This window comes from Conger conger, chromosome 17 (genome assembly GCF_963514075.1).
Source record: "Conger conger chromosome 17, fConCon1.1, whole genome shotgun sequence".
In the NCBI taxonomy this organism is placed as follows: Eukaryota; Metazoa; Chordata; class Actinopteri; order Anguilliformes; family Congridae; genus Conger; species Conger conger.
In genome coordinates, this window is record NC_083776.1 from 19,860,811 (window position 1) to 19,972,352 (window position 111,542).

Sequence of the window (111,542 nt, forward strand, 5' to 3'; positions counted from 1 at the left end):
AGGTCTTCACACCTCCGAAAAACCGCCCTTCCTGCATGAACTCTCACCTCCCACCTCCTTCCTGCATGAGCACTGAGTCACACACCCACACGCACCAGTTCACCCGAATCCACACAGCACAGGCTGTACACTACCCCATCCGCATTCTGTTACCCTGCCCTATAACATATTCAATGTTCTACCACACCATTTGCATTCTGTTACCCTGCCCTATAACATATTAGGGACTTTAAGCAACTAATTCTGGGACAGCTACGATGAAATATATCTTTATAGATGCTGTCGCCGTCGCCGTCAAATCCATAGAAGTCATTAAGTAAAGTGCTTCGAACAGCTGACACTATCACGGTCACTATAGTCACTAAAGTTACTGTACTTAGCCAGCTAGTTACCCTTAACACAATTAAACTTATAATTAAGTTACCTTATTAGTTAATGTTAAGTTACCCGTAACACAGTTTGATACTAGCTAGCAAAGTTACATTGACGTTTGTTAGCTAATGTAGCTAACGTTAGCGTATGGGAAAGTGGGATAAATCTACTGCTAAAAAGTTGTTGTAAGGCACCCTCAACACACTCAACTTTTGTCACTAGTTTCTAGAATGAACTAACAAATGTACATAAACTGTAAAATATATAAACACGTAGCCTAGCTAAATTATTTGTAACGTTACCGCCACCATTGTCACAACTGTCATCTCGAGGAACAGACAGCAGATGACATAGCTTCGGGGAAATGGGAAAATCTTAATATTAACCAGTGTCTATGGAAAGAGTTCAGTCATTTAAAGTATAGTGTCACTATCAACTCTAAAAACCTATTTCATTTCCAAAACACAAGAAAAAGGGAAAATTCACTCCCCTAAATCACACGTTGTAGAGACTATGTTAAAGTGCTACTTTTCCTGTTGTAGATCAGCAGGCTACGGCAGCAGAGCTGAGTAAGTCTCCATCGACAGAGCACAGATCTATTTCCGGTCACCGTAGCCATCCCAAAACCGCCGTAGCTTAAAGTCCCTATTCACTGTTCCACTACCCCATCCGCAGGGTTAATACTGATTCTGTTATCTTGCCCTATAGAAAACTCACTGTTCAACTACCCCATCTGCAGGGTTAATACTGATTCTGTTACCCTGCCCTATAGTATACTTACTGTTCTATAACTCCATCCGCACGGTTAATACTGATTCTGTTACCCTGCCCTATAGAAAACTCACAGTTCTATACTGGGCCTTCTGCCACGCTGCAACCTATTCTTTATACAGTCTATGTCTGCAACACTCACTATTCTATTATCCTACGAGAGGGGTCAGTGCTGATAATATAATTATATTTGTAATTAATTATGTAATGATGAATGTTTGTACTAGGGTATTAATGCATATTTCGACCTGTTTTAGCTTTGTAATACTAACATTAATCTAATTGCTAAAAGACTAAAAGCTACAGTACCTGCATTTGTACTTAACCTCAGTCTCACTGAAACCATGTTTAATTCTGACAATGCATGACTGTAACTGTGGTCAGAAAGGTTTCATTTTGCTTCCTAAGGACATGCGATGAAATCTCACATGCATTATGGATCTTTGGCGGTAAAATTGGGGGAAATTGTAAATAGTAGAAGTCAAAGGGAAAATGCTATTCTTTTTTTCTTTTCTTTTCTTTTTTCAAATTACATCGCGTCGAAAGTCCTATTCAGTGAGAATTGTGAGCAAACTGTAATATTGAAACATCTGGAATTTTTTAGTGTCCATGTTTTATATTCAGAAAACAAAGTTGTAAATAAAATAACAACAAAGTGAGACGTGTACCCTCGGCCTACTTGAGTTTGTCAATACAAAATTGCTAACATGGCTAAAATCGTTTGTAATTACAGTTAAGCTCTAAATAGATTTGCGATTCATATAACGAGTATGGGCGCAGTGGGTAGCACTGCCGCCTCACAGCAAGGAGGTCCTGGGTTTGAAACCCCGTCGGCCGGGGCCTCTCTGTGTGGAGTTTGCATGTTCTCCCCGTGTCTGCGTGGGTTTCCTCCGGGTACTCCGGTTTCCTCCCACAGTCCAAAGACATGCAGGTTAGGCTGATTGGAGAGTCTAAATTGCCCGTAGGTATGAGTGTGTGAGTGAATGGTGTGTGTGCCCTGCGATGGACTGGCGACCTGTCCAGGGTGTATTCCTGCCTTTCGCCCAATGTATGCTGGGATAGGCTCCAGCCCCCCTGCAACCCTGTTCAGGATAAGCGGGTTCAGATAATGGATGGATGGATGGATAACGAGTATGGATGGAATTCAGTAGGTAAACAGCTCATTTGTGTCGTTGTAGTAGGCCCCATGTCCAATATGGTTTCTGAACAACACATCACACCCACACACTCTATTCCATGGCAAATCAAATCCAGTAGGCCAACTCACTGTTTCTCTTTCCGCGGTAGCCGCTGACTCCAAAACCATTTACCTCCAAGGCATTAGGAAATGGTTTTGCAAATGTTATTTTGTAATACTTTTCGTTAGTCAATGGGGATGATTTCTGCATCTTCCTTCAGACAAGTGCCACGAAAAATGCACGCGATGCTCTGACCGGAAACACAATCCGTTGAAGTTTAGTTTGATTGGGTCGTTTTTTTGTGTGCGATTATTGGCTAAACTTCAAACACCCAGGTGATTCTGAATAATTTGTAATACTTTTACTCACTGAGCTTGAGTCAGGAATTATAACAAGCAAAAATGCACAACTGTCTGCAGGCATTTTGTATTATTATTGCTAAACAGTTCAGCTTACCACAGATTCCTTTTAAAAACCTTTTTCATTTTATTTCGCCCCCCAGGAATTTCGCCCAGCCCTGCTTTAACAGCACAGGTGCTTCTGCGTTGAAGCACTGCAAAAGCCGGTTAAAGAGTCCGCGGAGTGGGAGTCTCCGTTCAGCACAGGATTACTCATTAGACCTCAGCTCCATTCATGCACTCATCGCATCAGGGCGGAGGCCAGCACTATCTCACGGTGACAGGATCGCGTAACGCAGGAATTCAGGGGACACTTCCCATTGTTTACAGCCGTGCAAGGAAGGGGTCGGAGGTCACCAACACAGGCACGCACACACAATGGGAGAGAGGGTAGGGCGTGAGGGTTTTTTTTCTTCAAAGAAGCCAAAACACCAGCAGAGAGCTCTCAATAACTCCAGTTTCTCTGCTAGATTTAAACCTAAAAAAGAATGTCACTCTTATTTACAGCCTACTGCTCCACTAGGTCTTCTTTGCAGCTTGAGAACGAAGTGAACATTAAGAAGAGGGATTTGCTACTCCCTGCTAAAAAACAAAAACAGCTCAAGCTATGTTTTGAAACAGCTGGTAGCTGATCATTTCAAGCTGGTCATATCTGGATTTTACACCAGGGCTGGGTAGCGTACAATAGATAATCATCATGGTGAAACTCACAACGTCATGCCTGCGTTCAGTCAGCAGAGACTAGCAGTGACAGGGTCGTACACCAGTTACTGACGTGTGTAAGCATGTGGAAAAAACTTGCCAATTGTGTGCCTTAAATCTATGGCTCTGGTTGACGGAGGTTTCCCAGCATCATTCATTAGCCTCAGTACTATGCTTTATATTGTGTATGTGTATTCTCATGCTCAGATCTGTGATACAGAAAAGACTTCACCCCTACTTTGCCCTAAGGTGAGTTTATTATATTCTTTCAGGATTCCGTGTCCTCACACATGGGTCAGTAATGTATCTTTGATCATTTGGAATTGTTTTCGGTGCTGGTAACCATTTTCATCACCAGTGACAACTGCTGCAGTACCATTTCGCAGTGTTAGAAAACAGCCCCATCCATTACTTTCTGCAAAGTCACGCACAGTAGACAGCCTGCTGTCTTCAACCAGCAGACTTTTCCCTGCTTATGATTTGCACTTTATTGTATGTCGCTCTGGATAAGAGTGTCTGCTAAATGACTATAACATAATATAATATAATGTAATGTCATGTAATGAGTGATATTCATCCCTGCCAATCAGCATTAACTATGTGGACTGTACGATATAATATCACTAAGCACTTGACTCCATTACTGGGGCCTTCAGTGGCCATGCTACTCTCTAAAAAGCCACACTGTATTAAATTCCATTCCGTCATCCATTCCGGTTATTTACGGCTTTTATCCAAAGCGACTAACAGTTGATTCAGCTAAGCAGGAGACAATCCCCCCTGGAGCAATGTGGGGTAAGGGCCTCAAGTGCCCAACAGCTGTACGGATCTTATTGTGGTGTGCTTATTATGGGCACACTGGGCACACTGGGGCTCGAATCACCAATCTACCAGGTCCCAGTCCAAAATGAATAAATAAAGTCAGTTAATTAAAAGATAAATATAATGACTAAAATATAGAGACAAAATTGCCAAGTTTGCAGCAGACCTTGAGATGCTGTATTTTTTTAACTCTCAGCAGTAGAGTTATGCTCTCACCGAGTTCGGGAAACTTTGGATATGAATGTACACCCGCTATGCAGTTAATTGCCTGACATGAAACACTTAATTAATTAAGCAGATTCATTTACAGCAGGCGGAAATGATTTCTTATCTCTCCAAGTCTTTTGTCGGTTTAGTTTAATTCAATTCAGTAATGAACACAGCACGTTCTGCAGGCTACCATACAGTTTTTGTTCCAGCATACCAGCACACCTAAATTATATGTCACTGACTTAATGTATCTGTCTCTATTGAAAGGAACTGAACAGGAACAGGACAGTAACTACAGGGATCTTCAGAAATCACTTGTCATTGGGAGTTGAAGCGATAGTATTCAGTTCCTGAGATTGTGACTGCCTGTGAAAAATGTCTTCCTGTGTAACAAATGTGCCATCATACATAAAAGCAATATACCCTTGGATGATTTTGATAGGTGTGGGAAGGGGAATTAGGTCCAGGAGTTAAGACCATTTCACCAGTTCATTTCCAAGGGTGGTGAAAATCAAGAAAGAAGAAATAGCATGGAAGAAATTATCTATATCTGAACTCAAACAAGCTTATATTCCCACAATGAAATGATGTTTGCCATGAGATGGGAGGACACCTTTGGGAGGATTTGGGTCATGCCATACTGGACTGCCGTGGTTACCCTCAAACTCCTACCTTCAGGCCACAGATAAAAATCAAAGGACTGAAAAGTATAAACTCTCCCTTGCTTGTACGGCAATCGGTAGGCTAATCCTTGCACCCAAAACAAATGAGATCACATACAGTACATGTTGGCTATTCAATATGGTAGAAAACGTAGGAAGTCAAAGTGCTTGTCTGTCCTTGTTGGTCTGTGTAGAATATTCTACTTTCAGGGCTTATGCTGATTGTGTTTTAAATCCTAGTTACAACCTAATTTCCCCTAGTGGGACAATAAAGTTTGACTTGACTTGACTTGAGGACACCTTTTAAAAGAAGGAATATAGAATAGTAATCTTCAGGGCTTCAGAAAATTGCCAAATGTTTTATGTAAATGTGTACATCATGAGCAGAAAAAGAAGGTCTATAATACATATGTATTACTCTTCCTGCCTACATAGTGCTGAGTGAATATGTAGCTCTCTCCTACCCACATAAAAGAGTGTTTGTTCAATTCTCACAAATACTCCCAGAATGCATCAGCAGGTCCGTCCCTCAGACTGCCTACACAAAGGGCCCCTGCGCCTGTAAGGGGCCCCTATGGGCAGGTTCCCACTCATGTTGCCATAGCAATGCCCCAATGAGAGGCAGGAGTAACAGTGGGTGGTTATTACTCCTATGAATTATATATGAATGCTGCTCTGTGCGCAGATATAGTTTTCCTATTTATTTATTCATTCATTTATTTGACAAATTCCTATATCCATTGTGACTCACAAGACCATCGTGGCAGAAACACCGGGATCAACCCCGACTACATACCTGCATCATGTAAATAAGCACAAAAAGCCTAATGATAACCTGTGGGTGCTTGACATAAAAGTCAGAACAGGTAGGTCTAGTTCTTTAGCAAGAATCACAAGGTGAGCAATTTAGTCATGTTGAGGTTGCGGATACTTTGTTTCACCACTAGGGGGCCAGAGAGGAGAAAAAAAACGTCTCTGGATATGAGGCAACAGAAGAGAAACTGCCAGCCCCAAGCTTTTATATGAATAAGAAGTGAGGAGTGGATCTTACATCGATTAGCCCATTATTAAACTGAAACACTGACTATTTTTTCAGCACCCATTTTGTTATAACACATACTTCATTGGAACCACATATACCTCTCATCTTTCAAACTGAATGGTGTGTTCACAGAGACACTAGTAGGTCTAATGAGCCTGCATGAGTCTGAAAGCAAGGAAAACATTCCCTGTGCGTCCCCGAATGGCATTCCTAGAAAGGGGGACTTGGGGCCCAGATACTGTGAGGAGCACTGGCGTCACAAAGGCCATTCCTCAGAGTCGGAATCACTGGAGCCAGAAAGACTCATTTCCTGGAAAAGTTCAGATAGTGGACCGGGGGGTCAGAACAACCCCCTGAATACACACATGTGAAAACACACACACACACACACACCTCACTTACATTATAAATACTGATCTAATGTTATCAAATGGGCAATGCCCATTCCTGTAGTCTGATACAGTATGACAGCCATCTTTCCTAATTTATTAATCATTGTGATTATTTTCATATTCATGTCAATATAGTATTATCCTTCGTTCACAGCAACTTGGCAGCTATATGTCTGCAAGTTAAGTATAAACCAGACTGCCCTGTCTGTTGCGAAGATAGTTTTTCTGTGGCTTTGATGAAGAAATGAGGCTGTTGCTGTAATATATCTGTCCTGTGAAAGAGTACAGTATGTGATTCTCAAAACCCAGAAGATGGTATGTTCCTGCTTCCTGATCGATAGTGAGCCATTTCCAGCTCACCTCCTTGAACCTCTTTGAAGTTCCTTTCATAATTTGAGTTTTTGGAAACAATGTAATATTTTGTATATTGCTATCTGCACTTAATATAAACTGTAAAATCTTACTGTTGTTTACTTTACTGCAATGGTGTGCATGTCCTGTGATGGATTGGCAAATGGTCAAAGGTGCATTCCCGCCTCTCGCCCAATACATGCTGGGATAGGCTCCAGCGCCCCCTGTAAACCAGGAATAAGCAGGTTGGATAATGGATGGATAGACTTTACATGCATATATTTCTTACTGGAGACATTGTAGACCTATTATGTTCAGCTCTAGGATTTTGTTTGGTTTCCCAAACTGTTTGCATGTTGGATAATTGCACTCCACAGTTATGAGAAGTGCTTATTCTTTACATTTTTGTCATCATAGAGGCTTTGGCTGACAACCTAAGCCCTAAGTTAAACAGCCATGGATTGTTCAAATGAATGAGGCACATGAGGTAAAAATATACAAACAACAGAATGAACTAGCAGCTTCACTGATGATAATTAGACCTATTAAATCTCTTCTTCTTATAATAAAGCCCACCCACATCGGTATGTAGCATAGCAACCTTACTCTAAACTGTGTGTGTGTGTGTCTATGTGTGTGTTGTTGATAACGTTTTAATTGCAGTATTTCCATACTATTTTAAAAGTCTGGTTCATTCTTTTGTGGCTCAATGCTCACACACACACCCTGCTGCAACGGGACTCGTCAAATAATGACAATTGTCACAAAGATGACAACATGTGTAACTTAGTCTGGTTTTGTAGGAGGGGGCTCCATCTAAATGCTTGCACAGGGATATGCAGGATTGCTGTAGTGCACGCATGTGTATTAGGCATTGTTAAAAAAGACACATTGGCTACCACTCTCTGAAACAGTAACCAACTTCACACCCTCATTACACAGCCCTGGATATTGGCACTGGCCTGAAATATACAGATGGTGCACTTAGTAATTACTGCAGCCTCTCTGAGACGGAGTGTTCTGAGATTTTGCCACATATGTCAGTTTTGTTCCCTCTGCTTCACACCTCATTTTCGCCAACGGTGACTGAGCTGATTGGCCGAGGCCCTGTTCCTCTGGAAGCGCAACAGCATAGACGTGGCAGAGCTCCAGGGCGGGTCCATGCTGCAGCCTGCCGGGCTCACAGCCAGGGGAGGGTCAGTACCCATCGGTCCAGATCTCATCTCCATGGACACACGGGTGACAGGTCCACCTTGGCTCGTGATGGTATGAGTGACGCACTTAACGCAGTATGGAATTATCTGACTCTGGCTTGGCTTTGACCTCCTGAGTCCCAGATGGAAAAAAAAGGTCATGTATTTCTATTATTTTTTACATAATACAAGTGTCCTGGCTGACAAGAATATGTTGCAGTGGAAATATTATATAATGTGTAGCGTGCAGTATACCCTTGAGATCAGTTTCTGTATAGATTTTTTTACATTAAACTCCTCGGTTGAATTGTAAAAGTGGACTTAAATGCCTTTGGGGACATGCTATTGTCGGAATGGGGACCTGTGTAACAAAGAAATCTGCTGTAATTTATTATTTTACAGGAGTCAAACGTCTCAGCTTACACAATGTTATCATTGTTCTGATTACATCTGTAGCAACATTCGGATTACGCTGAGTGTTAATTATTAAGAGTTAAACAGGGATAGGTAGCTGGACCTAACCCAGGTAATGCAGTGCGTAATGAATGTGACTGTTCTGTCGTGTTTAACATTGTATCGCATGCCTGTTATCCAGAAATAGCTTCTTTTTTTCTCTCCTTTTCCCCCGGTCGACACAGCTGGCTGTGCTCTGCTCCAGATGTTGTTGTTCATGACCAGTCACTCCCCTTGAACTCATCCTGCTGTGTGTGTGTGTGTGTGTGTGTGTGTGTGGGGAAGGGGGGGGGGGCATTATGTCAAGCCAGGCCCAGTAGGGGGGGAGGGAGGGGGGGCAAGTGTCACCAGGTGTCTCTCGGGATGCTATATATAAACTCCCTCATTAACCCAGGGGGCGGGTGTTAGGGCGCCATGACAACAGGCCGCGTGAACAGATGCGTTGTCGTGGGTGCTGCGTGGGGTGCGGGAGGTGAAGCGAGCTCGTTAGGGACCCCTCGTTAACGCTCTGCCCTAAACTGACCCCCGCCCCCCCCCCCCACCCCACCCCAAACCCCCATCCTGCCTGCCGTCTCCTGCCCTCCCCACCCTGCAAGGAAAATATTTTTTGTTTCAGCTTCAAGGCATACACTGGCAACACTGAACTGTGGAGATGATGAATGAGCCTGTGGATTGTTGTGTGAGCTGGGGGTGGGGGTGGGGGTGTGCTTTGACTGGGCCAGCAGCACCTGCGGTTGAGCTGGAGATGCTTTTCATTGAGAATTTGCTGAAAGAATAATGCAGCTCAAGGATGAAAGGCTCAATAACAACAAGAAACAAAAGATCAGAGCCGTGATGACAGGAACATGCCACCGACCGCGGTACTTTCATAGAGGGAGATGAAACAGAATGACATTCATATGGGGAACTACTTGTCCCATAAAATAGCTCGCGGGTACACGTCTCCTTAATTAGATTAAAGACATTAATTAAGTTTGTAACTTAATGACTAATTACAGCCAATCTGCATGCTGAGGAAGAAAGGGGGGGAGGATCCCAATTAGAATTTAAATATAAGCCCTTGATCCTGCCTGTGCCATGGTGAAATAAAAGGAAAAAGGATACAATTCCTCCTTGCTGGGTAAAAAAAAAAACAGCTCAAGCTACAGTATGTTTAGAAACAGCTGGTTAACCAGTTACCAGCTCAGACAAGTTACCAGCAATAGTTGGTTGACCCCATACCCAGCTAGACCATCGTAATGACCAGTTTGGCCATGCTGGTTGACAAGCTCATACCCAGCTAGACCAGCTTATGAGCAGCTTGATCAGCTCAATTTTCAAGCTCGACAAGCTTCAGAAACGTTAGAATCATAACAGTCGTTTTTTTTTTATCCTTTTAGTTTGGGAAACTTGACCTGATTTCAGTTCACAAGGAAATCTAGTTCACTTTGCTTTTACGTCTCTCCGCCAGCTTGTTTCTTTTGTTGTTGACCCCGTAGCCTCTGGCAATCTCTGCAAATAGCCGTCAAATCACATTATTTCCCCGTGTATCAAATAATCCAGGAAACAACACTGCGAGCAGGAACACGAATGTGAAATATAAAAAATCTAGTTTAGGATGTTTTATGACGGAATACATGTCCGCTTAATGAAATCTCCGCACCTCCGTATCTCTGTCTGGCGAAGTTTTGCCATTGGGGACCCCCACTAACATTTTAAATACTGTTATTTCTTACTTGGAAACGACGCTAGATCCTTTAAATACCGTCAGGCAAAGCTCCAGGAGACAGGGCCGGGAGTCATTTAGAGAGCCGTACCTGTGGGAAAGACGTAACCTACCGCCCAGGAGGGGAACGGTAGCTCTTCGTTTCGTGGAACAGTCGGCAGTTGTTTTCCCAGCAAATCTATGAAAGTACAGCTCTCGTAATCTTTGTCTTTGTGGCACTGTCATTAAGGCACACCTTCGTCAACAGAACCGCGGGGCAAAATTACAGCCCATGAGGAAGGAAAACAATTTAAATATAAGGTCTAATAATAATGTCAAAATATTTATTTCATAACATACAAACAATGTTTTATGAACATGCCATCATCATTTCCTATGTACGCAATTTTATGTTTATATCACTTGCTAAATAATAAGTCAATAATATATTGTATGTAGGCCAACTCATTACATAAAGAAATGTGACAAGAATTAGGACACTTTCTGTGGATGACGTAATATGACATTGATCAAAACTTTTATCTCCCCTATATTATTATTTCAATATATTATTTATTTCAATCTTAATATTAATCTTTGTAGACAAGGATCTGAGACTGGCATGTATTTTGGGAAAAGAGTCAACCACTTCCATTTCAATTTCCAAATGTAAACTACCTTATTAGCCTCATCTGTGCCATTAACTTAACGTAAAGACAACCCCTATAGAACCCCTTCTAGAACTGCTCCTCAGTTACAATGAATTTAATGTGGATTCAAATCATATATGAACATCATATATACACTCTCAGAAATTAAGCTATGAAAAAATGCCTAAAAGGTACTGTCGCCAGGACGGCATCCAATAGATAGCCAGCAATATATAATTCATTTGTACCTTTCTTGCATGGAAAAACATACTCATTTGTATCCAAAGACCATTACTGTACTTGCAGGGTACATTTGGGAAATGTGATCCTTGAAGAACAAAAATGGAGCTCCATTGTCACTTTATTGCTGTACCTAAACACACAGACAGAGAGCAAATATGCAGGGAGGGGGTTCTCTGTGTCCTTCTGAACAGCTTGTATTAGGGCCGTTTGTTCAGAGAAGAATTTGTATTCATAAAAGAATGCACCCCGATCTCTCTCCTGCTCCGTTCTCTGTGACACGACAGCCCGTGTCTCCTTCGGCTAACGCTATTCTCCCAGGGCCTGCAAAGCCACGCTCTGCAAAAACAATAAACTTCACCAGAACAGGGAACTGGGCTTTTAGCTGCGCTTCAATTCATCTTCGTCTAAAGGAAGGCGGAGCCGAAGGGCTGTTGGACGATGCGTCGGAAAAAAAACTCGGGCCAAGAGTTCCGGACGCCCGTTCAGCGGTAGCTCTCTCTGATCTACTCTCATCTGCGAATGTAAACCGGATCGTTTCAGTCGTGGGAAGGAAAAAATGAATTGTGAGAGAGCGCTATCTTTGATGATTTTTTTTCCAAAATGTCTAGCTGTTGAATTAATTAGGAAATAAGAATTCACATTCATTTATTAATTCCTTCTTCGTTCTTAATGAGATCTAAATTCGTTCCCCCGAGAAACAGATCGTGAGACGCTCGTTGCTCTCCTTTGGGACAGAACATGCTTCCTTTCTTCTCTCTTCCCTCACTCCCGTCATCTCGTTTTGTCCTTCTGCTTGTCGGCCGTGTAAGTGTTTCTCTGCCGACAGAACCTCACGGGTGCAGGCCAGACACCGATGAATTGCTCGGTCACAGTGTAATTAACATCAATTAATAGTGTCGAGCTTTGAAATAGAATATCTGAAAATTCAGCAGATGCTACTCTTCCTGCTTAATGCCAGTAGCCTTGCCTTGCAATTCCAAGGTCAACCAAGCCCACAAGATTTCATTTTGCATATTCAATTCCATTTGCTAGAGGATTGTCATTTAGAAGCCATTCATAGGCCTTTATACGTTACAAATGTATTTTGGTGAGTGACACTTTCCTCGCCTCCTGACTGCTCTCCTGCTCTGCATTGTCTCTCAGATTATGCCCTGGACTTCCTGGCTCAGCTGGGTGAATTAAGCCTGCCTTTGAACACTGGCAGATTCTCCGCTACAGGCAGAAGGGGCCTGTTCGCTCCGCAAGGCTAACCAATTTCAATCAATTCTGACATTTAAATATACAAGCAATCAAAAAGGAGGGCACATATCCGTGAAAAAACCCGAGTTACAGTTAGACCTGGGAGAAAGACGGTAGAAAACCTGAGAATGAGTTACTGTATAATATAGCCTTGTTTTTCCTCTTATGAGCCGGGTTACTATATATGTACTATATACAGTACAGTATGAATGTGTAATTAAAATGGTGTCTTTTTCCTTTACACACCACCGGACAGAAGTGAGGACAGAGAGGTTCCTCGCTGCAGCAAACACACCAGCTCATGCAGCGGTTGCCAAGACAGCTTGGTATTTTACTGTAATCATAATCACCCAACTAGATAACCAATGCGGTGAGCAAGTCTCTCCTTTTATTGGGTCTTAACTCTTTGAAAAGACTTACAAATCATTTGCTGAATTAATTCAGAATAAATATGCCGAAGCCCTGAAACTCAGGGATAAAATAAATAAACTGATGCAGTGAATTATCTTGGAAGTTTTAACTTTTAAGTATTATTTTGTACGTACGAGATTATCTTCAGCGACTGTACAGAGCACACCGTACTGCAGGACCCACGCTAAGTGTATCAGTATTTGGGGAATTTATTTGTGCCAATTATGCAAGCTTGCATAGTGTGCTTTCAAAATTGTAGCAACTCCTCTTGAACCCCAAACTCTGTTTCTTTTTCTAGTTAGAATCACCGAGTGCAAGTAGGAGCAGACAGGGTTTAGTATCAAATAGAAAATACAAAAATTCAATTCAATTTTCTGTAGTCCAACTGAGCCCTTATTTCGCTGTGGGGAAAGCGCTTCACATTTACATGTACATTTTAAATGCTAAAACAAAATGTTAAAAGAAAAACCAAAATCAAAGGATGAATTATAGATGGAAAATCTAAAAATCTAAATGGTTAAATGGTTCCCCCAACACTGATTTGTATCCATTAGACAAGCTTATGGGGCAATATGACATTGATATTGTTCTGTTGTTCTGCTGTAACCATATTATAACTACAACAGCATGTTTTTTTAAAATTCATTTTTTTTTGCTCAGAGTAATAACAATAACATGAAATAGCCAAGCCCATTTCATACCAGTCTTGAATAGCTCATTTTTGGCCAAGGTGTAATATGAAAAACCAGCTTCGTTTCAGTTAACCTGCAAGCTGTTGCAGGGCAGTGTGACGATACTGTTCCTGACTCAGGAAGTATTTTTTCATAATGTTGAATGGTATGTATTCTTACAGCAATGGGAACTGGGCAGAGACTACAGCCAACTGCATTCCTCCGTTCCTGGGAATGCGCAAGCTGCTTCACGGCACACTAAAACACCCAGACCGGAGAGACCCGCTGTCCCACACCTCCCCTCTGGAGGCTGGAGCACAACCGCAGACTCACCTTCCCATCTCCCTGATCCCACTGCTTTGGCTTCAAGTTGCAGGAGTAGCAGCACCTGCATGCCAGCCGATTCTCTGTTGGTCCCTACAGACGTCTATACACATAGTAATTCGGCCTTGATAACTCTCATAAGTTAGTTGAAGGGGTAATAAACCATAAGTTACTTAATTTGACTTTTACCTTACCTCCGTTTTATAAATAACATTTTATAAATAACAGTTTTGAGCCACGCCCCAATCAGAGATGTGGCAGCAGGTTGAAAACCCGCATGAACGTAAGTACATTAACTCCCAAACTCTGCCCCTCTTGGCGATTGGTGGGTAGGACTAATGAAATTGCATTTAGTCCATTTTGCATTCGCTTGTGATCATTCTTGACTATGATGCGTCATTGAATGACCCCCCAACTGTCTTGTTCCAAATTACAGCTTTAAAAATTGTGCAGTGGGCAGAGACTTGGCAAAAGCTGGTGCTTCATTATTTAAGTTGATATTCCACAAATGTATACTCCCTATTGATTCACTGAGCAAAAATGATTTGTATTTCTGGTGTAAAATCGCACAGCCTGGATGTTAAAAAAGAATACATCCTTGCTTTTCTATGCCTAGAAGGGCTACATTGATCTGAACAAACAATAAATCAACACATATAGTCTCCTAGTAACTTCACGAAGAGTAACCCAAAGCAGAACACCGTAAGTTCACATTAGGTGTTCTGTCCATGAAAACAACTTCCATAGTTCCAGAAACCTGGACTATACCCCTGCTGGTATGTCTGTTTTAGCTTAATCCTGTGAGCCTACAGTATAAATACACACAGCCTGCACCCAGCCATGGTAACTAGATCCTACATCACCTCGAAGCAACAGGCCAGATCTTGCTCTTGTGGAAGTAGCTTCTGCCCTGCGCATGCAAGTGGTTTCGCCGGGATACCACCAAGAAAGAAAAAGTGTGCAGATGACGTGTTAATCCGTGGTGAAACGTCACAACAGACTGTCTGGAATCACATTCTGACTGCACCCCTTCCAAATGGGGCAGGACTCCCAGAGACTGGTGTAGAATTATCCATGGCACAGCCCTGAGACAGAAGGTTCCAGAGCCCTGGCCTTGTAGTGCCTTTACAGCTCCTGCCTGTGGTGTGCCTGTACAAACCAGCAAATGTTCCCAGATCACTGGGGCCCTAACACATGCACCAAAAGAGCCACACCACAGACTGGATCATACATGCGGTCTGCAGACCTGGGTTCAAATAGGATTTGTTATGTATGCAAATACCTTTCTGCATTTGACTATGCTTGCTTGGTGTGGTGTATTGGAACAACTGAAATGATCCCAAAAGTCTAAACCACACCCAGCTCCTCCTTGGAGGTTCAAATGCACCAGGTAAGATCAATGAAGTACAAAAAAGTATTTGAATCCAAAACAAAGTCTGCAAATGCCAGGAATTACAATTACAGTAATGCAAGTATGCAGTTCTAGTATGCTTTATACTTTCCCAGCATCATTAAAAGCAACACAACCAGATTCCTCAAACACAGTTGTAAAGTTAAAAATCAGTGAAATATAGTGTAGGAAGTGCTGGTATGAAAGGTGCTCTTTGACCAAGGCTCTCAGATAATGAACATCATTCTTTGGAAGTGACCAGTTCTGCCAGGTATAATATAAGGATGATTCCCATCCATCAGACAAATTACCAAATGCCAAAGAACGACTACAGGTTCTTTTTACCAAATAACTTGTGCTTTTTAGTAGCATGTGGCCCGGGAACAGGGCATCAGTTCATCAGAAATACCAGTATGGATATAAAAGCATTTAAAAAAATTTTTTAAAGGAAAGTTATCAAAAAATAGAACGTTTTTCCATCTGAAATGTTTCGTTTGCTTTAATCTGTCCCCATCATGAAAGACATTGTTTAAATACATTACGGTAGTGCTACATCACACATCGGACCCAATGATACAAATACTATGAGGCACCGTGTCTGTGCCCCAGGTTCATTCACAAGAGTTATATGGCAACCTCTGTCAGCAGGGGAAAATGTGTGTCTCCATTCAGGGAAGGGAAGCAGTGAGCTCCCTAATTGCTTAAATCAGCACAGTGCACAGCATTGGGAGTTCCAAACTTGGTTCTTAAAAGTACAATGGCCACATTTACTACACTTTCCTGTTAAAAGCGCTGACACACAGAATGGGGAAAAAAAAAAAAACCAAAAAAAAAAAAAAACCACATGCTTCCCCCCGCTAACGAAACCTGCTGAAACGGCTGGGTGGGAACATATACCCATGACCAAGGCTGCCCAACCCGGTTCCTGTAGGTTTTTGCTTTACTTCCTCTGTACCCTATACACACTCAGTGACCACTATTAGGTAGTCCTGTACACCAGCTTAATGCAAATATTTAAATCAGCCACTGGCAGCAACTGAATGCATAAAAGCATGCACAGACATGGTCAGCTATTAAAAAATATATATAAAAAAAATGTCAGAATGGGGAAGCAATGTGATCTAAGTGACTTTGACTGTCAAATGATTGACGAGTTTGCAGAAAATGGTGCGAAAAAGTGAACACCAGTTCTGCGGGCAGTAACACGTTTTTAATGCGAGGTCAGAGAAGGGCCAGACTGGCATCTCTGAACACATAATGGGGAAAAGCTACAGCAGAAGACCTAAAAAAAAAAAAATACATGAAGTGCTCACTGAGCGTACACCCTGCAGAAGACAGTCGAAATGCTGGTTTTTGGAACACATTTCTTTGAAGCATAGTAAGGTGTGTGACTATCTTTGTTTTTGTGATTGCCCTCCGTTAGTGTGCACTTTGTGTGTGTCCTCCCTCCCCATCCACCACAAAATATCCATGATCTACATCCAGTGTCAAAACAATAGGTTCTAATCAGCCTGGGTATCGCACCAGAATTGATGAATGTAGCCATTTGGCCGGAGTTCACATTTACCTCATTTCTGCAGCACGTGGCTAGCACACATAAACCTCTGCTTGGTCTCAATCTGCTCACTGCTCATATAAAATGAATTTGAAATCCTGAATCAACAGGACGTTCCCTTTTAACCAATGATGATACCCCGGCGTCCACATTTTTCACGACACAAAAATGGAGTCCGTTTCCCAGGTCTACCCTTAAGTGAAGGAAATGAAAGAGGAGACTGCAGTAAGACCTGACTGAATGTTTATTTTATTTTATATTACACTGTTAAAAACATGTATAAAATTTGTCCTTCTCCAGAACAAAGGCACACAATGTCTCGGTTCACCATCTCAGGTTGTGTCATTCTCTATACAAAACATCCAAAAGTTACTGAGGTTAAAATTCAGAGCAGCACGACTACCATGCAGGAGGAGAACTGTGTGACGAGGGTGGGATGCACTAGTAGTATGTCTCTCTTTCCACCCAACCTGGAAAATAAGAAGAGAGGTTTTAGCACGTCGCCCTGCTAGAGTTTGCACTTCAACCACAGCACTTAAAAATACCCGTACCGTTATCAATGCACTATGTGGTTTTGAATCCATACAGGGCTCAAAAGTGCTTCCATTTTAGGGGCATTAGCGTACTGCTAAACTTGCCAACGTAGTGGAGCACATGTGCTCCACTGAGAAAAAGTAACCAGCCTTGGCATATAGGCCATCACAGGCACATTGAGACTGATGTGGCTTCATGAGAACTACAATAAGGCTGCAGAGAACAGGCACAGTGCAGGGTAGAGTAATGAGCATTGGAGACTGACCTCCTGGGCTGCGTCGGATGATGAGTTTTCGGATTTCATCGTAAATGAAGATGAGGAGCGAATACGGGAAGGCGCAGAACCACCAGTTGGGCCTGAGGACGAAAACAATGCAGAACAGAGTTTCAGACACGGTGCGGCACAAAGCGAGAGGCCAGATCTGGAAAAACGTAAGCGTAAACAGCGGGATGGGTGGACACGGGCCACGCCTAGACCCCAGACGTGCAGACGCCTGCACCTCCTTCGCCGAAACGACAACGAGAACTCACTTGAGGGGGTACATTCTGAGAGCGATGTCCATGCCTGGGCAGTACGACAGGAAGGCAGCCAGGGCCGTTTCCTCAAACAGTCCAAAGATGAGGATTTTGTTCCTAAGTGGGACAAAGAGCACATTTTGTTTCGTTTAGCGGTTCTGCTGACTGCATCACGTTCCTCCTTCTCTGGGCCCACAGATACGGGCTCACTTCAGACTTACTTCATGCCCTGCTGGAAGACGGAGTTCCTCCTGGTCTTGCAGATGATCAGATCAGCCCACTGCACCACCACGATGCTGGTGAAGAAGGCGGTGTGGCAGGTGAATTCCACAATCTTCCTCTGCTCATACGTCTGAGATCCAGGGGAAGAGAGAGGGAAAACCCAAAATGAGTGCACCAAGACAGACTCAACGACATGGCCCCAAAGAATCCGTTTAGCCCTGAACCCATCCACTAAGACCCCAGGCGTCAGGTACTGACCCACTGCTGGCCGTAGCTGTCCTCCAGGTCGTTCATGTATTTGTCGTCCCAGTTCACACGGATACCGACCAGGTCCGCGGGAAGGAACCCGTTCTCGGCGAGGATGACGAAGTAGGTGAAGAAGCCAGCGAGAGCCTGAATCATACCTGTGGAGAAGACGGAGGCAGGATCGAGCGTTTAAAAGCAGGAGCTCTCAAAGCCTGTGACCCCATGGTAAACACCATGTACAGCCATGCCTGGAATGTACAAATGGCTTCCCATGTCAGACAGCTTGGACATTTATAATCTGCGTTTAGTAATCTTACAATGTGGTAATCTTACAACAGTTAATGAGGAATGCACACTTTTCAACAGTCATTTAGTAGCAATGTCTACACTGCAAAAACCAAGACACTGTCTGCACAGCGCTTGGAACTCTTTTTTGCCAAATAAGACAGTCAATGATACAACACAGTTTAAGATTTGCCAATGGGGTAAGAATCAGTTGTCAAGCAGAAAGCAACTTAAAACAAGCTTATATTTTCTACTTGAGGCAAGTCATTGAATGACTAAAACACTTGTTTTGTACATATACTCTGTAGTATGTGAGAAGCTGGACGTTTCCCTGGCCAAAACAGGCCCTTACCAATCTGTCCATAGGCTATGCTGATCAGCCTCTCGTTCACCAGCTTGTCTGTCTTGGGGTTTCTGGGCTGTCTCTTCATGATGTCACTCTCAGCTGCTTCGTAGGCCAGGGAAATGGCAGGAACCTGGTTCATCGTAAAAAGAGGAACAGAGTCATCAAAAAGTCCACTGAATAAAGTCTCATCCACACCAAGAACAATACAATTATGAATGTCATTTTAAAAATCCACTCAAGTGGATGGCAGAGTCCACACCACAACTGTAACGAATACGACAGTGATGAACGATAACGTTGGGATCACTTTCAGAGGGAAAGCTACATGAGCGACAAACAGTGACAGCCAATCAAAATCCATAAAAAATGTCAGGGCGCCACATACAAAATAGCAGACGACATAGCTGAGGCTATTTACAGAATGTTACTGTTCATCAGCCCACATACAGTACTGTGCAGAAGTCTTAGGCACCCTAGACTGGATTATAAACATGTTAATTTATTTTTTGTGTGTTCGTATAAAATAACACATTTGACATTTCCAAATATTCAATTTCCAAAAGATTAAATTTTACATTTGATTTTGTATTTGATTTTTTAAAAGTAACATATTACTGTAAGCAGTTTACTACTTTTTACATAAAAACATGATCAAGGATGTCTGAGATCAGAAGCAAGGAGCTTCTGCAGACGAACATGTCAAGATCTCCAACATGCTTGGAACAACCTCCCTGCTGATTGTCTTAGCCAACGCTGTCCTGCAGTTCTATATCTCAGAGAACTGACGCAGTTTTAACGCCGAAGGGTGGTCACACAAAATATTGATTTGATTCAGTTTAACGATTCTGTGAAATTACTCAAATGTAATGTAAAATATATAGTATGTTTATTTAGGACCTTTCATTTAATTATTTTTGAAAGAATCTTCTGTACAGAATATTACACAGGTGCCTAAGACTTTTGCACACTACTGTAGTTACGGTTATGGTTCTAGTTATTGGTGTGGGTGGGCCTTCAATCAGACCAGTACGTTCTGGAATCCTCACCATGTCAGTGCCCAGGTCGATGCAGAGGATGGTGACGGTGCCCAGGGGCAGGGGGATGTTTGCGATGATGAAGAAGAGGAAGGGAGTGATCTCAGGAATGTTACTAGTGAGCGTGTAGGCGATAGATTTCTTCAAGTTGTCAAAGATCAGACGGCCTGAAGACAAAAGAAGCACGTGTCAAAAAGCTTGCCACCTCCTGAAATGTAATGTGAGCTAGCTGGAAATATAATTTAGGAATGCATCCACTACAAAATTCAACAGAGTCCTGTATTTATTATTTTTTACCTTCTTCCACCCCGGTCACAATTGAAGCAAAGTTGTCGTCGAGGAGGATCATGTCGGCAGCCTGTTTGGAGACGTCAGAGCCAGCGATGCCCATAGCAACGCCAATATCGGCCTTCTTCAGAGCGGGGGAGTCATTGACACCATCACCTGTCACAGCCACAATGGCACCCTGGGAAGGTTGGGGGACAGAGCCATTTTGGTTAAAGGCTCATGTCACTGAATACAGATAAATTAATAACTTAAATTCCCCACTTGGCTGCCCTTTGTAGCTGCTTGAACAGTTTTCTGAAAGAACTGGTAGCTGTCCATACACAAGCACACTTTTAAACAGTTTTCACAAAACATCCTTCCGTAAGGTTACACACCCCACACAGTTGCAGCCCTGGTGAGTACCTGTCTCTGGCACCCTTCCACAATGATGAGCTTCTGCTGGGGAGAGGTTCTTGCGAACACAATCTCTGTATGGTGCTTGAGGATGTCATCCAGCTGTTCGGGGCTCAGGTCCTTCAGGTCCCCTCCATGGACCACACAGGCCTTGGCATCTCTGGACAGAGGAGGATAAAGACAATGCCTTTTCAGACCTCCGGTCCCACACATTTCTGAAGGAGAATCTCCCCCAACAGTCTGCCGCAAGAAAGACCTGGGATTGACTTCAGTAAGCGGTATGCTCAAACCTGGGATTGACTTCGTGAACCGGAATGTTCAGACGAGCGGCGATGTCTTCCACGGTCTCGTTGCCTTCGGAGATGATGCCCACACCCTTAGCAATGGCCTTTGCAGTAATTGGATGATCACCGGTTACCATAATAACCTGATGAAGAACAAGACAAGTCGAGTTTAAAGCACTGAATGGCACTTCACTGCAACAAAAAAAAAAAGAAAAGAAAAAGGTTTGATTGATAACGGTTTTAGTCTTGTAATTAGACTTAATGATAATTTTTAGAGTAGAATATATTACCTTGTTTCAAGTCAATTTTTTCCTCTACAAGTGAAATGGCCTTACCCCATTGGCAAATCTTGAAATTTGTAAACCTCACCTCATTGGCGATCCTTATTTAGCAAGAAAAGTATTAAGGCTCAATACAAGACTAAAAGGCTAGTTAAGCTTGGCGTATTGCTTTGGTTTCTGCGGTGCTGAGACCAGCACTATGGAGGGCCGTACCTTGATCCCAGCACTCCTGCACTTGCCCACGGCGTCGGGCACCGCGGCTCTCGGGGGGTCTATCATGGACATCAGGCCCACGAAGCACAGGTTCTCCGTGGGGAAGTTCACATCGTCCGTGTCAAACTGGAAGCCTTCAGGGAACTGGTCGTCGGGGAGGGCAAAGTGGCAGAATCCTGCACAGCGGGGAACAATTCTCAGTTAAATACATGTATGTTTTTAAAGTGAAGATTCTCCGCCATTTCATACAAATGGACTGGCGTTTGCTGTTGAGATCATGTTTCATGTACAAATTCAAGTTTAATGTGAAGATTTGAGCATGCAACTGCAGGAATGGCACAACCACTCCTGGACCTTAAAGATCAACAATCCAAGAGACTGCACAGCAAAACAAAGTCTCCATCTAGGCTTATCACAAGACCTAAAATCATATTTTTTCTGTAAAGTAGAAAAAGTTACGGCCTGCAAGAAAGTATTTTGGACTAAAAATCTCTGGTTGCCTTTAGATCATTGGCGCTAAAAGCTCTTTACCATAAGCCTGCCCCTAGGGAGACACGGCAGCTTTTCTTACCCAGCACCCTCTCTCCCAGACCTCCCAGCTCCAGGTACGCATTCTGGAAAGCGTCTTTCATCTCTTCGTCCAAGGGCACCTCTTTGCCCTGGATCAAGATGGTGGTACAGCGGTCCAGAATCCTCTCTGGGGCTCCCTTCATCACCAGGAGGTGCTTGGACTCGGAGGCGTTGGGGTTCTTGTGGATGGAAAGCTGTGCAAGAGGAAAGGAAAGCCCCCATGAGCAAATGTTTCATGAACCCTCTGAAGAGTAAGGCTTTTTTTTATCAAATCAGTGTTCTAGAACTCAATTGCTCTCAATTACCAGTAGTGATTGTTATATCAGCATTAGAATGTTCAGGTAAGAGCGTTCTAATTACGTTTGTCATCTTGAGATCACCAGAGATAATCAAATCTGGACCTCGAATCCAAATCCAAATCCAGGCCTGGTTCTCTTTTCTCCAGGGAATTAACTGAACAACTGGAGCTACCAATTGGCCAGACTGTCTTCACACCTGACTCCCAGGTAAAGAGGGTGGACAAGCAGCGGTTCTCAGCCCTTGAGGACCGTGGTTAGATGTTCCCCGTCTCACACCTGAAAGGGTCCAGTGTGATTCAGACTAATTTGAAGTGGTTAAGATAGTGGGTATGGCGCGTGTACCTGGTATTTGTTGGTGGAGTTGAAGGGGATCTCTGCGATTTTGGCAGCCTGCTCCCTCATCTCCTTCACTGACCCACAGCACAGCTCAATGCACTTCAGCAGGGCCGATTCAGAGGCATCGCCTGCCACGTCTCTCTGTGACGGAGGAGAAGAGAAGCGGTCAGTGAGGAGCCAGGGGGCAGAGCGGTCATCTGGCTACCGGGGAATTGCAGGTTAGATCCCTGGCCTTCTGAAAGTGTCCAACTGACCTTGAGCAAGACCAGGGGTGTCCAATCTTATCCAGAAAGGGCCGGTGTGTGTGCAGGTTGTCATTTTAGCACAGGACTAAGACAGCTGATTCTACTCATCAAGGTCTTGATTAAAGACCACGATTAGTTCATTAGTATAATCAGGTGTGTTACTGCTGAGTTAAAACAAAAACCTGCACCTGCGCTGGCCCTTTTAGGAGAAGACTGGACACCACTGAGCAACATGCTTAACCAACGAGTCGTTTGCATGGCCGTTTATGTGTGAGAGAATGGGTGAAGGTGAAAAACAGTGCTTTATAAAATGCAGTCCAGTTACAATTTAGAGCCTTCACCACTACATCTCATCTGGTGATGAGACTGAATGCAATGATAGTAGGGTGTCAATATAATCTTTGTAAAGGTTACGCAAAGCTGTAGACAGTCTGAATCGCAATGCTTATGCCGTAGTAACTCCCTTCAGGCCAAGACTTTGCCAACCCGACAGCTTGAGGGTTAGGGGAGCGATAATGGGCAGTGAGATCAGTAGAGCATTCACACACACGTCTGTCAGTTCAATCACTTTGTGTGGTTATACACAAAGCTTAGGCAATGAGCTGCATTCACCCTTAATAGAAAATAGATCTGTTAATCTGAATGGGTTAAGCAGCAGAAAACCCTTAGACTGCTTCAGACTCATCATATGGCATTTTGTTCTCCGCTACATGCTGTAATTATGTAATTATACAGAAACTTCCACAACAGCCTGAGGCAGTTTTTTTGGGCAGAGAATGCTGTGACATTATCAAATTATGCGATTCTGACCTACCATTAAGCATCTAAAAGTAGGGGTTATGCAATTTAGCAGCTATAATCAGCCGTCAGGCAGACTGTGAAGTTATACTTGATTCAGCCCTGTGGGGTAATTTGTTCTCTGCATTTGACCCATCCTAGTAACTTAGGAGCAGTGGGCAGTCACAGTGCACTGGTGCAACTCCAGTTCTGAGGTCAGAAAACTGGGATAGATAGGACAAACTGAGGTCAGTGCCTTGGTCAAGGACAATAGCAGAAGTGCACTTAACCCAGGGGTGCACAGCAAGGGCCGATCCGCTTCAGTATTTTGTGCTAACTTCTGCTCTCAATTATTTAATTGGCTAAATAATGTCTTGATCAGACATTTGTATATGCACCAGCTACAGCTGCAGACTGCTAGTGTATCCCAAAGATTATACTGTGCTCAAGTATAGGAAAGAACAAACATTATTTCTGGAGCGGTCAGAAAAATAAATGATGGTAGTTGGTTGGAACAAAAGCCCCCTTGAAGACTGGCCCTCCAGAACCGGAGTTGTGCACCCCCGACCTCACCCAACACGCGGTGCAGGAGGAAACCCACATGGACATGGGGAGAACATGCAAACCTCCCGCGTTCCAGACCTGCGTTAAATACATAATCATTTTGGATTCATACACTTTCGTGTGCTGGACTGATCTTTCCTGGAGCATTTGAGCCAACCAAACGGAATATGGGGTTTGCACTTTCTGAGAGCATTTCATGGGTTCCGATACACCAGACAAGCTCAGTAAAACACAGAAAAGCGTTTGAATCCAAGACGACTATGCTTTCGCCCCAGCTTGTGTGCCCTCGGCATGGGTAAGTGAACGCACCTTCAGGATGGGCACGTTGGCCTGCTCGGCCAGGAACACGGCTCTGTTGCACAGGCCGGCGATGCGGGCCAGGGCCGCCCAGGTGGCGGAGCTGCGGTCAAAGGAGGTGCCGCTCTGGTTCTCGGTGGTGTCGGCCTCGTGGATCTGGTTGTCGAACCACATGTGGGCCACGGTCATGCGGTTCTGGGTCAGGGTGCCCGTCTTGTCGGAGCAGATGGTGGAGGTGGAGCCCAGCGTCTCCACGGCCTCCAGGTTCTTCACCAGGCAGTTCTTCTTGGCCATGCGCTTGGCCGTCAGGGTCAGACACACCTGGGAGAGGGATAGAGATGGAGATCAGGGCCGACGTTCGAGAGTCTCCGAGGGGTACCTCAAAAGGTTCAGTTCTTCACTTCCGGCCTTTAGTCTAGTAATGAGACCTAAAATCTTATTTTCTATTTGAGAATATTAGATTGCTTGACAAGGGAAATTCATACCCCACTGGTAAATCTTGAAATTAGTCTCACCTAATTGGCCCACCTAATATTTTTGTCAAAATTACCTAAAAAGTTAGACGGAGAAGGTTAGGTGACCGATCCTAGACCAGCACTCCAATTTTTTTAAGAATGAGGGCCTCGGCCTGTTGATGGCCTCATCTGAAACGGAGCATGTGGGTTGAATGCTCAGATTTAAAACACTCACACAGCTCCTGGGTAAAGACCCCTGAGAACCTCTTTGGGGGGGTAACCAGAATACATGTCCATGCATGAATTTCAAGCCACTTAAATTCCCTGGAATGCACTTCTCAATCTGGCAACATTGTTGCACAAACAAAGCTTTTATTTTTTTGGCTTCAGTATCACCAAACAGAGGTTCAGGGACTTAAGAATCTTGGGGATTTCAATAGAACTTGTTCCAAAATGCAGAACAAAGGAGATTTGTATCGTTCAATTTGCCTGCATTCTGGGGTCCTGTACAAGCCATGATCCCATCCTGTTTTTGAGGCATGTTTGAAGGGAATATTTAACCCATTCAGTCCCAAGCCCTATATGAAGTGGCTCCACCAAAATCAAGAGTTTTGGCTTTGGTTGAGAATTTAGAAAATTTAGAACGTTGATTAAGGTTAATATAGTCTCAAAACAGCAGTATAGCAGTCATTTTGATTGGCTGAAAAGGTCAAGGGCGCCACATGGCACTCTTGGGATTTTATGGTTGTTGCGCTTGAGTGCCGTATGGCACTCGGGGGACTGAAAGGGTTAAGGAATTGTGGGAAAACGTCTCCACTCACGGTGACAGTGGCCAGGAGACCCTCGGGCACGTTGGCAACGATGATTCCGATGAGGAAGATGACGGCCTCCAGCCAGGTGTACCCCAGGATGAGGGAGAGGATGAAGAAGGACATCCCCAGGAAGATGGCCACGCCCGTGATGATGTGGATGAAGTGCTCGATCTCGATGGAGATGGGCGTGCGCCCCACCTCCAGGCCGGAGGCCAGGGTGGCGATGCGTCCCATCACCGTGCGGTCTCCGGTGCTGATCACGATACCGCGTGCGGTCCCTGGAGGAGGAACAATGAGCGTTTGTATTGGTCTCGGCTCTGTAGTCGTCTCGGTATGGTAGTTACAGACTCAGGCCATCTGCCTTGTGTACTAGTCTTATGTTCATGGCTTTACAACCAATCATGTGAATTGTACCTTATCCAACCTGTTCCGTTTGTTCCATGACCTTGATATGCAATTTCGCTTTGGATAAAAGTTTCGGCTAAATAAAATGTAATGTATGAGTTGAAATTGCATATTATGTGCAAAACTATTCATCCTTAGGACCACAATGTTACTCCAAGCCTATACTACACTGCCTTTCACTTCGCAGTCCAACAGCTAAGCTGCACAGCAGTCTCAGCCGGGAACAGTCTACACAGCTGCTATAAAGGGCCACAGGAAAGACCTGCTGATGTAAAGGCCTCCTAACCCAGGTTTGAATGGATCTCTACTGGAAACTGAACCCATGTGATCCCAATGGTGGGAGCATACCTTCAACGCAGTTGGTGGAGAAAAAGGCAATGTTCCTGGTCTCCAGAGGGTTGTCATTGGAGAAGTCAGGGGAGCGAGTCTGGGGCTCAGATTCACCAGTCAGGGAGGAGTTGTCCACCTGAGTGAAAGCAGGCATATCACAGAAGACAAGATCAGACCAGATCACGGCAATTAAGACCAAACCAGATCCTATGAGATCAGACCAGATCACATTAGATCAGTCCAGACCAGATCTGATGATATTAGACCAAATTGCACTAGATCAGACCAGATCAAGGACCAGTCAGGACACAGACAGTGGGAGCAGAGGACTGCTCAAGGGACCCACCTTGCAGCCATGAGCGGAGATGATCCGCAGATCAGCAGGGATCCGGTCTCCACCCTTCACCTCCACCAGATCTCCAACCACCACCTCCTCTGCATTGATGCTGTTCTTCTCCCCATCACGGATGACCAGGGCTTGCTGCCGGACAGAAAATTAACAAAGCTTATTAGCTCAACGTTAAGGCTTGTTCACACCTGCCAAGTCAGGTCACTTGGTAAGAATCCAACCTACTTGCCCCAAACTAAGTTTGTGAGCAAATTAAATTTAAATAAAGCTTAAATAAATGAAATGTTTAAAAAAAGAAAAAAATATTCTAGTTTAGCAGCACCAAAATGAGATTTGACTGAACAGAATGGCGAATCATCAGCTTTAACTGACAGACACGTGGGCTTCACTCGCTCGGTTTAACACTCATTATACCAGAACTGCTCAGGAAGTCATACCTGAGGAACCAGGTTCTTGAAGGAGTCCATGATCTTGGAGCTCTTGGCTTCTTGGTAGTATGAGAAGCAGCCAGTGATGATGACGACAGCAGAAAGCACAACACCCAAGTACAACTGCGCAGAGCAAGAGAGACCAAATGTCAGCACAAACACAACCACAGCACACGCCATCGGTGAGAAAAAAACGGAAATAAAATTCTCATTTCCAAAATGGCGTCCGTCGCATTCCTCACGTTATCATTGGCTGGCTCCTCCTCCATGGCGGCCTGAATTCCGTACGCCAGGAAGCAGAGAACGGCGCCCGTCCACAGCAGCATGGAGAAACCGCCAAACATCTGCTTGCAGAACTTGACCCATTCTGGAGTGGTGGGTGGAGGGGTCAGGGCGTTGGGCCCATCGCGGGCCAGGATCTCCACAGCACGGGCCCCTGTGAGGCCCTGAGAGGTGGGAGCAAACGGATTACAAATCAGCAAATATGTAGAATAGGTTTCTAGGAACTTCAAACTTAAGCACTCAAGAATGTTCAGAGACCAAAACAGCCATTTTGGCATTCATACAAAGTAACAGTTCTGATTGGCAGAGTCATGTAATCAATAATAGGAGGATGCACTTAATACAAAACAAACCTCTTCAAGCAGCACCTCTCCCTGTCCCTCCCTACCTCCCTGTGAACCTTAATTGTTGTCTTTCTGTGATTTACTTTTGTGCATCAGTATTTTTAGTTTGGCTAGGTAAGCAGTGTTTGGTTAAGGGGTTTGGTCATACTTTTACTTTGTTTATTTGTTTGTTTAAAAAAAAAATAATAACAATAATTTCAAATAGGCCCTGGTCCTCATCTTTGTTGTGCAGGTAGCAGTTGAAATTGTACTTCCCTCTAGGGTCTTTCAGCGCACTTATCCCTGGTTATGGGTATACACTTTGTTGTACGTCGCTCTGGATAAGAGCGTCGGCCAAATGCCATTAATGTAATGTAATGTAATGTAATGTAATGTATGCCGTTGTATGGACAGAGCAAGTCGAAAGGTTATGAAATGAGCCAAAAACAAGTCCTATTCTTGCTGTTGCTAGGTAACAAGCTGTTCAGTGCAAAGTGTTGAATCTTCATTTGAGAGTGGTGTTCATTTCCCCTCTGTGACACCTCTACAGAACCACTCCGGAAGAGACCCTGCTCATTATGTTGATTAAAACTACTAAAAAAAATTAGAAATCTGCCGTTCCATTAATACACACGAAGGACATAATGAGTCTCAAAGAATATAGTCTCTCCTAATCAACATTGAACACTTAGCAGCAGTGCAATGGCTTTTCTCAGTGGATTTTAGGAGGACGCCCGCACCCCTATCAGTGTGTGTAGTTCCAAGGTGTGTATGGACTCAAAGCGATACCTTGTACAGATCAGCACCAGCTCAGCACTGCTGCTTCATAAGCACCGGGCGCGAGACTCACCCTGCTCAAATCTGTGCCGTACTTGCGGTGGAGTTCATCCAGGGTCAGTTTATGGTCGTCCTATCGGGGAGGAGAGAACGTGGAACACATTTTCAGTCATTTAACCTAACAAATCGCCAGTACGCTGGCCACAGAAAACAGCAGACGGCACTTTTAAAGTGCAAACATTGCAGCATGCGTGAGAAAGTGTGATCCGCACCAAATCCACTTCCTTCTTCAGCTCATCCATGTCCTTCTCCTTCTTCTTGGCTTTCGCCTTCTTCTTGCCGCCCTGCTCCGAGGTCGCCGCCAACTCATACTGCTCCCTTCCTTCCTGCGAGGGGAGAAAGCAGAGCTGCCGTAAGCATTACGGTCATTTAGCTGGCGCTTCTATCCGAAGCCACTTAGGGTTGGTTACACTAGGCAGGGGACAATCCCCACCCCACCGGAGCAATGCGGGGTTAAGGGTCTTGTGACTACACTTGGAGTTTGAACCATCAACCTTCCAGGTCCCACTTAAGCACCTTAGCCACTAGGCTACTGGCTGCTATAAGCCAGCAGAAATTCAGGATTCACAAGTGCAAGTTCAGCTGCACGAGCTTCGGATTAAAAGATAAAATAAAAACAAATAAAAAATAAATAAAAAAGCAGCTGAAAAAGCAGGGACAGATGAGGCCAAAGCACCATTTCACATAGCATTGCCCTCAGCTGATTTTTACCCTCAGCTCGAGAGTCAAGTCAGCAGCTCATTTCCGACTAGTCAGGAGAAATTGCAGGCTATAAAGCAAAAGTGCACTTTAAAATGAAGGAAACAAAACAAACATGTAAATGTGTTTATATTACTCAACATAATTTGTTTTGGTTTATCTGTACAAGCAAAATCTGCCAAAATGTAATGTTGAAGTGTCCCTCAACAGCCATTTCCTGCTTGTACATTTAAGGCTGCGTCTTTGCCAATTTCCCAGTCTACCTTAAGAGAGGGGGGGGGGGGGGGGGGGGGGGGGAACATTTTGGCAAACAAACGACCATTAGAATGAGTCCAAAATGGCAGACCAACGGGATTGCTGCAGAAGGTAGAGCCAGCAGCACACTGTAGAGGCAGATCTTCAAATCAGTCACGCCCAGTCATACTGGACTCTGACAGCTAATAATAAATAAAATAAAAACTAATTCATGTTATAAATCTGGCAACTACTGACATCTACGGTTTATGCCAGATTGATCATGCAGTGAAGAAAGATAACTGCTTCCTTTAGCAAGAGAGGGAGAGATGGCGGTGAAGGACTTTACTAACATTACCCAACTATGCAGTTACCACCCTAGCCCATTTCTGGGCCAGAACGGGGCATAGATGTGACTACAGATTCATGTAGGCACATTCATGATGTGTCAGAAGGCCAATATGGAAAAGCTTTTCCTTTTGTCAAACTTCTTGCAAAACACAATAAAATACAAAAATAAAATAATACAAATCAGAATGATGATATAACATGCCTAGGATCTAGCAACCAACCAGTGTCATATAAACTGAACAGCCAAACTGGAGCTCTCTCACCACAGCCATTTTGTTTTAGGATGGTCACCATTTTATTTGGGACTACTTTGATCTTAGTCCTGTAGAGCAAGACAGGCTAGTTCTAACTTTCAAGGCTGAATTCACTTTTACTTCAAGGCCCCGGAAAATGAGCAGGCTATTCTACAACATATCAAAAGACTAAACTAAAACCTCTTCATATCCAATGTGTTTAAGGAGTAGTTGGCCACAGCCTGTTTGACAGTGAAATCAGTTTGCTTGGTCACACCATTAGCTCACAGGTGTTTTGTACTGAAGTTGGTTTCCAGACAAGCGGCTGGAGACTAGGGATGCATCCAAAACCCTAAAATCCTATTTGGAAATGTTCAAATGATAATCATATCCAGACATTTTTTCTTCCCAATATTTGGAAACAAAATGAAACCGCTGTAATTTGTTGCACACAATACAACCACACCAATACATTTTATGTCCTTTTAATGGCTTGGAATAACTGCATGCTTTTGTTTGCAGTTAATGACAAGATAAGGTTGCTTGTTGAACTTTCAGTGCCAGACATACAGTGTGCGCAGGGTTTCAGAAATGTAATTTACGAGTGTGAACGTGAGCTTTGTTCTCTGAGATACAGCTCCCCTTTCTTAAATATCTTTTACAGAGTCTGCATTGTTAGCTCCCTCTCACATTGCCATGGGCAACACTTTCACAGCTCCGGCTATGTCACTGGAAGCGTCACATGCGCATATCCGGTTCAACGGTTTCAAAAAATAATAAAAATTACTTCCAAAAGCACACACAAGCTGTGGGTTCACATAACTGGAGACTGTAAGCATGCCTTGAAAGGTCTTATTATGAAAGATGACTTCACAATCACAATATGAAGAAAAATATTTTTCAGATTGGGAAGATGCAGTTCAGCCATATGGTACATTCCAGAGTCACCTTTCCTACACAGACAAACAAGTGTATTTCAGGCAAACGATTACCTAATCCCTGCATCATTCTGAATGCGAAAGCATGCAAGTCACTATAGTAACAAACTCATCTGGTTACAGCATATTTTAAATTCTACAGCACTACATAAATGGTATGGCAACCAAAGGAAACAGGGACGACTAATCTTCAAGCTTTAGAAGCCATTGCAGGGGTTACTGCATTTATGAAGCAGAGAATGTCTTGCCCTGCTAGGAGGCCCTGCTGGTGAGAAATGCCCCGCAGCAGTACAATGTGAAATCGTGTCACATGACCGTTACATTCCAGCTGCCCCCAAAATATGTCAAGAAGCAGTCTGACGGGCAGCCTACTGTCGAGATGTATGCAAATATTACATTATATTGTATTTGGCAGACGCTTTTACCCAAAACTACATCCCGAAGATCACCCGAACAAATACAGAACAGGTCAGAAACTACAATCCTATCCGACAGTAGTTTTGTGCTCAGACAGTTTTCCAGGCGGTTATCCACAAGTGTTTACATCTTCGGGAAAGTTGCCGGTCGGACCAACGACAACACAATGACATACTAGTCGCTATCCATAGTGAAGAACATCAAGTCTAGCTCAAAGTAGAGACAGGGCTAAGTCTATGTAAAAGCTATGGCCAAGTCATAAGCTAGAAGTGAGCCATGATTCCAAGAGACACCCGCAGGCGGAGGATTCGAAGGCCCCGTGGCACTTTCTAACCGGTCGCCTCTTCCCTGTCTGTTACCCTCTCTGCTTTCTCCCTGTCTAATTAAGGCAGAAAATATAACTAAATGCAAAATGAGGGGGTCATCTGTTCTCCTTTAAAAAGAGAAAGAAAATGCCTTGTTAAAAAGGATACATCTTCCATAGTGAGTTCACATCAAAATGTTACAAATGTTTACTTTTTAAATTTATTTTTATATCTTCTCCCTACCGAAAACACTACTCAGCCTAAATTAATACAGGCTAAGAAAAGGAGTACCAGACAGTCTGTATGAACCACAGAGCAAACTCGCTTTCCAGAGGTGATGACAAGTTTCGAGAACACTCGCAGTGTCAGCCAGCCCTGTTCTGCCGCAGCCTAATTATCTGTTATAATGTGTATGTGTTATTAACAGGTCTATGTTTAACACAGAACGAGGAGATAGGATGAGGACGCAGGAGAAGCCTCGTTGTTACCTTTTATGGCAAAAGCCGATCGCTGAGCCTTTGCCGCACTACGAATCAAAGAGGACCACGTGAGTTTTGACAAAACAAGACGATGGGAACGATGCGAAGTGTGTGCGCAGTGACGCATGATGGCTTCCCGCGGCTTCTCCTCCGGTTAAGAAGGGTTAAAACCTCGGTCCCGTGAAATGTTCCGGAAAACCACGCAGGGGCCAAGGCAGGGAAAGGTCAGTTTTCATTTTTGTGACAGAAGGGATCAAGGGTGACAAAAGGTTTTCCCTAATACACAATGGCTGTCGAGCAGAAAGAATGTCAAATCCCTAGGAGAGAAGAGACGGCTGGGGACTGGGAGGGGGGGGGGGGGCAATACCCTCAGTCTCAGCTCCCTGGAGATTTCAATGACCCTGCAGCTGTGGCCACCAGACCCCAACTTCACAGCACAGCTTGGGGAAAACGCGCTGCGCATCGTACAAGTGCATTATCCCGGATTGTACAATACAGAAACCGGCGAATTAAACTTGGAAAAACTCTTCCCTCGCTGTGCCATAAAGGAGCACAGCCGTGAACACCAAGTCTAGTTCACAAAGTCAGTAAAGCTATGACCATATGCATTACAATAACACAGCAATTAGTTCAGATCAAAATGTTCCTTTTTCACCAGACATCATGGAAACATTAGACTTTGTTGTTGTGCAACCAGTTCCAATGTCTTGAAATTATGACCGGTAAGGATCACTACCGCAAACTTCCAGGTGATGGACTGGACTCATTGCATTGGAATGGACTTATTTTCATACATATAGTTGCGTAAACCGTTTTGTGAACGAGTGAGGGCACAGCGAACAAGCATTATTAACGGTCATCATGAGCTCTAGAGTGATTTAACTGAATGTGTCCTTTTAAAAAGAAAAAATCTGTGGCTCGCAAAATTCTGGTGCGAATCGCCGCGATGTTCCACTTTCTGCATGGTATGTCGCGGGGCGCAAAGCAATAAGATACCTCACCTAACCTGCTTGGGAACAAAGCGCAATTGACCTTGCCTAACATCGCACAATATAAGCAAATGGGAGAGACTAAGTGAGCTCTCGTATATTTCTACAGCGGAAATATTCTTTTAAAGTAGGTAATTATACTATGTGGTGTTAAAATCACTGGACAACGCAAAGAAATATATTTGTGCAACATTGTTGATTTGCACGAAGTGACAACGGTGGGTGGACCAGACCATAATTTCGCAGTACTGTAACTTAAACCTCTTTCCTGGGACAATGCGCCTTTCATTCCGTGACCATTAACATTACAGTTAAACTCGACTTCATTATGCCTATGAATTTTTCAACAGCACCTGGGTTCCCTGTAATTGCTTTTTCTCCCATAGCGTAATACTCGTAATATACAAATATAGTGATGTAAATTTGACAAAAAAGACGACAACAACAACGAACGAGACTAAAGTCGATAAACTATAAACTAGCAGGAAATAACGTTAACAATAACTTAGCTAGCCAGCCAACTTCTATTTCAGCTGAACTGCATTGAGCGAACGTAAGCCCACCTTAAACTTGCTAAGTTAAGTTACCGTTAGCAAAGGAAATGCATGTTGCGGACCTTTAGTTAAACTTTGAGCCACATTTTAAGTTATTGATCGTCAAACCGTATTTTTTTCCTAAAACTTCGTAAATGCAAACTACCGGGCAGCAGATTGGAGCAAGTCACAAGATCACCGTCCTTCCAGGTTTCCACGATGAACGAAAGCATGAAAAGTTATGCAATGTCGCTAGCTAGCAAGCTAGCTATAGTTAGCCGACTTCGAGGAGTTGCCGTAGGGAAGATGGCTAGATGGCAAGACAAAATCTCAGGGATACAATTAGCTTGTTAGGGAACTCACCAAATTAGTTAACGGTTAGCTAACTTACGTTCCTTAGAGTTTAAATTAGAGCCTAAGTTAACTTGACGGTTGTTGCCAAGTCAAATGAAGACATCGTAACCATCTAACCTTAACTTAACGTAGGACTAAATTACAACACCCGAGTGAACAAAGTAGCAAGTTGTTTCGCCAAATTAGAATATCGTAAAGGCGAAACACGTTTGGTGTGAATGGGGAAAACTCAAGGAAGGAAGTTAGGCAATCTCACCAAATCAATCACACGCAGGCCTTTTTTCAGAATAAGATGCCCAATGTCAGCCAGCCATTGAACCCATAACACGTTTGGAACGAAGTTGAGTTGTTGTTTAACGTTACCTTTAAAAAAAACCCACCTGCTTATGTCTATACAACTTCAACCAGCACAACAGACAGACTCTACAGTTTGACAACTTTGTAGGTAATTCACAAAGAAGAACAGTTCTGACCGCGAAAAGAGGGGGGGAAAGACAATAAAAGAGGAAAATATTGTTCGATTGCTGGCTACTTACTCCAAGTCCCATCTTTTCTGGATTTATGTTACAATCTTCTTATATGCTCCAAACCCAACGTTTTTTTGTGTGTGTTTTCTTTTTAAAGAAGAAATAAATATTTTACTTAAAACTGTATTTTGCTATCCCCTGTACCCCGTCCACGCGTGTCACTTCTCCCGGACACGCATCTAACCGCCCTGGTAGACCGGAGCTGAAGTACTTTTATACTCTGTTCCTTGGCTCGTGACGTCTGCTCCTTTTTCCATGGTAACGATGAATAGATGGGAGGGTCTTTACCGTCGAATGGGTTTTCACCATCTTCTGCTCTTTCTGTTGTGGGCTCCTCACTCTACTTTTGTTAGGAAGTTCAAATAAACCTATTTTCAGTGGCTCCTAAGGAATGAATTGTAAAAATGTTTCTCACATTTTCCCCATATTTGAATTGAATTGAGTCGAATTGAATAATTTAAGTTAGGAATGACAGGGAATCGCACTCAGTTAGCTCACATGGTAAGCAAACGTGACTAAAATCCAGTTAACCTCTAACATTGCAGAAAAAAAAAAAACTTTTTTGTGCAACATCAGCAATTTTGACCTTGACCAAATGCATGATAGGTCACAGGACGAGATGGTTGTTTTTCTTAACAAGTAGCAGATTAACCGTTTCTAACCAGCAGGATATTGAAAGGATTTCATTTAAATGGTCTTCATCATTGCCTCATTGGAATGACAAAATATGAAAAGGAAAATATGAACTATGTGAAAAATGTGTAATAAATAAACATTTTCAGCTTTGAGCCGACATTATAGAAGTCTAAACCAAATGAAATAATGTTGAGGATCACATGATTTTAGCTTTTGGTGATTACGAAAGGTCTATGAACAAAACATATTTAAATGAAAACACACACATATTTATTTTGCATTTATTTTAATTGAACGAACCAGGAAATTGATGGTCTCCGTGCCCGTTCAAACTTTGAAATTCTAAAAATTTGCTAGAATATCAACTTTCTATTTAAAATTCCCATTCAGTCCTATAAATGTGTTGCCATGGAAACAGGTATAACCCCCCAAGGTGCAAAGGACTATTGTATTATATTTATATTATTATAATTATATTACAATTTCAGCGCCCCCTCTACTTTGTTACATACACTTTCGGTATAATGTCTTGCCCTGTCATCTGTGCAGCTCATATTCAGACAACACAGGTTATATCCATGTCATTAGAATTCATTGGCTAAATCAGCACGGTGGTGTCCACTACGGTGAAATCAACAGGAACACTTAATCAGTTTTTATCAATGGATCAGTCGAGTTAATCTGTTTTAGACATAATTATTTTCACTGACATGAGCGTTCTCCCTCCAGGAGCCGAGCTCCTGTAAACAATTTTGTCCCAGGAATATTACATCAAAACCCATTACCTGCCAAGGCTACAACTGCAGCCATTGAATTTACTTTCTAAAATGAAATTATCATGCTCTCGGTAGTCAGAAAATAAATATCTTTCTATCTGCTAATAAGTATGGTCAAGTAAAAATAGAACTTGCACAAAAAGGAATGGAATAAATGCAAAATCCCCCGACAATTTAAATAAAACATGGCATTACTTTTTTGTCTCACAATAGAAATATGATAATACAGTTATATTCATGATGACATGTAATCAGGTCCCAACATATGCAGGTTAACTGACAAAAGGGCAATGTGTAATTTTAATGAAATTAAATATAATGTGAATTCAACACTCCATGTAATACACTATAGAACCCCTCTCGTTGACTTTACACTTAGAACCAGAACACACTGAATATTTTTAGCAAAGCAAAAACACAAAAGAGATTGATTTATTACTGTGGAAAAGGTGGAGTTGGGGTTGCTACAACAACATAACTAGGTACCAGAGTCGGTCTATCTTGTGTTATTTTACATAACAGTCCAAAGCCAAACAAAGCCTTGTATACCAGGCCCATTCTTATCATACATAATGAGAGGCAGAGCCATTTATAATAAGCACCGGCATTACCATTTGAGTATCGTGTCTATCAACTGGTCTGCCAGTATGGGCTGTTCCATGGTTCATCAAAATTCATGTCGCTCTTCCACCTAAACAACAAGACAATAACTACAGAGAGATAATACCACTTCAAATCTATGTGAAAGATAGGAACACGCCACCTCGGAGGAATATAAAATAAAAAATTGAAACTACTCATATCTATACCGTTAATAACTACGATTTAAGCATAACAGTGGATTAAATGGGTGGATTCATAAGCACCTGACATACAGTCTGATAGTGACAGTCTCCATGCTACAAGCCACTCAGCCCAGTAGCTTAGCTCTGCAGCTAGCAGTAACCAGCAGAGGTAACTGACAATCTACAGGCATGTTGTGGGTAGAGCAGAAGCACAGTAACCTGTTGGGGGGAGTTGTGACAAAATGAGAAAATAAAATGCATGAAATATTAGTTTCAACCTGATTGGGCTCTGTACAATAGATTTCCTAACTAGCTGAAAGAAATCACAACTAGCTAGATGACTTGGCATACTGCTCATTAATTGGTAGGGTAATACTGATCACTGTTCATTTAATAGATATATAGAAGAATATGAATACTATCCAATGATTGTATCCCATCGACTTTGTAATGGTATTATGCAAAGCCGGCCTTTGAGTTTTGGTGGCCCTAAACAAGAATATTGTTGTGGCAAAAACAAACAAATAAAAGCTTGAATAGTTTGACTCTGGGATGATTGTGACCCTAAATGACTTAGTGTTTGTGTGTTTATGCTAGTGGCTGGCTCTATTATCATGGATTGAGTTATATGGGCCCATCTTCTCAGAATCTTTCGCTATCTTTCCCTCTTTTTCTCACCCTATTGCCATAGATCAGGGAGAGGGAAAAGGTAATTCCCTCGAACACAAACATACTTCAGATAAAACTAAAATGGCTAATCCGAGTTGCATTCTCAGAGCTGCCTTTCGCAATAGAGAATGCACTGGTGTGACACAGGCAGAAGAATGTGTAACTGTCACCACCAGTACTAGTGAAGAGGGGTCACTATCCTGCTCCACTTAAAAGGTACAGAGAATTGCGAAATGAACACCTCACAGTCACCAAGATAAGGGAGGGCTTTGCCTTCTCAAAATGTTAAACAGCAGCACAGCATAATGTCACATACTGTGTGTGTGTGTGTGTGTGTAACACTGTATAGTAATTTATGTGAAGGTTGTTCAAGTCTCATGTCAGGCAGAAATGTGTCATTCATTCAGTCTGTAATCTTCAATAATCTTCACTGGTGTGCATCATGGTGGCTTTTTATGTAATTTCACACCAATAGCAAGACTTAAAATACAGCTTATCTTAACTTTGGAATGTGTTAGCACCTGGTATTCATTGAACAGTATCCAGTGTCTATGTATAGTACATATACGCATTGTTATCATTGTGTTAATAATTAAATTAGTCCTCGGCATGGTGGGGGTGCTGTTTGCAAAAAAATATATATATATGGCCCTCATTGTAGTGGCATACCCTACAGATCGGATTCTAATCCTGACATCATCAGCTCCAGCTGTGACTGACAGCCTCTCAGGCTGGCACGTAACTGGCTGCAGCGTTGCGCAGGAAGGGAATGTGGCAGTTGGCCGGGATTCTCCCCCAAAAAACAAGCTGAGGCCCCCTCCTCTGGTCAACCAGCCACCTGTCACCTGGGTCCCTCAACGCCAGCCGGGTATGGAATGGTGTACGGAACGGCGGTCTTCCGGCTCCCGTGGCCGCGCGGACCAGCTGGTGGACGGCGGAGTGAAAAGAAACGGGAGCTGGCAGAACATTCCTGGAAGGATGTGCTTGTGAATCCGCAGTGGGCTGAGCCGGTAAACACAACTGGGCATTCAAATTTCAAAGGGAATAAAGAGAGACTAAAAAGCATCTAAAAATAGATGGCTGGCCAATTAATATACTGTTTCTCAGACCCTTGAAATCTTTATTAACTCTTAGAACCAAAATGATGCTCAATGGCATGATAATTCACTATTCATGATGTCCTATGTATCTGGTGACGTGCACACAGTTTTCATCTTATCTTTCTAGAGACAGATGCATTTTATTTAGGCATTTAGGCACAATTAACAACATAACAGTTCTGCACAAAAAACATAAAGAACAGTACAATTCTGGCAATTACTCATTTATTCTCTGTTCTCAAGCAGTCTCAATCCCAGAGGACCCTGTAGTAGCATATACGTATAAGAAGCCAAGCTGCAATTTCCTGCAAGCTGCAAATTGTATGGCCATAGGAAGTAGTTCCAACCAGAGGTAAGACTGAGCATAATTCTTTGAAGAATAATTAGTAAAATACTAATCTCTGGAGGCATAAACCTGCTGCATCTGCCATTGTAAAGCCAGCAGGTGGTCATAAAATCCAAATTATCGTTCATTGCTCATGAAAACATGTCATTCAGAAGCACAAATTAAAACTAGAAGAATCTACATTAGAAGCTACAGAAAATAAACAGGCTAGCCCCCTTCAGCAAAGATCAACATTGTTCAGATTTATAATACTGAATCTTTTTGTTTTACTTATTCCTATGAAGATCGTCTTGTGGCAACAGCTATGGAAATCATGAGGAATTCTGAACATTTCTCCATATCAGTCGAGGGTTGGCCTGTATATAAGATATCACTCTGGTCAACAGCATTATTGATTAAAGTAATTAACCCAAAGGAAAGAAACCCCATCTGTTACAGCCAACTGATGTAAGATATTGGACTCGAGATTGCCAAATGTTCCCAATCCACACCAATTTATTTTGGTTATCCTGGCCAACACTAAAGGAGGAATTTGGCTGTGTGTGTCACAAAAAAACTCAACGACACACACAAACACACACACACATTTCTTGGAGTCGTGTCTAACTGTGTGTGTTTTGGGTGGATGGGGTAAGGCCTGATAGAGTAATCCTCTCTATCAGGCTGACACATTTCTCTGGAGTAGATAAGCAGATCGTGGGCCGGTAAATTGAATAGCAGTTTTGACCGTCTTATCTCAGAGAGCATGCTACAAACAACCAACACAGGCAGTCATCAACAGGGCTTTCAGAGACAGTAAATATGCCTCTCATACAGCAATCACACTCATTTCTCAAAAGACATGATAAGGATAAAGAAAAGATTATTTACTGTTGCCCATCAAAACCAAGGTGCACAGTACCCAGGAAAACCTATACTCAACAACACATGGGGATCACTAGACCAATTTCACATTCAATTTAGGAATATACAGTGTACCACACCTGGTATCTGTGCCACTGAAAAGCAGAGCACATTCGGTTTCATTGAAATATGTGAAATGTTTGGTGCTAGGCGTATTGCTCCATGAAGCATATGGCAGCCTTGTTGAAAAAAACAAGCTAGATTTTGGAGCAGTTGGTAGCTGTTTCACCAGTTAGACCAGCTCTATATTCAACATGGTTTGACCAGCTCAAGTTATGTTTTGAAACAGCTGGTAGCTGGTTGACCAGTTAGACCAGCTCTATACTCAACATGGTTTGACCAGCTCACTCTATGTTTTGAAACAGTTGGTAGCTGGCATTTCAAGCTGCAAAAAATAAACCAGGGAGTTCATCCAGAAAAGGTCTGACTGTCGTTAATGTTTTTAAATAAGGGAATGGCTTTAATTTCAAATATCCATGCATGTGATGTCTTAATCAGTGAAACAATGCAATTCTTCTCTGACTAGTTTTATAGTTTCACTTAGGTATGCACAACACCAATTTATTGATTAAAGTCAAAATACATAAATGTATAGAGTCAATCTTTTCTTGGTGTATGTGCTGAAATGATTTTTTAAAAGTAGTTCACTGAATAATGATCTGGAATAAGAGGTCAACCAGTGGGACTGTGTGTAATCATTAGTTATCTCCATCTGCATGGATGTCAGGAACCCTATGAGCCAAATTAGCATAGTTTTAAGCTCTCGAGTTCTTAATTTTTTTTTAATCTAATGGAGCACTTTCTTACAGGTTACAATTTCTGAAGTTCAAAAGATATAAAAAGAACTGTTAAAAATAATGTGGGTCAATTTTGACTCCAGTACCCAATACTAGGACAGGTACATCATAACTGTACCACACACAAATAGAAGCACCAGTCTTATGCTAACTATAGATCGCAGTTCTAGCACTGACTTCACAGGTTGACAGCATCATCTGTCTTTGAGTTACGTGATGTAGCTGAATGACAGATATCTAAGACCGCATTTACTCTGCCTGGTAAAAGTGACCCAATTCCGATTTTTTGCTCGCATGTGGCACAGATCGGATATGTATTATGGAAACAGGAAAAAAGCACATGGAATCGGATATTCTCAGATCAGTTTCGGTCCTCAATCATATGTGGGAATAAGTCTGATATCAGTCGGATATCTGCCCATGCGACTGTCATCTAATGGCACCGATCGGATATTCCATTGCGATTTGCACGTCATTGAACATCGACAATCTTTTGTAATGACATATAATGTTACTTTCACGTGCACAACTACCACATATGCACAAGCTGGGCCTCTAAATATACGTTGGAAAGCAATAGCTTTAATTATTATTTTGGTCTTGTTTATGTCCATCGCAAATAGCGCAAATAAACTGTGTCACTTTTAAAAGTAGATGTAAACATGCATTGAAAAAAATTGGATATAGGCAAAAAACTGGGCATCAAGACCTGCAGTGTAATTGCGGCCTTACCAGAGGAATCCTGATGTGTTACATAACAGTGTAGGGCACAGACTGAAGGAAATGCTTAGCATTCTGTCAGAGGGAAACATTGGTCAGGAGATTACAGTTTTCTCCCCTGGGATCATTCAGTCATCCAGGAGTGCTCTCGCACAACTCGGGTAGCAGATGCGAGTTACTCTCCCAGTGAAGGGACTGTTTCTATTTCCGTCACACAGTAATGAAAAACATTGCCTCATTTGTCCCATATCTACCAATTCATTCTTGTCCCCTGAAGGGGACATGAGTGTCTGGTGTTCATCTCAAGAATCATGTATTCTCCTACACTGAAACCTGCACTACATTCAACAACAATAAAATGAAAATATTTTTACTGCAACATGTTTTTGTAATCTAAGACACTTGTATTGTGATCAAAAATTGATGTAGTGCTGGTTTAATGGACACAGATTAAACTTAGTCCTGGACTAAATTGAGTGTTCTATGGAGAACCTCCATTACAAAATGTCATTTAGTTTTGGACTCGGCTTAATCTGTAACTGCGAAACTGGTCCTTAAACTTTTTTTTCTGCCAGGTTTCACGAGAATGTAACTCACTCCCAGTCATTGTAGTTCTTAGTGTGGTCCATTCACCCTCTGTGCCCCCCCTCCCCTCCCCATTCTCCCTGAACTGTTTGTCATTCACCGTTCATCGCATCTCCTTCTTATTCGCAGCGAGTTTCACCCAGCTCTCATTCACTAACGGGTCCGCCTGCCACTGTAACTCACCCCCATTCACAGCTTATTCAGCTCCTCTCCGTCCTCCGTGAACTGTGGCTACCGGCCAGCCTTTCCTCAACCCTAACCAGATATATCTCTCAACCAGACATCAGACAGTATATACCCACTGCTTTACACAATATCAACCTCCCCCCAAAACCCAAAATATCTCTCTTGTCCACCATATATATATTAAAAAAAAAACTTGGACAATTGTTTTTTGGTTCGAACGGCTGTAATTTATGGCTTTGATGCTTTTAACTCATTGTCGAACTTAGGCACTTGTAAATTGCTTTGGATTAAAAGCGTCCACTAAACGACTAAAATGTAAATGTCAATTTAAGAAAGAACAAAAAGAAATGGGAGTTCACAAAATGCTCCACCGTTTAGGTTTTAGCGAGTGCGCTGGGGGTTGGGACTATCTTAATCCGCACTGAACGGTTTGTGCTGTCTGGAAATATTGTGACCGCATCTCTCTTATGGCGGGTTTAATTAACCAGTTTGGGGGGGGCAGTGGAGTGCCAGTCTCTCCCCCCCAGGCCTGGGCCTGCATTGATGTGTGTGGGAACAGGCAAAAGGGCTCAATCAACGGCCCGATTGTGAACAGAATCACATTGGGTTTATTGTGCTGCTGATCCAGGGCAGGATGAGAGAGGCCATTGTTCCTTTTCAGAGTCAGAAGGAGAACCTTCCCAAAATGCCGGCCAAGAAATCGTTCCTTGAACGGCTCAGGTTACCAGGCAGTCTCTCTCTCCGTCTTTCCGTGTTCCTTTTCTTCTCTTCTTCCCTACTCCTGTCCTGTTCTCTCATCCCCTGCTAATCCCCAACCAACCAGACCCCAATTGCAGCTTTGTGTTATACTGGGGAAAGCAGTGCTGCTACTACTGATGCAGAGAGGGATCAGGAGAGAGGAACAGAAAAGGTAAAGAGGAAAGAATAAAAGGGAAAGCTTTATGATTTCTACACGGACACCAGCACTGGCTTTCCAGTGAGCTGAAGCTGGAATTAAGACATTCAGGTTGAGAGACGTTTTGACATAAACGGACTCGGTTAACCCCAATACAACTCAGATTTTACTATGATATAGCCCAGACATGTCCTACTCAGCTAGAAAACGTCCCCTTTCAACCAAATTTAGCAGGGTTTTCACCCGACATTTCACCAATTTTTCAGTGACTTTTCACCAGAAAGAAGTTCACTGGGTGGATGGATTTGATTGGTTTATGAGTATTTGTCCTCTTTCTCCGGCAAAGCACATCATGCACCAGGCCACACACCAACCCAGGCCTGCCCTGTCACAGCCTGTCAGGGAACACAGCCACATTCCCAGGGAGAAAGAGAGAGGGTGACACACAGAAAAATGGTAGAATGTGAATGAAAGAGAGAACGGGGAATGAGAGAATAAAGAGAGTGAGGAAAAACAGAGTGTGAGGAAAAAGGAAGAAAGGACGAGAGAGAGAGTGAAAAGAGAGGCAGAGAGAGGCAGCTTTTTCATGCCCTTGTCCCAGGGAGACCTGCAGAGGACTGGCATGACACACAAAGAGCCACTGTTTCCACCGGTCCTGACTGAGCGGCACAGCCAGGACCTGGGGCCAACCCAAGAGTTACACCAGTTTAGGAATATACACTTAAATACACACAGCTTACATATGATGAAATACATACCAAATTATTTTATAATACACAGCAGATAGACTGTAATGCTGTGCCTTTAGTATTAATTCTTTAATAGCATTCACAAGCTTATGAGAGTAACTCTTTCACTCTTTCACCCCAATTCTCTCCTACTTTTAGCACAAGGCTTAACATTTTTTTCAAATGATCCCTTTTAAAGTTAGACTTCCAGCTTCAAAGAAGCATTGAGGCACACACACAGGCACATACACAGTGCTTGCTATCTTTTTATTGGGAATGCAGAATTTGAAATCCTTTGAATATCTCAAAACATGATCTCTTGCTGTCTTCTGGCCTCCTTGTAAAATGTGTTTAATCAGTGTTAATTCTTAACAAACAGAAGATATAACAATGCTCAGTGCATTAAAAAAAGGTATTTAATGCTCCACACTGAAGCATAGCTTTGTCCGACACTGTGAATTGAGATCCTGAGAAATATACCTGCTTAAACCCTGCACACCTGTCTGGAACAGGTTTCTATGGAAGTTTTACTGGAAACGTTCTCATGGCTACACATGGCAGGAGTGTAATTATCTCAAATGTAAGACTCTAATTCTTTTGAGAAAAGGCTTGAATTTCTACATGAGGGTTCACATAGGGGAAAAAATAAATCAACAAGCATAATATAAACAGGGTTAGTTTGAGTTTAATTCTGCAACTTCCAAAAAAGTACTTTCCATGAGAAAACAAAGATCTGATGTGCTTTAATTTATAGATTTATAGAGGAACTGAGTGCTTCAGTCTGCAAAAATCCTTAGATTTGTGTGGAATTGCATTCAGGGGAGTAGATTTCATTTTGATGGGAGTTACTGAATGTTTTAATTCCTGTTTTTAACTTGTCAAAGGGCTGTGTACAGGCACAGGGGCTGAAACAGTCCTGTCACCTGTGTTTGTACCGCCGCCCCCCTCTGCGCTCAAACATTGGATGTACAAATGCACAAGAAAGGTGCTGATGTGCCAACTGCTTCAAACATTCAAAGTCATTTTCACTAACATTCACTCTTCGGTCTGCACCATGAGAAACACAATTTCCCTCATTCAGTGAATGAAAACAATAGTGCTTTTTTCCCGTGAACTGGTACACTTATAGTGCTGTACATTCCAAATTGTACATACCGGATAATGTTTAGAGATTATTTATCTAAATTGATATTATTAATTTGCTTTATTTATTTAATAACTCTTGGTGAATGAGGCTTTCACCCAACCCCAGTGAATACTGACAGGTTTTTAGAGCGTGCTTGATCGTTATCTCTTCACTGGCAGAGAAATGAACAATTTGCGTGTTTTTCTTGTGTTGACAGTTGCCCTGTGCAAAATAAACTTGTTTGTGTGGGAAAGGAGGGGCGAGGCTGGTGGTGAGTGATGTCACGGCTGTTGCTCCAGGTGCCTGAGGGCGGGGTCACTCCCAGCACTGCTGTTGGTAGACAAACAGACCAACAGATAAACAAGGAAAAGACAACAATTCCTTTCACTTTTTTCACATTTTGCCGTCGGACTGCTTACCCCTAAACACCACACAATGAATGCGCTCCATCTTCCTGCAGAGGCAGGGAGGGCTGTTAGCCTTCAGGGATACACGTTAAAACACGGCTTGACAATGTTCTCCCTCGATACATTATAGCCCAGTCCAATGTCGTTACATCAGTTGATGGAAACCAGCCACCCCCCAGTTCCTTCCAGCTACATCCTGTACTGTGAATAGCTGGTACACGCACACAGCTAAGCTCAGTGAGCTGGGTCACATGTACGGCCATGCATACAGCACTGCGTTCACATAGCATAACGCTAAGCAGGGCTCTGCTATAAACCACTCTCATCCAGCTGCTGGTTAATCTGGTACCAACTTTATTCTGTCTCATCTGTCTCGTATGCGCTGTGGTTGCAAAGAGGCAAGGTGCACAGCCTTCAGACGTAATGACTGGCCAAGAGCACATCTGAAGACAAGGTTGAGAACGGGATAAATATTTATTGAATGAGTGATATTACACAAAGCAGATAATTAATAATCTTTCAAACGTACGGTATATGTAAGTAGTTTATTTGAATTATGTCAGATGGTGCTCCGTCTTTTCCTCTGTGGAGCCTGGCTACCTGAAATGCAGACAAAGCTCAACTGGTGTGGCACAGTTACATTCCCATTTCATTTTGTACATGGCTGTTGTGTATTGTGTTGCATGTCGGACATTTTTAAAGCCGTGCTTTGTAATGGCCAATCCATCTGAAAGAGAAATCCAGGTCATGGACCATTTCGCCTTGAGCATTTCATTAAAAAAAAAAAATTTCATTGAAATTTGGAATGCCCAATTTATGTGTGCGTGTTCATGCTTTTTGCTGCAAACCTCATCATTCAGATAATTTCAAAACATGCAGTGGAGGTGGGATGGAGCAGGAGACCAATGTACTGCATGTGAAAACTGAGAGAAATCAGACATTCTACTGAAAAAACCCAAGACCCCAGTTTGTCAAGATATATGGTCTACTGTGGTGTCTTCCACAAATTTTGTTGCCGTTCCATTCAAATCCATTCTTGTGCAGAATGAAAAAAGATACATTCTGTTGAAACACAATCCTATCCCAAGCCAGCAGAGTGGACTGTAGTAGTAGTTTAGTCACTGGGGTTGGGTCTGTGGACTGACCTCACAGCAGACTGGACTGTTGTAGTAGTTTAGTCACTGGGATTCGGTCTGTGGACTGAGCTCACAGTAGAGTGGACTGTAGTAGTAGTTTAGTCACTGGGGTTGGGTCTGAGGACTGAGCTCACAGCCGGAGACTGATATTATATTCTTTAATGTAGTTCCCTACCTCTATGCCCTCAATACATATCCAGCTGCCAATATGAATGGTAATTGTGTCAAATAGCAGCCGAGTGGGTTGCCCTAGAGAGGGGCACATGCTGAGAAAAGGATTAGTTTCTGAAGCAACCAATGAATACAGATCTGTGACAACGGTAGCCTACAAGAAAAACGCAGATTGCGGTTTCGTTCATCCAATATTATTCAAATTCTTCACAGCCCAGCATATTTCAAAATTCATTTTCTAAATCAAACTTGATGGAATGGCATGTTTTATTCATAACGTTGATTTAATACAGGCATATTTACGGTCCATATCGCGGGGTCTTATGATTGAGTACATTGGAAGCAATGGCATGTGTTTGCGTTGTCTGAATGTCCAGGGAGTAGGCTGTGATAGATTGTATGAAGGAGCAGACACATTGCTTGGTTAAGCAGGGTGCATTGTGGGTCATAGATTGAGGCTGGAAGGCACTGATACTGCGGCCATTTTGTCTGGTTAGAAGTGTCCCTCTTCATCTGCAGTGCAGCTGTTCTGTTCCGGCCCTGGCTGACAGTCATGTTGGATGGAAGATACTGCTGGTATTTATTTGCTCCTGTGCCACCCTGGTTCTGGCGTATGGTAGATTAGCTCATCATCCATCTTTGTACCGCAAACAGCACTTCTTCCCCTTTCTCATATTCATGAACCTCCTAATTAGTTTGATTAACTTATTTTGCTTCTGCATCAGTTGGGATAGTGCTGTGGGCCTGTTATGGGTGCATTTTGGTGCCGGTCTCCTATTGAGCTGATTTCACTACACAGCTAATCTGGCCCACCTCAACTTCATACCAGAGGGGAGCAGAGTGTGTGCGTGTGTGAGCGAGTGAGTGAGTGAGAGAGCATGTGTGTGTGTGTGTGTGGGCGATAGAGTGAGTGAGTGATTATGTTTGCGTGTGTGCATGCATGCATGTGCGTCTGCAGGTGCATGTATGTGCATCTGTGAGTGTGCATGCATGCATGCATGTGCTTGTGTGTGCATATGTACATGTGTGTGTGCTTGTTTGTATCTGTATACATGTGTGTATGTGCATGAGTGTGCTTGTGCGTGTGTGTGTGTGCCTGCACATGTGTGTGTATGTGTGTGTGCGTGTGTGTGCACAGCAGTGCATAGACAAGGTGATAACATGACTGACGTGGTCACAGATGAGGACTGATTACTCCCAGGTCAATCCACTCGGGGGTGGGGAGGGAGAGGTGGGCCTGGCGCCTGACTTCGCTCCATTCAACAGGAAGCTCGGAGCTGCAGACCAGCTGCCCCCTCCCCCAGCACTCACTGCTGCTAGGCAACCATCAGCCACGTGCCAAAGACCCTGCTTTAAAGATTAAAGCCAGGAATTCATGGAGCTTGAAGCTGCAAATGTCTTTTAAATTAAATCACAGACATCTTGATAAAAGATGATAATGTTAGAAATCTCATTGTTCTTCCTTCAGAGCAGAGGGCATCCAGCAGAAAGGCACACGACGTAATGGGAGGAAAGCCTTTCAATGAAAAGTAGCCGAAAGAAGGAAACCTGAAAGAAAACTTTATATACCAGCATCATGTGTACCTGCCATTTATCTGCATAATATTTACGTTCATCTCCCGAGAGCCTATAAGTCAACTCTGAAAAGGTGTGAAAGTGCTATACTCTCCGGAAACCTCCATCAGTGACCCTTCCTGGCCAGAAGGAGCCGTTTGAAATGGATAGTGGCAAGGGGCCACCATAAGGCATTATACTGTATCTTGTCTTCGCTGTTTTGGTCCAGATGTTCAGTAATCTTCAGGAAAGCTCTGGAAATCCTTAAATTAAAAGATGAGAAGTCTGCATTTCTCCACTGTTATAGGGGCTCAGACAAAGAGAACCACACAAAGGGCTTAAGCTGCTTCATATAGCACTGCAAAAAGCAAAAAATAAGACATTTTAGGCTTTCACCAGGCCGAGGTGCCCATTCATAAAGAGTAGGACTGCTGGCCGAGGATCAGGCTTTCCCCATTCACCTTCTCCACTGCAAAAACCCAAGAATAAGTCAGTCTTAACTCGTACTTTAGACTTTTTATTTCTATTACTGTTCTGCTAAACACTAAGACAAATGTTGCCAATGAGATAAGGCAGTTTCACTCACTTCAAGATTTGTCAAAGGGGCAAGAAAATGTATCTTGTGAAGCAAAAAGTAACTTAAAACAAGCTGAGATTTTTTACATGAGAAGAAAAAAGATTTTCATGACAAGACTAAAACACTTTTTTGCAGTGAGGCCAGGAGCCTCACAGGCCAGGAGCCTCACAGACCAGGCTTCATGGGAAGCAGACTGAAGGGTTGAATATCTGGGGGAAGAACCGTTTTCCGGATTGTATGCTTTAGGTAGTCCTGCCCTTCTGTTGATGCGTCCAATGAGCGACATTAGTGTCTCTCGTGCTTCTATTTTTACCCAGGGCTTAGCGATGAATGAAATGCGCAGAAGCTACAAGGCGATTTCCTGGCAGCCCGTTTAACATTGCATGAGTAACACCTTTATGTTTGCCCATCTGGACCTCGCCAGTTTGTCAGATTCTCCATGGGAAATGTCTGAGCATTCTGACGGAAAGATGCCAGGAATTCTAAAAATGGCCCGCTCCCTTTCTGTGTGTGTGTGTGTGTGTGTGTGTGTGCATGTACGTGCGTGCGTGTGTGTGTGCATGCATGTGTGTGTGTGTGTGTGTGTGCGTCTGTCCGTGTGTATTGGTGTGCATTGAAGAATGGAGGAAAATAACATTTCTATTGTAAAACATATCACTGATTTTCAATGTCCTTTCCTTTCTATGTCTGCATCTCTGCAGCCTTGAAGCACTTTCTCACATTCTTACAATAAAAGGACTGAGATTATACCTGTTATAACTGGGGGCAGGGAATGAAGCGAGGACAAAAACGTGTGAACACATCATCAGCCTTTTGCACAGCTCATAAACTGACAAACAAAATAGAAAATTCAAATAGTATACTGAGACATTGGACATTGAGGGAGGAGGTTTGTTTCTTGAATATTGACAGTTACCCTCTAGGGTTCAATATTTCCAAAATCAAAATGATTAAAACTGAAACTCCTAGTGCGCCGTTCTCTCTGCCTCTCAGATATATTCGTCAGATCCAACAGCTGAACAAGCAGTTGTTCATTTTTGATGTCGGTTTTGACATCACATTCGCAAGCAGGGGGCAGGGGCCTCCTTTTGCAGGGGAAATGGTTCACCGTTAGCAGGGCAAGGAGAAAGTACTTTCCTATCATATCCTTATTCCTATCCTATCCAAAACATTTTCATTTTAACACTGCAATAAATCTGCCAGGAAATGTCTCATGAGGGCTGTTTGGTGAGTGAAGACGTACTTGATTGTTCCTCCTTATTGCCTATAGTGCGTGAGGGTCCCAGCTAGCAATCTTTATTTCACATAAAATTAGGATGTGTAAATTTGTCTGTTTTCCCCGATGTCCTAAGGAACAAAACCGACAGAAAGAGAGTGTATAGGAGAGGAAGAGATAAAGAGAAGGAAAGGGGGACAAAAGGAGAAGTGTGGTAGTAAATTGTGCCAGTAGAACTTGCCAGAGGTTCCCGTGCCAAATATTATTTGGAGGGTGATGATTTCCCTGGGGCCTGAGGATCAAATGGGCTGAATTGTCACTTCAATAACAACATTTTCTTTAGTTTTCTTGTTCAACAATACCAGTGCTCCTTGTAACAAAATCCAAACAGTATTCTCTCATAAGCTAAGGTAAACATTTTGAATCCGCAGTGAACCCTCCCCCCACTGACATGCCTAGCGGTTAACACGTTTTCCGCCTGAAAAGCACTCACATTAGCAAAAGATATTCAAATGGTTGTGCTTTGGTGCAGTGTTTTGGCTGCACCTTCCAAAACACTACACCAAAGCACTACTATTTGAATATCTTTTGTCCATGCTTATGTGTTGTAAATAAAACCAAAACTTTGTAATCAATTATTTGTGCGTTGTGGGTAAAACATCTCTGTGTATCGGGTTCACAATGCACATGCTGTTGTCATTTTGTTATTGCTTATTCATTTTCACATTTGTGCTAAAGATAATGTCCACGTGTGTTTGAACACTAAGACAACACCTCATGCCCATGTGTGCTTGAACACTGAGCCAACACCTAATGCCCAATATCTGCTCCATTATGTTCAGAATGTCTCCGGGGGAAAGATTGATTATGCTTCCATTAGTCATTTATTGTTGTGGTGCCAATTGGCAGGCCTGGCACAGCTATGAATAATGCATGTATCTGGGCCCTCCTAACTGCACTGACACTGTCCTCTCGAAGGAGAGACTCTCCATCTCTCAGTCTCTCTCTCTCAAATTAGCTTTATTGGCATGGTGTACAAACTAGATACATATTACCAAAGCATTAAAAAAGATACAATAAACATAGAATGAACGTATAAACAGAATACAAGCAAATGTCTCTCGATGTCTGTCTGGTATTTGTGTGTTAGCAATGTCATGACATTAATAAATTCCCTCTCTTTCAATTCAATTCAATTTGCTTTATTGGCATGACTAAAACACTTCATTCTGTATTGCCAAAACATACAGTATTAAAAAGCACTGAACAATACTAAACACTCTCTTTTTCTTTCTCTCCCTCTGTCTCTCTTTCTCTCCCTCCTCTCTCTCCCTCGTCTCTCTCTTTCCCTCTTCTTTCTCTCCCTCCGTCTCTCTCTTTCTCTCCCTCCGTCTCCCTCTTTCTCTCCCTCGTCTCTCTCTCCCTCGTCTCTCTTTCCGTCCTCTTTCTCTCCCTCCGTCTCCCTCTTTCTCTCCCTCCGTCTCTCTCTCTTTCTCTCCCTCCGTCTCTCTCTCTCTGGGGGAAGCAGTGTCTGCCGTGGTCTCCTCTCTCATGTCTTCTCCCTGTCCTGCAGGAGTCTGGATGAAGCAGGCCTGCTTCGCTGCTCTTTATTAGCCAGCCTTGTTTGTCGACACCATGTCCACCTTGATCTTGACCCAAGGGCATTTCCATGGCAACACATACCAGAGAGTCCACAGGCTGCAAAACAAATATGCCTCTCTCATCCACGTGAGAAAGATCGTATTCGGACATGACGAGGGCCTGGAAGGGAGTCTTTCGCGGTTAACGACGTCGTTTTAAACATCGAGCTTCGTAACCTTGAATTTCAGCGCATAGTTTGTCGAGGTTATTGTGGGGGGTTTTGTGATGGCACTGCGGGGGCCCTGTGGCCATGAATCAGGAGGGGGTGGCTGTAATGATAGTATTGTGGTACAGGCTTCGTGAGAATTTTTAAACCAGGAATGAGAGTTTTAAAAGCTCTCTCCCTCTCTCAGTAGCTCCCTTGTCTGAATCCATGCCTGTCCTGCTGGTCCAACTGCCATAAACAAACTTTACCAGGAATCACTGACTGTGATTAAAATATAGAGCATTCAGAGCAGATTAAACAACACGATACAATACAATACTGGCAATGTCATGAGAAAAGAAAAATAACAATAGCAAAATGATACAATGTGAATTTAAATTACAGTAGAGTGCATATCACCAGAGCCAGTGGCCCTGTGCAGCCAAACTAATGAAAATAAGACAAATTCTAAAATAAATGAAAAAAAATTCAAAAAATGAGAACAATAATAATAAAAAAGTAAATACTGGGTTTTTAGAAGTCAAAGCCAGCCAGTAAGAATGTTTTGTGTGTATCTTTAAACTTATTAGCCTTAGTCTTTTTGAGAACTAATCCTGATGCATTGAGCACACTAATCTGTGTAAAATGTCTGTGCTGGGAGTACACCAACAGTAGTTGTGTTGTAGAAATGGAATACATCCAAACAGATCAATTTCAGCTTTGAATTTATCAGGTTTTCTAACTTTTCGAACCGCCCACCCCCACAGACTCAAAGGTGACAGTTGAGAAAAACCCTACCATAGCACTGGAATGTGGACTTGAGGGTCATGTGATTAGGCACTTGTTTGGACACCGTTGGGGAAATGAGAGGTTTGGCTGCAGGGAGCTGTAAATGGACAAGAAGCTGTGTGTGTGCTCAGGATATTTATTACTGAACGTGAGCACTATGCCTATGATTCTAAATTATTTTAAAACAGGGAAATGTGAGGACACACAATGTTATGTTAGACCAATGTGGACGTATGAGTTGTGCGTTTGAGATTGACCCCACAGTCTGTCAGAGAGCTGGGGGAGAGAAAGCAGAAACACGGGATGGAGGAATGGAGGGGGAGGGTAAGAGGGTTGGTGACTCACAATTAAGTAGTATGTGCTTCTGACGAGCCTTCTCCTCCAAGCTTTCAATAGGTCAGGTTAGGTCAGGTGGTGTGTGTGTGTATGTGTGTGTGTGTGTGCATGTTATTTATTTGACTTGACTGAACATTTATTTTAAAAATAAATGAATGAATGAATGAATAAGAAATAAAGGGGCATTTTGTAGACACAGGTTAAACCTAGTCTAAGACTAAATATTTTTAATTCCATTTTCAACGGAACATTTTTGAGTTTCTCGGTTAAGTCCAGGACTACGCTTAATTGGTGTCTGTGAAACCAGCCCAAAAGTTTAAAGAAAGAGACAGTATTTCAGTGGGGTGGTGCTGTCTACATTCCAATGCCTCTGAGATTATGGAATGATTTTGTTCCCTGACCTTTTGGTTTAGGCAGCATGTAGGTCAGTAACTTTCTTGTCTATTTTCATTCTCAGTCTAACTGCCTGTAGAGGGTTAAGTGAAAAAAAATATGGGCACAAGAATTAGCATACGGAGCCCCGAGTGACAGCTGCTCCCTGCACATTTCCTGTATTAATATTTCATTCCTTAATATGAATCTGCTTTCTGCCCATTTTGATACACATCTTTTAAACTTATCTTAAATATTTCATAACCTAAACAGCATGCTCTTATTCATTATCTCTGATCTTTTCCCTCAGTTCTTGGCACAAAGCGTGGGTTTAAACGTTGGGCATATCTCTCAGTGGAACCTTTGTCATTCTTTTTGGTTTACATTTTAGAGGTATCTCTGTCAATAGAAGTGTTCTGTTTGGTATCTCTCCTGTTGGTGAGATAAAAACAGGCAGTGCCGGTTTAACAGTCCCTCACACTGTACTTTTCTTTTCAACAAACAAACGGAGGGCAGATGGCTCCCCAGCCAACAACACACCGAAAATGTTTCCTCTGCCAATAAGCAGGTGCCAAAAAAGCCTCTTCTATTCGTCATACAATATTTGTTTTCACAAAAGTGCCCTCCAAAATGTTTCTTGAATAAAGACAAAACAAAAACTCTATAATAAAATACACTTTTTTTAGAGAGGGAAATGACCCGTCATACAAAACATCTTTATCTCTGCGCAATGCTATTAGTACGATCATATTAGTTAAAATCATATACGGCCACTTGCTGCAATATATTGTACTGTAGCTCGTTTCCTATGTAATTGCTAACCTTCTTTGTTCATCAAACCATTTTAGAGGGCACTGTAAGTGAACTTAAAGTTACAACTGTATCTAGTAACTTGGCCTACATTTATATATTCCTAAATAAAGGTTTTGGCACAGTTAATTGCTGCCACTCTTTGACCCATCCAGCCCCCTTACACACAAAGCATTTTACACCCTTGTGTCTAAACCTGCAACCTTCCCCCCCACTCAATGGCTTCACACATCAAGGGAGGTGAACGTTGGGAAATAGATACCTCTTTTGTAACATCGCAATTGACCAAAGGTTATCAGTTTCTGCCCGAAAACCACCAAGCTATCATGAAATGCTCAGGTAGGAGTGGACTTGGTTTGCTTGGATGTTGAATTTGAAAACCTGTGTATCTCTCTCTCTTTTTCTCACTCTTTCTATTTTTAAGCCTTTTCTCATCTTTGTGATTCACTGTAAGCACATTCTGTAACCATAAGTACAGCAGCTCGCTCATTTGCACTGTCCACATTTTCAGAGAACCACATGCGAATGATCAGCCCCTTAGCAATTCAGATTATTATGAAAAAGTGCCATGGAACAGGCCAAGCCATAATAATGATTACTGTCTATTTCTGTCAGCTGTTTCACCCAGCGATAACCTGTGCTATCTCTGGGGATATGGAATGCTTCACAATCTCATCAGATTTGCATTACAGTTATTTATGCGATGCATTCATCCAAAGTGATTTACAGTTGATTCGAGTAATGTGGGGGAGGGGGGGGGGGTGTTGCTCAAGGGCCCAACAGCTGCACAGATCTTATTGTGGCTACACTGGGCTTTGAACCACTAACCTTTCAGGCCCCAGTCAAGCACCTTAACCACTAGGCTACAAACTGTCCATTATATATAATCAAAAAGCTTTTTCTAAGACACAACCATCTCTGGAAGGAGACTGAACTATTGTTGAACTAACAATTGCCGTTGGTGTGTGAGTGTGTGTATGAATGGGTGAATGAGAAGCATCAATTGTACAGCGCTTTGGATGAAGGTGCTATATAAATGCCAACCAAATTCAGGTTAGATTTGGATTAAGACGTGCCAGAATTACAGAGCGGCACTTCATTACAGCAAAGCCGGGACACAGAGAAAGGGGTTGTGGGATAGATAAACTGTAACATCACTGGGTTCCAGTGTAGTGCAGCTGGTTATCTACGTACGTGTACATTTTATCAATTGCTGGATTACAGTATGTCTGGATAAACGTATATTTAAATTGACGTGTATCTGGATTGGCACGTATAAAATGTGATTGAACAACAGTATTGTTGGAGGAAAGTACAGGAGGATTATAGCATAAGCAGACAGCATTTTGAAGCGCAGTGTGAATGGGCGGCCATGTTGCTGGATTATAGCGTCACTGGGATGTCAGTCAGACTAAACAGCAGGTTGTTAATGGTGTAGCTTCATGGTATGACAGCAGCATCTAGTGGTCCCTTTTCTCATGGCTTAAAGAGTTTTCCCAGTGCAAGCATCTCTGGCAGCCAGTTCACTGCTCAAATGACTGAGCTATAGGGGTTAGGAGGTTTGAGGAGCACCTCACCTGAAATGTTCTTAATGCTGTGGAAATTTAAGTCACATTCCAGCTGAAAAAAATCTCCCTTTATCAGTGGGAAGCATGATTTGCAAGAGGCAAAACTGCAAACAAAGTTATACAGGAAGAGAATGTTGGCAAAGTACATAAATAATGTCAGATAAATAAGAAAACACCCAGCGACCACATGTCCGTTTCCCACAGAGGGACCAGACGTTCTGTGGCTTGGGCCGGGGCGTGTGCGCGAGACTTCAGCCGAAGGGTAACGTTTCCACAACATTGCACCAACGCTCCGGCCAGGTCATCTCAGAGACCCCCCCCCCCCCCCCCCGGCAGGACTTCATTTCTGGACCAGTTTACATTCCTCACCCTCCTCCTCACTGGTGCCCCCTGCTGGGCTCAGGGCCATCCTGCTGAGCAGCAGATGTGCTTTTATTACAAAACAAGGCCGGGACAGTACGCCTGACTGCAGCCAATGAGCGAAGTCAGCCATGTTCTTGTCAATGCCTGAGCCATTAGCATGTTGCACAGTGCCCTCCCGGGATTGGCCACAGATGTGTACCATCTCGATCCCGGATGCGGTAAAAAAGATGTGTAGCAGTTTGGGACCAGACAGTTTCACAATGACCCCGAGGTCAGCCGTGTGGAAAATGGCAGCATGCCCAGAAAGGCTCTCTTTTTAGCTGTAAAATTTAACGAAACCGATCCGTCTAATAAAAATAAATATCTATAAACTACGCTACATAGTTAATCCTATCACACAAAAATAAAGAAAATGCAAACTGACATTTTACACCACTAAAAAGATTTCAGGGAACTTTATCTTCATGGTGAAAAAAATAAAAAATAATATTGTGTTGGTATACATTTTACTGACTGGCTGTACTGTGCTGTACTGTGCTGAACTCTACTTTCCCAAACACTGGTGCGGCCTTTGATTCCAGCCCGAGGCACTGGTGACCTGGGCTTCTCTCTAGTGAACAGGATTGTTGTAACTCATCTAAGCTCTCATTTGGAAGCCTTGTACGTTCACAGCTGTGGTGTAAGGAACTCAGTCAGTCTGCACTGACAGCAGAAGCAAACAGGGCTGGGAACTGCATATCAGCTGTGTCATAACTACGCACTGTGAGAAGGACGGGAAAATGCTTTGAGTCATAAACGGTCTCTCTCCGTCTCTCACAACGCGCATACACACACACACACACACAGAGACTATGATCATTGTATGTACAATTTCACCTTTTGGGAAACATATACATCAAGTAGAATACATGCACGGATCACCCATATGTTTATTGCTCCTTCGCATTTTCTTTATTTGTCGGATACCATGTACAATGTTTAACATTAAAATTACCATTTGATGTTTTGCATCATATTTCACAAAACCTCATTTTCATCTATGCACATAGACAGAGCGTATTTTGAATAATTATTAGTGCACATTGTGTTTCATCATAAGGAATGCTTTATAGGCCAAAGCTTACCAGTGAAGAGAAATGCAGTATACAGGGTGCGGTATGGCTTTTTTCTGCATGGCGGAAGACTGCGTGTCGAGTTAATCGGGAGTAGCCCTGTCGGTCTGAGTAATTCCCATCACACCACGGGGGCTCTGAGAGAACAGCTGTGTGCGTGCCTACCCCGAACCTGAGCCACAAACCGGCACATGCCCACCAACATATAACCCACACAGAAAGGACAGGCTTTCGACAGCATCTCACTAATTAAAGGAGATCTTAATTAAGTACATTGCATCGCAAGGGCTTGAATGGAACAGCTGTGTGCATGACTGCCTTGAGCAAACGCTTTCCTTCATACAGATGATTACAGCTACCCAACAGGGAGACAGAGGTTAGATAGGACATCACGAATTAGATGCTATTCTTAAAAGCTAGATAGATGGTGGCTAGCACTGCATGTCAACCAGGAGTTGTAGTCCACAGTAATGTCCAATCATTTGGACTTCTGGGATTAATATACATTTTCCATTTTTTAGGCAGTATTGTTTCTGCATTGTCAGACACAACTGAACAGAGAGATTTAAACTACATAAATGTAAAACTGTTTAAATATTGTATGGGTGATGTCTGAAAAGAACAGAAGAGGGGTGGATGTTGAGCCCAAGAGATATCTTAACACAAACAGACTAGGTTAACCACAATACAGCTCAGGTCTTAGGTGGAAATAACCAGGCTACATCTTAGTCGGCTAGAAATCTTTCACTTTTAAGCCAAATGTAGCTTGGCTTTCACCTGAACACCAAGACGCAGTTTCACCAACTTGGCAGCACAGAAATGTTCAATGGATATTGTGGGGTTAGTGCCCATATATGTGGGCATTGGGGAGTCAGTGTATGTTGAGAGTTGTAGGTAGAATAATGGAGTCATTATACTGTACCCTGGTGTAAAATCCAGCTACGACCAGCTTGAAATACCAGCTACCAGCTTGAGCTGGTCAAACCATATTGAGTATGGAGCTGGTCTAACTGGTCAACCAGCCGCTAGCTGTTTCAAAACTGAGTTTGAGCAGTTTTTTTCAGCAGGGTACACATCTCCTGGGGAGATAGGATGGTCAGTGCAATGCAAAAAACAAAAAATAGGTACTTATATTTAGACTAAATCACTATTTTTATTACTTTTTGCGAAATAAGACAAAACTATTGCCAATGAGGGGAGTGTTTTGACGCATTCCAAAATTAGCCAATGGGATTGTCAAGCAAACAATAGCTTAAAACTAGCTAATCATTTCTAATTGAGAGGACTAAAACTCTTGATAAGATAGACTTTTTTGCAGTGTGTATAGACAGCAGTTGTGTAGAAGGCTGAGTGTTCAGTGGATGTAGCATTTCTCCAGGAGTCTTGGCGTAAAGAGGGATGCGAATGTTGGGTACTGGTATGTGTGTGTAGATGGTGGGTACAGCAGAGGTTAGGTGCTTAGTGGATGTAAATGTTGTGTGCTTGTGTCTGTAGATGGTGGGTACACTAGAGTTTAGGTGCTTAGTGGATGTAAACGCCTGGGCTGTTCAGGAATTCACAGATCTTCTTGGTCATGTCGTCCAGCTCGTTGGTGTTGGTGTACTTGAGCAGGTTGTAGCCACGGACAAAGTAATGGCGGAGGTAGCGCTGACTCACACACTTGTGCAGCTTCTTGGCCAGACGCAGAACACTCTCTCTCAGGTTCTTCCAGTCCTTCGTGCTGGGGTACTTCTCACAGGTCCAGAACAGGAGGGTCTGTGGGAGGAGAGAGAGGGCCAGAGGCTAAAAGGACAGTTCTCTTGTGTCTTGTGACTTAAGTTGCAGTACATTCAATGGGTCTACAAATAATAATGGTTAACTAGCTCATTTAATGAGTGATTTAGGAATGCACAGGATAGTAATGGTAATGATGAGACCAGTGTTAACAATGTTTTCTTTTCCTTTCTAAATGTGTTTGTTTTCTTGTGCTTTCATTCACGCCCAGTGCAAGGATCAATGCAGCTAAAGAATGTGAAGAATGCGAGGAATCCTGGAGAACTGGTGGGACAAAGCCACTTCTGTCCTGCCACTGGAGGTCACCATTCTGGGTCAGCCAATCACAAAGCAGGGGTTTCTACCTGTGATGTCTCATCTTGGCTCGAAACCAGCAGAACCCGTTTCCTCAGGGGTGTCACCTTTGATTTTGGACCCCATGGACAGATCTCACATTGGGCCCCACCACCCCAGGGCAACCCATCCGTGCACAAATACAGCACAGCCTCTGGAAGCATCCTAAATCCCCCCACCAATATGGCACCCCTACCTTTCCTGATTGGGCTAATCGGAAGCCTATGATGACGTTAGGTGAGCTCTACCTGCAGGTGGTAAGCAGTAATGGCAGGCTTGGGCACTGGACACCACTCCTCCTCTTTCAGCTGACGAATCACGCGGTAGCACTTCCTGCGGCACCCTCCGTCTTCGTCGATGCTTCCCAGCAGCACCTGCTCCGCCCTCGTGAAGGACAACAGCCAGTGGTAGTTGGAAGTGGCCATCAGGTTGAATCCAAACGACTGCGTGGAGATAACTGATAATAACTGTGAGGAGATAACTGATAACTCCACTTCGCATCGTGCCTAACCACCCCACTAGCTGTGCCAATATCCATGATATACCATGGGTTCTCATAACGCTTAAATAACTGCATGGAGATAACTGATAATAACTGCGTAGAGATAATGAATAATAACTGCGTGGAGATAACGGATAAAAACTGAGTGGAGATAACTGATAATAACTGTGGAGTAATTTCACATATGAAACTGGCATGTTCTGTATCAGGGGAAGAGCTGACCTCATATTACTGGACAGTCACTGGACAGCTGGCGACTTAACTTGTTGTAATGTCTATAGAACATCACTCAGGTTGATATGTCTGGAAAATGGTAGCTGTTATGGATACAGCTTGGAACAATGGCGGCACCTGATTGATTAGAGAATATTTTATTCAAATGAGCCAACCCAAAACTCCAACCCCAAAATTGTGTAGAAGGTGGAGCCAGGCAGAAACAGTCAGTGTTTATTTATTGACATTACGGCCCACCTTGATGCAGCGAGCCCTCTCTGCAGAGGGCCACCGTTTCAGCAGCCTGGGCCAGCGAGCCTTTCTGGGCCAGCAGTTCATCATCTCCACCGTGGGGACCAGCTCAACCTCGATCTGCCCCTCAGAGGTCTCCACGGCAACTCGGACTACAGACCCCCCTGTCTCCTGTATGCTTACTTTACCTGGAAAAAAAAAAAAATCCTCTATACAAATAAAATACAGAATATTATATTGCTTTTTAATTCTAAATATCTTCACATTAAGCGCTCACAGTGCTATAAAGCATAAGGAATATTCATGCACAAAACCCAAAAAAACTCAAACAACTTCCAACAAAACGAATAGCATTTTTATGAAATAAATATGGACAATATATTTAATCACAAGAACACAAATAAATGAAGTCTGTCAGAACTGAGTAAGGCAAACATTTATCTCAGAAATGAAGAAATTTCCCATTTCAGCACAGTGAAACAGTGCCCCCCATGTCACCAAAGCTGAATCATGGGAAATTGGTCACCTGACCTTCTCAGAACCCGCTCTTTGTTATTCTTAAGTTCTTGTCTGCCCTGGTCAGTTTTCCAGCTGTTTTGTATTCACAGTGGAATATGTACTTGGCATAACTTCATATGTGGCCCTGTCTTCACCCAAATGTGTTTATGTGGATGTCTGTAACTCCATACAAGGTTGATATATGATCATACGCTAAATAGCTTGCATGTAGACATTTTACATTTTCCCATTATAGGTACTGTATATTAATATGCTTCCAGGTCACTGTTGAGGGAGAATACCTGGCTTGGTTTGTTCAGGAACACTTTTCAGGACTGAATCCAAGGTGAGCCACAGTGCATCCCTGAGAAAAGTATACTTATTTCCATAATAAAATATGCAGTTAAATAAACAGCTAATTTTTTATATATGAGCTAGGCCGTGTGTATTAACCTGGACATGGATACTGGCCAAGCAAATAAATAATAATGTAATGTTACACAATTGCGTGTGTGCTGCCGGATTAGGCATGTTACGTAACGGTAAAGCCGAGAGGTATGGACGTTTAATTGACATCAACATCTGCTGGACCCATGTGTTAGCAAAACAGGCATTAGCCTCTCCCTGACCCACATGCATGGCAAATGTATGGATTGCGTGTAGCGCTAAGCGGGCTAACAATGCTCATTAAAGCTGTTCAGAAGAGCGTGCACACACACACATGCACACATACACATACACACACACACACACACACACACACACACACGGCAGGTCAGTGCTGCGGTGAGAGGTACTTTCAGAGCCCATAAAGGGGGAAATAAACGACACAGGCTGCAGTTTGCTGGACTGAGCATGCCCAGTGAACCTGTACATACCAGTAAAGACAGGGCTGGATACGCTTTTCTGACTCAGACATTTATTCAGTGGGGTCCCTTTCCATTATGCTGCTATAGGACTACATGGCATTCACGCTCCATTTCCCCCTCGCACAGACTAATGGGCTGGGACTCATTAAGCCAGCATACAAGTGGAATTAATCTCCGATGGCCCTCTTCACCTACAGCGTTTGCTTTCTGAGTGCTCAATCTGCCTTTTAAATCACATGCTGTTCAGCTAACAGGGAACACCCGGGCCAGACTGCGTGGACTTCCAAACCAAATAAATTAACATTCATCACTGTGCACTGCATTACATTTAACATATGCCAGAGTGACTTACAACAGCACTCATTTTACATAGCATCCATGTACACAGTTGGATATATACTGAAACAATTCAGGTTAAGTAGTTAACTCAAGTTTAGCTCAAGGGTACATGGACATGTCATGGACCTACCTGGGTCTCGAACCTGCAACCTTAAGGTTACAAGCCCGGTTCCTCACACATTATAGTACAATTCCAAACATCTTCCTACAGAATTCCACACTCAGAAATGTGGTGCCTGTGAAAGACTGGTGAACTAGCTGCACTGAGATTGCCACAGAAACTTGTATTGTGTGACTAGCATACTTTATATTTGGATTCTCCTCTATTGCAATTTGAAGATTTAAATCTCACAATTTAAAGTTTTTACTTGTAATGAATTAAAATATTACTTTTTTCTCACAAGTAGAAAGCAATATGTTTTAGGTCACTGTGTGTTTGACAAGTGAAATAGTTTTTACCCCAAATATTGAAATGATTCATTTGAATTTATTATTAAATCTTGATAACTGCACACGAAGTACGATGGCTAAATTAGCTGGATAGCTACTCACAAAGCAGGATGCCTAAGTTAGCTGGATAACTGAACACAAAGCAGGATGGCTGGATAACGTAAGGGGTAAAGGGCTGCTATGTAACTCACTGGCTGAACCGCAGGCTTTGATGGCTGCCTTCAGCTGTTCTTTGAAGATGTTGACCACCTTGGCAGGCACGATATCGCCCTCCATGGCCACGCTGGCATCGTGCCACTCCTGGGCCGGATTGTGGAAGCTCTCCAGCTCCAGCCACTGGTGCAGTTTTTCGGGCTCGCGGACCGGGGACAGCAGCCGCGCCCCGCTCAGGGTGTAGTAGCGCCACTGGCGCGTCCGACGCTGCTTAAAACCCGTCAAGCCACGGACCGGCACGGAGATTAGCATGAAGGTCGGCGTGAGGACCTGGTAGAGACGTTCAATCAAATTTTATTCAGTTTTTGCATTGGAAACTGGGGTACACAGTAAAATATTCAGTGTTAAATCAACTCTTAGTACAACCCGGTTCCATAATCTGTTTGAGTTGAATTTACACTTTTTACTGTGTCAGGGCCACTGTTACTCTCATTCAGACTGGCTTACAATTCATACCGAAGTCCACACACATTATAGCATATCATATTTATGCATTTATGCCATAGCTGTTTTTTATTCCTAGCTAGCTAGGGATCTGTCTAGCTAGCTAGATGTAGTCTATATCGTGGTTCAATGTATATAAATAATCGAGATATTACATATGAAGCACTACATATTCACAAAAGCGTCGCTAACTTGCCGATGCAGACACACGGCAGTAAACAAATATGATTGACGTCATTACAGAGACGGAACCGGAAACATGACCCCGGAGGGGATAAGTTTTGGAAGGGGGATAGAATTAGTTGTGACACGTGACACAACCAACAAATATCTGGTCAAAAGACTAGCTGCTTAACTAATACCTGCTTGGACTCAAGCTCACCTGGATAGCTGGGTTGATTGCACTTTTCCCTCGCAGTAGGGTTGCCAGCTTGGCCACTAATGCAGGTTGATCCTGAAGATGGAACAACAGATAATTGTAAATAGTTTTAAATATAAATAGATTAGTATCATTTTAGAACAGGCGTAATTATGTCATCAATGTGGTCTAGCAAATACAAGGAAGAGACATTTTGAGAAGTAATATTTGAGAAGAAACATAATCTTAGTCTCATACTTTGATGTTGTCGCTATGTATGCCTGAATTGGTGATGGGCTGAAAGCGGCCATCTTTGGTGCTGATCTCTGTGGTCAGGTCTTTAATGATCTTCTGCACCTCCTCCACCGTCTTCAACACCTGTCGATGTCGGAGGTCCACCTGTGCACAGTATACTATGGGGTTAGCATGACGTGACATTACATGGACATGACATAATGATGAGAACAGGCCATTCAGTCCCAACATTGCTCACCATTTTCCGACCACTAATGTGTACCCAGTGCTTAGTTTAACTAAGCTCACTGCAAAACAGGTCAGTGTCTACCATACTCTGGCCAGACAGGTCAAAATGATAAATAAGTTATAATCCACAAAGAGGTGGTCTGCCATTGAAAATTTCCGATAGCACAGCAGCTGCATGACATTATTCCATTCATTACACGGCCAATTACCTTATGAAAGAAATCGATAAATAATTTGACACAAAATATTGATTTCAAATTATTTGTATTTGTCCAAGTGAATTGAAATGAATGTGAAACACATTTTCCATTGTGTTCCTGTAGATAATATAGGCTTGTGAGAGAGTATTGGGATTAATGGAATAAGATATGAGGAGAGTTAATGGTGGATTAATGTCAAATTTGAAAACTAATCTCACTTCCGTCTCCGGAGTGATATGAAAAGCACTCCAAGTTGAAGTGGTTTGTTACACATAGGAGCAGTCATTATTCAGAAATATTAGACTGAAGTTACCAATCAAAATCGACCATTCAACAAAGCTGTGTAATGATATATTATGATGGATTTCTCCAGCAATCACAAGACCGTTCACAGCAAGTCAGCAATACCATTATCAAATCACAGTGTTCCAGCATCATCGTGGTGGTAGATAAACAGTAAGGAAGATAGTCAGGAGATGAGACTAGTGATAGAAGTGTGCATTAAAATGGAAAATAAGAAATAGTAATTTGCTGTGCACAAAAAAAACAGGCTTGGTAGGCCTAATGTATATTGCAAGGCATTGACACTGCCAGACCAACATATATTCAATATTCCCCCTAGTTCATCTATGTGCCCCCTAGCTTGCACCTTGAACATCACATCAGTTATTATTGTTTCACACTAACTAACAAGGACTAATTCAGTTTAGAATAATTCAGGTCTACACAGACTTCAATCTTGGTCTGTGTATCTTTTGAGTTGTTCTCCTCGTGTTCGTGTGGGTTTCCTTTCTCCTGATTGGAGAGTCTAAATTGCCTGTGGGTATGAGTGTGTGAGCGAATGGTGTGTGTGCCCTGCGATGGACTGGCGACCTGTCCAGGGTGTATTCCTGCCTTTCGCGCAATGTATGCTGGGATAGGCTCCAGCCCCCCTGGGTTAAGATAATGGATGGATGGATGGATACATTTTTTGTTCATCATCCAGAAAAAAAACGAAAAAAAAACACAGGACTCCTGCCTCATATTTACCTGGCACCCTGAGAACCCTTGTGTATGCAGGACCCCATGAAATACAAATAGGTGTTTAGCAGAAAGACTAAAGAGTAAATATCTTTGAGTCCATGAAAGTAATAAACCATCACTGTGACAAGAAGAAAGAGCCATCCTGCTAATATCATTGTTCAAATTCTTCTAAACAAACATGCATGATTGATTATTGAGAATCCTTTACCTGGTTTTGTAGATAGTTGTCCAGGTCCTCATCAGTGAAATCTGCCATTTCACAGTCTTCTCCCTAAGCCCACTTGACTTTGAAATGACTTTGTGTCTTTTGACTTTTTCTGCTTCTTTCTCTGATAAAAGTCTTTGTATGTGCTGCCCTATTTTTATTTGTGTTTTATTTTGGCGGCAGTAACCCTCCTTTGCGGACTGTGTGCCTGTCCGCTCTGCTGCGATACATGTGACACAGATTAACAGGAACCCAGGGAACTGTCCCACACACAGCCATTGATTTCACACTATCGATTTTGGATGCTTAAAAAGGCCAGTTGTCCTTCAGCCTTATGGATGTAAATGGCAAATACACTTTAAAATCCCTGGACGTGTGCTTATACACATATTAATTTCTACATATGCAACTAAATGTAGATGGGACACAAATTTCATTTCATCAGCCCTGATTTTAAAAGTCACCATTACATAAAGTATTATTTTCTTCATACACCAAATGAGTGTATTCACTCACCGAACACTTTATGAGGAACATTTTCACTTTATTACACCTACTTATTAATGTGATTATCTATTCAGCCAATTGTGTGGCAGCAGTGCAATGCATACAGTCATGTAGATATGGGTCAGAAGCTTCAGTTAATGTTCAGTTGATTAATCAACCATCAGAATGACAGTAACACAAATAACCACTCAGTACAACAGTGGTACGCAGGAGAGCATCTCTGAACACACAATGCATCATAACTTTAAGTGGATAGGCTACAGCAGTAGAAGTAAAAAGGGCTCACTATGTTGCAGGATCAACAAAACATGAAAACAACACGTGTTAAAATGGAGAGGAAGTGCCTTTTGGACACTGACCTCATTTTGTCTCACGCTGTCCGTCACATTTAGCCAGCCTATCCAGGGAGCCATTTTAAAGTGATAGGGTGGCATCTGCTCCATCCATCACTGCTTTAAACACCCCAAGGCGTTTATACACAGAAGCACTTTGTTGTGTTGAGGCAAACTGGACGTAGGTTCTTACTGAAGATAAAGCAGCTTTGATGGCTTAACCCGTTAACCCTTATATTATGATATAAGATTTTATGACCGCCTTTATATTTTATCGTGAAATTTATCCCAAACAATTTAAATAAACGCAAGATTCTTGCAATAGAAGTGTCTCCTTCATATTGTCTCCAAAATAACTCGCCTTTTATCCATAAATATGAAACATCTGCAAGAAACATCTCATTTTAAGTCTAAGGTACAGTCAATGAAAGTTTGCCACCTGTATGGTAAAGTGCCATCAGAATCATCCACAGAGAAATCTGTGATAAAAATAAAAATGGTTGCATATTTTCTTACATTTTATACAGTTATACAGCAATGGTATGGGAACTAGTTGTAAATATTATTGTTCAGGACTAGAAATTTGTCCCGGCAGCCCTAGATGTTATGGTTTCAAAGCGAAGGCTAGGTATTGCTGCCAGCAAAATTGGTATTGATCGGGATGCTCATAACATTTGATATTGATAAGATTGCCTGTCACCACCATCACTGTAACTATTATGGTCATGAATGAATTCAGATAGTGCATAAACCCCAAATGAGAGAATAGCAGTGACATAGAAGTGGTATGTATATTCAAATAGTTAAACATAGTTGCAATAACTGATTTACTTGGTTGATGTTGCTGCTGTTGTTGTTGAATGCTTCTTTTGCATTAATGATACAAGCATTGGAAATCGATGCAGTCTATTTATAAGATAATGATTCCTCAAGCTTACTGGTCAGTGTGCTCGCAACAGTCTCCATATGAATGCATATTTGCCCAAGTGTAAAGCAAGCTTACGATAGTTTTCTTTATATCGGAGATTGTCATTTTTTTCTAATGCAACGTTATCGAACCATTACAATGTGTATCAGTGTAAAGGGCTATAACTAGGAATTCTGGGCACCCTGAAATAATAACAACCCCCCTAAAGTTACATTAAGGGGGTTGTTTGGGGAGTGTGTGTGTGTGTCTGTTTTCCCACAGTCCCTGTTTTGCAAATTATGAGAGTACAGGTAGCACACTACCACACTACCTTCTACTTATGCATGTTGCCTATGCAAAAGCAAATTTGAACATCAATGATTTGATTACTTTTATTACTGTAGCCATGTCCATATCTAGCTAGTATTTCTCAGACAGTAAAGTTAAAGCGCAAATAATATTAATGCAGGCTGCCAGATACCACAATAAACTGGAGCTCAGTATCAGGTTCAGACACTGAGCACTGACCCTATGACATTTCCCGCCATTTTGCCTCAAACCTTTTCAGCACATTTCTCAGCCATATTGTACTTTATTTATTTTCCTTACTAATCACAATTCATTGGTAGAAAACAGTCTTCAGTTGTACATTCTGCTTTCTATCTCCCTTGCTACATATTGTATATGAATTGGACATCTTATGCAATCGTCGAGAGCTGGATTTGTACTACTATAACAACTGAGGTTAATTAATGTGTTCAAAAGAGCCACAGCAATGTCTGTTATTCAGACACTAGATTGAGAATAGATGTAATGGGATTCTCAGACTATTCTCTCTCTGATTAGACTAATTATATCTCACCTTTTATGCTTAGCATGTTTGACGTCTCTTTTTGACATCGGTCTCTTTTTGACATCGGTCTAGACCAGGCGTGGGCGAGGAGGGCCATATCTGTCTCTGGATTTCATGCCTAATTATTTAATTAGCCACATTTCTTGATAAATTCACAAATGACAGCTGGTGACCATCACTATGAAACATGTTATTATGGTCTAATTGATGGTCAGACCAGCTAATTAGTCTGTAATTGGTGCGAATGAAAACCTGCATAGACAACAGCCCTGCAGGAATAGAACTGCTCACCCCTGTTCTAGACGTTCCCCCATCAGCGACCCCCCACCCCATTTTCACATTTGTTGGAAATACAGTTGACAGATCTGCCTGATGGCGAAGTGGCAGAATATTTGGTTGCAGAACCGGTTGTGTGAGCCCTATGGGCTTATTCTGTCAAATACTGTCGAGAGAGATCGAGAGAGAGAGAGAGAGAGAGAGAGAGAGAGAGAGAGAGAGAGAGAGAGAGAGAGAGAGAGAGAGAGAGAGAGAGAGAGAGAGAGAGAGAGAGAGAGAGAGAGAGAGAGAGAGAGAGAGAGAGAGAGAGAGAGAGAGAGAGAGAGACAAGAGAAGAATGCCCCCTAGTGGAAGACTTCTTGGACACTACATAAACAAACAAAAAAGTCTAAGCAAGTATTTTATTCTTATATTTAGACTTAGTTATTTAAATGTGTTCTATTACTTTTTATTTAGTAAGACAAAATATTGGCAATGAGGTGAGACAGTTTCATTTCAAGATTCACCAATGGAATAAGCAAACTTAAAAAAAGCTAATATTTCTACTTAAGAGAAAAAAAAGATTTTTCCCTTAGTGCAACACCTTGGGTTACTCGTGCTCAGGTTGAAACACATTTACTGTCGGTTGAAATACCGCATCTGCACTTACATGACAGGCAGTTATCTGTCACTTACACCCAGAGTGACTTTTGTGTTTCTTACATACCATCCATTTTATATAGCTGAATGCATACTGAAGCAGTTTAAGTACCCAGTTCCCTACCCATTTTACTACACGGCTGCCCAAAATCCAGATCTCACACTGTGAGCACTTCCACCCAGACCCATGCTGGATATAGCCATGCAAAGTGGCCTGTCCAGCGTCTGAGCTGGCTGTGTGTAAACTGTGTGTGCAGGTGTGTGATGTGGTGAATGGAGGAGCATGTTGTGTGAGACACAGCTGTGGTCTTCAGCCAGGCTGCTGGATGTGTGTGGGAGTGACAGAAGTCATATCAAATATCCTACAGTGTGGGAGAGGAAACCACCTGCAAATACCTTTCAAATATCTTCTCATGGCCTTTAACAGACTGTATGTGTGTGTGTGTGCGTAAGTGTGTGTGTGAGAGAGAGAGTGTGTGTGTGTGTGTGTGTGTGTGTGAGCTCAAGAGTGTGTGTGTGTGTGTCTAAGTGTATGTGAGAGAGAGTTTACATGTGCGAGTGTGAGAGAGAGAGAGAGAGAGTGTGTGTGCGTGTGTGAGTTTGAGTGAGTGTGTCTGTGTGAGTGTGTCTGTGTGCGTGAGTCTGTGTGAGTGTGTGAGAGCGAGATACTGGAAAAAAAAAAAAAAAAAAAAAAAAAGAAATCCATAAAGAGAATCTAGCTCCCAAGGGTACACACTGAACTGAGAGATAAAACAGCTCTGTTAACCTGCACTAAGAGGCAGTCCCACATGAGCCTGGAGAAGAGGGGGGGGGGAGGGGGGGGGGGGGGGTGTACGGAAAGAATTCTCTGATCGCCCGATCCCCTGTCTCACACACAAACAAACATCCAGCAGTCCTCAGCACTACACTACAGAGCAGGCAGATGATGTTTTCCCACAGGCCCCTGCTGTTTTCCCACAATCCTCAGTTGTTCCTCGCAGGCCCTGCTCTCCCCACCTGGCACGGAGGCCCTGGGAGCACAGGGTCCTGACGGATCGGGAATCCAGAGGTGGGAATTCCACAACGCCTCCGCATCGCATCATCCCTGTTTGTTCAGTTGGACCAATGGCCTCTTCCTCTTCCTCTTCCTCCTCCTCCCACGGCCATTCACTTTTCTCTCAATTATGCTGGCAGAGAAGAACTTTGCCATTCACGCTCAATCTGGCCCCGACAGACAGACCCAAATTAAACTGTCACTCTCAACCCAAACCAAATACAGACATTTGCGTACTTCTGTATCTCAGATGTAGTGCTTTACATAATCCTCAGATCACACCCTGATACCTCCCCCTGACCAATGGGATGACCAGGCCAGGGCTGGGGAGGGCTGCAGGCCTTCAGTGCTGACCCAGATGGGTTTGTGTGCCCTGCTGGGAGCCGTGTACGTGTCCGCAAGCTGTGCCTCTCTTCACGGGTGTCTCCCGCACATGCCCGGTAACAGCGCTATCAACACAAACCCAACAAGACCTGCAATCCTATTCTCTCTACACAAACGCTCTTACATTATCCTGACAGATTCTCCCCTGAGTTGTCTATAGTATACACAGAGCGGGGATCAAGTCTCAGGACACTACCTCCAAAAACGGATTTGTTTTTGCACTTTTTATCCAAGAATATTTTACAAATAATTTAAGTTAAAAAGTGCGTAGGTATTTATAATGTCAGAGCATTAGCAGTAGCAACATTAATGGGTCTAATGCCATATTCATTCAATAAATACTGTAGATGCTTTTAGTTGATGATAGCCAAAATGTTTGCATATTGAGCTTTAGGAAAACATTTGTTAATATTTGAATGGAATAAAGGTTGTGACATCGAATAGAAAAAGGTCTCATGGTAGAAGGACCTTCCCATTTCATACAAGCTTTTTTCGTGAAATTGTAAAATTTCCGTTTGTAACTGTTCTTAATAGCGTATTCTTTAATAAGCAGTGTAATTGCAGTATCCTAGAAAAAGAATTAAACCAACCAGGACACGGTAGCGTCCTCAGACCCCGAAAATACTTTTATCCTTTAATATTCTTCATACCACCCTCAGCACTTTTTATGCTCACTAGTCTCACAGGAGCATTTTAATGCTCATATATATCAGTTAAATGTTCTCTCTCTTCTGCCAGAGCATTCTACAGGACACACTGTGAATTATCTTCTATTCCACACATTCCCCCTCATCTGAGATGAGATTTTAAAGGTGTTCATGATAGTATATTCTCTCTCACACAGGCTTTCTGAAGTACACATATAGCATATTTATCACCCCAAATGCTGTTAAACCAGTAAAATATAGGCACTCTGATTCAATGTAAAAACCTGCTGAATCGATTAGAAGGTTATTGTTTGTATTGCAACAATACAACACTTAATTTAGCCAAAGTCTAAAAAAAAAAAAAAAAAAAACTATTACAAGCTACAAAAGTAGCTTCATGTCAGACATAAAAATTGATTGTTAAAATAGATATTTTATAAACAATATGGTTTGTTTTGGATGGGGGTGGGGGTGAGGTTCTGTGTCAGTCCCTGCCGTGTAACTTGCGGGACTTTGTCACCATCTAGAGGAATCTGTAGCTACTGGCTCAGAGCAGGCTGTTCCCCAGCTGTCACACAGTGCGCCAGAGCCAGGATATATAACAGCCTTTTCTCTGCCTTTTATTAAAGATCTCCAGCATACGCACAACCAGTTTAGTAAGGTGCTGGGCTGAAAAGCGCATAAATGAAAATGAAAAGCCAGCGCGCTTACAATTGCGATACAGCATTAACTGAAAGATAATATTCCGGGTAAGTAATGTGCACAGTACCAGATAAGGCTCCAGTCCCAAACTGCCACCACCTCTTCTGAGGTGGGTACATGTTTACACTGGACAGCCCTGCCCTGGACAGCCCTGCCACACAGATAGGCACTGGCACAGGGGATCTGACAAATGTGTTCACGCAGCCCGGCCCATAGACCCACAACAGTAAAGGCACTAACCTATCTAAGCCGATTAAGGGCATTTTGGAAAATGGGAAGAAAATGTGGAAAACTGTGAAAAAAAAGGTGGCCAAATGGGTCAGGGTTGCTGTGTGACAAAAAGTATTGACAAAAATAAAAAGACAAGAGGCACTGACTCCTGGGGAAACACACAGGATGAAAGACAAAGTTCACCAAGAGAGGGCGCCAGAGAAACACAACACAGAACCATGAATATATCTGTATGGTCACCAACAGCCTGAAGCAGTTGTCGAGGACCCGGCCCTAGGCCCTCCTGATGAGAGATTGACAGAAGATGGGTTAGGCAGGAATGCATTGTTAACCCCTCGCACACGCCAATGGGGTAGGAGTAAAAGCTCCCGTAAGAGGAGAAGTATATGGTACAAGATAAATGTACAACCGTATATGGATACTGAGGAGTCTGAAGTCAGAGGACTTAGATTCAGGGTTTTAGAGAGCAAGGCTAAAGGCCTGACTGAGGCCATGCGTAGAATGTGTTCTAGCATGACCATGGAAGATGCTGAACACGCAGAACGGAAAATTGGAGACCCAGGGAGTTTTGCATTCAAGGAGACGATAGATGTGATAACATACTTGGTTGACACGTGTGGGCTGGCTCCTAAAGGGGAGGAGCACGAGGCCTGGTTAAAAAAACAGGATGAGAAAGACAATGAAGATAATTGGGAAATCAAAGAGCAGGAGGAGATTGAAAAATGTAAAAGAAATAAGGAAAATGGCAAGGACGTCAATACCGAAAGAAAATTAAGAGGCTTCAAGGGCCTTCCTGAGGATAACACAAATAATTTATCGAATAGATTTAAAGGACTGACTATAGAGGAGTTAAATGATGAATTACACTCAGCTATTAGCTGGATGTCCTTTGTAGATCCCTTAAGGCGCCACAAAAAGGGGCACCTGAAGAGGGTGTTGAGATGGTGGCAGGCTTTAACGTCTGGCTTGCATGAGATCAAAGTTTGGAGGAAGTCAAGGAGAGATTATGAAACTGAAACACCAGTGATGAATAGGTTCATTAAAAATTACATAAGGGCTAGTGTTTTTCCACTCGTATATTAAGATGGTGGAAATTCCCAAACCAGAGGGGCCCATGAAATAAAATATTGGGGACATTTCTTTTGAGGTATGAGAAAATGACAATTGGAAAAACAGAAATAATTAATATGATCATTAAAAAACAGGTTATATAAGAGATAAATGTCTTCCCGCTTGACATATTGGGGACATTTCTTATCAAAAAAGGTGCACTTTTGTATGCAAAAAAGATATATAAGGAATAAGCTTTTAGAATAAGCTTTTAGACCTGCGCTTATTTGGCCCAGATCTGTGACCCCAACAGAGCTGATGAAAAGCGGATGGCGTGCCAAACGCAATCCTTTCCCATGGCCTTGAGCTCTTCTGTCACTGGGAACCGGACATATAACACCACGGATTTAACTGTCTACAGTGCTACAGAGAAACTGATAACATCACTGTCCTGTAAGATGGTGGTCTACTACAGCCTAGTCAGCCGAGATATTCACTGCTAGGCAACCTGCCACTCTTATCCTGGTCAACAACATGGTACTGTCACAGATGGCCGGTGAGGTTCAAATACAGTCTCAGCAACCAAATTCCCTGCCTTGTAGTCCATTCTAATGTATGACTTGGGGATGCAACCCTAGAGTGATTATAAAGGGAATTAATACTGTCAGCTTAATCATGGCACAATTATACATTTATACTGCACACCTTTCTGCGACTGGGTTGTGTTCAAATTTGGATGAACTTACAATGTTTTATGTGCTTGGATATGCTGTACAGGGTGCAGTTTGTCAAAGATACATGAGGTATTGGGTCAGAATAAATGTATAAACCTTAGAAGCTGTAGTAATAATAGTTTGCTTGTCCCATCCGGATATTTGCCCTTATTTGTCCTTCATACTAAAACGAGGAAGGTCCCAATCCAGTCAGCCAAATTAATTCAGTCAAAAGATTGTTACTAAATTCTGACCCTCCAAAATATGATTGTACGTGCAGACTAAAGAATGGTGGGTTTCATTTAATTAATTAATTAATTCATTCATTATCCTAACCCACTTATCCTGAACAGGGTCGCAGGGGGGGCTGGAGCCTATCCCAGCATGCATTGGGCGAAAGGCAGGAATACACCCTGGACAGGTTGCCACGCAGACACGGGGAGAACATGCAAACTCCGCACAGAGAGGCCACGGCCGACGGTAATTCGAACCCAGGACCTCCTTGCTGTGAGGTGGCAGTGCTACCCACTGCACCATCCGTGCCGCTGGTTTCATTTAATTGAGAAACATAATTATTTTGGCGATTGCCTCAGTGACATAAACATAATGATTTACAGCGAGCAGTGATAGGGTTATTGTTGGTTAGAGGCCAGTGGCTTTGTTCCGCAGTAATTCGGTTTATGGGAAGTGCTAGCGATGGGTGCTGACGAAGGTCCTGGACAAAAAGAACAGCACTAGCACTTTCAAAAAATGTCATACATGAAATTTGCAATGGAAATTTTCGAAAAGTTCAATGAAAACTCAAATGACCTGTCGCTGAAATAGTTTTGGTATGGCTGTGTCAAAAATATTTTGGGCAGAAATGGCTCAGGCAGTCAGAGCAGTCGTCTGGCAGTCTGAGGGTTGCCGGTTGCCGGCTCGATCCCCCGCCCGGGCTGTGTCGAAGTGTCCCTGAGCAAGACACCTAACCCCCAAATGCTCCTGACGAGCTGGTCGGTGTCTTGCATGGCAGCCAATCGCCGTCGGTGTGTGAGTGTGTGTATGAATGGGTGAATGAGAAGCATCAATTGTACAGCGCTTTGGATAAAGGAGCTATATAAATGCCAACCATTTTTTTACCATCAAATTAGCCATAACCAGAAGGTGACTCAAATGGTAAAATTGGAATTGGTCATATTAATTACACATTACATGTGAAATATGAAATCATTGCCTGTTTGTGCATCCTGGTTCATAACTCAGGGTAGAAAGCCCACCTCCTTCTGCAGAAAGTGACAAAGGCTGCTACTTCTGTCTGCATTACAGACGTGACTAGAATGTTGAATAATTATTTATGCCCTATTCATTGTACTCCAGGCTGTTTTTGCTAGCCATTAAACCACCCTTCTTGGTTCTTGGTTTCATTTCTTCTGTAATCTATTTTGTTTGCACCATCCATGACATCAAATTGCCTTCTCCATTATGTTTTGAACTGCTGAACAAATTATTTCAGTTCTTTCTTTAATGAACCTAGTCTATCAGAAAAATATTTATTTAGATTTTAATAATGTGGATGCTACTTTAGCATTTTCTACTCTTTTTTAACACACACACACACACACACACACACACACACACACTTTCTCTGGTCCAATATTGCTGTGTCAGACTCAGTTTCTCCTCCTGAATTCTCAGAAGATTCTTCACTTAAGAGTGCCCTCTGGTGGTGAAGACAAAGCATGGACACAAAGCCTACTGTAACAGCACCTCAGAACAGTATACTTTACCTCTGAGAGACCTCTTAATATTTTCCATTTAAGCTCTAGTCTTTTGTCTTCGAATGACTCAGCGAATGGGTTTGAGAAATGTGTTCCACACGGGTTAAAAATGATCTGTGTACTATTTTCAGCGTTAGTAGTACGGATCCATACACTGATCTATTTTCTTCCTGCCTCCTTACATTAAGCAGTCCTCTCCATTATGCCTGGACCTGCTGTTTGTAAATATAGCCTACTGTCTTGCAGATTAAATATGCACTGTTCACTGCTTTTGTGCTCGGAAGTGCAACGCAATTGACTGACGTTGTGTTTTGTCGGCAATAAATAGCATAGTCGCATGGTTACTGACGGTAAATGGGAGAGGAATGACATTAAAGTTTAAAACAATTGTGGTGATGACCACTGCTGAAGAAGTCTATTATCAAAAAATATTAACATTGACTGAGGTTGACTGTGGATATGAGTACCGGATCCTAGAGACAGCAGTGAGGTCCTCACGGTTCTGTTCACACACCCAAGATCATCCCTGTCTGCCACTCTAACTCTCTCTGCTTCAAACACTGACCTCTGACTGTCACTCCCCACTGGCAGGTCAACATGGAAAGAGTGGGAAAAGGCAAGTTAAACTAGCCTTCCTCAGCAAGCCTTTAGACCAGCATAACAAGGGCCACTTTCAAATATTTCTAAACATGCCTCCATTCGTGATTTTAACAACGCAAAAATCTTTCTGCAAGAATGCACAGATAAAATACGTGTTCAGCATGAAATATTACACGCGGCAGTTTGTCTGAAAGGTATGTTCTTTTAATATATTTAATATCATACCATTAAAAAGAGAAATACATTTTGGAAAAGCACAGAACACACAATAAGATGGCTTGTCTCCGTGATAAAAATCAGACTCGTTTCATACAGATATGGAACAGGGAGACCGCATTCATTCACCGAGGGTGCGTCATTTCGATCATCACTTACAGAACGGCTATTTTATAATTCTCCAGAGCACACCTCTGAGGCAGCCAGGTAGGTCACATAGCAGACTTTAGATGAGCAACTAAAAGCACAATTATTCAAGGAACATTAATTTTAATAGCTGAAACTACAAAAAAACACACAACTAAAAAATTCAGTATTGTAGCAGCCATTAATGAGAGAAGCTTTTCAGTTAGCCTATTTATAATGAACTCAAGGGGTTAAAAATATGCAATCAGCACTGAAGAAAATGAAAGAAATGACTAACTGCCCGTACGAAATCAATCAACAGCCACAAATTGAAAGAGAACGGACTGCACAGTTTGGGGGTAGTTTCTGACAAATTTCAATATTCAACTTCAGTTTAGCCAAGGTTGGGCAATTCCAGTCCTGGGTGTATGCAGGTTCTAGTTTCCACCAGTTAAATGAAATAACTGGCTACAGACACGGGGTCACTCTTATATTAGAGCACGGTAAAGGGACGAAAGAACAGTATATGGCCGTCATTCAAGTGCTTATCAAAACGTAGCGAAAATGTATAGAATAAATGTTAGCGCTAGTTAAGTAATTAAACCAGAACTTGACATGAAAACCAGAAACAGACATAGCCTCATTGGCCCACCTTTGAGTTAAACTGAGACAAAGGCAAAATTCACTGGCTGGCTGATGCTGATAGGTGAACTTTGGGCTAGCCGACTACAAGTGTAACAGGGAGAGGGAAGACATTCATTACAAACTACTGGTCAAATTTCAATCAAATTGCTATTCCTTCTTGATGCGGTAACCGGAGCCCTGAACTGCACCCAGTGTTATGCTTCAACCTGCACACCAGGGAGAACGGGCCTGGCTTTGTCCTCTGATGTACTTCAGCATGTTGATAGCAAGTTAAGGTTAGCTCGTGCACATCTAAGCGCCTATAAAATCAAACAATTTCAATGAGTAAACTCTGAATGATAATGCCAACAGGCTAAATAGCACCCAGTGTTAAAAGACTGATACTGTGGCATGGCAAAATGGAAAATTACTATCTCCAAAATATTTAATTGTATTTAGTCATCGCAAAAAAAGGTGCAAAACCTATGGACAGATAATAGCTTAACATTGAAGGTAGGCCTACACCTTTAAAAAAAAAAAAAAAAAAAATCAACAGAATATACCAGGCTACAGCAACACATAACACTGGCCGTCTCCATAATGGAGCCATCAATACTATACAACACCATTTACTTTCATCGGCTATGCTAAGGAGACAGGTGGCGCCACTAAACGGTACTTCTGTTGTTACACATCGGCTAATTCGGGTTTATTTTATGCCCCTGTACAGGTGTAACACTGGAGCACAGCAACAGCAGTTATACACACAGGAACAAGGTAAATTACTGCACTAGAGTCCCCTAAAACCACATGGCAGACAGAGACCATGAAAGCATAACAGTAATGTAAGACAGGGGACAATGATGACAGTAGAGGCTGATGACTATAAAGGGAAGAGGCAGGGCTGACATGCAAGTACATTTTTACATTGGCGAATCCATCCATTCATCCATTATCTAACCTGCTTATTCCTGTTCAGGGTAGCCTATCCCAGCATGCATTGGGAGAGATACATTGGGGAATCTTTTTCTTTTTTTTTTCTGGTAGGGCACAGGTTAAGTAAACCCCTCATGCTTTTGCTAGTTCACGCAAATTGTCATCAGTCAGGCTTATATTTAGGGAGCATCAGTGCCGGTAGGTTCTGCTGTTCTACATGATCTAAAGTGGGAAGGTGTTGTATGACCTTTTACAAAAACTTGTTCACATGCTTAACTCCAGAAAGCTGATGCAGATCCTGAGCCACAGATAGAGGAACCTAGCACACAGAGATAGATTCCACCATTACAGTGTGACCAGGGGGTTCAGGAAAAACTGTGATGCATCACAATTCTACGTACATTAAGTAGAGGATTGTTATGAGTTCTTGACTTTTCCTGAAATTGGGAAGCTAACACTATTTGCTCATCTTTTTATATGTTTGTAACGAGTTTGCAGTGACCACAACTTGCTACTGAATGTCTTCTGTGCAGCCCCAACCACCAGACATTGACAGCGCATGTAGTGAGAATTGCATTTTCACATGCTAAGCTGGCTTTTGCACACAACTTTTAAACCAAAGCTGGTCATGGGAGATGACCACTGTCATAGTCTACTGCAAACAGTGGCAAACATTTTAGCAAAGAAGCAAGTAAAGAAGATTCTAGCAAGCTATAAACACATATTTGAGCAGGCTAATCGGATGAGCTGATTGGCTGAGCCTGGTGGCAGACACGATGGCTGCATGATATATTGTATACTTCCCGTCATTGAGATATGAACATGCGTGATAAACACAGCACAAAAGATTGCTTGAACTGTGATGAATAGTATTTATTTAAATTGATGTTCTGTTAAGTTGATTGGCTGTCCATGTGCAATTTGTTCAATAAATGCATTTTGGAAATAATGTATTTAGCCTAATTTTTATTTATTGAGTGTGCATAGGCTATTCATTTTTGGGGGTCGATGCGTACCTAAAGCAGAAAGCTAAAGTGATTTAAAACACTTCAATATTAAGTCATATCGCCATCGCAATATTCAATAACGTTATCGCACATCTTACTGATATCGTGCAGCCCTAATGACCGGGCCCACGGTACTGTGAGCTAGCCTGGGTTTCGCTCATGGGCGAGCCAGAGAGGAACCCGTCCCTACTGAGGGTACACAAGGACTCATGCAGCCCCAAACGAGGCCAATGGAGCACAGACGTGGCCACGAAATACAAAATGGCTGCCGATCCACCCTCCATCACTCCGTAGCAAAATTAATGAGTGGGGTTGAACGGAGAGGTAGGTCTGTTGCATAGACAGCGATGACAGCAGAGAAACAGAACAAAATCTTGATTCTGAACCCACAAAACCATCCATCACAAATGATCATGCTCTCTATATTCAGACAGACAGACAGACAGACAGGAAACTGGCCCACTATCCGCACCCACCAATAAAATCAACTAAACCACTTCCTGAAAGCCCAATCAAAAGAAATAGCCCATTCCCTGTCAAAATGGGACAGACTAAAACGAAAACATACGCGAACGGCATTTACAGATACACAGTAGGTTAATGTCCCTCTAATTCACTGTCATCCTGGTCAGAGTTCTCAGGCAGAATGAAGCGGACAGTTTATAAACTGTTTCAGCTACTGCTAACAGCTGTCCTTTGCCCTGCTCTGCTGGCAAGCCAAGCAAGGCTTGTAGAGGGTCTCCCTTTCCAAGCTCGGCTCTGATGCAAGTGCTCCCCCTAGTGACGGGGAGGTGGTAATGCTCTTTTATGTATTTTTTGCAGACAGCGTCTTGGCGGGCCGCTCAGTTCAGGACGGCGGGGGTGTAGTCTGGGCGACGGGTCTGGATGATTTTGGGGCGTGGGGCCCTCCCCTCGTCATCCTCGCTGTTGGAGCTCTCCAGCTCATTGTCGCACACGTGCACCACCACACTGGGGGTGGTGGGGGTCCCAGTGTGGAGCTCGTACTTCTCACCTGGGAAAGGCCAAAAGGGAGGGAGGGTGAAACACACGGCACTTCGCGCTGACCTGCTCTCTCAGGCTAAAGAGCGCACTGGAGCCCGCTAACAGGAAACTTGTGTTGGATGAACAAGTTATGACTCCTGTGTGTGTGTGTGTGTGTGTGTGTGTGTGTGTGTGTGTGTGTATGTGTGTGTGTGTGTGTGTGTGTGTGTGTGTGTGTGTGTGTGTGTGTGTGTGTGTGTGCATGTGTGCGAGTATGTATGCGTATGCGTGTGTGTGTGTGGGTGTGTGTGTGTGTGCGTGTATGTGTATGTACACAGTGTGTGTACAGTACGTGTATATAGTGTGTGTGTACAGTGTGTGTGTGCATAGTGTGCATAGCGTGTATAGTGTGTATTGCCTGGCCCCAGTTTGGAGATGGCACACAGCATGTCATAGTTGATGATGGGCATGTGTGTGTATATAGTGGGTGTGTGTATATATAGTGTGTATAGTGTGTGTGCGAGTGTGTGTGTATATAGTGGGTGTGTGTATATATAGTGTGTATAGTGTGTGTGCGAGTGTGTGTGTATATAGTGGGTGTGTGTGCGAGTGTGTTACCTGGCCCCAGTTTGGAGATGGCACACAGCAGGTCGTAGTTGATGACGGGCGTAGCGTCCAGGGCCTGCTCCCAGCCCACGGGGGGCGAGGCAGGGGGGGAGATAAGGAACTGCTTGTCTGGCTTCGGAGGCTCCAGGCGGGCACTCCCGATGTGCACGGACTGGAGGGAGGAGAGAGGAAGAGGAGGAATACCAATGAACAAAAACAAAATACACACTCGCTCGATACACCAAAAAGCAAAGAAATTCTACTTACTGTACGATGTTTCGACTTAAAATCCCACATTTCTTCTCTCAAGCAGAAAATACTAGCTTATTGACTTTTTGTAAGTGATATTGTAATGCCTCATTGGCAAATTTTGAAATGAGACAAAGTGCCTTCTGCAAAAACAATAAATAAGATTTTGTCTAAACGCAGATCTAAAACGCTAGTTAAGACGGTCTTATTCTGTGGTTTTGGCAGTGCGCGAGAGGGCTGGCCGTGTCGTACCTGGGCGAAGTGCAGCCGCATCTCCCTCCCTCTGAACTCGCTCCGGTTCAGCCTCGCCCGGGCCTCGGCTGCGGCCAGCGTCGTGGCGAAGGTGACGCGCACGCGGCGGAAGCTCTTGAAGTACTGGAAGGAGACCTCGTCGTCGAAGGAGCGAAACAGGGCCTCGAAGCTGGCCTGGGAACACATAGGCACGCAAGGTCAACAGGCCGCTCGGGTGTGTTGTGGGGTTCTACCGGAACACACAGTACCTGTTCTCTGCACATTGGTTTTAGTCGCCGATCTAAACGATGGTTACACTGCCATTTGTTCAACCAATTACAAAGGGTATCAATGAAATCAACATTAAATGTTGCATTTCCCAGTATGACCAGTAAGTTCAGGTAAAACAGAATTTACATACATTTGTCTGAAAATACGGATAGTTTGCAACAGCAATTATATTAAATATCTTCTCTCAGCAGGCTCACAAGTAGAATAATCTGGAACATTCAACTTTATCTCAGAGAAGCATTTCCGTTTTGGCCGTATTTCAATTTTCCATTATACCTGAACTTCACTCAGATTCTCTTTGGGCGTCACAGGTATGTCACTGTCAGGAACAGTGCACAGTCATGGTGTAAGGGTCAGAGTTCACTTGTAAAGCTGACTAATGAAAGAAGTTGGCACAGATCTGTGAAAAAAAAAAAAAAAAAAAAAGCCACATGGCCAGTCTCAGCATGGACTTCTACCGTCTCAAGCCCTTTGCACTTTGTTCTGAAAGTCATCGGAAAAAACTCACAGCTGGCAGTGCCATGCTGCTGACACTGATCTTCCCTGGACTGAATACACAATCTTCACGTCAGAACACACCTTCTCCCATATCCAATGTCTCAGTATGACTGGAGGTGAAGAATTCTTCTACAAGACTCAATTACTCTAGCAAAGCAGGAAATGTGTTCATTTTCACTCTGACATGAATACGTACTGTATGTATTTGCACAGAGTTTGTTACGTGAGGAAATCATGTGCACCAGCGGCAAGGAAACTACACACTGTCCCTGTAAAGTCTGCCCTGCGATTTCTCTTCTCACACTGGTGTCAGGGTGAGACCAGGCTGCAGTGTAGGCGAGTCTTACCTGCGATTCTGGATTGCTGAACACTTCCAGGTCTGCCAATGTGACAATCACACAGTTTTGGTTACACTTGACGGTCTTCAGGTGCATGATGGGAGCTGTGATGTAGGCTATCCACTCGAGCGTGTGCTTTCTCTCCACGTTTTGCCTCCTAGCTCTCTCTCTCTGTCTATCTTTCTCACTCACAAGTAAGTCTGAAGACCAACAGAATGCAGGAAACGGGTCTCAGACAATGAGCAGAAACCAACCGATCAAAAAGCAAGTGTCAGAGTTAGTACGGCACTTTGACACCCCCCGTCCAGTCAATCAAGGATCAAGTCAAACTCCCAGAGGAGAGACAGGAAACGAAGCAAAAACAAAATGGGCGCTGTGTACGCCGTCTTTGGGACACGAGGTCTTTGTTCCTGTTGCATCCAGGTATCTGCGCTCGGGCGTGTATGCGTTCCTGACGTTTTTAACCAGACAAAGACAGCAGAAACACAACTGCCCCCAGTCAGGTCAGCCTCCAGCAGGTCTGGGACACTCTCTATGTGCGGAACCTTCCAGAAAGTATTATCTTCCAGCCGTGCTGCTCGCTGAGGTGCTCAGTTTCACACAAACCCGGCTCTCTGTTTGTTATATAAGCAGCCAAAGCACAGGCCCTCCCATCTTACTCTACAGCTCCACCCAGTTAGACATGCGGTAAAAAAACAACAGAGCAGACCCAGGCACATTACCCAAGAGGGAGGGAGGGAGGGAGGGAATGGAAAACGGTGCCATCACCCTCTCCATAGCCCTGCTCTCTCTGACAGTTAATCTCCTCCTCTCCTGCATACCCTCCTCTCTCTCTCTCTCTCTCTCTCTCTCCCGGTGTAAATGTGCGAGTGGAGATGGAAAATCGTAATCAGCTGAGCTGTGCAGACAGCTGTGTTATCAGGCAGCCGGGCAGCATACTTTCCGTGCGTGCTAATTCCATTCATCTCCTGTTTCCCTGTGCACCCTGTGCACCCCCCATCTCTCTCTCCCTCTCTCTCCCTCCCCCTCCCTCTCACTCACTCCATCTCTCACTCACTCACTCCATCCATCCATCTCTCCCTCAATCTCTCACCCCACCTCTCACTCTCACTCAATCTCTCCCCCTCTCTCTCTCCATGAGAGTCAGAGAGAACTATGCTCCCCATTCTCTATGACAGTCAGAGAAAGCTATGCCACCCACATTGTAGTGCGGCTATTTTAGGGTGATCTTGACTTCTGTAAATATGTCACTGTCGGTTATTTTGTTTCTCCTTCACCAGGCACTTTTAGGATCATGGGTGTAATTACACAGTAAAATGAAATGCTGTAGAGCAGCAAGACGCAGTGTGGGTTTCCACAGGGCGAAGCAGTAATTAGCCTGAGATAATGTAGCGTCAGGTTAGCCAAACGCTATGACGAGGTTATTTTTCACTGGGGCTGATGTCATTTTTCCATGTCCCGTTTGTGGTTACATTGTAGGGCTGATAAAGGCGTTGTTACCACCAGACACAGTCAGAGACAGTGAAGCAGGGTCACAGCAATAAGCTGCTTCACTTCTGTCTGTCTGCCTGCCTTCTGCCCTGCAATTGTTTTATACCTGCCAGGAGTAGTCCATTTTCCTTTTAAGAGTAGTTTTTTCGAGGACCCCACTCCTTTAAGGCCAGTTTATAGTTCGGTGATGTATGGTCGCTGCCACCAGTGACTGTCACATTTAATGGCATTCATTTATACTAGAACGATAGACGAGTTGATGTCGTCAACATCATTGTTGTGCCCATAACTGAGACTAATCTATATTAAACTTTGACCCCATCACTGGCTCAGTTGTCATGACAACAGAACGTTCTCATCTGTAATTATCTTGAGCGAAGTGTCATCAACTAGCTTCTATGTCGTGATATCCATCCCCCGTTCATACATCGCCTAACTATAAACTGGCCTTTACCATTACCAGTAGTGATTGTTCCATCCGCATCAGAATGTTCAGAGCACACTAGTCACATTTCTCTGATCTTACACTGTAAATGGTTAATTATTCATTGACTACAATGACCATTACACTACATAAGAGAGAATGAAGGGAGATGAGGTGCAGCGTTGGATATGAGCGACTTCTCCGGTAAACAGCGGAAAAATGTATTCTTGAGTGAGGCCTAGCTGAGCACACAATTCCAGGTTTTAAAGCTCACGTGTTCTCAATCCTTCTGTGCCTACACGCAGGCTGACGAGCTAGCGCGACACCTGCCAACATGTTTACTAGATCCTTCCGTTCCAGGAAATGAACACGGGACGAGTATGCTTTCGTCCGAGAGCACAAAGGTCAAAAAGACCCATTTGGCCCTGTCTGTTTCAGCCAAACGTTAACAGGGGCAAGGCTTTTTATGTCGGAAAACGTGTCTTCACTCCACCAGCTGAGTCTGATCGTGATTTTCCTCAAGCAGAAAGACTCAAGCGGAATGGCGTTTTACGTTATAAAAAAAAACACTGCGGAAAACGTGCAATATTCCATCTATCGCAGACGGAACGTGCCCGCACCAGTTGAGACGTGCATAAAGTACTTTCCATACGTCTGGGAGCAGACATCCTCTTTCAGAAACACTGATAAACGTGTCTGCGTTTTCCACATTTTCTCATGAATCCGCTGACCTGGTACAATAGGCCCGAGCCTCTCAGGACAAGCCTGTTTGTGTAAGTGCCTTCAGAGGAATATCCAAACATCTGGTTTCCGAGGCAGGCAAAAAGATATCTATGACTATGAGTGACCTTTTACGTGATGCCAGAACTCTGGGTAAGACCTACGGGGGGGTCATCAAATCTGATGACCACCACCTAAACAACCATGAAGAGAGTCCTGTTATTGCGCATTGGTACCTTAGATAGATAGATAGATAGATAGGTTACTGCATTTATATAGCGCTTTTCTAGACACCCAAAGCACTTTACTAGACACCCAAAGCGCTTTACAGTGATGAGGGGGAAACTCGCCTCAACTACCACCAATGTGTAGCACCCACCTGGGTGCTCCACGGCTGCCATTTTGCGCCAGAACGCTCACCACACACCAGCTGAGGTGGAGAGGGAGAGAACAATGTTTTTGCCAATTGAATCAGGGGATGATAAGGTAGCAGGTTGAAAGAGCCAAGGTTGGGAATTTAGCCAGGACACTGGGGAACCCCCTACTCTTTGCGAAGAGTGTTGTGGGATCTTTAATGACCACAGTGATTCAGGACCTAGGTTTAACGTCTCATTCGAAAGACGGCGGCTCCTACAGCAAAGTGTCCCCATCACTGCACTGGGGCATTTGGGATAATCTGACCAGAGGGAAGATCGCCCCCTAGTGGCCCACCAACACCACTTCCAGCAGCAACTGGTAGTTTTCCCAGGAGGTCTCCCATCCAAGTACTAACCAAGCCCACTCCTGCTTAGCTTCAGCCATTTGGCAGGAGCAGGGTGCATGATGGTATGGCTGCTGGCCCTGGATTCTACCTCAGAGTAGCCTGTAGCCTAGTGGGACCAGGAAAGGCTGGTGGTTCAAGCGCTGGTGTAGCCACGATAAGATCAGTGCAGCTGTTGGACCCTCAAACAAGGCCATGTGCCCCACATTGCTCCCTGGGCACTGCACTGTGGCTGCCCACTGCTAGTAACTAGGATAGGTCAAATGTGACAAACCCAGAACAGTGTGGGTTACTGCGGTTACGCTCGCAACCGCTTTGGAAGGGCAAGTGCGAGGGGACAAAGGGTCTTCCTCCCGGCAAATTCCCTCATCTGGACTATGGCAGAACAGTTGGACAGTTGGTTTAAAAACCTGGTTCAAAAGGTTGTGCTTATGTAATGGGGGGAGGTTTGCAGAGAGCTTCAGAACCCACCGCACTCTACATTCTCCACACTAAAAAAGACAGAAATAGACAGCTAAGCTAAAGACCAAGGTCCCTGGACAAGAGAACCTACGACAGGTTTACTGAAACACCAGGAAGTGGTATCACCTTCTGAGGTGGACCGTCTAATGACATGTCCGAACTCTGACTTGCATCCGTTTAGCAGAAATTGGGGCAAGTCCTTGGTCGTACATGCTAGCAGTTCAACCACACGCATCGAACACATTCAAACATATGACAGGTGTGACTTTGAAACAGCTGAACAGCAGGCGTTGAGGCAATCGGCACATTGCTCCAGGGAGCGGGAATAACTGGACATGTGGAATTGAAGAGAGACGGAAAACATTCCAGACGGAAAACAAAAGTAGTGTAAAGAATAGCGGTGGCATGATGCAAGTTTCCAGAATGGCCGGGGGGGGGAACTGAAGTCATTTCACAGCAACAAACACAAGCACTCAGACGTTAAACCAGCGCAGCACACCACAGCGCCTGTGGGATCGTACAGGCGAGTGGCTGCTGAACACTGCTGAAAACGTCTGTGCCGAGTTGTGTGAACAAAGGCTTGGACCAAGATCACTTCCATTCCAAAATACAATGTGTGGGGGTGTGTTGTGCACATGCATCAAACTGTCACGTGTTCTTGGTTGAAAAAACAGGCTGCGTACTATGCTTTGAGCATTGAGGGGAATCAAACCACATGTAAAGTACAAGGATCTTGGTCTAATCAGACTAGATCACTTCAGTGACCTTCACAAAAATTATTTGGAGGGCTTTCAGATGGTGTAATATGGGTCAGGGCTTTAATGATGCATTTCTCTCTCTCTGTCTCTGTCTCTCTCTCTGTCTGTCTGTCTCTCTGTCTCTGTGTGTGTGGCCCTTGGGGACGTCATGGGGCCAAATCCCTTCCCTGAGTCAGCAGGAACGGCTGTACACTGATAATATTTTCCACAAGGTAATGAAATTATGTTAATGCGAAAAGCATTCTGGTTACACAATGTGAAGCCGACTGCCCCGGTAGAAGGGTTCCTCTCTGAGTCAGCTGCTCCAGAGCGGATCTGTGTGGAAGAGCAGACACCTGTCTTCCACAGGCATGAAGCACAAAGAAATGTGCGGAACCCTGGGTCTATTTGCACACGCCAATAGAGTTCTGTCACACATAAAAGGAAGTGAGAGATGGCAATTTAAAAATAGAAAAATGTTCCCTATTAAAATTGAGATGGAGACCAGCACCGGCTTGCACATTAAGTAATAAAAATCAAGCATGGACACACCTAGCACAAACATGTCGATTATATTGAATATTGTATATTGCATGTAATCAGCACTGTTCCAAAAAAAGCCTTTGTTATGGACCGATATTGCCTGAAGGATTTGTTGAAATGGCAGTCCTGTAATTTCAGCACTTTGAGTCTGTTAGAATGACTAATTTCTATGAATGCATTTTTAACAAGCAATATAAGTTCTGTATTAACCAGAGATTTCTAAATGTAGACATTATTTACGAGAGAGCGATGCATTTCATTTGTACTCATTTGCTCAAAACGTTTTGATCAAAAAAAAAATTTGGGCCGAAAATCAGTCATAGACACTCTAAAGAGAAATATCCTATGCCTTAAATGCGAGTTAGGCTAATCTTAAAACCAGGGGTTTAAAAGCAGGACTATTTTTCCCCCAATAGACGTCAGTGAATGGAGCTCTGACACTATGCAACACCTTCTCAGGGGAGGACACAAACAGGTGAGTCAGCATTTGGCACTCTTTTTCCATGGAAACAAACAAACGGGCACATTTGGATAAATGAGGAGTCTACTTCCTCACAGTGTTCACACACAAAAAAGTGTGTGGTTTCGGTGAAGTTTCTGAATCAGCATAGCGTCAGAAACACACCAGTCATTAGAGAACTCCGGCCTTTGAACCACTTACAGTAACCTGGCGCCCCTCACAATTTTGATTTGAGTACGGCACAAGAAGAAAGAATACCAACGTGCTGCGATACGCAACGTCTGACTCAAACCAGCAAAATACAGCAAGGACGCCGACAAGGCTAGAGAGGTCTTCAAGTACGTTGAAGACCGCAGCGCATGCTACAATGTCCATTTACAGCTGATTCAAGCAACGACAAGACTAGCGCTGGATTTCTCTGTTCATCTGGGGTTTCATCTTCTACAGGTAAAGTACGTTTAAAAGTGAGTCACCCAGGGCCTTACTGTACGGCCAAAACCTCATGCCAGTTTTTTCAATCTAAAGTTCCAGTAAGCCACAGAACATTCTACTAGTCACAGTTGAAATTATCATCACAAGACTCATCTTCATCTTGTCTAAAAAAAGAAAAAAGAAAAAGTTTGAATTGGCATAATTTTACCAACCTTTGCCCCTGGTTTTGTTTTATAATCACCCCATCTAATATTTAATCTTTAAAGTGTTTGTATTCTAGATGCTTTTGGACAATGTTTGCCAATATATAGCCTACCATTTTACAGCAACTGCAATATACTGGGTCATGTACTTTTACAGTAGACTGCCATCCAGTAAACAGAGAATGCAGTACAAGCATGACTCTGTATGACCCCGTCCTACCTTTACTAGAGGGCTAGCCCAGCAATCATCAGACAAAGCTGTTCCACCAGACTACACCTGATCTGGTGGAAAAACAAACAGAAGACAAGACTACATGGGACAAAAATGTGTGTACACAATGAAACGCACGCAACCGCAAATGTGAAATATTTACCCTAAGGCAGAGGGGGAAAAAAAAAAGAGAGAGAGGGAGGGAGAGGGAGAGAGAGAGAGAGAGAGAGATTCTCAATGGTCAAATCACACCAGGATTAAAATCCAGCACTCCCAAGATTCAAATCACCCCAAGAAACCCCTACACTGTACTAATTCCCATTTAATGCAGCTCCATTGGACAGAGTTCCATATACGCCATTTCTATTCTGTGAAAGGGCAGGATTTTCCAAGATTTTCTGTTTTTATTTAGGGAAGGCTCCAAACATTTGTGCTGACGGTGCTGCTAAAGCCAGCATGGAAGCTGCCATGGAAAACTTTGACCCGGGTTGGAGCTTTGGTGGTGGAAAACTAGCTGAATTCAGGATCTACTGGTTTTGCCATCAAGGAAACTCACAGAGAACTGATACACTGCCAAAACGCAAGCGATGGCAGTGTAGTCTTAAATCTGTCACTTCATGATCACTATGAGTCACTGTAAGCCGCCACGTTTACCTCACTGCTTAGTTCATTTCAAACTGCATTCACGTTATACTTACTATACATACATACTATACGTTATACGAAAAACAATGTACATAATACGCACCTTACAACTATATCAATCGGTGAGCCAGTAGTCCATAGCAAATTTCAATTTTAGTGTAATGACAGCAAGCGTTAACCTACTTGTGGTACTGAGAACAGTGTGCAAAAAATATGCTCATATAATCTCTGTACAGGTAGTTTACATATAGTCACTTGCGTTAACCAGCTAGCAATCGGAAGACATATGATGCCGTTTCAACTAGCTAGCGTTTTGCTTTCACTATCTGGCAATACATAGCTACGTATTTAGCTAAAGTTAGTAATATAACGTTACATAGGGAACGTGGCCTATAGCTAGGGTTTGCTTACCTTTAACTGGTCATCAACAAATAGGCTTTCGTGCACTTTATAGACGACGAGCGCATTGGGTTGATCGGTAAAATGCACATCGACTTTGTCCTCTCCGTCTTTTTCCATCACCTGCATGGTGACTTAGATGTGGCGTCCACGCGTAGCTAGCTAGTTAGCGTCTTGTGCAAGTTAAAAATATACCGTTAGATTGTTGATTAGCTAATACCCGAAAATAATTCGGATAGTCTAAGATATGTGCATGTCCAATGCACTACAGGACAGCTTTCCGAAGAAATATAAGTCTACGTACAGCTGGTATATCATTTGGAAAAAAAAGCTGTAGAAAAAATTATTGTACTGCGTAAAAATGAAACATGATTTTCACGTTAGTTATTCAATCATGCGCTTCTAAATGCCGATGCTGCTGTATTGGTATCAGGGGCGAAAACAGCTGAGACGAACTTCCTGTTTCCGCTTTCCCTTGCGTCAGCTGTGGTCAGCTGTAAAAGGAAGTGTATGTATTTATTGATATTTTAATGAAAAACAGCTTTATTTTTATGTGATAATGGTAACAGCGTTATTGTATCACAATTGGCTGCGGTGCGTTTATTTGTCGAAAAAAATCATTATGGAAGTATAAAAAGGGAGGGCAGGGCATACGCCGATGCTGCTAAATCAATGTGGTCCTTGTACGCCCTCTTGTGGTACTGGCTGTAGCCTACACCAGTTTAGTCGTAATCCTGCTACGATTATCAAAAATATATTATGTGTGTGTGTGGGTTACATTTTTATAGAATTTGTCAGTCAATGTACTAAAGTTGATTTGGTACACATTCTTCAATGCCTTCTTAGAATAAAGGTTGAACCAAGTAGTATTTATTTATTTATTTATTTATTTAGACATTTACTGTGTCATACAGAATACATATGGTCCCTATTAGATTAATATGTACTCAGTCAGGATAGAATTAATACTGGACATTTTACTCTTGCAATATATGTATAGATATACTCCCCATACACAGACCAGGGGAGTACGGGACTATTTTTAATATTATCAGTTAAGCCTTTAGGATGATGGTGAAATAGACTCTTATTTCTGGATGACTGTGGAAGAAATGAATGGATTCTTAACAATTAATGAACAAATTAACAGCATAAATTTGCATTAACAGTCACTTACTGCCTGTCCAGACACCATCTATGAATTCCCAACTGTGGAAGACAGGGAAGGCCCACAGTGATCGTGGACTTGGGGAGGTGAATTTTCAGAGGCAGAAAGTGGGGGTGCCAACTGTCCCTTTAAACGGATAAGCCTGTGACAACTGTTCTCCTGGTCTAAGAGTGCAAGTCATGTGGAGATCAAGATCTGAAACTCACCATAATCCTTCTGAGGTAAGAGGGAGGGAGAGAGGGGGAGAAAGTGGGAGAGAGGGGAGAGAGAGAGGGAAGGAGAGAGGGGGAGAGGGAGAGAGGGAAGAGAAAGGGAGAGGAGAGTCACAGTTACTTTTTGGATTGAAGTGAATGCAAGTCACCAGCCTGAAGCGGCCTTCTTTCGTTGGTGATACTGCCTATTTGACGGCACGGATACAAGCACACAATCCCACGTGTGGTGTTTGGATTTGCCCCCCACCATCATGGCCCAGGCTCAAACAGACGCAGGGCTCAACCCAGAGTACTCAAACCGAGCCGTGATCCACTGCCCCGCCGGCTCCTGCACGGACCCGGACCAGCTGAAAGACGCGGAGGAGGAAGTGGAGTTGGGTGAGGAGGTCGACGAAGACATCGGGATGGCAGGCGAGGACAACAACGAAGAGGAGAAAGCACCTCCAGAGCTAGAGGGAGAGGGAGGTGAGGGAGAAGGGGCAGAAGGGGTTGAGGGGGAAGGAAAGAACAAGGTTGACGGTGGAGGACAGACAGTCACGGATGTGGTGGAAGACCAAGAGAAACCCGAAAGGCCTGTGTATGTAGACAGAGAAGCAGGAGCAGTCAGCAGCCCTGTTCTCTGTCTCACTTCTACTGCCCTGAACAACACTGCGCACATAACCGGTGCTGGTGACTCCATACTCACAGGAAGAGAGGAGGAAGGAGAGAGTGTAAAAGTGTGTGAAGACGAGATGAGGAACAGTGAGGAAAAGCAGCAGGAACAGCCCCTCCAAGGACTGGCCAGAGGAGAGGAGGTTGGGGGGAATGGAGGCACGGAAGAACAGATTATTAACGATGAGGAGAGAGAGAAAGAGGAGAGGGACTGCAGTGCCATGGGAGAACAGGTTGAAGCTGGAGGAAGAGAGGAAGGAGGGAATGAGGAGAGAGAGGAGCAGAATGACAAGGGAGGAGAGGAAGAGCAAGGACTGTGTGAAAGGTCAGCAGAGCAATGCACGCTGGGTATTGTAGTCCTACCCCATGAAAACGGGGAAGGGTGTGAGGAAGCAACAGAACATCTGGCCAGAATTGAGGTTGGAATAAAAGAGGAGGGTATGTGTGGGCTAGAGAGGCAGGTGCTTCAGAACACTGAAGAAAAGGGCCAAAGCACAGAGGAGTGTGTTCTGGTAGAACAGCAGCAATCGGTTGCTGAGAATGAGGGTGAGAAGATAGAGGAGGGAGGGTGTACTGAGTTGGAACAGCAGCAACAGGTTGTCGAGCGGGAGGGTGAAAAGATAGAGGAGGGGGTGGGCCTGGAAATGGATCAGCCACACCAAATCGCTGTGGATGAGGATGGAAAGATAACTGGGGGAGGGTGTGTGGGCATGGAACAGCAGCAGCAATTTGCTGAAGATATTAGTAAATATACTGAAGAGGGGGGCAGTGTGGAGCTTGAACAGCAGAAACGGGTTTTTGAGGATGAAAAAGAAAAGAGAGAAGAGGGGTTGTACATGAATATGGAACAGCAAGACCAAATCGCTGTTAATGAGGGTGAAAGGATTGAAGAGGCGGGACCTTTGAAGATAGAACAGCCACAACAGGAGACAGCGGATGAGGGCAAAAAGACAGAGGAGGGAGGATGTTTGGGAATAGAACAGCCACAAAAGGCTGTTGAGGATGAAAGTGAAAAGATAGAGGAGGGAGGGTGGTCAGAGGTGGAACAGCCACAACAGACCACTGAGGATGACGGCGAAAACACAGAGGAGGGAGGGTGTTTGGAGATGGAACAGCAACAAAAGGCAGTTGAGGATGAGAGTGAAAAGACAGAGGAGGGAGGTTGTTTGGAGATGGAACAGCCACAACAGACCACTGAGGATGACAGTGAAATGTCACAGAAGCATTTGGAGAAAGAATCACCGGATCAACAGGTTGATGACAATACAGGAGTGATACAAGACGTGTGCAAAGAGGAAAATAAGCCACAGGTAGTGGAAGATAAAGCTTACGATGCAGAGGTTCAGGGAGGCATGGGAATGGAGGAACAGCCAGTGCTGGTCATTGAGGATGAGCTGAAAGCTGCAGAGGAGGGAGGGTGCCGGGGGATAGAAGAGCAGCCAGCACTGGCCTTGGAAGAAGAGTCTAGAAAGGTTACTGAGGGAGCAAACAAAGAGACGGTATCTGGCCAGGAGAAGTCTGGAGAGACGGAGGACTCTCAGAGTCAAGAGACACAGAGGTCCGCTAACGGCAGTGAGAAGACGGGCGGGGAAAACAAGGCCAAGGTGGACCTGAGTCAGGCGGGCTGTGAGACCCACCAGGCAGGGATGGAGAACGGTCTTCCTCAGCCGGAACAGAGAGAAGAGGAGGAGGTGCTACCAACAGGGAGACAGGAGGAAGAGCAGGGGGAGGAGGAGGCTCTGCCCCCCAGGAAGACGGTCAGAATGGAGAGCCCACTGCCACAGAGTTACGAGTACAGCACCGAGCCCCAGGAGTTCGACATCTCCCTCTACGTCAAGGTAGGCTGTCTGTTGTTACAGAGGAGAGATGGGCCATTCATTTTCTGTAGGTTGCGCAGTAGGTACACTCAGAAATACTCACAGTGGAAGTATATCTTTGTTCTTCAAGGATCGAATTCCCCAAATACCCTGAAAGTAAATGAAATAAAATGTATATTGCTGACTAGAGGGTACAGCCCCGTTCCGGAATTTTCCTTTATTTCTGAGAGTGCACTGCCTCATAGCCTATAATATAGTCAATCAGTATTCAACCCTTGCCTTGCACCCCCCCCCCCCATTTTATAAAATTGATCTGAATTACATTATATGAATGCCAAAGCAGTTCATTATTAAAAGCTCTCTTTTTGTAAGAATATTGATTTGTTAATACAATCTCTCTGGTAATCTCAATTGAGGCGTTACATGAAAATGGCTGCTTGGCTTTATTGTGAGAGTTGGGATTATGGGTCTATAGTGCATGTCTGTGACCCAGAACAGACATTGCTAAAACCTAGCATTCTCGTAGCATCCCTGTGCCGTATCCTGAAGTTGTGTGTGTGTCGATGCGTCTGTGCATGTGATATAAAAAGACAGCCATGGCATGGCAAATGGCATTTCATCTCATTAAGGGATCATTGTCTAAGTCTCCCACTCTAACTGATTACCAAACCAGGATCTCTGACACGGGAACTGGGGCTGATGTCAGTGCGATTTGGGGCCTAGAGCAAAGTGAGGTGTACTTTGAAAAGGAGAAACCCAAGAAACATTAATGTTGGATTAAAGTTGAGTGCATATACCCAAAACCACTGTTTGTTAAACTAATATCGGGTCCCAAATTAGAAATACTCTTTAATTTGAGGATCCTTTCAGGGACCCATTAAGTACACATACTGATCTAGAATAGTGGGACCCACGTCATATACTCCCATGACCCATTTTGGGACCCAACCCTAGTTAAAGACACACTGCCCTAAACATGGGCAGGCATCCTCATAAAACATTAATGGTTACTGATTTCATGGTTAAAGCTGATTTCTGTATACTGTAGGCAGGTTTGCATTGATCTATCTTATTTCTTCCAAAATCCGCAAAAACTGCCACGGGACATAAAATGGCGGTTCAGGTGTCAACTTCCTGACACAAAAGTTCTGCAGTCACTGGAACCAGGAACACCAGGAACACTGGTGTTAAATTTCTCACAAGCCCTTGTCTCCCATGACTGCTTTGCTTGAGTACATGAGTCTTATCACTCAGAGATGCACTGATCCCAAACAAAGCCTGTGCTTTGCCAATTCTGTTGGGTGTAACACACTTTTACCTAAAGCTAAGGTGGGTCTAGAAAAGTATGACTGATATCTTCTGTATTCATGAGGTATACATACTGTATTAGATGGATCTATATCTTCACCTGTTACAGAACCTGTACCTCTAAGATATTACCAGGCTACAGACAGATAATACTTTTGTTAACAATAATTTTAGATTCTAAATTCATTTGGGTCCGTTTGTAGGATCATGGTTTGGGATAACTACCTTCCCAAATCAATGGATGTTTTGATATTGATCCTAGATGTACTGTCTTATGAATTAGCACTGGAAATTGTCTCAGTACAGTACAGCACATGACTTGACCTGGACTGCTCCCTGTGTGAAATTATTTGCTGTTAGAAAAGTTTGCAATGAAATGATTGGCTGAGAAGATTCACTAATGTGCGACTTTTTGTGATTTCAATAGGCAGCATAATTGATAAGTGATGATGTTTGCCTGTGATTGAACCTGGTATTTTAGCAAACGATCTGTTAATTAAAGTAACAACAAGGAGCAATAAGTCACAGGCATTGTCCAAGTAATAACGTATACGTTATGACATCAAATGTGTAATCTGGAAATTACTTTATGAAACTTGCTTTTGTTTCCAACACTTGAAATTAAATAAGTTATTTAAGTTATTTCAAGTTATCACAGTAAGTAACATTGGCCACACTCTTCCTCCAGAGAGAGAGAGAGAGAGAGAGAGAGAGAGAAAGAGAGAGAGGCTGTCAATTGCAAATATTGTGATACATTTTTACATAGTATAATAAATATGTGTGAATGAATCTTACTGGATGAGCAGTCATGTGATAGAAGCATAGTGTGTGTGTACAGTAGGTTGTCATGGGGCAGGGCTGCACTGTTTGATGAGAAGAGAAAAGGTGCTCGTTCGTCTAACCATGTGGGCCATTTGAACAAACACACCAGAACACAAAGTTTAATCCCTGTTTAATAGCGTGGTCATGCACAAAGCTGAGGCTCTAAGCCTAGGGAAAAATGTTCTAATAACCCCCCTTTCTGCCCCATGGAGGTATTTCCACACACAAGGACTTCCTTTGTGCAGGCCTGGAAAACCAGCAAGCGTGGCCTGGGATAACCGATTTAGCCAGCTTTATCACGCTCCTCTATTCTGTTTTTAATTACTTTCCACCTTATTATTTGATTGTTGTATGAGTATGTATTTGTGCTGTCATTGGTAAAAGTGTATTAAAAAAAGTATGTTTTCAAACTATGAACTGTTTCGGAAGGAACTATGAAATGCATCAGCCGAATGACTCCAATCTACCCCCTGAAAACATTTCTATTAAATACTGTATCTACTCATATCCCCTTTAGAAACCAATGGCAGTAGTTACATTTTCACAGCAGTAGCAATCTGCAATCTGTTTATTTTAAGTTTCAGAAAACAGAAGACCAGCTTTGTGTGTCTGTATATAGGAACCTGCTTTCTTACTGGTTTTCTGAGCTAAAACTAAGTACTTTCATTTTATCTTATTTAATGAAATGTATGCTGTATATTAATCAGCATCATCCACAAAAACCATAGACTTGTGTGTTTCAAAACCAACAGAGCAAGCATGGCTTTAGAGAGGAGACGTGAATGTTTTACAAGCTAGTGTTATTTTTCTAATAGAAAACACATAGAAACCCATGACAGGTGAGCAGTGATTGATGAGATTAATTCTCATTGCATTAGAATAACATTCCAATTTAATCAATAGTGAACTGTGTGTTCCTTTGTGCCAAGTATTTATGGTGTTTGCAGACGGTAAATCTATTTATGGTCTCCCTCTTCTTCTCTTTTTCTGTTCTTTCTCCCTTCCTCGCTCACCTTCCCCTCTCTTGCCCTCTCTCTGAAAAGAATGGAGAAGTAGCAGGTTAATCTCTATGCTGGTCTACATTCCTCATCTGACCTGTAATCTGATTACAGAAACTCACTGGTATGGGGGTGTGAGTGGGATTAGTACTGGGCATGGTTGGGGATAGGGGTGAGGGGGATTAGTATTGGGCATGGTTGGGGATAGGGGTGAGGGGGATTAGTATTGGGCATGGTTGGGGATAGGGGGTGAGGAGGGGATTAATACTGGGCATGGTTGGGGATAGGGGTGAGGGGGATTAGTATTGGGCATGATTGGGGATAGGGGTGAGGGGGATTAGTATTGGGCATGGTTGGGGATAGGGGTGAGGGGATTAGTACTGGGCATGGTTGGGGATAGGGGGTGAGGAGGGGATTAATACTGGGCATGGTTGGGGATAGGGGTGAGGGGGATTAGTATTGGGCATGGTTGGGTACAGGGGGTGAGGGGGATTAGTACTGGGCATGGTTGGGGATAGGGGATAGAGTGATGATTAGTACTGGGCATGGTTGGGGATAGGGGATAGAGTGATGATTAGTACTGGGCATAGTTGGGGATAGGGGGTGAGGTGGGGATTAGTACTGGGTATGATTGGGATAGGGGGTGAGGAGGGGATTAGTACTGGGTATGATTGGGATAGGGGGTGAGGTGGAGATTAGTACTGGGTATGATTGGGATAGGGGGTGGGGGGATTAGTACTGGGTATGGTTGGGGATAGGGGGTGAGGGGGATTAGTACTGGGTATGGTTGGGTATAGGGGTGAGGGGGATTAGTATTGGGCATGGTTGGGGATAGGGGGTGAGGGGGATTAGTACTGGGCATGGTTGGGGATAGGGGATAGAGTGATGATTAGTACTGGGCATGGTTGGGGATAGGGGATAGAGTGATGATTAGTACTGGGCATGATTGAGGATAAGCGGTGAGTTAGGGATAAGTGCTAGACCAGGGGTCAGCAACCCAGGTCTTGGAGAGCCACAGCGTGTGCTGGCTTTCATTGCTACTCAGCGCATAATTTATCAATTAAAGCAGTCCATTACATAGTTAATTCACCTGGTTTCTTGGGTCTGAATCGGTTGCTGGCATTAAGGCGAAAACAAAAACCAGCACCCTGCGGCTCCCCAGGACCAGGGTTGCCAACCACTGTTCTAGACCCTTCTATAAGCCCACTGTTCTCACACAACACTGTGTACTAAATGATAAGTATCTACATTCTTAGTAGCAGAGTGAAGTAGTTCAATATTTGGTTCCCTGGCTGCTCTTTTATGGAGAAGAGTATCTTTGAAACAAGTAATTAAAAAAAGCATAATATCATATAGAAACTAATTTCATTTGTCCTCATGAATTATAGCCTATAGCCTAAGGCCATGTGTTACTAAACAACTTTATAAATTGCACCTGCTCTCATTTCAGGTGTAAAATGCACATCACAGAGTAATAATGACATGGGAGGTCAAGAGGTGAAAATAGACAGGAATGCGTTTTTTATCATGGTATGAGAATGAAGTGTGAACGTATTTGAAAGGAAATAAAGTCTTTTGCTTCTTGCATGCAGGGTTTGAGGTCACATACTGCATAAGCTTTCTCCAGTGATGATGAGTGGCATTTCCATTCTTAGCAAAGCACAGAGACCAGCTTACCGTGAGTCACAAGCTTTACAGAGCCACTCAGGGCTGGCTCAGTAATGTGGCTCTCATGTGAACTCAGTTCTCTCTCTCTCTCACACACACACACACACACACACACACCACACGAGTGATGTGGTGAGTGGTGTGTTAGTTGTGCAGGTGTGTGTGTGTGTGTGTGTGTGTGTGTGTGTGTGTGTGTGTGTGTGTGTGTGTGTGTGTGTGTGTGTGTGCGCGCGCGCGTGTGAGGGATTCAGTGCCTGTACTGACTGTTTTCACCCTGAGAAATTATGGGCCGAATTTACACCATGAAAAAAACAACAGTTAACATTGCAAAAAATTTGAGTGGGATTAACTAAACAGGTTTTACAAAACAGGAATGAGGAAAGGTCAATAAGGAGTTCATTTGTTAATAAGCCTGGTGGTTAAGGTACATTACAGGGACCTGGGAGGTTGGTGATTCAAGCCCTGGTGTAGCCACAATAAGGTCTGCACAGCTGTTGGGCCCTTGAGCAAGGCCCTCAACCCCCTCAACCCCACATTGCTCCAAGGGGGATTGTCCCCTTCTAATCAACTGTAAGTCGCTTTGGCTAAAAGCATCAGCTAAATAACAAATTATTATTATTATTATTATTATTATTATTATTATTATATTTACATATTACATATTTATTCATATTTACTTATTATATTCACATAAGATCCACACAGCTGTTGGGCCCTTGAACAAGGCCCTTAACCCTGCATTGCTGCAGGGGAGGATTGTCTCCTGCTTAATCTAATCAACTGTGTGTCGCTCTGGATAAGAGCATCCGCCAAATGCCAATAATGTAATGTAATGTATTATTACATGCAATGGTTAATTGATAGTCCTCTCAACAAAATATATTTTTGATGCAACCAAATCTGAATCACTTTCCTGATGTCATGGCCATAAGCAATTATAGAATATTAATGCATTAATGAATGAATACATCTTATAGAAACTGACACAATGGCTGAATTCATAGAATCTGGACTCCACCTTTTTGGTCTTTAAGACCCGGCCCTCTGTGAACAGTTTTTTTAGGGTGTGATTACAGCACCCGTCCACCAAGTGGGAGTAGTGAGTCAACACACTCCACCCATGCTAGAATTCCACACATACCAGTTATATTATTGACTCTAATCCTCCATCAGTGCTAGAGTCACAGTGTTCAACCCCTTTTTTCAAATCCCTCTGGTTTTCCACCATCCCTTTACCTGGGAGTCAGGTGTGAAGACAATCTGGTCCATCAATAGCACTAATTATTCAGTTAATTACCTGGGAGGAAAGAAAACCAGGGCTGGATTTAGATTTGAGGGGCAGATTTGAGAATCCTGGGTGGATGGTTCATTATTATTGTGCTTAGCAGATGACTTCAGCTTAAGGCATTTACAGAGTTCTATGTCTTTTTCTTTTGGTGGTTTATTTTCATATTTCGCCAGTACACTATGAATGAAATATCTAAGAATGAGTGCCTTTCTACACAGCTCTTGAGTGTTGCCAATGACCCAAAGTAACAAACTATCAATTTTGTGTCTGGTTTTCTCATGTACAATACATTCATTAGTCTAAATCCACAAAAAGAAAAATAATGTCTTGTACTGTCTGTACTTGATGCTGAGGGGCTGTTTTATGCAGTAGGCAGCAATGGGACGAACTGTGAAACAGACCTTCCATTGAGATGTGCGTTCTGGAACAAAGAGCAAGTGTGTTATGGAGCACTGTGTCCCACTGCCCACGTTCCCAAGAGCCACCCATGTTCCCGGGAGCGTCAGGACCACAGAGTTCTGCTCACACTGGATCTGCTCGGGCTGAGGACTCGGATCTGCTCCGTGATCTGGAGTGTAGGTGTGCATTGGGTTTGACTGGCCAGCCTACTCCCAGTACCTTAATGCTCAGGCGTGAATCATGGCCTGGTTTGACATAGCCGGGAAGAGGTTTGGATTCCCAAATATTGAGCTCTTTGTGAAGGTAAGGCTGGGTATTTTTCTGGCTTTTCTTATTTGGCTGATCTGTACATGGCTGTTTGGGGAAGTGAATTCTCTCCTCACTTTGAACAATGACAGTTTACAGTTTGGTCATTTAGCTCTTATCCAAAATGGCTTCCAGCATCATCCATGTATACAGCTGGATATATTTTGACTGGAGTAACCAGGGTTATGTGGCTAGCTCAAGGGCACAATGATAGTATGTCCTGACATGTGAATGGTACCTGCAGTGCTTTGGATAACAGTCTACTTCAGTGACCACTACACTCTGCTTACCCTGGATCACAGGCAGACAGCATCCTGTTTTTTTTTTTTTTTCTTTCTTTGCTTTTGTTCCCTTGACTTCTGGGGCAGAATAATTAACTGCCCCACTGTACTGGGGAGCACAATTTGATAAGTAATTGGTTGACAGTGTGTACTCGGGAGCACAATTTCATAAGTGATTGGTTGACAGTGTGTACTACGGAGCACAATTTCATAAGTGATTGGTTGACAGTGTGTACTACGGAGCACAATTTCATAAGTGATTGGTTGACAGTGTGTACTGGGGAGCACAATTTCATAAGTGATTGGTTGACACTGTGTACTGGGGAGCACAATTTCATAAGTAATTGGTAGACACTGTGTACTAGGGAGCACAATTTCATAAGTGATTGGTTGACACTGTGTACTGGGGAGCACAATTTCATAAGTGATTGGTTGACAGTGTGTACTGGGGAGCACAATTTCATAAGTGATTGGTTGACACTGTGTACTGGGGAGCACAATTTCATAAGTAATTGGTAGACACTGTGTACTAGGGAGCACAATTTCATAAGTGATTGGTTGACAGTGTGTACTAGGGAGCACAATTTCATAAGTGATTGGTTGACACTGTGTACTGGGGAGCACAATTTCATAAGTAATTGGTTGACAGTGTGTACTAGGGAGCACAATTTCATAAGTCATTGGTTGACAGTGTGTACTAGGGAGCACAATTTCATAAGTGATTGGTAGACACTGTACTGGGGAGCACAATTTCATAAGTGATTGGTTGACAGTGTGTACTACGGAGCACAATTTCATAAGTGATTGGTTGACAGTGTGTACTACGGAGCACAATTTCATAAGTGATTGGTTGACAGTGTGTACTACGGAGCACAATTTCATAAGTGATTGGTTGACAGTGTGTACTAGGGAGCACAATTTCATAAGTGATTGGTAGACACTGTACTAGGGAGCACAATTTCATAAGTGATTGGTTGACAGTGTGTACTAGGGAGCACAATTTCATAAGTGATTGGTTGACACTGTGTACTGGGGAGCACAATTTCATAAGTGATTGGTTGACAGTGTGTACTAGGGAGCACAATTTCATCAGTGATTGGTTGACACTGTGTACTGGGGAGCACAGTCTTATGAGAGATCGGTTGTTGGTTACTTTATCACTCTACCTCAAACATGCAATCATGTCACCTGTTGTCAGTTGAAATTTCCAGATAATATTCTTAACAGAATAATTATGAAAACCTGCTGAATATAAATTCACTGGCCATATTTGTAAGAAAACAACAATAAATCTCAGATTGAGCTGGCAAATTTGAGCTAATTTCTATTAACTGGAATAAGTCAGTAAATAATGTGCAGTTTGTATCACACTTCAACCATCTATTGTGATAATTACATTGCTTTATTTGATGTATTATGTATTTAACCGGTGAATGTCTCTGTAGCGGCGGCACGGATGGTGCAGTGGGTAGCACTGCTGCCTCACAGCAAGGAGGTCCTGGGTACGAATCCCCATCGGCTGGGACCTCTCTGTGTGGAGTTTGCATGTTCTCCCCGTGTCTGCGTGGGTTTCCTCCAGGTACTCTGGTTTCCTCCCACAGTCCAAAGACATGCAGGTCAGGGTGATTGGAGAGTCTAAATTGCCCGTAGGTATGAGTGTGTGAGTGAATGGTGTGTGTGCCCTGCGATGGACTGGCGACCTGTCCAGGGTGTATTCCTGCCTTTTCGCCCAATGTATGCTGGGATAGGCTCCAGCCCCCCTGTGACCCTGTTCAGGATAAGTGGGTTAAGATAATGGATGGATGTTTCTGTAGCCTGACCGAAAAATGGTCACCACCAATTTATGTTGCTCAGTTTTGCAACAGTCAGTAGTAATCAACAGTCAACACAAGCTGACACAATAAAGAATTTTAACGATATCTTACTTGGTTCAGATTATAGACAAAAATGTTCCAATTTGTCATTTCCACCATCTTGAATAAAGTGTGCAAATGAGCTAATTTGCATATTTTACATACTTGTCAAGTCCATACCTCATGATAATTGAAGTATGTACCTCTGAAATGATCTGGAAGACCAAAGATGCGTTTGCGGTGGAACAAAACCTTAATTTCATTCATGTAACTTTGAAAGGGAATCACAGTCATGTCAGTAATTGGATCATGTGCTTTACGGGATTATGAGATTACTGTTGCCTCTGCTCTGAACTTTTGTATTGTCTTTGTGTGGATATACTTAGGACTGCATGTACTGTATATACTATATGTGTATGTGTGTATATAAATATGTTTGTATGTATGTGTGTACATATGTATGTGTACGTATGTATGTATGTATGTATGTATGTATGTATGTATGCATGTATGTTTTTGAGTGTGGGTGGTGTTTATATGTTTTTCAGTATGGTGGTGTCTGTGTTAACTCACTCTATACGCATATCCTCCAGGCAGGCATGTACAGTATGCATGTATGTATGTATGTATGTATGTATGTATTTGAGTGTTTGTGGGTGGTGTTTATGTGTTTTTCCATATGGTGGTATCTGTGTGTTTTTCTGTACGGTGGTATCTGTGTTAACTCACTCTAAACGCGTATCCTCCAGGCGGGCAGCGATGGAGAGAGCATTGGGAACTGCCCCTTCTCCCAGAGGCTCTTCATGATCCTGTGGCTGAAGGGCGTGGTCTTCAACGTCACCACCGTCGACCTCAAGAGGTAAGAGGCCCTCCCTGGGGGAAACCAGCGATACAGTGAGGTCCATAAGTATTTGGACAGAGGTACAATTTCTGTTCTTTTGGCTCTGTACTCCAGCACATTGGCTATAGAATGAAACAATGAAAATGCTGTTAAAATGCAGACTGTCACCTTTAATATGAGGGTATTTACATCCATATTAGGTGATCTGTGTAGGAATTACATCCATTTTTATACATAGCGTCGTGAGCCATGGACCCCTTGCCGAGCTCAGACCTCACGTTCCCACGAGCAGTACCTCACAATGAGGTGTCTCGGGGACGAACTCAAGTACTCCGAACGTCCTGGAGCCCTGGTAAGTTCGACTGAACTTCCAGCCCAGTCTCGAAGTGAAGGGTGTGATGCAAATCTGGTAATCGATGTCCTGTATTCAATGTATTCCTCTAAAGACTCTTTATCACATATGATTATAGTAAGATATACTTTATTATAATCAATCAAAAGAATAGAGTTATACAGATTACAGTGTACATATCATCTTTTGCAGTTTGCTAATCACATGCAAGTTACATATACCCCTCTTAGCTCTTTCTAAATTACCTTTCCACCACGATGTTTAAAAATCAAGGTACACCCCTCAAATACCCATCCTCCTCTTTGGCCTTTACCTTATCTTATGGCTCCCCCTTCACGGAGATAAAAGCTACTGAACTTCCATGAATACAATGGGTACGAACACCCCTAAAGTCTACTACTTATATATATCGTATATAGTATCTCACTAAAAAATAAAAGACATAAAAATGAAAGGAAACTTATAACGTTGAGCTTCTATGTACTACTTTTCCTACTTTTACAAGTAATATAGATTATGATTACCACCCATGCCCTAAATATAGCCAGCTTGTTTTCTGCGGGATTTGATCCCTCCTCCTTGCTGTTGATGAGCTCTTTGAACAGCTGCATTGGTTTGGGAATCTGGGGCAGGATCAGGACCCAGACTTTCGAAAGACGCGACTTTGCACTTCGTACTTCTCCTGCCAGTTGTATGGGATGTGCACTGGTATGTCTTCGAACACGTCGGGGGTTTTGCAGTGCAGCCCCAGCATATGCCTCTCCTCACTGACACTGAGGTTAGGGGGGGAGGCTTCAGGTTCTTGCGTGGGTCCAGCAGGAAGGTGTTCTGTAGCGTGGAGGAACCCCGCGTCCCGTCTGTTGGCCTCCAGGTGCAGTTCACGGCTCCAAGCATGTCGTAAAAGCCCTTTAACTCTTTCACCAGCGTTTCTGTATGATGAGGGATGCGCATGAACACCTCTTCGACATCAGTCCCGCTGCCACAACTCTTGGGCTGAGTCCGCACCGCGTACGTCACTCCTCTCTCCATATCCATATCCTGGAGTGGCGCGCAGAGGGAGCGCGCCACTCCAGCTTGACTACAGCTGTCTTGCGTTGCTCTCTCTTCAACAGCCCATAGATATCTTCTGAAGCAAAATTCTAAGATGCCATCCTAAGGTCTAAAAGCTTATTCCTTATATATCTTTTTTGCATACAAAAGTGTACCTTTTTGATAAGAAATGTCCCCAATATTTCAAGCGGGAAGACATTTATCTCTTATGTAACTTTTTTTTTAATGACCATATTCATCATTTCTGTTTTTCCCACTGTCATTTTCTCATACCTCAAAAGAAATTTCCCCAATACTTTATCTCATGTGCACCATCTTAATATACGAGTGGAAAAACACTAGCTTTTTTGTATTTTTTTAAGGAACCTATTCATCACTGGTGTCTGTTTCAATTTCATAGTCTCTCCTTGACTTCCTCCACACCTTGATCTCATGCAGGCCAGAAGTTAATGCCTGCCACCATCTCAATACACTCTTCAAGTGCCCCTTTTTGTGGCGCCTTAAGGGATCTACAAAGGACATCCAGCTAATAGCTGAGTGTAATTCATCATTTAACTCCTCCACTGTTAGTCCTTTGAATCTATCCGATAAATTATTTGTGCTATAATCAGGAAGGCCCTTGAAGCCTCTTAATCTTCTTTCGATATTGACATCCCTTCCGTTTTCCTTATCTTTTTGCTTTAGCCAGGCATTGTGCCCCTCCCTTGTAGGGTTGGGGTATTCTCAGTCAGAACTTTAACCTTGCGCCTTAAAACCCTAAATCTAAGTCCCCCGACTTCAGACTCCTCTACTGACAAGCATGGCTGCTCATTATCTCTGAACCACATATTTTTACCACCTCGATGGCGTGTGCGAGGGGTTAACAATGCATTCCTTCCTAACCCATCCCCCGTCAATCTCTCATCAGGGGGGCCTAGGGCCGGGTCCTCGACAATAGTCCCCCTGTTTTAGGGGACCAAAAGTAATAGCTGTTTTTGATCAGTCAAGTGTATTCAATTGCTTCCTTCGTGCAGGTATAAAAGCGCTTTCAGTATCTAGTCCTGATTCTAGGATTTTGGTTGCTATTGGGGTCTATTGTTATTGCCATTTGTCAACATGAGGACCAAGTGGTGGATTCCTATGGGAGCTCAATGGTGCATGAAGCCAGTTAATGGAGGCGGCCATGTTTGACTATTGGGTGTCTTTGGCTGCAGAGGATGCACACTGGGGACCAAAGTATGAAGGGATGAATAGGAATAGACATTTTCTTCTTTGTGGCTCAGAAAATAATCAGTCGCTGAAGAGTAGTTAGCTTGGTAAAGTCATAGTTTTGCCTTCAATGGAGAAATTTGGCACCTGAAGTTGAATAAGCTGCAATACCTCTGGTGACCGCTGGAGGTCCCCTGGTAAAAACCTATGTGTGTGTGTGCACAAGGTGTCCACTAGAGGTCATGATCTTGCCTGTGTGGCAAGGACAAGAACGCTTGTGTCTCAGGCAGATCTAGAGGTGAGTCTCCACTCCATCACCGACTGAGAAACTGAGAGGTTTGTGCGTTTATGTTGCCCAGGAAACCAGCCGACCTGCAGGACTTGGCTCCAGGAGCAAATCCGCCCTTCGTCACGTTTAATGGGGAGGTGAAGGTGGACGTCAACAAGATCGAGGAGTTCCTGGAGGAGAAACTGATTCCTCCACGGTGCGACTAGACTGTTCATGACACATCAATTACACAGCATCTCAAATGATAACAGTCACTCTCAGTTCCCTTCAGGTCACACCAGTTTCACACCATCACAACATCACAATGATATACTTATTTGCTTCAGCATGCCCCCCCTGCTGAAAAAAAGACAACGATAAGAATATGGAAATGTTCTTGCACCCACTGACTAGGAATTTTGAAAAAGCATTCCAAAAAACCAAAGGGTTAATAAACAGTATCTCGCCACAGCTGGATAGCACAGCATGGCTCAGTTTACATAGAGTCTTTTAGACAGAATCTCACATTGCACTGGACACAGACATGAATCTCAGGTCTCTTCACTCACCAACAATCTCACATCACTCACCACTTGCTCCATCTCTATTCATCAGATAATTCTCACATACACCAGCCTGTCCACCTGCCTTCATAGCTGCACATGTTTTGAGATAGTTTTATTTAAAGTAATTTGAGAATCAAGAAAAACAAAATTAAACGCAAAGGACCTTTCCCAATGAGCAAAGAAAAGACTGGCGAGAAATTAAACTGAGCCAGGAGAGTTTAATGAGAGGTTAATGTAATGTGTGTTTGTGTTCTTATGTGTGTGTGTGTGATATAAAATGTGCTATTTCAGGTACCCCAGTCTGGCTGTTAAGCACCCAGAGTCCAACACTGCAGGGATTGATGTGTTTGCAAAGTTCTCGGCCTTCATCAAAAACCCTCGCAAGGACGCCAATGAAGGTGAGAATCTGAATCTCAGATGCAGGTAGAGATGACACTCAAAGACACATAAAAAAGGTGTGAAAAAGTGCCTATGAAGACATTGTGACCCAATGTGCTTTCAGCCACCCAGGAGGGTTTGAGCGGTGTCATAATCTCACACCAGTCCACAGCTCAGGCGAGGAATGCTGGGACTTTTATTTTGAAAAGAGACTTCTCACATGGAGAACAAAGAAACCAACAAACAAGCAACCCAGCTCCATGTTGAGCCTTTCTGCAGTTATGACAATCTGGAGAGTCCGGAATCTAAAACCGGGCAGCTAAGCTGCTTGCCGGGTCTCAACAGAAGCTTGACAAAAAATGAACAAATACAGACAGAATCTTCAACACAAACCACCCACAGAAAATGCACTTAATTTTCAGCAGAACATCCTTTCCCAGACAGACTCGCAGCTTAGCATATGCTGCTCAGCCAGTGCAAGCTCACAGACACAATTCACAGCCCACCCAATTCCCTTGCCCCCTCCCTTTTATATGCTCCTGAAGAGTAGTAATGTTGATCAGCTGTACACTGCTGGGAGAATCTGCTTCCAATGTCCACCCCCCTTACCACACCTCAGAACAAGCACTCATCACTGGGGTGGGACCATATAGGTACATAAAACTGTAGCCCTAGCCAGCAGTGCATAATTCACCTTTATTGCGCATAAAAAGCACTTATTAGTACCCAAATGGAACATTATTGTATTTTCAGGGTACGTCTGGAAAATCTGTTCCCTAAATAATAAACATGTACTTCCATTGTATCTTCATAGGACATGGACATCAGATAAACTGTATTTTAACATTTTAACCCAAAATGTGTGAATTGTACAGCCTATTTTTGAATGCTGATAGGTATATAAAGAAGGCCATATTGTTGAGGTGTAAAAGTACAATCGACTGGCATTTTGATTTCATCGGCTGTGAACAAGAGTTATTTCTGCATTCGTCTTGGTGCATCTTCTCTTCAAATATGTGTTTTTGTGTGTGTCATGCTTGTGTGTGTATGCATGTGTATGTGTGTGTGTGTGTGCGCGTGTGTGTGGGTGTGCATGCGTATGCGTGTGCATGTGTGGGCATGCGTGTGTGAGTGTTCGTTTGTGTGTGTGCATATGCATATGTGTGTGTGTGTGTGTGTGTGTATCTGTGTGTGTGTGTGTGTGTGTGTGCTTGCGTGTGCATGCATATGCGTGTGCATATGTGTATGTACAGGCCTGGAGAAGGCTCTGTTGAAGTCTCTAAACAGGCTGGATGAGTTCCTGAGGACCCCTCTGCCAGAGGAGATAGACTCAGACTGTCTCAGCGACCCGGGAGAGTCCACACGCGGCTTCCTGGACGGACCCGACCTCACGCTCGCAGACTGCAACCTGCTGCCCAAACTACACATCATGAAGGTACACTTCTGCCCCCTACTGCCCCAACTACACATCATGAAGGTACACTTCTGCCCCCTGCTTCCCCAACTACATATCATGAAGCTACACTTCTGCCTCCTGCTGCCCAAACTACACATCATGAAGGTACACTTCTGCCCCCTGCTGCCCAAGCTACACATCATGAAGGTACACTTCTGCCCCCTGCTGCCCCAACTACACATCATGAAGGTACACTTCTGCCCCCTGCTGCCCAAGCATTAAATAAGCAGTTCACTGCCTGACAGTATACCGCCCACACTGGGATACAGGGCGAGGGGACCTAGTTGTGGTTAGTAGGCCTATGACCAAGATATTTTCCTGGACACAAGGTTCCAGGAGGCCATTTTGACATAAAAAAGTATAACCACAGGTGCCCTTTTTGCAATTGCAAAGGTCCCATCCCATCCATTTATATTTTTTCTTGTTCAAATAATTTGGAGATTAGGAATAGTTTAAGAGTAGGGAATAGTGGGAATTGTGTTTCAGACAGAAGATAGGAGTAGAGTAATGGCTGGGGATAGAGTTAGGAATGATGGTCATAAGGAATTGGAACAGAATCACTGCAATGGAATCACTTGGAAAGGAAATACGATAAATAAGCATCATATTTCAGTCATCCCTGTACTATAGGCGACTGTGTGCTAATACCTGAATTCAGAAATAACGAATAAGGATCAAAATGAAATAAAAAGACCAGCATACAGGCCGTGAAATCGTACAGATATTTGAAGATGCACTATATGGTATTTGTGTGCAAAGTTATTGTTTAAAATATTCATTAAATCATTATGTTAACACTTCTTAAAGTGTTAGTTTATTCATGCATGGAGGATGTTTTGTGTTGAAAATAAATGGAGAAAGGGCCACCCTAACAGGTTTTCCTCTTTTTTCTCCTGCCTCTCGTGTGTTTGTTTTCATGAATTTTTCATGAATTATAATTATTTAATTTGCTATTTATTTTTATATTACCGTTGCACAACATCACTCTCTGTATTTATGAGTGTACAAGTAGCTCTGGAAAATTGACCTGCATGATATAATGACAATAAATAATTAAACTAATCTGTTAATGCTTTGGTCAAATCCGTTTCTGTAATTATTTGCAGATGTCTCAAGTGGAACCAAGGACTTTAAATTTAGTTTGATGGTTTACAGCCAATTTACTGTCATGTTTTGTGTTTCTGTGTTGTAGTTATAGTACAATGTGTGAGATATGGTATACTGTAGATCTGATTAACTATTTGAGAAATTAAAATGCAATACATAGACATGCATATGGTACTTAGGATATTAATTTTAGGATGACTAATTTTCATTGCGGTCTGTCAATGCTGTTTGTGTCACATGATAGCTGTGTCAGAATGTCATCAGATATTGTGCTATAGATGGACCAATGCTTTATATAATGGGTCTTTGTCAGTTAGTTGTGCATTAGATGTTTTATTGTATTTGAATAGATGTTGAAGAGATTATGTTGTGATGTGTTATTTATATTATTGGAGCCTGTATGGTATAGCAGTGCACTTCTTTCGTTTTTCGGCAGGTGGTAGCGAGGAAGTACAGGAGTTTTGAGATCCCGGCAGAGATGACTGGCGTGTGGAGATATCTGAACAACGCCTACCAGAGAGAAGAGTTCACCAACACCTGTCCGGCAGAGCGTGAGATCGAGTTCGCCTACCTGGACGTGGCCAAAAGGATCAAATAGGAGGGGGGCACAGCCATGGGTGAATGGGAGTGTGAAGAAATGGAGAAATGTGTGTGCGTGAGTGTGGGTGTGCATGCACGCTGGTGTGTGTACACGTGTGTGTGTGTGTGTGTGTGCACAAGTGTGTGTGTGTGTGTGTGTGTGTGTGTGTGCTCTCACTGGCTGGGCAGCACATGCTAAGCAGCACTGTTCTGTCGCTGTGATTACAGTGTCGTTTTGTCATCTGAAGCCATTTTCTGCAGGCCAGGGCTTCCACTCACAACTCCGTTCGCCTGCCAGTGAGAAAGAAACTCAGGCTGCCAGGCTGCGATGTTCTGGTACTGCTGGCAGCCCTTCTTCGTCCTTTGTTCACGGCGTGGGAGGGACAAGAACGGAGGAACAGAACAGAGTGTCTTTGTAACAGTGTGTGTTTATGTTGGTATTAAGTGTCTGTGATGCTTCAATGGCAGGGCCAGAAAACGTGTTACAGTATGTCTAAGGCTGATTATGATAAGTACTGATAAGTACATGAGGGCTGACTCAAATAACATCCAGCAGGTCGTCAACCCTGAGATTGCTTTGTAAACATAGTACTTTGGCATTTACCACGTTAATATCTTTCCTTATAATCATTTATTTTGTGTATTAAATGGAATGTTTTGATGTCATTCATTCCATTTTTTTATATGCAGGATGATGATTCAGTAGTTCAATACAAACAAAAAACGCTTGTACAATCACGGCTAAAATGTAACCGTGGGGGCTTTCTACTGGTATTGCTGTGATTAATGAAACCCATTTTGTTCTACTTTTTTGTTTGCTTTGCATAACCACTGTTTCTTTTCATATTTTTATATCAATTTCAGTAAGTCTGTGTGGCATCACATACTAATTTTAAAAAGTTCAGATTAAATCTTTAAACGCTATATTATAGCTAAATTTTTGGGTTTGATTGTTTTATACTGTGCATCAAATGTATTTGATTGACACAAGCCATTTAAGCAAATGCATTATTCTATAAAAGCCTTATGAATTTCACAAGAGACTTAATTAAATTAATAAAATGAATAAGCTTTTGTGTTTTGCTTTCTGTAATAATACATATGATCATATTGTTATACGCTCTGTAAAGTCTCTTACATTTTAATTGGTTGATATAACTCCAGAGAGATCAGCTGCCGGGTCTACAAATAGAGTAGAGAGCATGCATAAAGTACATTCTGACATTATCACAGCTTATATCACATAACATTAGGGCAATTTTTGAGCAAGCTGATTCAGGCAGTAAAATACAGATGTTCCATCATAGTGTGCAGCAATGAACTGACTCATAGAATTTGACATAAACCTACAATTTATACCTAATGACCTGCATTTAGATAGTGGCTTTTATTTGCCGATTTACAATTCCAAAGATTTCATTGTGATTTTGTGTTGGAA

General features: G+C 43.1%; 4 protein-coding genes across 6 annotated transcripts; 1 reads left to right on the forward strand and 3 right to left on the reverse strand.

Moving 5' to 3' along the window:
* Positions 1 to 16,939: 16,939 nt before the first annotated feature.
* On the reverse strand, positions 16,940 to 34,924 carry LOC133116442 (sodium/potassium-transporting ATPase subunit alpha-1). Its single transcript, XM_061225967.1, has 22 exons — positions 34,733 to 34,924; positions 28,877 to 28,990; positions 28,678 to 28,737; positions 27,465 to 27,668; positions 27,232 to 27,345; positions 26,792 to 26,926; positions 26,464 to 26,581; positions 25,720 to 25,988; positions 24,456 to 24,764; positions 22,567 to 22,701; positions 21,927 to 22,119; positions 21,356 to 21,531; positions 20,868 to 21,004; positions 20,587 to 20,737; positions 20,194 to 20,362; positions 19,909 to 20,063; positions 18,869 to 18,992; positions 18,244 to 18,389; positions 17,985 to 18,115; positions 17,779 to 17,880; positions 17,513 to 17,604; positions 16,940 to 17,183 (listed from the first exon to the last, which is right to left on the reverse strand). The coding sequence occupies exons 1-22, from the start codon at positions 34,742 to 34,744 to the stop codon at positions 17,155 to 17,157; spliced, it is 3,075 nt and encodes a 1,024-aa protein (XP_061081951.1). The 5' UTR covers positions 34,745 to 34,924; the 3' UTR covers positions 16,940 to 17,154.
* A 22,101-nt stretch (positions 34,925 to 57,025) lies between these two features.
* Positions 57,026 to 65,378, reverse strand: mab21l3 (mab-21-like 3). The gene is made up of 7 exons (XM_061227126.1): positions 65,331 to 65,378; positions 63,675 to 63,815; positions 63,441 to 63,512; positions 62,593 to 62,884; positions 60,252 to 60,433; positions 59,527 to 59,721; positions 57,026 to 58,927 (listed from the first exon to the last, which is right to left on the reverse strand). The coding sequence occupies exons 1-7, from the start codon at positions 65,376 to 65,378 to the stop codon at positions 58,694 to 58,696; spliced, it is 1,164 nt and encodes a 387-aa protein (XP_061083110.1). The 3' UTR covers positions 57,026 to 58,693.
* A 10,762-nt stretch (positions 65,379 to 76,140) lies between these two features.
* On the reverse strand, positions 76,141 to 90,004 carry rcan1a (regulator of calcineurin 1a). Of its 2 annotated transcripts, XM_061226648.1 has the most exons (5): positions 89,561 to 89,694; positions 82,071 to 82,261; positions 80,956 to 81,129; positions 80,467 to 80,626; positions 76,141 to 79,879 (listed from the first exon to the last, which is right to left on the reverse strand). In XM_061226648.1, the coding sequence occupies exons 2-5, from the start codon at positions 82,155 to 82,157 to the stop codon at positions 79,710 to 79,712; spliced, it is 591 nt and encodes a 196-aa protein (XP_061082632.1). In that variant the 5' UTR covers positions 82,158 to 82,261; positions 89,561 to 89,694; the 3' UTR covers positions 76,141 to 79,709. The 2 variants fall into 2 exon arrangements, with proteins under 2 accessions (XP_061082632.1, XP_061082631.1); XM_061226647.1 differs by lacking the exon at positions 82,071 to 82,261 and having other exon boundaries at positions 89,561 to 90,004.
* Positions 90,005 to 92,729: 2,725 nt separating this feature from the next.
* On the forward strand, positions 92,730 to 111,178 carry LOC133116580 (chloride intracellular channel protein 4). 2 transcript variants are annotated; one of them, XM_061226295.1, is made up of 6 exons: positions 92,730 to 93,417; positions 103,069 to 103,178; positions 106,110 to 106,235; positions 106,876 to 106,982; positions 108,216 to 108,397; positions 109,962 to 111,178. In XM_061226295.1, exons 1-6 carry the CDS (start codon positions 92,752 to 92,754, stop codon positions 110,121 to 110,123), a joined length of 1,353 nt encoding a protein of 450 aa, XP_061082279.1. In that variant the 5' UTR covers positions 92,730 to 92,751; the 3' UTR covers positions 110,124 to 111,178. The 2 variants fall into 2 exon arrangements, with proteins under 2 accessions (XP_061082279.1, XP_061082280.1); XM_061226296.1 differs by lacking the exon at positions 92,730 to 93,417 and adding an exon at positions 100,049 to 100,182.
* The last annotated feature ends 364 nt before the right edge of the window (positions 111,179 to 111,542 follow it).

Excerpts from the sequence above, each read along its gene's own strand:
- LOC133116442 (XM_061225967.1), bottom strand. Across the intron at positions 17,881-17,984 it reads GTCTTCCAGCAGGGCATGAA|GAACAAAATCCTCATCTTTG; the intron begins GTAAGTCTGAAG and ends TGTCCCACTTAG. Across the intron at positions 17,605-17,778 it reads CTCAGAATGTACCCCCTCAA|GCCCAACTGGTGGTTCTGCG; the intron begins GTGAGTTCTCGT and ends TTTCGTCCTCAG.
- mab21l3 (XM_061227126.1), bottom strand. The coding sequence starts at position 65,378 with ATGGCAGATTTCACTGATGAGGACCTGGACAACTATCTACAAAACCAG. Across the intron at positions 63,513-63,674 it reads TACATAGCGACAACATCAAA|GATCAACCTGCATTAGTGGC; the intron begins GTATGAGACTAA and ends TTCCATCTTCAG. Across the intron at positions 58,928-59,526 it reads TTACTGCTTACCACCTGCAG|ACCCTCCTGTTCTGGACCTG; the intron begins GTAGAGCTCACC and ends CTCCTCCCACAG.
- rcan1a (XM_061226647.1), bottom strand. The coding sequence starts at position 89,677 with ATGCAGGTGATGGAAAAAGACGGAGAGGACAAAGTCGATGTGCATTTT. Across the intron at positions 80,627-80,955 it reads TGCGGCTGCACTTCGCCCAG|TCCGTGCACATCGGGAGTGC; the intron begins GTACGACACGGC and ends TCCTCCCTCCAG. Across the intron at positions 79,880-80,466 it reads CATCTCCAAACTGGGGCCAG|GTGAGAAGTACGAGCTCCAC; the intron begins GTAACACACTCG and ends GGCCTTTCCCAG.
- LOC133116580 (XM_061226295.1), top strand. The coding sequence starts at position 92,752 with ATGGAACAGCCACAACAGACCACTGAGGATGACAGTGAAATGTCACAG. Across the intron at positions 106,236-106,875 it reads GAGAAACTGATTCCTCCACG|GTACCCCAGTCTGGCTGTTA; the intron begins GTGCGACTAGAC and ends GTGCTATTTCAG. Across the intron at positions 106,983-108,215 it reads TCGCAAGGACGCCAATGAAG|GCCTGGAGAAGGCTCTGTTG; the intron begins GTGAGAATCTGA and ends GTGTATGTACAG.